Source organism: Canis aureus, chromosome 21, assembly GCF_053574225.1.
Source record: "Canis aureus isolate CA01 chromosome 21, VMU_Caureus_v.1.0, whole genome shotgun sequence".
Lineage (NCBI taxonomy): Eukaryota > Metazoa > Chordata > Mammalia > Carnivora > Canidae > Canis > Canis aureus.
Window position 1 is genome coordinate 23,263,296 of NC_135631.1, and position 127,106 is coordinate 23,390,401.

Consider the following 127,106-nt stretch of genomic DNA (forward strand, 5'->3'; position numbering starts at 1 on the left):
TAAATTCCCCCTCCCTCCTTTTTTCTTTTTCTTTTTCTTTTTCTTTTTCTTTTTCTTTTCTTTCTCTCCTTTCTCTCTCTCTCTCTACTAGCCAGAATCAATGTCTGTATTTTGCAAATAAGTACCCTCAAGTAAGAAGGAGGTTTCACTGATAGCTCTTTGCAGGTATATAGTGCCTTATAAAAGTGGTTATTAGATTGAGTACTAGAACTGATAAGAGTAAAACAAACAGTGGTAGCAATGCCAAGTGCAAAGTCGTCCGTTCCGCTCAATTTAAAAAGCTTTATTCCCATGAGGATCATTTATATTACAAGTGTGCCTGTGTGTTTATATATATGTATATATGCATGTATATATATCACAAATAGAGAGTTCTTGATTAGTGAGGTCCACCTGTATGGAAGACTCAAGGCTGTGGTAGGTGTTCCACTTAGATCACTGAAAGGGTTCTTTTTTTCCTTTTGGGGACAGAGGAGGAGTTCCAGATGATTGAGCAGTCACAAAAGGTCATCAGACTTCCGTACTTCAATTACCACCTATTTTGTGCCTCATTGAAATACCGAATCTGATCACCCACTTCCCCTATAAATTCAATGAGTGTGTGCGTGTGTGTGTATTGATATTTTAGGTCATTCCTTCTATAGACACTCTTTCCTCCATCTTTTTGAGTTCTACTGCTCACAGTCCCAGATGCTTAGAAGTCCTCCTTCTTCTGGAAATCTCCTGTAACCAAAGGATAAAAATAGGGCGAGATCTACAGGTGCCATGTCCATACAAGGTACTTACGTATTTGCTTCCACATACCAGCTCAAACCAGAGTATTACATTCTCTCTTGCCCAAATATTCTTTCTTCTTCCTGTCCCTATGCAGTGTTCCGGTTGGGTTGCAAAACAAAGCAAATAGTTCATCTGTTCAAGATGTATTTTCTGTACAAGATGTTTCAACTCTTGAAACACAGAGTAAGAAGGGTCACTTTATCAAGTTTAAAGGCCTGCGTGTCTTCGTTCTCAGTTGAATCATACACTCAACTCCTAGTGGCTAGTGTCTGCTGAGTATGATATCAGGTATGATTGTTCTTATTGATGAGGATTCGCAGATCTGCACCAGTAGTTCTCAGTGTGGTCCCTGAACCAGCAGCATCCGCCTCATGGGGGAACACATTAGAAATGAAAATTCCCCGGGCTGCATGCCAAGCCTGCTGGATCAGAAACTCGAGGTGGGGGGGCGGTGGCGGGGAGGGAGGGTAGTCCAGAAAGCTTGCACAAGTCTGTCACGTGTTCTGATGCACACTCAAGTTTGAGAACCCCTTCTCTAGAACTATGGCTTTTAACGCTGCCTGTCTTTTTAGAATCAGCGCTATGAAAATAGCAAAGGCTGAGTTCCTCCACCAACAGCTTGAATCACAACCTCTTGTGGGGAGACCCACACGCTAGGAAATTTTAAAAGCTCCCAGTTACTTCTGTTGAGAACCATTGATCTAACCACTCACAGTCAGCAGTCATGGATTGTAAGTAACTCCAAAATATAGTAAACTGATAGCATTTAGCATATAGACGTGTGTGCGCGCACACACACACAGGGTTACTGATAAGTAAAGAGTCATCTATAAATAATGCTGGCTGGTATAATAGATACATTTCCAAAGTCCTGGTTGGGTACCATTAAATTTATTTCTTATCTATGACAGTCTAGTACAGATCTGTGGATCTCTGGTTCACGTAGCCACTCAGGAGGCCCAAGCTTCTTCCCTCTGTGGCTCCATCCTCCTCTAAGTCTTTGGAGCTCTTCCCATTCGGCTGGTCGATGAGCAAGGAGAGTGAAGACCTCAGGTTGTGTAGCCCCTTGAACTTCCTGGGAGGGAGTGAACCCAGAAAGAAGAAACCAAGAGGTCATTAGCAGTCAGCTCTGTTGCATCATCTGTGATTTTCTTCCAATAACTATCAACAAACATCTTGAACAGATGAACTCCAAGTTTGGAAATAGATGGACTTTGCATTTTCAGTATTAGTATATGGACTTCCCATGCTTTTCTCTCTCTTTTTTTTTTAAGGATTTTATTATTTATTTGAGAGAGAGAAAGAGCACGAGCAGGGGGAGGGGCAGAGGGAGAAACAGACTCCCCGCTGAGCAGGGAGCCCAACACGAGGCTCCATCCCAGGACCCTGGGATCACGACCTGAGCTGATGGCAGACGCTTAACCAACTGAACCACCCAGGAACCACACTTCCTGTGCTTTTCAAAAAGAAGGAAGACGGGGCACGTGGGTGGCTCAGTTGGTTGAGCATCTGCCTTTGGCTCAGGTCATGATCCCGGGGTCCTGGGATCAGGCTCCCTGCTCAATGGGGAATCTGCTTCTCCCTCTCCCTCTGCTCCTCCCCCACTCATGCTCCCTCTCAAATAAATAAATAAAATCTTTTTCCCCCCTTTTTTTAAAAGAAGGAAGATGAAGTTATATAGTTGGATATTTAAGTTGGATAAATTGGATACAGAAAAAGTGTGAATGTTTTGGGGACATAGCGAAAATAGCAGGTTTTGAGGAGAGAGTCACAATAAAGGAAAGAGGAGGAGGAGACTGTCAGAACCTTCCGGAAGTCAGGGAGAAAGTAACTGTACAAGTTTAGAAATAACTGAGATGTTTAACATAGGAAAGCCACCCGACAAGTATGTCTGTGAACGTTTCCATACACACATTTCCGTACATTCCGAGCTCTCTAGATGCTGTGGGGTACGCAGCTTCTCAGCTGTGATAATCACTTGGCATCGGAATCTGCCAAAGCATTGGTGTGAGGTGCCTTCTGGGTCGTGTAATGGCAAGTTGAGGGCGGCCACGAGGGGCTGTGGGTGGTTAGGAAGAGCAGTGGTTCTGTGGGAGGCTGGGAGAGGTTTTTTACAAAGCTTTTGGTATTTTAGGAAACCATTTTAAGAGCTGACTTTTTCAAAGATGTGTCAACAGAGGTTTCAAAATTGGCCAGACATACATAATGGTTCCTAGGGCTAAGGCAAGTTAGCTACACCTCCTGGAATCAGAATTATGGTCTTTCTTTCTTTCTTTCTTTCTTTCTTTCTTTCTTTCTTTCTTTCTTTCTTTCTTTCTTTCTTTCTTTTTCTTTCTTTCTTTCTTTCTTTCTTTCTTTCTTTCTTTCTTTCTTTCTTTTTCTTTCTTTCTTTCTTTCTTTCTTTCTTTCTTTCTTTCTTTCTTTCTTTCTTTCTTTCTTCTTTCTTTTAAATATTTTATTTTTTATTTATTCATGAGACACACACAGAGAGGCAGAGACACAGGCAGAGGGAGAAGCAGGCTCCATGCAGGGAGCCCGATGCGGGACAGCTCGATCCTGGGACTCCGGGATCACGCCCTGAGCTGAAGGCTGGTGCCCAACCACTGAGCCACCCAGGCGTCTCTATGGTCTTCTTTCATTCATTGATTCAAAAAAAGCATATAAAGAAGCTAACGTTTGCCAGAAATTGTCCTGCTCAGGGGTTGCGCAAGTGATCAACGCAGAATGGTGGGCTCTGCCTTCCCTGAGCTTGTGGTCTGGTGAGGACTGAATAGGAGGAAGTGGGTCTCACAGTGCAGCATGGTAAATGCCGAGAGGAGTCCTAGAGGATGGCCAAGGTGGCCCTGACCTAGTCTTTGGAAGAAAGGGTGTATCAGTTACAACTGTGCTTGTCTACAAATAGGAAACTCCACTTCCCCATCTTAACCTCTGGTTTCAGGGGGAAGAGAACAGCAGCTTTAACACCCAGGAAGGTTATAGTTCTAAAAGCAGGTGGTCTGGGGTTATATGGCAGCTCCACAATGCCACCAGGACCTACTCAGTCATTCTTAGCATATGGATCACGTCCTCATGATTCCAAAACGTTTTTTTCTTTTTAAAGATTTTATTTATTTATTCCTGAGAAACACACATAGAGAGGCAGAGACTCGGGCAGTGGGAGAAGCAGGCTCCCTGTGGGGAGCCCGATGCAGGACTCGATCCCAGGACCCGAGGATCACGCCCTGAGCCAAAGGCAGACGCTCAACTGCTGAGCCACCCAGGCGTGCCCCCACAAATGGTTCTTGAGGTTCCAACATCAATTCTATATTCCAGGCAGTAAGAAGAGGAAGGGCAGATGGCAAAACGCCAGATGAACCTGTTGGATGTTTTCCAGAATCTCAATCCGACACCTTCTTACCATTTTGGCCACAACTGTGTCCCGTGGCTCTTCTAGATATAGGGATGGTAAGAAATGTAGCTTTTGGCTTTGCCAACCACAGTTTGCTAAACTGGACTTCTGTCAATCAAGAGGAAGGCCAGGTGACGATGGGGAGTCCGGTGCAGCAACTGGTCCCCTAGGGCAGGGTAGGTGAGGAAGAGGGTGCCGTGTTCCTTGCCACTGCATTGTTGCCGCGGGGATGCTTGTGGTAGCTTTTGCAGTTACAGGTGATCACAAGGCTGGAGCAGGTTGGGGGGCTGCCTGAAACCACTTCCCCCTCGGTCCTGCAGAACCACCCCCCAAACACGTTAGGCGTGCTCAATGTCGGGATGCGACAGTAAACCAGAAAAACCCCTCACCCCCGGGGACTTCACACTCAGTGAGGGAGCCCGAAAACACAATCATCTGCAGTTAAAGCACATCAGTGTGTTTTCACGTCCTATGGATTCCTCACAGCGAACTCTAAGGGGAAGCCGTGTGTGGTCTCATTATTTGGTTACAGACGCAGAAGGCCGGTGAGGGTAGAGGTTTGCCCAGGGCCAGGCTGCTGGGTAAGGGCAAAGGTTGGACTCGGGTCCAGGGCTTCGGCTTCCCGGAGAGCGCTCTCTCCTCTCGGCCCGGGGCCACGTCGAAGACCTGAGTGTTGCTGGGCTTGGGGTTGAGCAGCACTGGGCTGAAGCCTCCCTGGGAGGGAGGGAGGCGCGGAGGGAGGACGTGCTGGTGGCAGGCATCGGAGCAGCCACACCTGTTACCTCCCTGGATGCTGATGCTCTCCAGTTCTTACGAGAGCAAGCAGTGGGGCTTCCCCCCATGATCAGAGGCTCCAGGAAGAAATGTCCAGGCCAAGACCCGCAGGGATGGCACCTCTTCGGACTAGTTCTCTTTTTTCCGTCAAGCCCAGCTGGTCCCCTTCCCTCTGTGAGCAGTTTGGGGAGGTTGGCCTTATTACTAAAAGGTTGGCCTCTCAGCTCTCCTGGGGCCTCGTTGGCCATCAGTGGCCTGTCCTCTGGGCTCAGGGTGGGGCTACTCTGAGGCACCCCCCGTGGCAGTGAGGCCTGGCCTTGCCCCATCCCACCCCACTTTCACTTTCCCTTCGTTCCCCACCTCCCCCCAGCTGGGGCGTTTGCAGGGTTTCCCTCTTCCTGCCCCATCCTGGCAGCTGTGGCTTCAGTGTTAGATGCTAAAGGGAACATCCATGCTTCCTCCCCACCCCCGGGCCGACACCAAGGTACTCAGCTGGGCACCACGGTGGGGCTTTAGGGAGGCTCCTGAAGGTGCCTGTGTGGACAGGGCGCGCTGGGCTGTGTCTTTCCACCAGCCGTCTTCCTGCTCCTCTGAGGACTAGGGAGGACTGAGGACCCGCGTCAGGTTTCTCTCCTCTGGTGGGTCTTCCGCGCCCTGTGCTCACCCGCTCCAGCGCTAGGTGCTCGCAGAGTGGGAGGGTGCTTCCCCGCCACCCACACATCCCGGGCCCTAGCTCCGAGCAGCACAGGGGTCTGCTTCTATGTCTTTCTATTGCTCAGACTCCCCTTGACTGCGAGATCCTTGCATTCTCTGGGTCTAAAACAGGGCCCAGCACTTAGGAGGCCCTCAGTACATCCCGGGTAGATCCAGGACCCGCTGGATCTTTTTCCATGTGGAAAAGGCTTTTGCCATGCTCTTGAGGTGCCTGAAGCTAAAGCGGCTGCCAGGTGGGACCCACGATGGTGTGTGCTGAGCACGGGGCGTATGCCCGGCAGGGCTCGGCCTCCCGCGTGCATCCCCCCCCATGCTCACAGTGACCCCCGATGAGGGAGGCGCGGTCCCCAGTTTGCTCACTAGGTAAGAGAGGTGCAGACACACCGAGGGACTTGCTCAAGGCCCCACAGCCAGCAAGTGGTGGGAGGATTAGGGCTGTGGAGCTCCAGCTGTTGACCTTGAACTACTCAAGCCACCACCTTAGGTGCCAGCTCCCCGCCCTCCCAGCGTCGAGCAAGGGCAAAAGATGCTCATGGGGATCAATTAGGCGGCTCCCTGACCCCAGACACCCGATCCTTGTCCGGATCTAACGTGAGAGCAAGAGGCGGGAAGAAGCACAGGGAACAGGAGCAGAGGCAAGGCCTAGAAAACCCTCCACGGAGAAGGCGCGCCCTCATCCCGGGAGGGCAGAGGGGCCGGCCCGGCCTCCTGGCTGGCCAACAGGGGCTGGCCCACACCGATCGCCCCAACACGTGCTGGTGGACACCCAGAGCCAGGGAGGGACGGCTGCCACCCGCTTCCAGCCACCGGAGGAGCAGAGTGGCTCCTGCTTATCACTCAAGGGGCGACGGAGATGGGGTCTCAGGGACACTCGGCTGGGGCTTTGGGAGCGGGGTGGTGCTTTCGCTCCTACTCCCGAGAGTCAGCAAGCAGCAAGCATGGGGGGGGGTGGCTCGCTGTCACCCACACACATCTCCCCTCCGTCCTGGTGCCGCCACGCTCTCTGCCACCGTCAGGGAGGGATTGGGAAACATCACCCCCTCCTCTTCTTCAAGGTAAAAGGAGTTTACGTGGCCGCAGAACGCCAGAGGTGTTAGGTCCCGCGTCTCAGCAGATTTCCCTGCAGCCCGGGAAGCACGCAGGCCTGTGAGCCGCTGTCAAGCGCCAAGCCACGGGGCTGCCTGAACCCTGGGCTACCCAGCCTCGGTGGCGCGGCCTTCTGTGCTTGTAAGTGGGGTGCTGCTGGAGGCCACCTCATAGGTTTGTTAAGGCTGGAGAAGCGACTGACGGGATCGGCACAACCCTGGCCTGTGGCAGGTGCTGGGTGAGCATCGTTCCCGCGATCCCATTTTACAGGAGAGGGAGACTGAGGCTCGGAGAGAGGAAGCGATTGGCCCCAGGGCACACAGCCAGTTGGCGGCACGACGGAGGTTCGATCTCTGTGACACGGTCTCCCTGCTTCCAGGAGCCTGATGATCTGGGGTGAAGAGGGTCCCCTCCTCCTCCCTCCTCCCCAGATGCCCATACCCCTTATCTTTTGGGCAAGACAAACAGGGACCTGGAAGAGAGGATCAAAAAGAAGTTGAGGAGGAAGGAGAGTCCTGCTTGCAGACCTTCTGCTGTGCGCCAGACCATCGGATCTGGACTCCGCAAACTCGGAAAGAGCTGGCTAGTAATGGTCTGAGTCTTTGGGGGTCGTGTGGCCCCTGTTTCGACCGCTGACTTCCCCGGTTTGCAGCCCAGGGCCAGCCGCAGGAATACATAAGTAAAAGGGCGGGGCTGTGTTCCAATAAACTTGATGTCTGGACTCTGAAATTTGAATTTCATATAAATTTCGTGTATTGTGAAGTAGTACTCTTCGTTTTATTTTTTACAGCCATTTAGAACTGTAAAAAACAAAACAAAACAAAACAACAAAATACTTTTCAGCCAGACAAAAACAAGTGGCAGGCCAGGTACCTGAGGGCAGTAACTTGCTGACCCCAGACACAGAGGTTAGAGCCAATTCCTCCTCCCTGCACCTCCGAGGGAACTGAAGGTTGGCAGGGAGGGAGCGGGGGTGCGGGGCGGGGAACGGTGGCAGGTGGTGTGGGGCGGGGGGTGTGTGTCCCTAACAGGCCCGGGTCACAGCGGATCAGAGCAGAGCTGCGATTCAGGTCCTCCGCTCTGCCCTTCTGCTCCATGATGCCCTCAGACCTGGTGGCTTCAGTTCTCTCTGCATTTGTCACCACCACATGAAGACAGGGAAACTGAGGTCAGAGACAGGAAGTGATCTTCCCCAGGTCACACAGCCAGCTGGTGGCAGAATGAAGAACTGATCTCTGTCACATGGTCTTCCTCCTTCGAGGAAGGCCTTCCCCTTATGGGACCAGGGACACTTTCCTACTGGAGGTGCCCCTTGAACGTGTGTGGTGGTCCTTCAGGAAAGCAGCATCTGGCGGCCAATGTTCTCATGGGCTCCAGGCAGGTCATCAGGTGGGAAACCAAGGTCCTGCCTTGGGGTGGATGTGGGGCATGGGGTATGGGACGTCTTCTGTCTCAATAAAGCCTTCCTGGGCTCCGTGGCCCTGATAACGAGGCTCGCCGTTCCCAGGGCTGTCCTCGACAAGAAGCTTGGGACGTCCGCATGGCATCACGGAATAATCCAGAAAGTGGTTTGGTCTTAAAGACATCATAGTGGGCAGGGGACTGCAAACGTGCAACAGGTGGGTCCGCAAGTGCAAGCGGACCACGAGGTTTCCTGGAGGGTGCGACCAGGCCGGGAGGCTTCTTCAGGGGCCGCCTGGCCTCCGTCTTGCTCTTCCCCATTCCGTACGTGTCAGACCCCGGGCTGGCCTTGGCTGAGCCAGCTGCAAGGGGTGGGGCGGGGGGGGCAGTCATCCGGCACTTCCTCCCAGGGGCGCCCCTGACACCCAGGGGTGCCCTGGGCCCGAGCTGCAGCTCCCAGCCTGGGCTGCCTGCGCTCAGGTCTCAGCTTGTTTCCAATTCACCGGAAAGGAGAGCACCACGCCTTGTGCAATGGGTGCAGGCTGTTCTGGGAGCTTCTGCGCGCCTGCCTGAGGGAGGGGCCTGGGGCCCCGGGCGCCTGCCTGTTTATTCTGTGTCTTTTTAGAACAGTTGTTACAGAAATAAACACTCTCGAAGTAGGAAACTTAGGAAATAGGGGTAGGACAAAGAAGGGACACACAAAAACCACCCATCGTCCTGCCTCCCAGAAGAGAGTTTGCTTTATTCATCCTTCCAGGCTGTGTGTGTGTGTGTGACTGAGTGTGTGTGAGTGAGTGTGAGCTCCTTACCCAGATGGGACTGAGGATATATTCTGCTTGGGGACTCTGCTGCTGCTTCTCACACTCTAGGGTGAGCACGTTTCCTTGTCAAAGCACATTTTTTTTTTCCTGTGCCATCATTTTTGCCCAACATCTGTTTTCGGCAGGTCCTCTTTCAAATACCCCTTGGCTTGGGGTCCCAGGTCCCAACCGGATCACAGGATCCCGCCCTTTTTAGGTGAGAAGGCTGGGGCGGGCTCTGTGGTTTTGAGTAATGGAGAAGCCCCGGGCTCCCCGTGTGCAGCAGAAGCTCCTGCCCCAGCCCCACCCACCCCTTGGAGCCACCTTAGACTAGTCACTTCCCCCCTCTGGGCCTCAGTTTCCTTACCTGTAAAATGGGATTGTTGGATGAAGGGCTTTGCCAGCCCTAAATGATCAGTGACTAAGCCCTTGTGGATTCACAGCGTTCCAGAAGCCTCTGTTGGCTGCTGAGAGGAAGCTGCTTCCCGCCGGCTCTAGGCTAGCCGGGCTGGGGAAGAGCTGGCCCCCTGGGGTAACCAGGGCCCTCGGCTAGGGGTCCCCGGGCCTCTCGGGCTGCCGGCTTGCCTCCCCCTCCTGCTCGAGAGGGGGAGCTGCTCCTGGGCAGCACCGACCTCACAGCTCTGCTGCTTCTTGGTTGTGAGAGCCGGAGCCCGGGGCCAGCAGCTGTCGGTCCCAGTTTGGAACACAGATGACGCGACTGGACGGCAGGTGCAGCCGGGGCCAGTCCTGGGGCCGCGCTTGGTGGGGCCTGGAAGAGCCGAGGAGGAGCCTCGAGCCCTGGCCCGGCACCCGCCCTGCTCCCCGACTCCTCTGCCCTGGAGCAGCTGGGGCTTCTGTCCGTCTGTCTGGGAGAGGTCCCCGTTGCAACTTGGAGGTCCGGGCAGCGGCTGTGTGGGGCTTCGAAGCGGGCGGGGCGCCGTGAGACACAAGCAGCAGGGGCCCTGCGTCCCCGAGGCTCGGACCACGTGCCTTCCACGCACCCCTGCAGGAATCACCAGCGCGACAGCCAGTGTGGCAACGTCGCCGCCCGCAGTCAGCGTCCCTACGCCAGGCCACGAGCCCAGTGTCTCCCTTGCTTCATCTTCAGTCCCCGCCGGGCAGCTCCCAGGCCGAGGCCGCCTCTATGAGCCCCACTTTACAGGTGAGGACACCGGAGCCCGCAGGTGCAGCGCTGGGCCCAGGGCTCCCAGCCTCCCGAGTTAGGGGCTGGGCTGTCCGCAGTCGGGCTTGCGCTGTAGGCCATCCACCCTTCCTCCTCCCCCAGTTTTGTGTTTCAGTCAGTTGGGACTCTCCCGCTGCCTTTCCAGCTTTTTCTTGTCTGCAGACATTTCCAGGGACCTCACAGTTCGATTGGTTCCAGGCACCCATGTGCCAGGTCCCCACCAGGCACGTACCCCAAATGTGTAAGGCTGGGTCCCCAAGCTTGGAAGTGCAAAATCTCACGGATGAGACGAGGGATGGAGATCCTGTGGCCCTAGGACGCCTTTGTCTTTCTCATGGCATCATAGAAAGGGCGCATGTTTGGGAGCTACGCCTACTGCAATTTGTTTTTAAGAAGAAGTTTTCTTTCTTTCTTTTTTTACAATTTTATTTATTTATTCCTGAGAGACACAGAGAGAGAGGCAGAGACGCAGGCAGAGGGAGAAGCAGGCTCCATGCAGGGAGCCCGATGCGGCACTCGAACCCAGGACCCCGGGATCATGCCCTGAGCGGAAGGCAGACGCTCCACCACGGAGCCACCCAGGTGCCCCTGCCTATTGCAATTGGAATGCCACCTCTGCCACTTACTAGCTGTGTGACTCTGGGCAGGTCTCTTACCCTTGCTGTGCTTGGGCTTGCACACCCGGTCAGCGGGGACGATACCGTCCCTTTTAATTGCTGACTCTTAGGGATTAAAGAGAATGTATATGAAGTTCCATCGCGAAGTAGATGCCTGATAAATGGTAGCTATTGTTATAGAGACTGAAAGACTAGGGTCCTGAGTCAGATGGCCTGGGCTTGATTCCACCTTATGTGCTCACCCGTGGCGTGACCCTGGATCGTTTCCTTTTACCACTCCGAACCTCAGTTTCCTCCTCTGCAAAATGGGGATACCTGTGGGCCCGTTGTAAGGAATAAATGAATACGCACATAGAGCAGAGGGAAAAAACATTCACCGGACACCTGCTATGTGCCTGACATATACTAACGGCCCCGCACCACTAATTTTATTGTTACTTAGCATCATTTTTTCATTATTAGCATCATTTCATTGTTATCACCATTGCTATGAGTCATGCATCTGACTTGTGAGCTCAAAGCCACCCCACTGTCTCTCCTAGATGATCATCTTTCTGTTCACAGAACTGCATGGTTAAGTCATCCAGCCACTATTTCAGAATCGTTTTTAGTTTTTCTTTCCCCATCTACAATCACCCTGTCCCACCTGGAGTGTCTCTTCCATTAAAATTCTCGTTTCCATTCCCACTCGTGTCAGACCTTCTCAGTCATTTATGCCTGATGTAAGGGAGTGACCCGCTGCTTTCCCAGGAGCTGTGATTCGCGTGGAGAGAAGGAAAAGACAGGATGGCAGCGGACAAATGTTCTTTCACACCCACTTCCCCCTGCTTTGGTATTTCTGGTAGAAGCATCCAAAGCTTCCCCTTAAACTTGGTTCTATCTACCCCCCTACTGAAACACAATCAATAGCTCCCGTGCTTTTTATTTTACACACAGACTCTTGAGGCTGAGATTCGAGACCGGCCCAAGCCTACTCTAGAGGAGTCATTGTGACTCACTTTCCACCTTGTGTTTTGCTTAAGTTGTCACTTTATCCTATTGATGGTGGTTCACTTGTCATTGATTGGTTCGGGAACAGGCCGTCCTAAGACATTTTGCATCAGTGGGATCTGAGGAGAGGTTTGCTCAGGTCTTCTGGGAAAGAAAAACTATTCTTTCCTCTCTCCCTTTGAACACGAAGAACCTATGCCCTGGATGTAGTTGGCAGCCAGCTTGCAACCATTAGGATGGCCTCCTTCAGGGCAGCAAGAACACAGAGCAGAGCAGAACCAAGAGAAGAACAGAAAAAGAGACATGGAGCCCTGATCAAACTGCACCTGCAGTTCTCCTGCCTCTCGGGTCTCCTGCCTCTCGGGGCCTCCATGTATGAAATATCTTTTCTTACTGCCTAAGCCTGTTTGGGACATACTTTTATTACTTGCAGCTCAAAGAATCCTAACTGTTAGACCCACCTTCCCAGCTTTATCTGGGAATACAGAACAGCTTGCTCGTTCTGAACTTTTCCCACACCTTGGTGCCTTCATCCGTTCTTGTCTTCACCTGGAATGCTCTCCCCGGGCTCTACTTGTTAAGGCCTCTTGCACTCTTCAGAGTTTAATTTCAAACACACCAACTCACCTTCTTCTTCAGAAAGATTCCTTTTCCTTCTGGAACCCCAAGATGCTTTGTACCTGCCTGCGAGCACTAGAACATTCAGCTTTACGTTATGCTCATTTACCTCCTTCGCTGGCGTGCATATTCCATCGAGCTGTTTCCCTTGTATTATCTTTGAATCTCTTGGTCTGGAACCTGGTGTGCTCAGTAGATATTTGTTGCACAAAGATGTGGACTTCAGTGCAAACGATAACCAGATCTCCAATGATGGTAACAAAAATAATAATAGTTTTGTAAGGCAGAAAGGGGCAAGATCTGTATGGGCTGAGTAGTAAGGAGAGGATTCTTAGGTCTTGAGATGTGTGTACCACCAGTGGACAGTAGAATTTGGACTGTCAGGGCTGGAGGGGACTCCTCCAGGGAAATGGCCAAGCAGATGTTTTTCAGTTCCTCCGGCCGTTGCGGTGTGTTTGCCGGGTTCTCTGCACCTACTGGGAAATATGGTCTCGTTAATTAAATTCCTGTAGGTGGAAGCGGAGGAAAATAGGTTTTGTCTGAGTAGAAATGACATCTTCCCCTTTGTATGATTAAACATGGCAGTTGGGAATGGCGTGGAAGTTTCTTGAGATGGTTCTAGAAAAGCCAACCAAGTATGGGGGGCGCCGGGGGCAGTGAAGGGATGACAGGCACTCCCTCCGTTTCAGCGGGCCTCCGTGTTCTAGGTTGTTATAAAGGGGCTTGTCCTCATAAGGTACTGTGACAGGCACATTGGTATATACTCACCAACTCTCTCATTCTCTGCCCAGGGCTGCTGCTCGACCAAAAACAAAAAACAAAAACAAAAAAAATTCTGTGTTGAACCTTGTACAAAAGAAATAAAGCTCTACTGTGTTAAGCCACTAAAAAAAAAAAAAAAAAAAAAAGAAAAAGAAAAAGAAAAGAGAAAGAAAGAAAGAAAAAGAAAGAAAGAAAGAAAGAAAAAGAAAAAGAAAAAAAGAAAAAAAAGAACAGGGAGCCTGACATGATTTTGGGATCATGATCAGAGCTGCCGTTAGACACTTCACCTACTGAGCAAGAAGGTGGTCTTCTTTGGTCTATTGTATCATAAAGAGTCGGGTATTTGGATAAAATGGTAAGAAGCATTCTGTCTTGGGGTGGAAAAATAAATGTTGAGCTTTTCGGTCTAGCCAACCCTGCCCGATACAGGCAGTGGAGAGAGGCCTCGGCCAAATCTCTGGGCCTGCGTAGATGGTAGTTGCACCAAGATGACCAGTAAGTGACAAGAGAGGGGCCTTTACCTGATGGCCAGGGGAAAGGCAGCTAGGGAGGCCCTCACCCCCGGAAAGATCCAGCGTTCACTTGACTGGCCAGGGCGGTTGGCCCAGTTTCCTCCTGCTGGCTGCGGAGGGTCCTTGCTGGGCAGAGACTGGGCAGTCTCTGGAAGCTGACTCTGCTCCTGCTTTTAGGGTCCTATTATATTATGATCCTTCATCCAGGCCTCATGGACCTCCTCCCGGATAATCCCCCTCCTCCCCTCCTCACTACCCTACCTTTGTCCCATCCACTGTTTATAGGGTGGAGGTAAGTGCCTATTTCTTTATGTACAATCCAGCGCTGCGTATTATCAGACTTTAACGTAACACTTTTTTTATTATGGTAAAAAATGCATAGCATAAATTTTGCCATCTCAACCATTTCTAAATGTACAGTCCGGTGGCGTTCAGTACGTACACATTGCGGAGCGGCCAATCTCTAGAACATTCGCATCTTGCTGAGCTTGATCTCTTTACCCCCTGAACAACTCCTCGTTTTCCCTTCCCCGGCAATCACTACTTTCCTTTCTCTTTCTATGGATGCGACTACTCTAGATACTCACAGAAGTGGAATAATCACACACGGGTGATTGTCTTCCCGCAACGGGCTTATCTCATTGAGCGTGAAGCCCTCCAGATTCACCCATGCTGTAGCTTGCCTTTCTTTTAAGGCCGAACGGTGTTCCATTGGATCTTCCACATTTGGCCTGTTCATTTACTCATCAAGGAACACCCGCATTGCTTCCACCTTTTAGCTATTTTTACGGTGCTGAACACGGTTGCCTTCAATTCTTCTGTCTATAAACCTACACGTGGAACGGCTAGAGCACATGGGAACACTCTTTTGAATTTTTTGAGGAACCACCCTACTGGTTTACATAATGGCTGCACCGTTTCCTCTTCCCATCAACAGTGTCATCACAAGGGTTGCAGTGTCTTTGCCCCCTTGCCGGCACTTGTGACGGTGACCATCCTAACGGGTGTGAGGGGACATTTCTCCAGACTTTTAATTCGCATTTCCCTAAGGATGAGTGAGTGGTGTTGAGCATCTTTTCTTTTGTTGGTTTAATCTCCTTAGGTTTGTATTTACATTGTCTCATTATATCTGGAGGTTCAAGAGGAACTCTTACCCTAGTGCTGAGATGTCTCCACTCTCCGGTCTTGCAAGGACTGCCTAGCTTTGCAAACAACTGTTCAAGGCTGGAAGGAGTCACACCTCAGGGCTGGGAGGAAAGGCTCACGTTCTGAGGGTCATGCTCATGGGTTGCCAGGTTTACAGCCCTCTGTGGTCCCACGCGCTATCTCAGGCCTCATGGCGGCCTTGCGTGGTGCAGGAGGCAGATGAGGAGACAGAGGTTCAGAGCTGAGAACACAAAAATAGGACATTGGGTCTCTAAAATCACAACCACTGAAGCAAATGCCTAGTGATGCGCAGTAGACATGGCTGGCTGCCCACCCAACATCCGTTCTCCCCTTCCCCTTGGGTCACAGCCCCACTTTTCTTAGTGTGTCCAGCCCATCTAGCTGTGAACGGACCACCACGGGGGCACCATCCTCTTGCTTAAAGATTGGTTTAGTAATGGCCAGCACAGTGTGCGGGGCATTTTGGGGAGGAGGTCCTCATTCAAAACAGTGGAACAGACAGCATGGTCCCTTTTCTTTTTCTGGATGAGGTAATTCCCAGATGAGATGCCTGGGACTGCAGCCTGTACCTTAGGACCCCAAGCAGGACCAGCGTTAGGGTGAAGTCAAGGGGCAGTTGACAGAGCAGAAAAAGAGAAAGAACCTGAGTTCAATATCACTGAGTAATAGTGATAATACCACCCTCTCGTGATGTGAAATAATAGATCTCTATTACCTGCGCCAATTTGAACAGGGGGTTTTGGCTTTTGTTGTTGTTGTTGTTGTTTTTGTTGTACCTGACGTAATCCTATTACGTGATGGATGGAATTGTAAATTGATAGAAAAGCAAGGTGAAAATGTGATGCAAGGGCCACCAACGACGTCAGAGCTACATCCCCATCTTGGGGGGGCGGGTGCCAGCTGTGGGCCAACACTGTCCTGGGGACAGAGACTGGCTATTCCTGGGGGTTACAGGGAGGGCCAAGGGAGGAGGAGGGACAGAGTGGGCCCAACCATAGCTGTGAGACGGTAGTAAAGTTCCAAATGGTGAGACTGAACCTGTCATCTTCATGTCCAGCAGGTCAGTATGGGACCAAATATTGGGTCTGAAAAGAAACCTGCTGTCCCCGGGCCTGATATTCCCATGCCCCGGAACTGCAGCTGAAAACACTCCCGGCCTCTCCATCCTTTGTGTCCTCCTCTCTGACAGCGAGTTTGGAAAAAGACCAAATGTTCTCCATGCAGCTCCCCCCCACCACTTCTGCATGGGCCTCGTGTAGCAGGGTCCCTTCCAGGCCCCGTGTACTTCCTGGCAGGTGGGGGAGCCTGAAGGGTGTTTTGGGGTGAGGGAGGTGCTGCAAGCTCATTTCAGGGGCAGTGTTCGAAAGTCCCCTGTGGCTGCGTATTTTTGCCACAGTCTTTTCTTCCCCTGCTCCTGTAGGTAAAGGCATCTTCGCCTCCATCTACCTGACTCCTGAGTATACTTCCAGTTTGGTTCTGAACTCAGGAAGGAAGGCAGGTGGCACTATTCATTCGATCCCTACACCTCGACCCAGACCGCAAAATTAGTGAGTAGCTAATTTTTTTAAAAAAGATTTTATTTATTTACTTTAGAGAGAGTGAGAGAGAGAGTATGAGTGGAAGGAGAGCAGAAGGAGAAGGAGAGAGAGAGAGACTCTCCAGCAGACGCCCCACCGAGCACAGAGCCCGATGCGGGGCTCGATCTCACGACCCGTGAGAGATCATGACCTGAGCTGAAACCGAGAGTCGGATGCTTAACCGACTGAGCCACCCAGGAGCCCCAGGGCTGGCCTCACATTTGCTAGTCTCCCCCCATCTGATGGGATGCCCTGCAGGATGGGGAAGGGGGCGTTTTAATACACCTGAGGTCGTCTGGGGCCAGGGTCCCACAAAGGCCTTGAAAGAGGCTTGAAAGAGATCAAGCAGGACTGAGGTTTGGCTAAAGTCTCAGACTCGGGAGAGACACATTTGTGAAGGGAGCAAGCGGCACAGTTGGGAGCTATCAGTGAAGCAAGATCTAAAGCAATCCGAGCTGCTGCATTATTGCAAACCAGGTCAAGTCCGCCTCGAGAAAACATTTAACCTTTCAGCCATGTGCTGTTGGGTCAGCTCAGTCTAAAGGAAGAGAAAAACAGTGTGAGTGCATGGATAGTCGTCGCAGCCACGGGATGCGTCCTCGGAACAGCTGCAGTATATGGAATATATGGTACTTTCCTTTATTCAGTCCTCACGTCAACCGTATGGACTAAGGATTATGTTTGCCTTGTTCTACGTCTGAGAAAATGGAGACTTAGAAAGATTGTCCAAGGTTTACTCAGCTAGCAAGGGCCAAAGCTGGGTTTTTAACCCTATAGGGTCTCCACTCTTACTACCAACTCCATATTGCAATCAAACTGTTCCAAACAGATAGCTTTTTAAGGAAATAATTCCATGGAAGCAAGAAGTCACATGCATAGAAATTTCCAGTAGAATGTTCTATATAATCGTGACCAGAGGAAGCAACTTCAACATACAGCAGCAAGGAAATATTTTCATACATTAAGCTGTATCCAATCAGTGGAATGTTGGACGTAATTTTAAAATAGTAATTCTGGGGACACGGGGCGGGGGCAAAGTCGGTTAAGTGTCCGACTCTTGGTCTCAGCTCAGGCCGTGATCTCAGGGTTGCGAGATTGAGCCCCGTGTCAGTCTCCGTGCTCAGTGTGGAGTCTGAGACTCTCTCTCCCCAGCTCCCTGCCCCCTAAATAAATTAATTAATCTCTTTCAATAGATAAATCTTTAAAAAAATTTTTTTTTAAGTAGTAATTCTGGAATTTGTGCTGGGAAGTGAGCACTATAGAATAAGCGCTTGGGGACCAAAGCGGGTGGAGAACGGTATGTACACCACGATGGCAATAGTTAGAAAAAACCCCAATCTGCCCATATGTGATCTAAAACTGGAGGGGAAAAAGGGAAAACACACAAGAGCAAAATAACTTTTAATAACAAGTGGAACCTGGGTGATTTTTGTTTTTTCTTCCTCCCAAAAGCATTTTCAACATTGCAGAGGCACCGCCTTGGCAATAAAAGCAAAACAGATCTGTTTGGGCCACTGCAGGTGGAATCGCAGCTGGCTCCCTGGTGGGAGAGGGCTTGCCGGGCCCAGGTGAGGAGAGGGCTCCCTGGTGGGGAGAGGGCTCCCTGGGCCTGGGTGGGGAGAGGGCTCCCTGGTGGGGAGAGGGCTCCCTGGGCCCGGGTGGGGAGAGGGCTCACCAGGCCCGGGTTGGAGCTCAATGTGGCTCAGCCCACATGGGACCCGCAGCCATAGGCCTGACCTGGAGGAGGCTGTCGTGGGCTCCTCCTCGTCTCCTGCGCCAGGTCCCCTTTACTTGGAGCGGACACCGCGACCCGAGGCTGCTGTGCCCCCCGCAAGGAGAGGAACCTGCCCTGACTCCAGGCAGCCTGAGTCCCGAGGGCCACCTAGTGGGAGCTTCTCCGGGACTTGCCCACTGGTGGCGTCACCGACAGGTGGGCACAGGCAGGATGAAGCCAAGGTGGAGACACACACACCGTAGACTTTTCTAGAGGGAATGAGATGCAAAGGAGTGAAGGGCAGGAAAGAGGAAAGCAGAGGCCGGGGGACTGAGCACTGCTGGGGGCCTTTCTCAGATGGTTCAGGAGGGAAAAAGCGGGGGTCCACGGCTACCTGGGGCCCGGGGTGCAGAGAGGGACTGGGGTCTCTGACAGGAGCGTCTCGGGGTCCCCGGGCCCGGTGTCAGCGGCCACAGCTCGGGGCTCGGGGAGGTGGCCACGAGGCCTCCGCAGAGGACACAGCCAGGGCCGGAGAGGCCTGTCGCTGCTTCGGACGGGAGCCCAGTGCTGGGGGAGCTGATCTGTGGGGGTACGTGGCCCCTGTCCTGGGGGACCCTCGCCCCTCGAGCCCAGGCCTGGATCAATACATCCTCGCCACCTGAGCAAGGGCGAGCCTGGCCCGTCGGGCCTGGGAGGGGGGACGGCGGCTGCCTCGAAGGCCGGATGAGGCACCCTGAGGCCCAGGCACCCCTCTCTTTCTGGGGCGGCCCTTTGGGTCCCCGTGAGTGCTCACAGTTCCCCTGCCTTTGCCCAACCTACTGTCGCGGGGCCAGACTCGGGGGAGGAACGGTCTTCGAGGCGTATGACCGCCCAGGCCAATGTGACCACGAAGGCTTCAAGGGGTCAGAGGGCAGATGCTGGAGCATCACTGATAGAAACTTCTCCGAACAATGTCACGTGGTAGGCCTGCCTCCCGCTGCCCAGATTTTGGTCACCCTCCCCCGCATCGCTTTTCAGAGCCACTTCCAGCACTTATAGGGACACGACCACAGGCCTCGCCGCCCCATTTCCTGTAGGCCTGGGGTCTGTGAGGACGGGAGGGACTTCCTTCCCAGTTCTACTGCGGGCAGACTGGGTCCCCCAGGGTGTGGGGGAGACTGCCCTCAGGACTAGGGTGTTCTCCTGGAGGTGATGTCACGGCTCCCCAGGGTGTGGGTGGGGGGGGTGGGGGGGTGCGCTCCACCATACATCTCCCATGCCGGGAATGTGGACTGCATCCTGATATATTTTTCAAATATTACATTTACAAACCTCTAGTGCAGAAAATTGGGAATCATTAAGACTGTAATAACAGTATCGTAGTTACATTCCTTCAAAGAGCCCTTCTCCTTTAGAAATACATGTTGAAATATTTACTTATTTTTTTAAAAGATTTTATTTATTCATGAGAGACACACACACACACACACAGAGAGAGAGAGAGAGAGAGAGAGAGAGGCAGAGACACAGGCAGAGGGAGAAGCAGGCTCCATGCAGGGAGCCCGACGTGGGACTCGATCTCAGGTCTCCAGGATCAAGCCCTGGGCTGAAGGCGGCGCTAAGGCTGAAGGCTGAAGGCGGCAACCCCACCCGGGCTGCCCGACATATTTACTTATAAAGAAGATATGATGTCTGGAATTTGTTTCAAAATAATCAGGTGGTGAGGAAGGAAGTAGGAGGTGCAGATAGATAAAGCGAGTCATGAGTTGGTAATTGTTTAAACTACGTGATGTGTGTGTGAAAATGTATTACGCTCCTTTTCATAAAAAAGAAAAAAAAAAAGGAGGGGTCTGTGGTCAAATCATTTTGGGAAAAGCTGCATACCACGGCCCCCCTCTTGGAAACTTACAGTGTGTGTTGCTGCTAGATTTTACATTGCTAGAGAATAGGGACTACGGGGGGGGGGGGTGTGGACCACAGTCCATAGTGCCCCGCACGGTGTCCAATGCTAGCAAACCCCCAAGAAATGGCTGACGTGTGAAAAAACAAGGAAAAGCAGTTAGAACAAGGACACCCATTCACCTCTTTTAACCTAGTGTTTCCCAAACGTATTTATTTATGAAAAGCCTTTCATTGAGGAGCACCCTTATATTAAAATCCCTTGAAATTCGTATTTTGAGAAATGGTCTCAGAGCAGTCTATAAATAGTATTAAAAAAAAAAAAAAAAAAAAAAAAAACCTAGTCTCACCAGGTCCCAGTGAGTTGGCCGAGAAAAGCCATAGGTTTGTAGCCTAAGACTACATGGACCATTTCCTGCCTATAAACTGTGTTCACATTCCCAGCGGGCTGGTTTTGGAGTCAAGAAAGTCCACTCTCTTTCTTTTTGCCCCAAACCTTCTCCTGGTATCTGCAAGTGGGAGACAAGGAGAAGAGTGAACAGGGCTCCTGTAGGGGTAGGCGCGCTCAGTGAGGGAGGTCAGACCGGTGTCTCCTTTCTCATGGTTGCAGCATCGTAGGTGAGGGGAGCCCGGGGAGAAAGTGAAGGTGCAGATGCAAACCCGGCCGTCTACTTGAGGACATCCACCTCGGGAGGAGGAATGCAGAAAAGGACTCAGAAGAGGAGCCAGGGATGGACTCAACTCCGCTTTCTACCCCCCTCCCTTGGACTCACAGCAAGACTCCGTTTCCCAGCTTCCCTTGTGGTTCAGGGAGTCCTGAGTGGAGGTGATGCTCCCTTTTTCAGGCCTGCTTATAACCCCCCCCCCCAAATGTCCTCCATGCTCTTTGTCCTTCCACTGACTGAATGGGAATGCCCCCAGCCGATTTGGAAGTCATGCGTTGAGGATTACAGAGCCTCCGTCAGCCTGAATCCTCCATCCTCCCCACCATCCTACCCATTAAGAAACCTTTATGAGTACGAGATGATTCAAAAATAAATTTCGATGTCTTTGAGCCATTCTACATTTCTGAGTACTTTGTCAGTAGCTAAATTAGACGACAAGCTACAGAAAGAGGAATGCATCTGAAAGGTAGAGTGAAAACTGGACTAGGGCAGTATCTGCGAAGCCAAGAAAGGATAGAACTCACAGGCAGGGGGAGTAACAAAAATAGTAACTACATCTGGGTTTGAATCTGGGTTTGAATCCCAGAACCTGAGACGTAAGGAGGTTGGCTGAGGGACTTTTGCTTTTGAGGACGATTTTTCTCTTTGATTGGAAGAGATGACCAATGATGAAAGATCCCTCTCTACTCGCCTACCTCCTTTCTTCAGCCTTGGACATGATCAAGTGAGAATTTAATGCCTGGATCTACAGCAACTATCTTGTGACGTGAGGCAGATATCACTGGGAAAGGAATCCGGCATGTTAAGAGTGGTACAGAAAAATGAACCGATTTTGTGTCTGTAATACTATCATTGAGCTACCAAACCAACCCTGGGATTACTTTCTTTCCTTACTTTGTGTTAATAAAAAAAATAAAGGCTTTCCCTAAAAAAAAAAAAAAAAAAAAAAGAAAGAAAAAGAAAATCATAGCTACAATTTTTGGAACCTTGCTCTGTTCCAAAACCCTAAGTTAAGATAAATAGATACATTGTTACAAAGTATACTTTAATCTTCACAATAATTATATAAAGCATGAAATGAGTAACTCAAGCTCTAGGAGGTTGAGTAAATTGTCCAAGGTTACACAGCAAATGAATAACTTTCCTACCCCCCCCCCCCACCGTGTTACTGCATCCAAAAGAATAAGTTTAAAGAGCCAGATAAGTGCAGAGACCCTATTGCAGACTCGTGGATGGGGTTGGACCAGGAAAAGGGAAGCATTTAATGGGATAGAAGTGGGGAATGTAGACCTGGAGGGTGACTTTCCAACAAGGCCATCTATCAAGATCTCACTCAGGTACCCTTCTCTGTAGAGACTTTCGGAACCATGCCTGATCAATCCTACTATTTTTTGAACTCCTTTTTTTATTTACTGTCCCTCGGCCAGCCTGTGACACCCTGCAGTGGAGGGTTACTAGACTTTCTTTAAAGTTAACTTACGTGCTACATTTTTACTGCTTGCTCATACTTGGTTCTGCACATTTAGGCCCATGCGAGGTTCGCCCTGCCCCTCAGCTCCCCCGCAATTAGATCGGGTCATGTCACTGGTTTTAGCCCACGGCATGTGAGCAGAAATGGCATGTATCATTTCTGTGCCAAAGCGTTTAATCGCTGGCATGAGATCCTCTACTGTTCTTTCCCTGATTGCAGTAATTCCGCTAACACGGAGATGCTGCAAAACCAAACCACTCAGAATCACGGAGTTACTGCACGGAAGACAGCTGCCTTGGAGAATTGCTGGGCCCACAGTAGACTTAGCATGGCAAGGAGTCACGCGGCAAGAAGTCACTTGGATGACTGCCTTTGGTCCACTGAGATTGTAGTGCTGTTGCTCCCGCAGCATAACCCGGGTCTAACCTGATACACTTACTATTCCAACCGGATCAGAGATGGCAAGTGTGGATCACGAGCATCACCATCCCCTCATCTCGCAGATGTGCTGTATCTTCCCGACCCATCACTCAACACTTACTCCCTGAGCTGGAAAACTTCAGAGTCCTCCCCCTCACATGCCCGAAGCAGTCTCTACTAGTTTATCAGAGCTAGAAAGTGAAGGAAAACCCACCAGGATCATTCCAGAGGACCCAGACTTCTTATTGCAGCCTGCAAGTCCACACAAGAGCTTAAAGCTTACGGTCTCCTCTCCTACCACTTGCTCGCTCGCTTGCTCAGCTCCAGCTCACTGGTCTTTTCCCTTCTTCAAACATACCCAGAGTACTCTCATCCCAAACCTTCACATTTGCAGTGCCCTCTGTTTTGGAAAGCATTTCTCTAATATTTTTTTTATGGCCCAAACGTTACCCCTATAGACAGACTTTGCCGACCACCTTATTAAATTTACCCTGCACCCTCCCCTGACTTCTTAAGTGACAGTAAGACACTGTTTTTGTTGTTGTTGTTGTTGTTTTGTTTTGTTTTGTTTTTGCTTTTGCTTTTGCTGTTGGATTCCTACCACTTAGAGTAGTACTTGGTACAAAGAAGTGACTGGCCAAGCCTCACCTAGACCTTAATCACTTTGAGGAGAGAGGGCGGGTCCCGTTCCTCTTAGGTTTTTCCCTTGGTGCTTAGTCCATGTAACGTATACAGTAGATGTCCATTAAATTCCTGGTTGATGATTAGAAGACTTCTATTTGTCTCCATATCATGGTGGGCTCATGTCTCTGTCTTTTGTCCTTCCCCTACCACTCACACACTCAAGATGTCTCTTTCTCCCTTCCCTCACCACATCCTCTCCCACTTAAGTTCACGTTTCTTTCTCACCCACGCCATGCCTTCTCGAGCTGCACCCTGCTGTGGCTGAGCAACAGTATCCAGTAATAAAACGGGTTTGGGCCCGGCCTCGCATCCACGTTCAGTACCTGCAAACTTTTCTGCAGGAGTTAACCCTGAGCACCATCCAGACTTGGCTAGAATGCTATGCCCGTACATTGGAGCCCAGAAGTTTCACCCTTTGGGTGTTTTGAAGAGAAGCAGCTGTTACCATCTGCCAGTTGAAAGGTTTTGCTTTTGAAATAGTCTAGGAGGCATGTTCAGGCAGAAAGGGGCTTTCTGGAAAAGGCCTGGGAAGACCCACACTCACTTGGATTGCCATGCAACTGTAGGCAGATCATGAGGGATGTCACTTTCTAGAACAGTGAAGGAGAAATAATTGCATTCTTTTGGTATAATTGGGTGATAAAAGGGAGGGTTTGTAGGAGAGGCCAGGTAGTGAAAAAGAGCAGGGGACTTAGAGTCAGAAGACCTGAGATTTAGAGCCGGAAGTCCTGAGTTCAAGACCTAATAGTAGGCACATCCCCCAGCCGTTTGAGCCTCTGCTTACTCTCTTGTAAAACAGAGTGATGCCCTCCCATGTCTATCAAGTCTCCTTGGTCGCAACAGAAACCAGCTTAAGCAAACACAAGGAAGTAGTATGAGGACGTCAGGGTGCCCCACGGAAGTCCCAGGCAAGAATGCAGTCAAGTCTCAAGAATGGATTAGCCTTCTTTTTTTAATAATATTTATTTTTTATTGGTGTTCAATTTGCCAACATACAGAATAACACCCAGTGCTCATCCCATCAAGTGCCCCCCTCAGCGCCCATCACCCAGTCACCCCCTCCCCACTGCCCACCTCCCTTTCTACCACCACTAGTTCATTTCCCAGAGTTAGGAGTCTCATGGATTAGCCTTCTACATGACGTCACACACCACTAATTCAAATTTCGTCTTCAAAAATTCGCATGAATGGGTGATGGGGACTGAGGGGGCACTTGACGGGATGAGCACTGGGTGTTATTCTGTATGTTGGCAAATTGAACACCAATAAAAAATAAATTTATTATAAAAAGAAAAGAAAATTTGCATCTCTAAATTAGCTACCACCAAATTGTGGGACTTGACCTATTGGCACACTATTTTAATTTCCAAAGCTCTGCATAAAACCATTTTGCACCTGACATGGACACATCTAGAATCCAGAGGCACCTGGCCCCGTTGGCATTTCTAGGGTGCACCAGCCACACGTGGGCTCTTTTATTCGCTAAATTTGAAAGCCTTGGTAATGCTAAAGGCTCAGCTCTGTAGTTTCACTTGGTTAGCTCGAGACTAATTACTCATTCAATGTCATTTATGTGTCATGAAGATCGCTTCCCAAATTACCAGTTTATTTAGACTTCACTAACAATTATTTCACAGAAGGTTTTTTTTTTTTTTACCACTTTTCATTTGCATGTGTAGAACTCACAAGTCGAGAGCGAACTAAGAATGGATTTTTTTTTTTAAATTAAAATTGAATTGGAATAAGGGGCACCTGGGTGGCTCAGTGGTTGAGCGTCTGTCTTCGGCTCAGGTTGTGATCCCGGGGTCTGGGCATCGAGTCCCACATCAGGCTCTTTGAAGGGAGCCTGCTTCTCCCTCTGCCTATGTCTCTGCCTCTCTCTCATGAATAAATAAATGAAATCTTTTAAAAAATTGAACCAGAATCACACTTTATTATACCTTGCCAGATCGCTCCTTCTGTGTTTAGCAGCCCCGTGCGAGAATTGAATGTTCTCCCTTTAAAAGCGGCTGGTGGCCTGCTGTGTTTATAATCCTCAAATCCCATGATTCAGTCCCACCTTCCAGCCTTGCTCCACACACTCCTGCTCACATTTGGTTTAGGTTTGACTTTTTTTTTTTTTTTTTTTTTACTTAAGAACAAGATTTATTACTAGTCAGAAGCCAGCAGGCCCCCACTTTAGGAAAAATAAATAAATGAATCCTAGTTTGCCAGAGGGAGCCATGCCCAAGTTCCACTGGGTCTTCTGAAAATGGTCACCCAGATGGGACACTGTTGCTTACATTCATCTAGAAAGTGTCATGTTGTCCAAACGTTTCTATCTTTTGGCTCATGTACTTCCTGAAGTTACCCTATAAAATGTTTGGGGAAGAAAAGGAACAAGTCATTCATGCCTTTATATAATGCTTTTTTATTGAGAAAGGTATATATGCCAGAGACAGGGAGTTGCCTGGAACTGAGAAGCCGGTACAATCAGTGTCTGAGACAGACATGCCCCTGTCCTCAGGTAGCTTAGAGGCTGGTGGGTCATTGAGCTCTACCACGAGTCCTGATGCCTTCTTTCACTTACGACTCATAGCAGATGGGGAGAAAGGTTTTTATGCACCTCATATTGTAGATGAGATAACCAAAACTCCCAGAGGTCAAGTGACCTAAGTGAAGTCACCCAGGCTGATCAGGGGGTGAACCACAGCTCAGGTCTGGGCTTCCTCAGCCCATGGCTTCTGATTCTGTCCTGGATTCTGGTCTAACAGTGTGACCTCATGTCAACTCAGATCAATTCAAGCTCTTTTCCAGTTTCCCACATGCCTGGGTTGGGCGTAGAAAGGTAACTGGTGCAACACCCAGCAGAGACTGAGCATCTCAACTTAGTAACGGGAAGGATTTCAGCTTTATGGAGGCTCAGAGAGGAGCAGAGAACATCTCCGTGAGACCGGCGGTATGGAGGAGTGGGCTGGGGGGCGCATCTGGGGTGGAAAGAGGACCGGGGGAGCTCAGAGAGGTGATCCAGGAATTCCCGAAGGTTGGCCCTGACTCAGTCAATTGCTAGGTCGGTTTGAAATGAGTCACTTGTGGCATGGGGGCGAACAGCCCCCGTCCCTCTCTAAGCTATCGGGAAGCAGGCACGCCAAATATTTCCTCCTGGGAAAACACTTCCTAATTACAACCCCTAGAATTTGCATGGCCTTCTAGAGTTTGTAAAGCATTCGCACACCAGTTACGTCATCTGCTGATTGTGGACCGCACAAAAAAAAGTGCTGAAGAGATCAGGGTTGGAGAAGACCTAGTCGAGTGCCTTATATATACTTTTTTCGAGTAAAATCCTTGGTCGAAATGCAATGTCACACAACAGTTCTAGTGTATAAAATTGATGAGATTGGAACTCATCATTGGGATGGGGGCAGGGTGGGGAAGGCACAGCCTTTGCTTTGACCCCCGTGTCTGGTTCCAAGGGGTCTCCCAGGAGCCTGCACGTCCCATCAAATGCAACAAGAAGTATTGTTGCAGTGAACACCCGTCCCATTTGGCTCACCTCCTCTGAAAAAGGAAAGCTGTAGGCCCTGGAGGCCAAGGAAGGTGTCCAAGGCCACCCCCCAGCCAGTGCCCTCTCCACGGAACTCACCAGGGCTGGTTGCTCGGGCAGCCAAAGTCTGAAGACCTGCCTGGAGCTCGGTGTGCCCGCAGGTGTTTTGGGAAGGTGCCCCCTTGGTGAGTCAACTGTGCTACCATTGGTGGCATTGTTGAAAGTGCCCGCTCCCCAGGTGGGGCTCCTCTTTTCAGCCGGGCCACCCCGGGGACCCTGGAGCTAGCGGCAACACAGCGGTTGGGGACAAGTCCAGTCATTACTCGGCCCCCAACGCTCTCCCTGGGAACACAAGAGAACAGCCTGTAGTCAATCAGGCTTTCAAAACCCTCACCCTGAACTAGCGAGAGGTTGCTATTGGCAGAATGTTTGTTTCCCCCAAATTTCTATTTTGGACATTTAACCCCCCAGTACGATGGCATTTGGGGGTGGGGACTTGGAGAGGTCACTAGGTCAGGGAAGTGGAGCCCTTATGAATGGGATTAGTGCCTTTATGAGACCAACCTGAGAGCAAGCCCCCTCCCCCGCCCCGGCTCTGCCTCTCCCTCCCTCTCTCCCTCCCCCTTCCTTCCACCCCTCCCCCCCCCCCCCCCCCCCCCGTCTCTATCTCTGTCACTCCCCATCATGTGAGGATACAGGACAGCCGTCCACAAACCAGGAAGAGTGTTCTCAGCTGAACTCAACCCTGCTGGCACCCTGACCTGGGACTTCCCAGCCTCCAGAACTGTGAGAACTAACTCTCCGCTGGTCAAGCACCCAGTCTGTGGCCTTCGGCGACAGCAGCCAGAGCTGACCGAGACCAGTCCATGACGGATGTACAGTATGTGTCTCTCAGCACAGTAATAATCGTAGCAACAATAACGACGGCAGCAGCAACAATAATAATACTTATTATATTGGCTCCCTATTTCCTGGGGGTCAAGTTCCAGCTCCTGGGTACAGCCTCGGGCCTGAGGGCCTGAGCCGGGGCCTCCTGTCTTGCTGTCCTCCTCCCCACCCCTTCGTCTAATCGAATATTCAAGCCGCTCTAAATGGCTCTCCGCTGCCCGAACCTGTCACGCGCTTTCACTTTTCTGTGCTCACTCACAATTCTGCTTTTAGTCATGATAACAAACGCATCCGCGGTGCTTACTCTATGCATATACATGCATAGATCTAGCGCTTGCTATATGCAGGACGTTGGATTCATTTAATCCTCCTCAATTCTATGAGGCAGATACTGTTATTAACCTCACGTTAGACATGAGAAAACTGAGGCACAGAGCAGCTAAGGTACTTGTCTAAGGTCACCAGGGCCGTGTATGAAGCCAGGCTTTCTGGTTCCTGAATCCTTGCTCTTCGACACTACAGTGTACTGTCCGTGGCTGGTGGATGTCTTGTCCTTGCAGTTTTCCTGAAAGGTTCCTCCTCCTCCTTTAAGACCTGGTCCAAATATCACCTCCACCGTGAAGCCCCCCCCCCAACCCCCGTGGTGTTCCCCAGGAAAAGACGGGCCTCTCTTCTCTAGGACGGATAACAATGGTCTGCTCGCACGTGTTTTGCAGCACATCTCATACTGGGTGCTAACAGCCAGCTGGCGAGCCTGACTCCCGACCAAAGTGTGAGGCCCCTCAAGTTAGGGCAGATCTCAGATCTTCCTTATCTTGACACCCCTGAGCACTCGCGACATGTTTGATGAATCAGACATGGCTGCATGCACTTTCTCTCAATTTCTTTCAATAAATAACAAAATCACAAGGAAACGCCTTCGGCTCAGAAATTCTGGCACAGCCCCTTCAGGATCTTGCCGCAGTCCCTGACAACCATGACCTCTTCCTGGGTTCCCTTCCCTGCAGGAAGGCTGTTCGGCGACACTCCCAGGGGTCCACACTGACAATAAATACTGCCGTTGATTATCAAGTATGAGATCACCGTGTGTTACAGGTTGATATGAAACTATAATGCAAAGCATGATTTTTCCAACTCAAAATGCCTCGCCTGAAGAATAAGACAATCTTCCTTCCCTTTCTGAGGTGTATTGGGTAGGGAGGATGAGGGAAAGTGGATTACTGTTTGCATAGATAAGAGTCTAGATAGCAAGAGAGAGTAACAGGTGGATGTCTGGTCGATGTGGGGATGGGTAAAATGGTGGATGATGACTGGATGGACGGTGGATGGATATACTGATGAACAGATGTGGCTGGCTGGCTGGAGAAGAAGACAGTACATGGATGGATGGGTGTAGGTTTATGAGGACATGTGGAAAAAGGATGTCCGGGCAGGTGGAGGAGAAGTTGTATGGGAGGGTGATGGGATGAATAAGTGGTTGGATGAATGGATGGAGGGAAGGGAAGATGTGTGGGTGGGCAAGTGGATGGAGGGAAGGGAGGATGGGTAGATGTGCCAGCCCCCCCCCTCAGGAAAGATGGGGAGATAGGTGAGTAGCTGGGTGGAAGGATGTTTGGGAAGATGAATGAGCTTGGCTGGCTGGCTGGATGAATGGGCGGATGGCCCCACGTGCCAGCCTGGGCCTGGAAGATGACACGTGGGTTGGGGAAGGGAAATAGCAGCCCCGTCCACGGCCGGTCATCTTCGGCTTGCCCTGAGCCGCCCCGACAAAAAGCCAACGGCCCCCCGAGCCGTGAGAACTCGGCTTCTGGTCCGGGGGAGGACGAAGGAGCCCGCCCTGTCCGCCTGGAGAGGACCCCAGGCTCTCGGCCCCGCCTCCGCACGGTGAGCAAGGAGCACCCCTGGCGCCCTCCATCGCGGCCGCAGCACATCCAGGTGCGCCTGAAGCCCGGGGGAGGGTCGGGTCGGAGGCTGCGCCCCGCGCCGCGGGGGTCCGGGTTCGGGACCCAGGGAACCAGGGACCCAGGGAACCGTCGATGGTCCCGAGGCCGCCTCGCAGCGCGCGGGGAGGGGAGCCGGGGCGTCCGGGGGCGCAGGGCCTCCCCGGGGTCCCCCCCTCCCCGGGCTGCGGGTGTCCGCGGAGCGCGGGGCGGGGGCGGAAGGGCCGGGAGGCTGCTGCGTCTTTAAACCTCCGCCGGCTGCTTAGTCACAGCCCCTCGCTTGGGTGTGTCCTGCGCTCGCTCCCTCCTCCCTCTTAGGTCACTCTTTTCAGCCCTTGAATAAAAACTGCACCCAACTTCCCAGGCGCCCTCATTGCCCGGCCGGACCCCAGCCCCCCGACAGGCTCGGGCCGCCGCGCTCGCCCCGTGCTCCGCCGGCATCACCGCCCCCAGCCCAGCCCCGCGCACCGGACCCCGCACCCCGGACCCCCGGACCCCCGGACCCCGGCGCCCCGCGCTCGCGCCTCGCACCATGGACAAGTTGGGGTGGCACCTGGCCTGGGGACTGTGCCTCCTGCGGCTGAGCCTGGCGCAGATCGGTGAGTGCCTGCGGGGGGCCCGTGGATGCGGGCGCGGGGGGCGCGCGGGGGGCGCAGGGCGGGGGGCGCGGGGCTTGCGCTCAGCCCTTGGGGAGAGGCCGGCGGGCAGCACCAGCCTGGCTGGGAGGGAAAGAGAAGGAGCGGAGGAGAAAGTTGGCGGCGCGCGGTCTTGGCTGAGATCGCCGTGGACCGACGGACGGACCCGCAGAGGGACGGACGCAGCACGAGGCAGAAAGTAACTGTCCTGCGTGCGCGCAACCGGTGTCCGCACCAACCGGCTCCCGCGCCCCAGGGCGCCCCAGGCGGGCGGGCCGGTAGCCAGGTGGCCCTGGAGCAGCTGGGGTGGCAGCCGGTGGTGGCCCCGAGCCTTCCAGAAAGGGGTGCCTGCGCCCTGCGGCTCCCCAGTGCGCCCGGGTTGCAAGGCTCTTACAGTTGGCTCCCGGCCCCGACTCTCCAGCGCTTGTGGGAACTTGAACCAGCTCTGCGAGGTTCTGGGTTTCCACGAGGTGCCAGCCCGGGGCAGGGAGCGCGAGGAGGAAAGGCGGGGACTGAGCCAGTCCTTGCACCCCCCCACCCCACCCCACCCCTGCCAATCAGTTAGGGGAAATCCAGGCAGTGATGTGGCTCCTATTCCCGGCCTGGCAGCCTCGCAGCAGGGAGGGGAGCCTGGGCGGCCGGGTCCTGTTAGGAACCCGGGAGCTCGGGCTGGCTATACCCTAACCAAACGGGGTCTGTATCTTCAGTGGCTTTGGAGTGGGGTGGCTGCGTGTGAGGTATTCTGGGGAGACTGAACTCCGGGTCTTTCTTTCCCTCTGTCTATATGTGGACAGATAATTACATGGCTGATTTGCTTATTGCTAGCAAAATTAATTTTTCTTTTAAGAAGCGCCAGCTGGGTCATTAAGACAGCTCAGCCTATGGCTTGATTCTACTCAGCAAGTATTCAGTAAACCCGGCTCTGGGGGTACCAGGAGAGTAAAGACAGTCTGACCTGGGTACTTTAGACCGGGCTCAGGTGGGGATCGAAGAGTTAGAGCCCTGAAACAGAAATAATAATAATAATGGTCCCAGTAACGGAAGAAATGCCAGCGCCGGCCACCGTTGACTGCACATTTCCGTCGTGCCAGACACTGTGCTAAATCTTTACAAGCATTGACCTTATTTTACCCCCAAGGGGGCGCAGTGGGAAGGGTCCTGTCACTAGCCCTGTTTCCCAGGGGGGAGACAAACGGAGGCGCGGAGAGGTTAGGTAACTGGCCAGTTTTCACGCGGCTGGAAGGCCTGGTGCGCGTGTGCACCCAGGTCCGTGAGGCTCTGCTTAGTGGGACTGTGTTGGACTCTGTGTGTGGCACAGACGTGCTTGGAAAGAGTTCAGGGGTCGAGGCCTGAGGGGGGACCAGAGGCCACAGAGGAGGCTTCCAACGTGAACAGAGCTCCACTGAACTCTTGAAAGGATTTGGGATGGCCGAGAGGAGAAATTCTGGAGCGTGGGGGGCGCCCTGGGCCGGCCCGCCTGGGACCTCCGGGGAGGCCCATTGGCCAGTTACCTGCCGGTGATGCCTTCTGCTCGGTTTCTGAGGCTCCGGGTTCCTGACTCCTACCCGGTCTCCCTGGTTCCAAATATCAAGGCCGGACCCCCCTGATATTTGACACTGTCCCCAGTCCTTGAGATTCTCCCAGACACCAGAGGCTCAGTCCTGCCCCGCGTTTTCATGGTCCTTTTGGACAGCATCATTTGGAGGAAGCGTGACAAAGTGCCAGTAGCAATAACTCCGGGGCCTTGGCTTTCGTGTGCTTGTAATGCTGTTTGGAAGGAACTGAGACTTGGAAGGGAGACGTGACTTAACAGCAGCTCGGCTGCGGGGAAGGAGGAAGAGGAGTGGGGTGGGGTGGGGGGAGGCAGTACTATCTCCCAGTCCCCCGTGGGGGTGGGGGTGAGGGGGAGGAGTCAGGAGGCCTCCAGAGGACAACAAGGAAACTCTGGAAGGGAGCACGGCTTTGGGGAGAAAGAAAGGCTTCCTCCTGCATATCGGAAAGTAAAAAGTAGAGAAATGGCCAACACTGGACCCAAAAAGTAAGTTGGAGAACGGACACTTTGAACGAGGTGTCATATGCAGGGGGAAGAAGGTGGCCCTGGGTAGAGGGCAGTGGATGAGCCCTCCTGACGTCTCGCCTCCTCCTGTCTGTGGACGACAGGTCGCTGCTTGGGAGGTGCGCCCCTGGTGTTGAGAAAGAGGGGTTCATCTGAGCGCCCCGGAGCTTGTGGGTGGCATGTTCCCTTCTGCTCCCTGTGAGCAGTAGAGACCCCCCTTCCTGGGCGTGAGGGCTGTGGCTGTGTTTTCCCGGGTGGAGAAGCAAGAAATGCATCACTGCCGAGGTTAGCATCAATTAAGTCCGTTGTTCCCCAGATACACATTGGACATCTTATTTCCTGCAGAGGCGCAGTGCCAAGTAGGTGTGTCTGAGGCTGGCAGCCAGTAGGAAGAGGTGCCACTTTCTTCCAAATTACCCCACGCAGGGGCAGCATGGGCCTCATGAAATTCTTAAGTTATGACAGATCCCCTTCCATTCATTCGAGAACTATTTCTTGACTCATTGTCGTAGACTCAGCCATGGGGACTCCAAGGACCATTTAGAAAAACCCTTCTTTTTTCCCATGGAGGAAACAGAAAGAGGAGGAGGAGTGGCTTTTCCCTCTTGGAGACAGACTTAGGGCTGGACATTTCCAACCACAGGTCTCTGAAACACCCCTCTCATCAAGGACGGTAATGAGCACCCCCTCTGCCCCTGCAGTGGGCAAAACACTTGTTTCACACCTTAAATGCTACATTAAACATTCACAATATATGTTTTTTTAAGATTTTATTTATTTATTTGAGAGAGAGCACGCTGCACACACACGAGCAGGGGAGGGGCAGCAGGAGAAGCAGGCTCCCTACTAAGCATCCCTCCCGGGCTCCATCCCAGGACCCCACGACCATGACTTGAGCCAAAGGCAGATGCTTAGCTGATTGAGCAAACCAGGCACCCCAACACTCACCACATTTTAATTTTTTTTATGAATTTATTTTTTATCGGTGATCAATTTGCCAACATATAGAATAACACCCAGTGCTCATCCTGTCAAGTGCCCCCCTCGGTGCCCGTCACCCAGTCACCCCCACCCCCCGCCCTCCTCCCCTTCCACCACCCCTAGTTCGTTTCTCAGAGTTAGGAGTCTCCCATGTTCTGTCTCCCTTTCTGATATTTCTCACTCATTTTCTCTCCTTTCCCCTTTATTCCCTTTCACTATTTTTTATATTCCCCAAATGAATGGGACCATATAATGTTTGTCTTTCTCCGATTGACTTATTTCACTCAGCATAATATCCTCCAGTTCCATCCACGTCGAAGCAAATTCACCACATTTTTAAATTTTACTCTGCTATATCCAGTTTGAGTTCAGGATAGGAATAATGATGTCGGTTTCTCACCACAAAGCAAAGTTGCTTCTCGAAGCCTGACACTGCTACTGCAAAGAAGAGTTCCAGGTCCCAGGAAGTGGCGTTTCCTGAGCAGCGGCTCTGTGCTAGGCCCTCAGCCGAGCCGTTGGAGTAGGTTATTCCATATGAGCCTCACGACAGTCCTGGGCATGTTTGACACTTTCTTAACCCCATGTTCTAGACCAGAAAATTGAGGCTCAGGGAGGTGGCATGGCTTGCCCAAGGACACACAGCTAGCAAACGGCAGAGGTGGGGTTTCCCACTGTCTAACGTTGGAGTGTTAGACTCCAGTGCTTACGCGCCTTTGATTCAGTGCTTTGGAAACTGTGTGTGTGTGTGTGTGTGTGTGTGTGTGATTCTCCTACCCTCCCTGTAACATGTGACCAGCTAATGTGAAGCCTGGTGTGAATGGCTTCTCCCCCCACCCGCCCCATCTGCCCCCCACCCCCAGCAGGATGTGGCCTCTTGGCTGCCCTACCCTGGACTGACTCTCCCCAGCTTGGCCACAGCTGTCAAGAGATGCCAACCTAGTTATTTGTTACTAAAATAAGTCAATTCCCTTATCAGAGTCCAGCTGCCCTTCTAGACATGCTCTCATTTGCAGGCTTGGAAAAAAAAGGGAGAGGCTGTTCCTTGTCTAAGAGACAAGTTAGGGCAATGCCTTCTGCCTGAAAATTAAGGAAGAGGCTCTGCAGAGGCCCTCACCCTAACCCCGCAAGCATTTTAGATGCACTGACCCAGAAAGGCCCTCGTCACATGCTCCGTGGAAGCCCTCAGTGTTTAGCAGATTGTATGTGGCCCAACGAAGGAAAGTCTCGAGGACCCAGGTGGCAGGCTGACACAGTTGCCTACAAAAGTCAAGGATTTTGAACTGAAAGCCAGTATGGAGCTCCGGGTGACACGCGGCTACCCAAGTGAGATTTCAGATCAGTCTATGGTATCCAGGCTAATGGTGTCAAGCTAGGGTTCCCTGACAGCGTGGAGGTGGTGGGAGGTAAGCTGGCCTGCCCAGCAGTGGCTCCTGGCTGTAGCTGGGGCTGGGGCTGGGCTGTGTGGGGCTGGGGCTGGGGCTGGGGCTAGGGCTGGACTGGGGGTGGGGCTAGGCTGTGTGGGCTGGGGCTGGAGCTGGGCTGGGCTGTGTTGGGCTGGGGTTGGGGTGTGTTGGGCTGAGGCTCGGGCTGGGCTGGGGCTAGGCTGTGTGGGGCTGGGCCTGAGGCTGAGGCTGCTCTGGGCTGGGCTGTGTTGGGCTGGGGCTGGGCTGGGGCTAGGCTGTGTGGGCTGGGCTGGGGCTAGGCTGTGTGGGCTGGGGCTGGAGCTGGGCTGGGGCTGGGGCTAGGCTGTGTGGGACTGGGCTGGGGCTGGGGCTAGGCTGTGTGGGGCTGGGCTGGGGCTGGGGCTAGGCTGTGTGGGGCTGGGGCTGGAGCTGGGCTGGGCTGTGTTGGGCTGGGGTTGGGGTGTGTTGGGCTGAGGCTCGGGCTGGGCTGGGGCTAGGCTGTGTGGGGCTGGGCCTGAGGCTGAGGCTGCTCTGGGCTGGGCTGTGTTGGGCTGGGGCTGGGCTGGGGCTAGGCTGTGTGGGCTGGGGCTGGAGCTGGGCTGGGGCTGGGGCTAGGCTGTGTGGGGCTGGGCTGGGGCTGGGGCTAGGCTGTGTGGGGCTGGGCCTGAGGCTGAGGCTGCTCTGGGATGGGCTGTGTTGGGCTGGGGCTAGGCTGGGACTGGGCTGGGGCTAGGCTGTGTGGGCTGGGGCTGGAGCTGGGCTGGGGCTGGGGCTAGGCTGTGTGGGGCTGGGGCTGGAGCTGGGCTGGGCTGTGTTGGGCTGGGGTGGGGTGTGTTGGGCTGAGGCTCGGGCTGGGGCTGGGGCTAGGCTGTGTGGGGCTGGGCCTGAGGCTGAGGCTGCTCTGGGATGGGCTGTGTTGGGCTGGGGCTGGAGCTGGGCTGGGGCTGGGGCTAGGCTGTGTGGGGCTGGGCTAGGGCTGGGGCTAGGCTGTGTGGGGCTGGGCTAGGGCTGGGGCTAGGCTGTATGGGGCTGGGGCTGGAGCTGGGCTGGGCTGTGTTGGGCTGGGGTTGGGGTTGTTTCGGGCTGGGGCTGGGCTGTGTTGGGCTGGGACTGAGGCTGGGGCTGAGGCTGGGGCTGGGCTGTGTTGAGCTGGGACTGAGGCCGGGACTGAGGCTGGGGCTGAAGCCAGGGCCAGGCTGTGTTGGGCTGGGGCTGGGGCTGCCCTGGGCTGCCCTGGGCTGGGCTGTGTTGGGCTGGGACTGAGGCCGGGACTGAGGCTGGGGCTGGGGCTGGGCTGGGCTGGGGCTGGGGCTGAAGCTGAGGCTGGTCTGGGCTGGGCTGTGTTGGGCTGGGACTGGGGCTGGGGCTGGGGCTGGGGCTGGGGCTGAGGCTGTGTTGGGCTGAGGCTGGGCTGGAGCTGGTGCTAGGCTGTGTGGGGCTGGGGCTGGGCTGGGGATGAAGCCAGGGCTGGGGCTGAAGTGTGCTGGGCTGGGACTGAGGTCGGGGCTGAGGCCGGGGCTGAGGCCGTGTTGGGCCGGGGCCAGGGCCGCTCTGGACTGGGCCGGGGCTGAGACAGAGGCTGCAGTTGAGTCTCCCACCACCTCGGTTCGGCCAGCTCCACCCAGAGCCTGAAAAGGAAGCGGCTCTTGTGCAAGAGGGAGCCTAAGCAGGTGGCAGATGCTGTCAGACAAAGCATGGTCCTCAAAGGGGATCTTTTCTGCTTCAGAAAGAAATTCTGGGGGATTGCACGGCAAGAGGCCGATGACTCAATTTCCTTTGTGTCTCTGCTTGAATGGGAAGCACACGAGTGTTCTTGAGAACTAGCAGGGGGGCCGGTGCCTCCTACCTTAACTTCAAACCCTACCTCTTTACTCACGCGGCAAGTTGCAATTTTTCTTAAAAAGCATACCACCCCCCACCCCCACCCTCAGCGGGCCACCAAAGGTTTGGGAAGCCAGGGCCACCTGATAGACTGTGGAAGGGGTGCTCCCTGGCTTGTGGTTGTGGACCTTGGCTGGGCACGGACAAAGTGGTCGTGCCTGCCAGGTTTCCCCGGAGAGTCCGGCTTTCAAATGTGCAAATGCTCTACCAATTGACGCACGGCATATATTTTGACTGAGCGTCTATATGTTTTTCTACCAGTAAATGTGTTTGGTTTCGTGTGATCAGGGGTCAGAAGCTTTGCAAGGCGCTTTGCATAAAGGAATTCACAGCTTTGCAGCTCCTTTGTCGGCCAGGTGTCCGATTCAAATGACGCTTGGCTGAGAAAACGTGGAGAAATACTGGGGAGAAATATTTACTATTCTTCTGCTCTCCACTTCGTGGTCACCCTAATATGGGAAGCACCAGGACAAGCTACGCATTGGAGTCCTGCTTGCTAGACGTGGGCCTACACGCACCGTGGGTGTGCTTGTGAGTGTGTGCACGCCTGAGCCCACGCATCTGCCCGTAGTGTGGGCATCTGCCGGTCGGGTGTCTTCTGTGGGCCCCCCGCTGTGCCGGGCACCACCGGGGAATCACAGGTGTGACACTGGCACCTGCAGCCAAGAACTTTGAACATGGTGCAGCTGCTGGGCGGCCTGGCTGTCGGAGACTGTGAGGCTCAGGGCGTTGGTGACACACGCAGCAAGGTGGGCGGGAGGAGGTGGCCATGGGGACAGGATGGCATTTGAATGTATGAAGAAGCAGAAGTGAAAAGGGGGATGTGTCCCTCTTGCCTGCCATCAGTTTACCCACTCTCGAGTACATGAGTTAACTAGCCCATACGGCCAACAAACATTGACGGGGGGCCCACTTGCCGCACTGGGGGGTTGGGCACTGGGGGGGGCTCATAAGAAGGCCACCTCCCTCGCCCCTGAGCAGCTAGCTCGCCCTGTCATGTGTGGCGTGTGGCTTCCTGGGTGCTGGCTGGCCGTGCTCTCTGGCTTCCACGTACCCGGTTCGGGTAGTGCCCTGCCCCTCCTCAAGGTGTGACAGCCAAAAAGGCCTCTGGACACTGCCAGAGGGACGGTGGTGCTGGCGAAGTCCCCTCACGTTGAGAATCTGGTGTCACACGATGGCAGCCATTCCAGTAAGCTCGCCTCTGACAGCGTGGTACCTGGTCCTCATAGGGCCCCTCGGGTAGGATAGGCCCCCCAGCCTCGTAGGGCTAAAATTAATTAGCCTCAAGGCTGTGCAGTAAAATCAGGCAGAGAGGCCTCTTTCACTTTGGGGGCCAAGGGGCGCTAATGACTTTCACTCCCCTCCAAGGGGGAAAACCCAAAGCCTGACCTGCCTTCTCTTATCTGGCTTCTGCAGCACTGCGGGAGCCCCCTGACACCAGGGATTATGTCACAATCATATTGTGTGTGCGTGTGTGTGGTCCCAGATCCCAGGGTTGGCCCTAGCTGCCAGGAACTGTTGAACTGAAATGAATATGCAGACTACAGAAATAGCTCCATCCTATATATGGAAGCGTGCTGGACACATGCTTAAGACAGCACGTCTCTCTGTGCGATAGCAGTGGGGATGGCTGTTTTGCTCAGGGCAGGGGTGAGCAGGGCGCTTGCCTGGTCAGCTGCCCACCACAGGGCTCATGCTCAGTCTGCCCAAACAGGGAGATCACCCATCTGTTTGTGGTTTTGGTGGCTGCTTGCTGTGGCTGGGGACGTCTCTCTCAGAACAGGGTTACCAGCTTCTCAGGCCAAGAAGGGAGTGGAAGCCAGGCAGCAGATGACACCAACCCCTAAATTTAAGCTTCAAAATAAAACACTCCCTAGCAGCAGCCCACTTGGAGATTATTTTGGAGATGCTGATCTGAGGTTGGACTCCTTAAACACCCCTCTGCCCGCCTCCCCCCCCCCCCAACTGCCTCCATGCCTGCTTCTGGAAGGTGGTGGCACCCAGGAGAGAAGCAGAAGAGCTTCACAGAAGAGTGTCACCTTCTCTGTGGGTCTCCTGCAGCTCAGGAAGGGGCAAGGCTCCAGGGAAGCCTGCTGTCTGGTGGCGAGCCACACCGGCAACAGCAAACCATGCCTCCTCTCTGTAGAGCTTGCTGAGTCTGGAGTTGCCCACACCTGGGGCAGGTCCTGCCTACCCTACCCAGGGATCACCTGCCCAGTGACGCTCGGACGCAGGGAGTCAAACAAGGAAGGGAGGGATGGGTGTTGTGGGGGGAAAGAACATCTCGAAGCCAGATCTTTCTGAGTTTGATGTGCCCTGGCTGCCTGGGTGTGTCCACCCAAGTCGGCAAGTGGCCCTCGTGAGTGCAAGTGTGGGCATAGATAGGTCCTAGGTGGGTGGGGAGGGCTGAGTCACCGAGGAGGTGATTTGCAAAACCCAGGCCCCAAAAATCTTCCTCAAGTCCTCAGCTTTTGAGAGTAAAGGTTATTTGCAAAACTCCAGCGGGGAGAGATTATTCACATTTGCGATGGTGTCACTGCAAGTCTCCTCTGAAGGTGCCTGTAAGTTCATCTTTCTTCCCCACAACCTTTCTGGACAGAGAGAGCTCTTGTACCTTTTGCACTTGTTTCTTTGTAGTTAGGTGTATATTTTTGAGATAACAATCACCACAATTAGTAACAATAGTAAATACTCATGGAACGTTAACCAGGTGCCAGGACAGGCACCATTCTATGTCCTTTATACCGACTTGTTGAACTCATACACCAACCTTATGAAGTAGTGGGGTTATCATCCCTCTTTTAAATATGAGAAAACTGAGCCATGGGGAATTTGAGTAACTTGTCCAAGGCCACAGAGCTGCTAAGTGATGGAGCTGGGATTTCAACCGAAGTGATGTGGCTACTGGGAAGCTCTTAGTTACTTCATTCCTGTGCTTCTCGTACGCCAAGATGTCAGGGCCCCCAGAAACCCGAATGGGGATATCTGGTAGTATTGTGGTTGTTTTCATAAACTCCACTTGGGAATCAGGTGTGGGTTGGGTCATAACATCCACAGAGCTAGTCTTACCCTCCCTTTTTACACGTGATGTCAGAGGAAGGGCTGGAATTGCAAGCATGAAGGGGAAAGAAGTTGTCATGGAAGCTTCTCCCCATTCATACCCTGAGTGGCTCATTCATTCCAATTCCTGGATGGAAGTTCTGCTCTTGTCCATATGATGGGAAGCTGGGGAAGAGGTAGGATTGGAAAGGATGGTGGGTTGAGTTGTTTGTTCATTATCACTTCATTACTTGTCCCCTGGAGGAGAGGTGGAAGTTGCTGATTAGTGTTTCTCCACCATCTAGGACTTTGGCTCATGAATGGCCAAAGCTAGAAAAGGGGTGTTAAATAGCAGGTTTGCCCTCAGTGCAAGGGTCTTTGGCCCCAGGGCCTTCTCTCCACCAGCTAGAATTGATGAGGGAAGGAGGGAACTGAGGAAGGAGGCCATCAGAAATCAGGCTACACTCACCCTGACACAAGGAACTGAGCAAATACTAGCAGTGGGCCCTTCTTCACAGCCCTCGCCTAAACCTAAGGGTGGCCTGGCTTCTGTGTGGCCCAGCAGGTGACCTGTGCATTGGGGGAGGTAGGGGAGATGGGCAGGACAAGCCCCCCAAGAAAGGTGGAGTCAGAGCCACCTGAGGACACCTGACACTCGTCTGTGTGTGTTTGGCCTGGGCTCAGAGACTCATCACAGATTCATTACCCATTTGAATTTCCCTTGAGCAGGTCTGCAGTACCTTCTAGGACCCACACCCCAGCCTCTTTTACTACTTCCTCTCTCACTTGAGCAGGTCTGCAGTACCTTCTAGGACCCACACCCCAGCCTCTTTTACTACTTCCTCTCACTTGAGCAGGTCTACAGTACCTTCTAGGACCCACACCCCAGCCTCTTTTACTACTTCCTCTCTCAAAGAGAATCTGCAGAGGTGTTAGAGTGATGGCAGTAAAGCCTTGCAGGTGTTTATCATTATGCAAATTGAGATGTCAAGGAGAAATGAACAATGCCATGCAACCAATACCTGGTCTCCTGGCTCGGGCCTAGAAGGTGGTTTCTGCCCAGGCCCCTGGCCCCAATCTTCACGCACTCCAGAAATATTAAATGAAGATCTCCGACCTGCCAGTCACAAATGCTGGCATTACTGAGTGCATCCAGCTCAGGAAGCAGAGTCTAGCAGAGCTGTGCACCGTCTTACAGACTGCAGGAGACCAGCTGATGTCACTGAGCCAGCCCCAGCCCACCGGTTTATTGCATGGTCACATTTTTCATCAGAAAAGGGAAGACAGGGGTTCAGGTTCCTACAAGAGTGCTGGTCACGCAGAGGTGGACCAGACTTTGGGGAGGAAAGTGATGCTGCCAGAGAAATCTTTTGCCCTGAGGTTCATCTTTGCTGTGGATCTTCTGTGGTAGCACAAGGTGTCTTCCCAACGTCAGCCTTCGAGGTCAGGCACATCCCTCTGGTCTTACCAGAGAGACTTTTACTCTCCTCTATTGTCTTCTTTCTTTCTTTTAAAGAATTTATTTATTTATTTATTTATTTATTTATTTATTTGTTTGTTTGTTTATTTATTTATGAGAGAGAGAGAGAGCGTGCAAGCGAGTACAAGCAGGGAGAAGGGCAGAGGGAGAGGGAGAAGCAGGCTCCACACTGAGCAGGGAACCCAGTGCAGGGCTCGATCCCAGGACCTTGAGATTATGACCTGAGCTGAAGGCAGATGCTTAACCAACTGAGCCACCCAGGTGCCCCCATTGCCTTGCTTCTCCTTGATAATTCATAAAAACCCTACACGTATACCTCCATCTAATAGAATGAAGTTTAAGGGATGCCTCTGAGCCGTGTGTGGCCATCTGTTCTCTTTCACTGGTGAGCATATAAGCTCCTTAGGGGAGAACTCATGCTTTATGTACATCATATGTATTTTTGTCTCATGGTAGCCCCCAGTCATCAGTTCCCCCATTATAGTAGATGCTCAGTAAACATCGGATGACTGAATGAATGGATGGAATTTCTAGATTTGGCAAAGCAACCTTTATCATTTAGCTTTTGTGATTTTTGTAGGTTCTGGCTAATTTTTTTTCATCCTTTTTTTTCTTTCTGGTCTATAAAAACCTTTTAATTTTTTAAAATTTTTATTTATTTATGATAGTCACAGAGAGAGAGAGAGAGAGAGAGAGAGAGAGAGGCAGAGACATAGGCAGAGGGAGAAGCAGGCTCCATGCACTGGGAGCCCGACGTGGGATTCGATCCCGGGTCTCCAGGATCGCGCCCTGGGCCAAAGGCAGGCGCCAAACTGCTGCGCCACCCAGGGATCCCAAAAACCTTTTAATTTTATTTTTTTTCCAGTGTCTCTTTTAGTGAGCCTCAAACTTCCTTAAAAGTGCTTTTCTCTGCATTCTCCTTAATTGGAGTGTATCTCTCCTGAAGTTTGACATGTCAGGCAAGGTGGGGGGTTGTTCAGAGCTCATTAGGTTTTGTCCAGTAGAATAGGGATCTTGGTTTCCTATAAGCCTGTCTGCCTCTATGCCCCAGCAATTCCTTCCAAATCTGGCCTCCTGTGTGTGTGTGTGTATATATATATATATCAACAACAAAAACAAAAAAACCCAAGCCTCAAAATCATATACTCAATGACACTTAGAGAAAAGATGTTGGCTTTTGGTCACTCTGTGAAAACAAAAAAAGAGGAAGTTGTTTCTTTCAATGGTTTAAAACCTTCTATTCCAAAGACCACTTGTGCCAAATCAGAGGGTTTGCGTGGTACACCGGGAATGCGGAGGTTTGGCTTTGGAGGAGGGCTGTGTAGAAGGAGTAAGGGCTGTGAGAAGAGCCAGACCTGAGGTTTGATTCCCCTCTCTACCACCTCAGAGTGGTGTGAGCTCAGGCCGTGCACATGTTAAATGTCTAGAACAATGTTTAGCATGTGGTGTCTAGCACTCAGTGTCTACACTTAGAGGTGCCTCAAGAATAGAAATGACTATTATTATATTTTAGTTTGCTGAACAAATCATTTCACCCCTGTTTACCTCCGATTTTCCATGTATAAAATGAGAGGGCTGGATTCCAGTTGATCTGTAAAATCCTTTCTAGGCCTCACGTTCTATGAATCTACCACTCTGTGGGCCACGAACACCTAAGCCTCATAAAACTTAATGGAAAGAATAACAGGACTACAATGCAGTGCGAAAAAAAAAAGTGATGCATGGTTTGTATTAAATGTCAGAAGTGAATTATTAATCCATGCCAGAAACAAATCTATTGACCCAGTTCTACTCTAAACCCCACTGGGCAAGCACGACTCTTAGGAACAAGGTGCTTTGTTCAGAGGACTCAGCTGAATCCTCTCGACCGCCTGGGAATGGGCAGACGAGGAAGCTTGGGCCAGAGAAGTGCAGTACACGTCTCAGTCACACAGCTAGAACCACAGAAAGCAAGTCCTGGGGTTACCTGCAGGATCTGAATGCGATACTCTTTTCCTTTAAACTGTGCTTTAAAAAACATCGCTTCAAGTGATCAGAAAAGCCAAGAGGGGGAAAGATAATGTCCTCTACTCTCAAAGCTGATGAGCAACTTAGATTCCTCAGCTTCCGTTAAGGGGATGCTGCAGCATGTTGACGCAAAACAAAACCACATCATTCAGCCAAAGAGGTGCGTAGAGGGTGAGCTATAGAATCCTACGGAAAACAACTAGGGTGGCCACGAGAATCTAAAAAAAAAAAAAAAAAAAAAAAAGAGCAAACAAAACAAATATTTAATATTACGTATGTGTGTACACATGCACACACGTACCAATGCATTGGCCAACGCAGCCCTTTGAGATGGCGAATTGCTGCTTCTGCTCAGAGCCTTCCAGATTCCTGCTAAGATATTTAGTTCTTTTTAATAAACCCAGAGAAGGAAAAGGAAAGAAGGAAGGAAGGAAGAAAAAAAGGAAGAGACAGAAAAAAAAGAAAGAGAAAAAGAAAAAAAAAAAGGAAGTCCTAAAGACGGCACTACTTAGGAGTTTGCCAAAGCGGGTCAGGGACTAAATGCCCTGTCAGGGTTCTGACCTCCTGTCAGTCACTGAAAGTCCTTACTGAGGTCCCATCCAGCCTGGGTGTGCCCTTTTAGTATCCACCAACCAGAAACCAAAGTAAAATACCAGCTGGGTTCTGTTCTTTGTCATATGCCATGCCCTCAGTTATCGCTTGGTCATCTCCAGCCGGTCCCGCAGACACAGCATCTAGGAGAAGTGACGGGAGAAGTGACAGCCGCATGCAGCCAGTGGAGCTTTGGTGTTTCTCCCCCTTAGTCCCAGGAGGATGGTGGGCAAGATTCGCCCTTTACAGTTTGCCTCTTTGCCCAACTGGGAGATGGTGATGAACTCACTAATTCAATTCACTGAAGAGTGTAGTGTGACCGGCACCATGGAAAGGATTGAGGGGAGTGGAAGATCTAGTTCCTGTCCCCAGAAAGCTGACGGTTTGGTGGGAGAAAAGTCAAACAGGTGAAGGAGCCCTACGAGATGATGGGCCATCAAGGGCCGGAAGACGAGGGAAAGCGGGCACGGGCGGTGATTGTGCAGGCTTCGTGCAAGGAGTGGGACTTGAGCGTGAGGTGGATGAGCAGGGCAGAGAAGAGGGCGACCCATGGGGGTGCAGAGCTTGAGCTGAGAAGGTTCAAGTGGGGGGAGTTACGTATGGCCTGTGGGGCGCCGGGGAGGGTGCAGCCTGCCTGGACGGGAGGCCAAGCTGAAGAACAGTGAGGGATGACGCTGGGCAGGTTCCAGGTGATCATGTGTCAGTGGCACCGCCTGCAAGATCCAGTTCTTGTGCCCCAGAGAAGTTCCCACGACACCGTATTTGGAGGCTGCTGGGCAGGGTTCAGCAGTGGGGCAGCGCCAGCACCCCTTGGGTTGCCACTGGGGCCGCTCTGGCTGGGGTGGAGACTGGCAGCTTGAGATGATCCCAGACAAGCCCTGCAGCCCTGATGGCAAATAGGTGTCAGCCCACGTACCACTTCCCATCGATTACCAGAGGCTGCCTGGAGGGCTGTGCCGAGAGCCAGACCTTGGCTGGCCGCAGAGGGTGCCGTGCGTGGTCTGTTCGTGATGTCTGTCTCGGGCAGGGGACGGCGGAAGCCCCCCATCTCACTGGGATGGCTCCAGTGGAGCAGCAGGCTTTTCGAGTTTTCCTTTCCGATAGCTGCCTGCAAACTGGGACGTTGGCCACTCAAATCCAGTGAGCAAGTCATTCTGTGTAGACTCCACCTCCTTCCAGAACAGTATAAATCCAGACTCTTACCCAGAGGAGTTTGGTTGCTTGAGCCTTCTCTTAGGATTCATTTGCACTGTTTTCCCGTCACCCCAAGAGAGGCTGGATGCTGGGAGCCAGGAATCTCCTCTGTTTGAACCAGAGCCAGGCTCCTTGGCACAAGGCCCCTTCTCCGCATCAGCTTCTCCATCTGCAAACTGAGAAGACAAAAATGATGCCTCACCCATGGGGGTGATAGGAGGAATAACTAGCTAATGTGAGTAAAGCCTTTGAAGATGAAAGGGTTGTATGTGCGCCTTAATTACAACTTGTATCAGCCCTGGAGCCTCTGCATTCTCAGCTGCCACTCGGGGCTCTCCTGTGCCTCCCAAGTGCAAACAGCAGCAGCATTCCACAGCCTGGCCCCGCTGGGTCCAGCTTGTCGCATCCAAGTCCAGTAGGCTGGATTCTGAGCTCAGGCTGGCAAGCCCATCCTGGGACGCTCCTCATCCCCAAGAGAAAAAACAAGCTCCCTACCTTGGCAGCTAAGATGATATAGAGCCAAGGTATAAACAAAAGGCTCCACCAAGTGTCTACTAGAAATAGCCCCCAGGTGAGATTAGGACACTCTGCTCTAATTCCCACCCTGTCAAAGCCTAATTGTGTGACCTTGGGCTACTGGCTTTATCTGTCTAATGCTTCGATACACTGTGTGAACCACCTGGGGATAATAATCCCTCTGCCTCCCCTGGACCTCTCCACCTCTGCCTGCTGGTGTGAAAGTGTTTTGTGCTGGTAGGCAGAAGCACGTGATGTGGAACTACAAGGTCCTATTATTACTGGAGGTAACTTTCGCCTTTATCTCTGTCTCCCGTTGCTGGTTGACCCCAATCATTGAAATTGTATTCTTCGGAATGTTCACCAATCTGTTCGGAGCTGCCGTCCCCTCCTGGGCTGCGCTTTTATCTAGGAAGACCTGGTATGTGCTCAGGCTGCTTGGCTGTGTCATTTCCTGAGGCGTGCAGGTGCAGTCGGGCTGGCAGGGGACTGGGGTGCCCTGGCGAGCTGAATCACAATGCCCTCGCTAAGGTAACTCGTACAAACACCGGAGGCAGGGCTTGGGGGGTGGGGGGCGGTTAGATGCTTTGCTAGGGCTGAGAAAGTGCCGGCTGGCCTGGATCCACCAAAGTATGGATCCAAGGAGGGAGAAGGGGAGAGAGGCAGGGAGGACCCTAAATGGGAAGTTATCATGGGCTGGTGACTAAAGGCCAAAGATGATGGGGTGTCAGAATGGGAAGGGATGCTACAAATTCTGTTTATCGGACGGAGGAGGGAAAAGCATCTCAAAGCCCGCTAGTGACTCCGGCCCCAGGTCACATAACTCATTAGAATCAAAACGCTGGTCTTCTGATTCTCAGTCCAATGCTCTTTCCATTTCATGCTTTGAGTCGATAGAGGGAAGGCACTGAGCAAGACGAGGCTGGCGAGAAGACTGGGGTGACCAGGAGAGGAAGCTAAAAGGGTACCGGGTTTTGTGGCACAACGGGGAATGGCTTACACACTGCCGGAGCCTTTATTGTACTTGGACCTGGTTTCCTGTGCCATACCTGTATATCCGTATTTGGTGTTCACCTCGATCCCTTTCGACTTAATGAACGTTTAGAAACCAGAGAGCCCGGTGCAACCCGGCCTGGCATTTGCCCAGCCTCTCTGAGCAGTTCTGTGAGCTGAGTCAATAATCAGTGGTTTTTCAAATGATTCATTGGTTCATACAATATGTGTTTATTGAACAATATTATGGACCTAGTGTTGGGCCAGGCACTGGGGATACACTGTCAAGCAAGAGAGACACCGTTTCTACTCTCATGGAACTTCCAGTCTATCTGGGAAGACAGAGAGTAAACAATTCTAGTGGTAAATGCTGAGATGGAGAAGCGCAGGGTCTCCGGGAGCATGTACCGGGGAGACCTCATCTATCTGGAGCATCAGGGGAGCCCGGTAGGATGAAGAGCAGCAACTAGGTTTATAGGATGTCCCCAGGTCCTTGGGGGCACTAGTTGTTGAACTTTTCAACCTTAACAGTGCTCAGGACCAAGAAACTGTCTGGTGGGTGAGGTCAAAGCCCCTTCAGCAACTCGAGCCAAAGCACCTCCTCTTCCGGCTGTGTCACACTTGGCTCACTGAGTACAAGAGCAAGAAAAGAAAGTTCTAGTCTTCAAAATTCTGAAAGCAACTGGTTTATCACATCTGCCCTGAAACAGACAGTGGATGAATAGAGAACCATGCATGGCATCCTCCAAGCTGAGCGAGGCTTATATTTATTTGTTTGTTTGTTTTTACTGAATGAGACGTGTAGAAGTTTGTGTTGGGGGGAGCAAGGGAACCCAAATTCTGGGAAACAGAAAGTGTCATATGATGTCAGAGTTATTTTAAGCCATGGGAAAAAATTCATAATTGACTTAGGAATCTTGAAAGTTGAGCCTGGGTTTAGGGTCAGAGCTCATTGGTTTTGGTAGAATTTCTCAGTCGTTTTTGTTTTTGTTTGTTTGTTGTTGTTTTTTGAGCACTTTGTAGATTGGAGCTTGGGCTCGGGGTTCGATCAGTGGGTGTGTAGGGAGTGATTTGCAGGATGACTTCCAGCAGTCGGGCAGGTGTTTCTATCGGACCCCTAGGATTCCGATGTCTAACCATCTGGCTACAAGGGCCTCACTTCTTTATCTCCTTTGTCGCTGGTAACTACCCGAAGCTGTTTCTTGGTAAGCCCACGTCAGTGCGTGCCACCCGAATAGCTCTGTAAGTGACAGAAACCGTCATAAAAGGCTGTTTCCCAAACAAGAAGTATGGAGTTTGGAATACCAGGAACTCAATGATGTTATCAAAGATCCAGTTTTCTTCTAATTTTCCACTCCACCGCGCCCATCGGCTTCCTACAGGTCAGCCCTCTTCGTAGTTTGAAACTGACTTCCAGAGTTTTAAGCATCCTATAAAAAAATAACAATATCCAGCAGCAGGAGGAGGAATGCTTATTCACAAATGTCTCTTCTAGAAAATTGGAGGGGTGGCTTTTCCAGAAGTCCTTAATTGACTTTCCTTTCCTTTTCATTGAAGTTTGGGGTCACATCCCACGAAATGCTCACGCAGAGCCAGTTGTTGGCTAGGAGAACTCTGACCACAGTGCTTGACTTAGACCAGCCATGATTCACCCGTTGGAGCTGGGAGTTGGGACCTCACACCCCCTGAAGCACAACTTCGGGATTTTGAACAAAATCAAGAGTCAATTAGGAGAACTTTGTTGCATTAATAACAATGTCTACTACAATGAGTAAGGCCCCGGAGGGTGTCCACCCACCCGGTCGAGTTGTGGTTTGAGACTCTATATAGAGTAAAGAAAAAAAGCAAAGCTAAGTTCTTGTGTTCCTAAGGCACACCCTCAGCCGTTTCGTGAGAAGACACACCTCATGGGTAGAGTTCACATGGGGGACACTGCATTTTTAGACTTCGATGGTCTGTGGCTTGCATTCAATCATAACAGCTGGAACTTTGTCCTTTTCTCTCTCCCCCAAAAAGCATATCGGGGAATAACCTTAAAAATTTTATACAAGAAATAATCAGTTGTTTGCATACTTGAGCGCTCTATTATTAGAGACTCATTAGCAACCCATCTCAGCACTGCTGGAGCTACACCAGGCGTGAGGACCACTAATCTGTAGTGATCCTTTTTAAAAGCATGACTATGACCCTGAATGAGTATCTCTTCCTGTAAATTATGAGATGACCACCCTCAAGGGAGATGGCTAGCTTCCCTTTTCTATAACTGCACTCCTAGAGTGTTTTAATGTGTGCGAAGTGTTTTAGGCTCCATTATATCATCCAGCCCTCACATTAACTCACGGTTAGCGTCATTATCCTCCTGTATACGAGACGAGTTTAATGACTTTCTCAAGGTCATATAGCTAATTAATGCAGATTTCAGGATTTGAACCCTAGTTTTCCACTCCCAGAGCTGATGTCCATCTCACCACAGTGTGTTGGCTTCCAGTGGACCCGACTTCCTTTCAAGGAGTCCAAAACTATTGAGTTTTATATTAATAATTGCTCTTTCACGAGCAGAAAAATGCCTTCCTGGTAGCTTCTTTGAGTCTGAAGTTCAAGGGTCTAACATCTTAACATTCTAATAAGCCCAAAGATGAACAGGAGGGTTTCCTGGGATGCAGCTAGCTCATGCATCTAGTGGTATGGAGTGTGTGTGTGGGGGGGAACTTTGGGATTTTGTTTACTATTTGTTTTCCATTCTTTTTTTTTTTTTCACCTAAATATCATTGAAAGACTTATGATGACTGCATCAAGGGAAGAGAAGCCCAAAGGGTGTTTAATGTGAACCTCAAGGATATGATCCTTTCTTACACGGGAAAGGACCACTTGTTTTTGGTGTCTGATGGTGAAAGAGCCAGAGGAAATGGATTTTATGAAAAAAAAATCATTTTTATAAAATCAAACCTGGTGATTTTACGGTTTATTCTGAGGGTGAATTTCCTGACAGTGAGGCTTGCTGAGCCTGAGACTGGCTGCCTCGTTCCCAATCTACTCCAGTTCTCAGCTGAAATGGCATTTGCTTGGAGAGGCATCCCTTGGGGCCAGCAAAGGTCTTGCGGAAGAAAGGTTTCCCTTTGGAATAACCTCTCAGCACCCTTCACTTCTGTTATGACATCTATTGTGTCCGGTCATTGACTTGTTTAATGTCTGTCTTCTCCTGTGGGCCATAGCCTCCCTTGGGACAGTGAGTGGCCTTGCCTCCCTTGCTCGGTGCCCTGGTCCGAGTGCCCAGCACATGGGGCCTGAATAAAACCTTGTTGAATGAAGTTGGGGCTGGAATTCTCTTTTCTGAAGGCCTGTATCCACTTCAATGTTGGGGCGATTTTGTGGGATTGTGGTTTACCATCGTGGATTCAGGCTGTGATCGCTAAATCCAACTTAGAAAAACAACACTCTGTCAGTCTGGTTCTATCTATCTATCATCTATACACTTACCTATCTGTGTACCTATGGATCTATTTTTTACCTACTACCTGCCTGTGGATCTACCTATTTATGTATCTATCACAGATCCATTTGTGTCTCTGTCATCTATCATTTATTGAGACATCTTTCTTGGAATAAGAGACAAGCACTTAAAAAGCAAAGGAGGGTCGGCAAGCAGGCCCCATTGCTCATTCTGTCCTTCCTCTTCATGGTGCCCACCACCCCAATTCCTACCTCCCCTCCTTGGCTGGCATCATCTAAGAAATAGTCTGTTTCTGTTTAGGCAGAGGAAAAACGAGGCAAGGTTTGGGGGAAGCAAGCCTTGGGTCCTCTAGACTCCTCTCTCCCTGTGGCTCCCTCTGAGACATATTTGAGACGGCTCTCTCTGCTTTCCAACAACTGTCACCAGATAAGCCCCAGCCTTCCAAAAGGATTGTTTCTCAAGAATCAGGAAACGTACTCTATCATCTGTTTGAGCTTCCTGTTCTTTATATTGTTTGGGAGGCAAAAGTCAACAACCGTGTTTATATTCTGCATTGTTTGCATTGTTAAAAACTGGAAAATTAATTTGGTTTCTTCTCCTAAACGAGCTTCCCAGGCCTTCTGGAAGACGTTCAGAAACAGACCTCGCTTCAAACAGGCCGACAGGGAACAGTGTCTCTTAAAGCCAGGTTTCTGACCGGCTGCTAAAGGCTGGCTTCGAGGATGTTCACTCCAGTTGAGTGCCCGGGGCAAGGGCAGGCTGTCAGGGATGCACAGGGGGACCCTGAGTCTGGTGTCCTGCCGCTCAGAAAGCAGTGTAGGCGCTAGAGGGAGGTCTCCGTTGGAGTCCTGCTACTCAACAATTATGGGGCCTTAAGCAATTTACACAACGTCTCTAAGCCTCAGGCTTCTCATCTTTAGAATAGAGTAGCAATACCTACTTGTTGGGTCGTGTAAGGACTAATGGGATCCTTTGCATGAAGCCCTTGAGGGAACGAGTGGCAGGGAGGGAGCCGTGTTCATCAGTGATCATTGTGGCCACTATTACTAGGCCCCGGAGCTCTCCACCATTCAGCCCTCACTTCATCTTGCTGTTACGCTTGAGAAATGCTTGCAGCTGCCTTTGGAAGGTTTTCATCCCCATCCCCTTTCTGGGCAAAACATCAGGCAGTGGACTCACATCTACTTTGGTGAGGAGGGCACACCGGAGAGCTGCACCCACGGGTGCTTCCTGGAACGGCCGTTGCTTGCTGAGCAGATGAAACAGCAGTGGGATGTTCTGGGAACTCCGGGTCGTGCGGGAGCTGCTGAAAGCGGGTGGGGAAATGCACTGCAGGTCCCGTCTTGCCTCGCAAAATGACAGCCAGCCTCCCAGGCTGCTTGTCTCAGCAGGATCAGCCTCCTCCTGCCTTGGGTCCTGGGGGTTGGCGGTGGGGCCGGAGGAGGAGGTGGTTTGTCCTCCCTCGCGGTCCAGGTGTCCTGTTCTCCAGCCTCACTGTATGGAAGGGCCCTCGGGGGCACGTTAGTGCGGTGGCTTCCTTCTCATTCTGGAAACAGTGGAGTTTCCCAGAGCCCACTTCCTCCCCAGAAGGCCGAGCTTGGGATTACCTGGTTGTGGGTGGAGGACCGGCCTCTAAAGTCTGTAGTCGAGGCAGTAAGTCATGGGGGTGGGGGGTTCGATTCTCTCCTCTCCAAAAATACCTTTAATTGCCTTTCACTGCTTAATTCTGCTGTCCTCTAAAGAAAGGAAGGTCTGGCCTCTCCCAGCCACACCTCAGAAGTGACTAAGGCTCTTGCACCTTTTAATAGGAGTGTTTGCATTTTTTGCTGGATTCTCATTTTGCTGTCGATTTTGTGAGAGGGTGGCGGTGGCCTGTTGTTCAGGCCAAAACAGAAGATTATCAAAGCACAGATGGGGTTTCGTGGTGTAAAGATGTCATTAATTAGAAAGTCGGGGTACCCATGGTTTCGAGGAGAGCTGTGGCCAGTCGTCCGAGATTCACATCCCTGTGGGAGAAGGAAAAAGATTGGCATTTACTAAGCCGCTGTTAGGAGCCAAGCCCACTGCTGCTGTATATATTTATTACGTCCCTGGCACAAACTCCTCTTTGAGGTATATATGTACAGATATCCACTAAGTGGATGGTTGGCTGAAATTCCATCAGAGCCATTTTACAGGCTGAGAAACTGAGGCTCATAAAAGTAAAGGAACTTGCTAAGACAGCTCAGCTCTTAATGTGGTGGGGCTGGACCTCAATTCGGAGCTCCTCTCTCCCTTTCAACATTGCCCCACAAGCTTCCCTTCCCCTTTATGGGGGAGTTCATCTCGTTTTTCCATTCCCAGAACCGGAGGTCTTGAAAATTCAAAGCATCCCCTTTTCCCAAGCGTCTGGATTTTTCTGGCTCCTGGAAAATGAAGGGCTTTGAAACAATTTAGAACTACTGGGAGCTATCTTCAGGAAAGGAGGTGGTGGGAACTTGCCTGTCTGCCCCCTTCCCAGGGGCGGTGGAGCTCCAAGACCACCAAAGATTGGGGAGCGTCCCGCCTCCCACTGGTGCAGGTGGGGGCTGCTGAGAGTTTGAGGACTGAGGATTGCCTCACAACTGAAGAATGGTTTGAATTGGCCCGTGACGCTAAAATTCACCATAGGGAGCACTGGGGCTGTTTGTAGTAATTTAGGAGGAGTGTCTCTAAGGAAATCAGTAATTCTGCTGTGTTTCTCTTAATTGAAACCATTCTTCCCTCCAGCTTCGATAGGGCAGGTTCTAATCTCTGTGCGCTGGAAGGCGCTTATTTGGTGTAATCGGAGAGCAGGATGCTGGTGACTCTCTCTTGTCTTGTCTGCTGTCTCTGTCTGCTGGCCATCCACCCTGCCTGACACGCCGCTGTCAGCAGCACCGTCACACCACCGCCACCTGGATGCCAAGCCCAATGCCACTGTCCTGCAGGCAAGAGGGAGCCACGCAGGTTCCTGGGGTGCTCGGGGGAGCAGAAAGTTAGAAGTTAGAAAGAAGCGTAGACTTCTCCTCCTAGAGACAGGGAGCCGGGTTGGCTGGGGACCAGGTGGGCTGGAGACCCGGAGGTCACCACATCCAAACTCTTCCTTCTCTGATAAAGAAACTGAAGCCCAGGGAGATGAAGTGACTTATCCAAGGACAGCTGATTAGGAAGAAGCCTGGCTCCAGACCCCAGGGCCCTGGACCGTTAGCCTAATGCTTCTCCCACTAAACCAAAGGAACGTTTATTGGACAGCACCCAGACACTGGGGACATAAAGATGAATTGGGTGTCATCCCAATGGATCCCACTTTGATTTTATGACTTAGCATCACCTGAGGCAAGCTTCTTCCTGGGGTGAAGTTGTACAAGTCAGTACACAACTGTGTAGAGTCAGAGCCACGTCTCTGGGTCCTTAGGCTCCTGGCTCCTGAGCTTCCGCGTGGCCGTCACCAAGGGTACTGTGGGCGGCTGACCAGTTACTAAAGAATGGAGTTAGAGTAAGAGGCGTTTTATAGTTGAGCTACCTTAAATACACGTTAATCTTTGTGATGATTGGATAATATTGACCAAGTACCAGGCACTCGGCTAGGTGTCAGCACCTTTGCTGAGTGTTTGGTGCTTTCTTCCTTTAACCCTTAAAAGCACCCATGGGGGTAGGCATTACCTCCACTTTACTAGTGAAGGAACGGAGGTTTAAAGGTTGAAAAGACATGGAGTGCCTGGGTGGCTCAGTCGGTGAAGCCCCTGCCTTCGGCTCAGCTCATGATCTCGGGGTCCTGGGATCGAGTCCTGCATCGGGCTCCCTGCCCAGCGGGGAGCCTGTTTCTCCCTCTGCCTCTGCCCTTTCCCTCACCTCGCTCGTGTTCTCGCTTGCTCTTTCTCAAATAAAAATAAACAAATAAAACCTTTTTAAAAAATCTAAAATAATAATAATAATAAAGGTTAGGAAAACACGGTAAGTGTAACATACCACAAGAGCCCAGGCTGAGACTTGGAGCCAGGTCTTTCTGAGATGAAAGACTGCGGCCTTCTATGCCGTCCTCGGGCAGCACCTGCTGAGTCCCACCAGCGCTGGTGCTCCTTACCAGTGACTGTAAAATAAGGGACGCCGGGGATGCCGCTGGCCGGGAGCGAGGCCCTCGTAAGCTTCAGAGGGCTTGAGAGCAGACACATCACAGTCGCACTCTGTTGGGCGGTTGATTTGCTTGCGTGAAGTGGAGGCCAAGGACCGGGAGAGACAGGTGCACCCCGCTCCACCAACTCTGTCCCCAGCTTAGGACCCCAGTAGAACTCTCATCTCAGAAGCCAGATCATTCAGTTGCCACGGACCTTGCCTTCCAAGCTTCTCTTGTCTGCCTTACTAAGTCCACGTCCTAGGGACATCTCCTATGGACCTTGGAAGGCAAAGATGAATTCCAAATCTGATTTTATCTGTGTGTGTGTTTGGGGTTGGCGGGGGTGGGGCGGGGTAGTAGTCTCCTTTGGCTGGGTATCTGATCCCACCCATGGCCCCATAATGAATGAGTAAGATACGTCCATAAGTTCATAGAAAAGTGTCAGACCACATAGATTGCCTGACAAAGCAGCCCCCATCATGCTCTGTCATAGAACCCCCTTTTATTTTCTCTGGGGTGCTATTAGTACCTGAAATTGCCTTGTTTTTATATTAATCATTTACCTGTATAGCATCTGCTTCCCCACATTAGAAGGTAGCTCTTTGTTATTTGTTTTTTTTTTTTTAAAGATTTTATTTATTTATTCATGAGAGACACACAGAGAGAGGCAGAGACACAGGTAGAGGGAGAAGCAGGCTCCATGCAGGGAGCCCGACGTGGAACTCGATCCTGGCACTCCAGGATCAGTCCCTGGGCCGAAGGCGGCGGCTAAACTGCTGAGCCACCTGGGCTGCCCAGCAGGTAGCTCTTTGACGGGATGGACCTTGTATGTCTCTCTAGCTCCCAGGGGACATATCTGGTGCATAACACTTGCATCTTCACACTTGGCACCATACCCTGGCGATACTAATGGTGATTTGGGAGGCCAAGATCTCATAGGAAGAGGCTCATTGTCCTCACCCTGATGTTTCTGGAACGCTTCTCAAATGTCTGTCGTGAAAGGAGCCTTCACCAGGTATGGTCTCTTGCCATGTCCGATGGCCATTTATTTTAAGGAAGATCAAGTCTTATTTCCTTTGGCAACTTCACAGAAGGGTCATTTGTTACCTCCTCCACTTTCAAGCCTCCTGGATCTGTGCATGGGCCCTGTTCCTTAAAAGCAGGAAGTTGTCTTTGGCCCACCACAGCTGAGCATGAAATGGTGAAGACTTTGGTCCAAACCCCCTGGCTCGAGTCAAATTTATTAAAAAGCTTGTCAGAAATAAGTTCTCTGGAGCCTGGCATTCCCGACTGGCATCTCACAGATCAAAAGCCCAGGAAGAGGTGTGAGTTACAAGCTATTAGCTCACGGGACAATTGCAACTGTACCAGTCCTGGAAATCTCTTTTTTCCCAGATTTAAAAAAAATATCCCCACAATCTCCCTCCATAGGGCTTCTGCTTTGAAACATTTGCGTTACTCCTAAAAGCACCTGGAGAATAAACAGGAGTAGTGTTCTTAGACTGGGAAGGAGAGCGAGCCCCTCCTCTCGTGTAAGCACATGCACGCTCACAAACAGGCACCCACATCCCTGTTCACGTTAGCATCTGAGAGGGAGACAGAGACAGAGATAATAAGGAGAGAGAGAGAGGGAGTTAATAAAATGGTTGGGTAAAAGCCTATCAACGAAGGGGTATGTGAACCAGACACCCTCTGTCATGGGAAGAGCAACGGTAGTGGCCTAGAATCGCAGCCAGGTGGAAATCCAGCCTGTTCGTGAAGCTCGCCTTCTGCCTGTGGGCCTGGGCTGGTCAGCTCTGTCGAGGGCACAGGCTTCCCAAGCCCAGGGCGGGCCCAGTTTTTCTGTTCCCCATCTCATTGGGCCCGTGAGTTCCCCCTTGGAGGAGCCAGTAGTAGGAGCACTCGTCTTCCAGCTCTATTTGCGTGGCACCAGCAAATATTAACCCAGAGGCGCTCAAATCTCTGGCAAGAGGCATCATCCCGAAACTGGCCTGGAACCCGCTGAAGTTAAGCAAAATGAGAGAGGAGTTTGTGTAGAGAAAAGGCGCCAGGCACCTGATCCTCTGCCGGTCCAAACGTGGACAGGTGTCTTGGCCCCTCTAAAACTCGGTTTTCTTATCTGCAACATGGTTCGGTGCTAGTAACAGCATGTATCTCATTCCTTTATTGTGGAGATTAAGTCGGGCAATCAGTGTGAAGCACCTAGCACCGACCCCAGCCCACAGTAGGTGCTAAATCAGTGTTCGCATAACCAGGGAGGCCAGCCAGGGGCGCGGCGGTAGGACTTGTAGGAACTTGAGTGTCCCAACCACGCCGTGCAGTGCACTTGCATTTTGGGCCTTCCGTGGGACCATCTTTGGGCCCCAGGAAGCGTGACTCATGTCAGAGACCAGGTGTCATCCCTGGGCTTGACTCCTGAACCTGCCACTTCCACGGTGGGATGTTGGGTCCATTGTGCTCTGAATCTCACTTATTTTGTCTACAAAATGGGGATGATAATTTGACCTCGGGAAGGTGCAAGTGTAAAATCTCTTAAGGCTCCTGGACGATGTCTGACTCAGACCAGCAGCTCGATAGGCTCCAGAACCTTTCCTTTCTCACTTGTGAAGATTCTAGAAGAGGTAAAAAAATCAAAGTTGGGGGAGCACTGGGTTCTGGGGGGCTGGTGGCAGTCTTGCTCCCCTCCGTCTGGATGGCTCCAACCTGAAGGACAACAGCCTCGCCTTAGGGTCTGACTCTCTAGACCGTGTCGGGTACACAGCTAACCCACCAATCCCAACCCTGTAGAATAGGACTGGACATTCAGACTGTGTGGTCTCCTCTCCGGGGGAGGGACTAGACACAGTCTTCATGGAACCTTAAATTGCAAGGTAATTTTTATTCTTGAGACTGAGAGGGAAAAATGCAAAAATAATCCTCCTGAGCCAGTGTCAGTTGAAAAGCAGTTTTACACGATTGCATCTCGCTTGGGCTGCAGCCTTTGAGCTGTGAGCCTGTGCTAATTACTTAAGGCTCCGACTCTGTTTCCGTAGCCATCACGAGGAGTGACTAACCCTCTTAGGGCTCCAAGTGCTTGGGAGCCCCTGGCACATTGCAGGCCTTGCCGGGTGGCGGTCGTCGCTACCACTGGCCTGGACTGCCATGGTTTCCAGAGTGTTCCGCTGAGCCTCCGAGAGCATTGTGGAGGGTGCCAGGGCCATTGGTGGGGTGGTGTGGGGGCTGGGCAAGAATGAGCAGCTGGTGGATGGAGGCTCTGGGGCCTGCCACTCTGCCTTCCCTCCAGCTCCCCCTGGAACAGCTCTGCCTTTACCCATCCTAAATATCCTGGCTCTGCCTCACACATCCTTGGGGGGGGGGGCTGGCTGAAACCCCCCTCCTCTCTGAGCACTCACCTTTCCCCTTCGCTTGTTGGCAACCCAACACGGAAAGGGCAGCAAGGCTGAGAATGGGAGAAAGCAGGAGAGCTCGAAAATCTGAGCTGCAGTCTGGGTGTCATTCAAACTCTGTAGGGCTTTGAGGCTCTGGATCTCCTGTTCCTTAGTTTCTGCATCTGTAAAATGGGTCCCTGGTGTCAACAGCTGGGCCTCACGGAGCCCTTTCGGGCTGTGGAAGTGCTTTGTAATGGGAGAGGGAAACCACCCACGTGGCGAGATAACTGAGGCTTGCTTGGACTTCCATCTGTCTGTTCCGCAGGGCTTGGAGCCCGAATGTGTCCTAACTAATAATATTGGATTTTTGAGAAGCTATCTGAGATTTTAAGACTCCCCAGTGTGTGCCTGACCCCTCCCCCCTTCCTCCCACAAGTGTTCCCTACCTCTTTACTTCCCCCTGGGAGGTAGGAAGGTGAGGTGTGAACCTGGGAGCTGGCGTGAGTTACTCAAGGTCATGCAGCTTATAATTAACAGGATTTGGGCTAAAACCAGTTCCTCCTCCCAGGTGGGCCCCCCTCCCCGGGCTCACCCACACATCAGTGGCCCACAGACACCCTGAAATGCAGCTCCAGCGTCAGTCGGCCTCGGCGTTCATAAAGTGCCTAAATCAAGTCAGCCAGTTCCTCAAAGCACAGGTGGCAGACGGGAGCCAAGGCTGAGCACAGATTGTTCATGGCCCCAGGAAAAGCAGATCTAGTTACTGGGGTGGGACCCCTTTTTCTCCCCCTTCCTCGCACAGGAAAAACCCCGTGTGGGTCCCTGAGATGCTTTCTCATTTCATTTGACCACATCCTGGGTTTGTGCTAGTCAATCTGCTAAACTGATCGGATCAAAAAAAAAAAAAGGAAGAAAACAAAGGTTTCGGGGCCAGACCTGAGTGTTTCCAGATCACCATGGCAACGCGCAGGTGTACACACTGTGGTTTCTCTTCCTGGAGATGTGCTCACTCAAGACCACTTGACCTCAGTACACAACCGAGACGACAGCTCTGAGACACATACTCACTCCCCTTTGCCGGGAAGATTCTGTTGAGTCCAGGATCGGGGGGTGGGAGCCCAGATGGGCTTTCTCCACCCCGTCCCCTCCCCTTGTTCCCATCACCCTACAAGGAGGCAGGGGCGGGGTCTTTCTTCAGACTGTGAAAACAACCCAAGGGCCCCATTGGGTCAGGCCTTGGGAGGCCTTGGTCGAAGGGCCAGGGCCTGAGGAACCCCTTTGGACTCTCCTCTGAGAGTGTGGATGTAATGGGCCCCTGTTGGCTTGGTGTTGGCTGCTATGGTAGGCTCTCTGTTCCACGGACAAGGGGCTGAGAGGTCAGGGGGTACAGCCAGGCGCCAAGAAGTTGGGGTGCATTTCCCTTGGAAGTGCCAAGAGATGAATAGCTCAGTTGAAAGCAACCCAGGACACATTCTGGAGGAAATTCTCCGGGTATGATGGTGTATGACTATTTTCTCTGCTCATTAAACCCTCACCCACCTCCGGGGGCAATTCCGGGAGAGACTGAGTCACCCAAGACTCATGGCCTGCACTGGGCAGCCAAAGGCGATTCGGCCACTGAGTGTGATCTTGGCCTCATTCAGAAGTGGATCCTGAACAATAGATCCTTTCACCAGGCGCCCATCACATGGGTGTCAGGGGATGGGGGCGAGTGACGTGGGGGCAGCAGGAAGGCTGCCAGCCTTCTGGCCTGGCGGGCCTGGGTGGCAGCAGGGGCCCTAACAGCTAGCAAGACTCCTGGATAGAAACTCGTGGGCTTTGAAGACATCAAAGAAATGAAGAATAGAACGGTTTCTTCGTGTCCCGTTAAGGCAGTGGATGCTGGATTTATTGGGAACAGCTTGCTCCGGCCCTTTACAAAAGCTCTTCAGGAGAAAGAGCACTGGATTAGGAGTCAGGAATCTAGCAGTTATGGTCCCCCCACCCCACCCCAGGCCCTGCTCTTCTCACAACTGGCTGGGGGACCATGCTCAGTCATTCTGGATCTTATTTTCTCTTTGTCTCAAGAGACTTTGGTGAGACAAATTCTGTTGCCCCACCTGGCTTTAAACACAGAATAATCCTTGGGAAAGAAAAAAAAAAAAAAAAGAAAGAAAGAAAGAAAAAATTGGCCTTTTCTCTCCCTGCTTCTAATCAGAATCAGTTCAGTTAGGGTTGTGAGTTGTGTAATCTTTTTTTAGCCATGAGCTCAGCAAATCAGGAGACAGAAACAGAACCCTGGCTACTCTGTGACAAACACTATGAAAATGAAAAATGTGGGGAACCCACCAGTGCTTCCGGGCGCCCGCCGGAGCTGCATGCAGTTAGCCTGGAGTGCCGTGCCCCGGCCCGATTGGCCTGGCACTTTAGCTTTGGTGTGTTGAGATCTCCGGGCTGGGCCGGAGGCGTCTCAGCATGTCACAGGGATGGCCTGTGCTCTGGTGTCCCAGCCCTGGGCCACTCGGGAGTGTTGAGATCCTCTCTTCTTTGCCCGCCCAATGGGCCAGGGAACGGCAAGGAAGGGTAAGGAAACCTGAGGCTGTAGCTGGGGCTGGATTCTCAGCCTCCAGGTGGAATCAGGAAGAGGTAGGCCGCCCACTGTGGGGAAAGGCAGCGAACCTGGGACCTCTGAATCTTCTTCTCCCCAGGGAGATGGTGGGCTTTCAGTTTGGGAGGGCTTCCGCTGAGGCCTCGCCAAGTTCTTGAGCAAAGGCCCTGCCCTCTTGAGCCTTAGGGCCCAGGATCAAGGGACCTCGGATCTTAAAATAGTATTCAGTGAGCTCAAATTCCTCTTTCCAGAGCTCTCTTTTAGAGCTCACCCCACTGCACTTTAGAAACCTCAAGGAGGACAAGCGGCTGCCTGTAGTTCTAGCACCTTCCCCACGCACAGGGCACCGTTCACACCTCCACCTCGGTGTGATCAGCTGGACCGCCCAGTCTGAAAGCCAGCCCCTGCCTACGAGCCCTGGTCCATCCTGTCTTTGTGCATCACTTACCTCCTGCCTAGGATGGGAATAATGAAGGTGCCGACCCCATAGGATTGTGGCAAGAATTAAATGAATTCTGAGGTGTAAACGTTGAAACGCTCACATGGCCCAGCGTTGGCGCCGGGTGAGTGACGGTACTTGTCTTCGTGGCCGAGGGAACTGAACCAGGCCCCGGGTCCCAGGAGCTGTCCCTATTCCCAACTTCAAGAAAACGCAACTTCCCCCAGACACATGGCCAACTCGGAGACCGAATCAGTAGGAAGAAAAGGAAAAAGTCCTGTTCTGCTTTATCCCTCTTGGGGAGATGACAAATAGGGACCAGGCGCATCTGGTGGTTCGTGATGGAGAATGAATTGATTCATTTGGGACCATCTGGAGGAGTCTGGTGTGGAGAACCGAGAGTCCCTGAGTCATCTTCTAGTGGCCTTCACCTGGGACGCAGCATGGCTTGTCGTCCTCTCTCAGTTGACCTCGGAAACAGTCCCCTGACAGGAGGCCCATGGCAGAGATGACAGTCAGAATTCAGACAGACAAAGCCACCTTCTAACCGGACACATTTGCTTCCAGGGAAGACAGCAAAGGTTCTCAGAAGCAGGTGCTTTGGTTAAAGACCTTTTATACATCCGACAGGGAATGCTCAGCGAGGCCCAGCTAGCGATTCCTTAGATGTCATGTGGGGAGCGGACCTGGGAGGCATTCTGTTTGTGGGGGCGGGGGGCGGGGGGCAGGATGGAGTAGGCACTCATTCATTCATTCGTTTTGTCACTCATTTGTTCAACACGTACCTAGGCTGGGCAGTACTGTGCTGAGCGGTGGGGACACCATGGGAAGGGAGACTTATGGTCCTTGGGAGACTTATGGTCCTTGCTGTCACAGCCCACGAGGTAGTTCCAAGATTCCTGAATCTTGGAATCTCTCATGACCGGAGAGACCCTGCAGGTAATGATTCCTTGTAATCCTTTAGCCGTTGGCATCACAGACTTCTTTGAGAAATGAATGAAACCTAGGGATGCTGTCCCACACAAACGCCTTCCACGCACAGCATACATACGTGCATAGGCTTGCACACAAGGGCCAGGCTTATAGGACCCCCTCCACCTCCCCGAAGACCTGCTGAGGTGCAAAACCTCTTGTCACCCCGCTGCATCGCTGGTCGGCTGGTGTGACCCCCCCCCCACCAGCGCACACGCACGCGCGCGCACACACACACACACACACACACCCCTCCGGAGAGTCTGCAGACACGTGGATAATGGTGAGTTACCGGGAAACTAGACGGTGCTCTCTTCTCAGCAGGTGCTGTGATTTGCTACCACTTGGGGAGTGGCTGGGGCAAACCATCCGTCTCCGGCCTTGCAGTCTCACTTGGCAGAGTTTTGCAATGTGCTGGGCCGATTTTACTAGAGAAACCTATTTTCCTTGATCTGTGGCTTAGGGGAAAATCTAGGTAAGATTAACGGTGTTATATGGGTCAGCGAGGATTTATCCAAGTAAGAGTGAATTTACCCCAGAACCCTGCCGTGCTCATGGGCGGCCCAGCCCAGAGGTTAGATCCCTGTCTCTCCCACCTGGAGGACTAGAGGGGGTGGCAGGGGTGTAGGGGGGCAGTCGTGCACCCCAGCTGTGCCTCTTTACCCTTGTCTCTAAAATGGGTTTGGTAGTCGTGCCTCCTTCATAGCATTTTTGTAGGAATTAAATTAGCTGAAGCATATAGGCTGCCTAACAGGTGTGCCACGCCGCTGGCTCTAATGCAGTGCCAGACCCTGAGAGGCTGGTAGGCATCCCCCCTGAGAAGCCTGGGTGTCCGAGAGGGGGAGCCCATGTAAAAGCTGGTGCAGGTGGCCTAGCGAGCGGCCACCTCCCAGCTGTGGGAGGGTCCTCAGTACCCTGAGCTGTGAGTAGGTGCCAGGGAGTCGGTTAGACGAGAAAGGCACTCTGGGAGAGCCCCTGTCTTCTTGACAGGTCCCTAGCAGGCCTCTTCCCCTGTGGGTGACCAGACCCCTGGGTGCCAGACCCCATGACCCCCCTGTCCCTCCCATAGTAACGAGCACTCCGGTGGCCTGGGTGGCATTCCCCTCCTCCCCCCCCACCCCCCCACCCACCCCCGCCGAGAGACTCCTCCCTGAATCTGAAAGTGGCCTTGAACGGTTAATGCTGCCTGTTGGGTCCCTCAGAGGGAGGGACTTGGGACGGTTTCCTTATCCCAGGACCCAGGAGACTTATTGGAGCCCAGAGGGCTCAACGGAAAAAATTCTTGACTTACTTTCGGTTGGAAACGCCTGTTCGCGAGATGCAATTGGCCATTCAGTCTTAGTGACTTCAGTCACCATAGATCGCGAATCACGGAGGCCTCTGGCTCTCAGGAGGGAGGCCCGCACGCGTGGGAAGTCCTGCTCTTCTGCAGCGGTTCGTGGTGTGGCCAGTGCCGGCGATGCCGGTGCCCCGTGCAATCATCTGTGGTCTGTGGCTACTCCCGTCTCGGCCGTGCTCTGACTTTACCTGGGCCCTGGGATGTTCTCAGCTCTGCACCGGGGAGGGTGGGAGGTCACAGAGTGTTACTTAAATCAGGGTTGGCAGGAGCAGCCCACAGGTAGACGCGTGGTGTCTGGCTGCTGGATTTGAGTCCTGGCTTCCAGATTGGAGTTCCTCTGTGAACCTGGGCATGTTCCTTCCCTTCTCTGTACCTCAGTTCCTGTACCTGGAAAGTGGGCATAGTGATATTACCTACCTCATCAGGTTTTTAAAAAAATTTTATTTATTTAATCACGAGAGACCGAGAGAGAGGCAGAGACACAGGCAGAGGGAGAAGCAGGCTCCATGCGGGGAGCCCGATGCAGGACTCGATCCCAGGACCCCCAGGTCACGCCCTGGGCCGAAGGTGGTGCTCAACCGCTGAGCCACCCAGGTGCCCCTCATCGGGTGTCTTAAGGATAAAGGGAGTTAGTACTTGTAACGTGCTTAGAGGGGCGTCTGGCATATGGATAAGGGCGCAGTCTGTATTTGCTACTATTATTGCTGTTGGTATTATTAGTATCCTTGGACTCATAGTTTGGGTTTCCATCCACGTGGAGGAAGCCTGTTGGCAAATCTTCGTTAAGGATTAAAGGCTACACAGCCCTGAAGGCTTGATCCCTTTTAAGGCAAGAGGGGACCCAGAGGGGAGGTGCTAGATAAGGCTCATGGGGATGGCTGACCTGAACTGAAGTTTCGGGCACCGTCTCTGCACGTCCCGGGTGGCTAAATCCCATCCGGGGTAGGAGCTGGCCCTAGACAAGGCTACAGGGAAGCTGTAGCTTTCAGTCCGCATAGGCCTGCTCCTGCCCTGCAGCCCCGGGCCACTGCCGGCATGTGCCATGCCCTGGCTAGGCCCCCGCGGAGCAAGGCCGCAGGTGGAGCCTGCCTGGCTCTGGCTGCCCTGTCCTGGCCAACGGCAGGCACACACGACCCCGCGCTGAGTCCCTGCGCTCACGCATGCCAACTCCCTCCCATGGTGCATGCGGGTCTTGTGTACCGAGGGGACCCCAGGCATCTTATGCAAGAGTCTCGGTTCCTTTTGCATTTGCATGTTCTATGTGCCAGGTGTTAAACGGGAATTAATTTTAATGCGACAGAAACTGCCATTCAGCTCCAAACCACCGTCTAGGCCTCAGACTTTGTTTATAACCCTGGGGTGACAGCAACCACCTGGCCACGCGATGACAGGCCGATGGCATCCCCCAGTGGGAGGCCTCCCTGCCGTGGCTCCCCCGCCCCCGGCAGCCTCCCCTCCAAGAAGCTGACGGCGAGGCCGTGTTTTCCTTCTGTTTGCTGGCGGAGGGAGGCCACCCTGGCAGGGCTGTCGACCCAGCCTGACAGCTTTCCCTGTGTGAAGATTGCCTGACAGAGGCCCAGGCTGAAAATCAGGGAGAACAAACACCATTTCAAAAGGGCCTTGTGCATTTGCCCGCTCACCATCCTCCTGCCACCACCGGCGTGCGAGGGGTGAGCGGCCGAAGGAGGACACCCGTAGACCCCAAAAGGATCCATCATGCAAAAATGCATGCTCTCCATTCCACTTAGGTCTGATGCTTTTAAAAAGCGCCTACGTGCTAATGATACCAAAAAACAAAAAACAGAAAAAGAAAGAGAGAGAGAGAGAGAGAGAGAAGCAACTGAGGTGGGCTTCTGTCTTCTCGAAGCTCCATTGCTGGTTTCTTCTTTTAGGATTTTGAGGGTCAAAAAAGATCCAACAGAAGTTTCACGGTTCTCTCATCTCAGTTTGCAAATCATCAGACACTGTTTCCTGGTGGTTAGAACCTGTTTCCTGCTTCGAGGGGAGAAAGCAGTCACTGCCTGTCCGGCTCAGCAACCGGGAGCCCGTGTCTTTGTCCTCAGGTGGCAGTTGTTTACTTGTGCCTCTCGCCCTTACAGCCAACACCCACTCTAATGATGTGAAAGGATCCTGGGTGCACAGCCAAGTGGTTTGGAGGGTGGGTGTCCAGCTCCGCCACCGATTAGGGGTGATGGGGGGAGGCTGTTTAATTCTTCTGAGCTTCAGTTTTCTTTATGGATAAAGAATCTGTACACACATGCATGCAACTCACTTCTCGGCGTTTGCAGGAGATGACGCAACGGAGAATCCCAAAGGTGCTGGGGACCCAGGGACACTGCAGCAACAGGCCTCCCTCCCTGGCTCTCAGCTCAGAACTCAAAAACAAGGCAGCTGAAATTCAGGAAGTCAACTCTAGGCTCTAGATAGAAGGGCTCACTTCCTGGGGGGACCCATGTCTCTGAGCCTCTGTTGTGTCCCTGATAAACAAGCAGGATCTTCGGATACCTGTGGACCCACCCAATGAGAGATGGAGTCTGAGTTAAAACCCACTCCATCTGAGTCCAGACTCGGCTTCTAACTAACAACACGGTGCCTGGCCGGGCACAGGGGCCACCATGTAGGCCCAGAGGAAATGCCGGTGCGCTCCTTCCTTGGCCAAGGACTGTGCTTGCGGCTCAAGGCGGTGCTCTGAAGGAATCACGCTCCACCAGGATAATTCCAAGGACTTTACCTTTCCATGTTGGAGTTCACTGAAGGGTGAACTGGGGATGATACTGTCCCAGAGAAATAACGAGTTTTCTATTTGAGGTTTAGAGGCCTTCTGAGGTGGTTGCACAGCATCAAGAAGAATCAGATAATTCTTCAGCACCTTATTGGAGATTTTAGATTAATGTCTGCAGAATTCACAGAAGCCCTTAGACGAACTCACTCTTTAACCAGTTGATAGCCATTAGGCTTCATTGTGAATGCCATTAACCCTTGGGAGCCAACAGCCGATCTTGGCTCTCTCTGTCAAGATGTCCAAAATGTGTGTTTTTCTTGGAAATTTTAAGGAGCCATTTATTCATTCAGTAAATATTCGTTGAAATCGACTCTCTGTCACGCTGCTGTGAGAATTAGAGAAACACTACAAACAAATGAAAGGTCCTTGCGTTTTTTTTTTTTTTTTTTTTGGAGCTTCTATCACAGGAAGGGTGATATCATTATTACTAATATTTAAATGCAAATAAATAAATGAGTTGCTGTGGAGACACAAAAGCAGGGTCAGTGAGGGAGACACCGTGGGTTGGCCTCTGTGAGTGGGTGATGTGGAGTCAAAACACAAAACACGATGTTTGAGGACAGAACATTCCAGACAGAGGGCGCAGCACATTTGTGTGCTAAGGTGGCAAAGAGCTCGGAATGTCCAGAGAAGCCAAAGGCAAGTTTTGTGCCTGGAACTGAGTGAGCTACTAAGTGTTAGAGAGGGAGACAGGAGCCGGCTCACGTAGGTATGTCAGCCATGAAAAGGACGTGTATTCTGGGGGCAACCAGAAGCCATTAGAGGTTATATGTAAGTAATGGAGCATTGGCACTAGTGGTCACCTTGCTTTTCCTGCATTATTTCCCTGGATTTTCAGTTTTCTCCAAGTTGCATTACTTTAACAATCAGAAATAAGTCATATGCTTTTTAAAAATGTGTTTGTAGGGGCGCCTGCGTGGCTCAGTAGATGAAGCGTCTGCCTTTGGCTCAGGTCATGATCCCGGGTTCCTGGGATCGAATCCTGCATTGGGTTCCCTGCTCCTCCGGGAGCCTGCTTCACCCTCTCCCTTTGCCTGCCGCTCCCCTTGCTTGTGCTCTCTCTGTCAAATACATAAATAAGATCTTTAGCAAAATGAAAAAATCAAAACTTCTTTGTAGAGCAATCGACGGAGGCAGTGTCAAGCGTGATGCTCCTTTCCTGCGTCTTAGCTCGGGGTTGAGCTTAAAGTGTGTGCTTTGGAAGGCTCTGGCCAGGGGAGGTGTTTGTTTGTTTGTTGTCAACGAATCTACCCTCCCACAAACCTCTTAACCCTTCTCAAATAAGTTACGCCAAAGCATCTAACATCTCTGTTTCACCCCACAGATTTGAACATAACCTGCCGCTACGCAGGTGTGTTCCATGTGGAGAAAAACGGTCGCTACAGCATCTCCAGGACGGAGGCTGCCGACCTCTGCAAGGCTTTCAACAGCACCCTGCCCACCATGGCCCAGATGGAGCGAGCCCTGAGCGTGGGCTTTGAGACCTGCAGGTGGGAGGAAAGCCGGGGGCGGGGCGGGGGCGGGGCGGGGGCGGGGCCGGGAGCCCGCAGGCTCCTCCCTGACAGCTGATGGATGGTTGGTTGCCTGAAGGGTCGTCCCCACCTGTTAATTTGGCCGAGTCAACCTGGAACCTGTATGACGACTAGCATTTAAAGCGGGCTAAAGGGAGGTGGGCGGGGGTTGGGGGTGACTGGGTGACGGGCACTGAGGGGGGCACTTGATGGGATGAGCACTGGGTGTTACGCTATATGTTGGCAAATTGAACTCCAATTAAAAAAAATAAAAATAATAAAAAATAAAGCGGGCTAGAGACAGCTTTGGGAGTCCTAGTGGGGTTGCCCAGAGGAGGCCACGAGGGTCCAGGTGGGCGTCCTCTGGCCCAAGGTGCTTCCCCAGCGCCCTCCCGGCTTTGAAGAAGCGCGCGGTATCATTGTCAGAACCACAAGAAAACGTAAACCGAATGACAGTGTTTAAAATAAATATGTGCCGGGCGCAGTCCTGGCTCTGCAGACTTGGCTCAAAGCAGAGTTTTCCAACAACTCCCTCCCTCCGTCTCTCTGTCTCTGTCTCTGTCTCTGGGCCTCTCATTTGCTTGTTTCTCCTCTGCGTTGCTCTGATCTGAGACTGGAAATAAAAGGACGTGCAAATGATCAAGATGTATTGTTACAAGTGAGTGGGAAGTGGTCGGAGGGACCCAGGAGACCTCCTGGGAGCCTCTGTCCAGGACGCCACAAGGCTCAGGCCCCGGGTGTTGGAATTTCTGGTGACCCCTTTGTGAGTGGGGAGTGGGGCGCGTTAGGCGCTGGCAGTGGTGACAACCACGCCGAAGTGGTCTGGTTTGGTTTGTTTTCCCTAGAAGAGCTCCGGGTAATCTGAGCAGCCGCTCCGAAGTTTCTAGCCAGCCGGCAGCTTCCCCTTGTGCTTGCGATGTCTTGTCGTTAGGTAACGTGCTTCCCCTCCTCTAAGCGCACGCACGCATGCAAACACAGGCTGCTTTTTAAAAGTCAAGCTGCCCAAGTCTTCACCCAAACCGTGAAATGTAAGCTTGCAGAGCAATGCACGCCCCGTGGATATGGGAAGCACGGCAGCTGACACTCCCCGGCTGGAAAGGCAAAGAAAGATCTTCACCCCAAGACTGTGCCGATGGGGGAGCCACTAGCCACACACAGCAACTTCCACTTAATTACAATGCAAGGAAATCAAACTTTGGTTTTTCCGCGACTCTGCTGGTGCTCAGGTGCTCGGCTAGCTCCAGGTGCCCACGGGGCTGCTGCGTTGGAGGACATAGGCTGCAGGTGGGCCACCCCGCGATTGCAGGAAGCTCGACCGAGCGGTACTGTCCCCGAGACGAGGGGCAGATGTGCAGACGTGTGCGTGTGTCCAGAGCTAGGTCCACCGAAGGAGCAAAGAAGGGAGAAGCTCTGGCAGCTTCTGAAGCGCAGCAGGGGGCTCCCGTGGAGGAAGGCCAGTGAGCACGGCCGTGCATCCCGCTCCCCAGGTTAACCGTTTATTTTTTTTAATTTTATGTATTCATTCATGAGAGACACAGAGAGAGGGATGGGCAGAGACAGAGGCCCTGACAAGGCCCGTCGCCTAAGAACGGAGACTTCCCGAGCTGCCTTGGAATTGAGAAATGCGGGCTTAGGAAACACAGAAATGTTCTCATCTGCTGAAAGGGAGGGACGTTCTTCTGACTCCCACAGGCTAACCTTTGAGCACCCAGAGGCCGGGGTCCCCCACCCCCCACTGGGCCCTGTGCACCTGGGGTCGAGCATTTCCCTCCACCTTGCTGATGAAGCGCCAGAGCCTTGCAGAAGCGCCCCAGCTGGCCCAGGGCCACATTGCCTGCACGGAGGAGGAGTCGGGCCTCCAGTCCTGCTTCGTCTGAGCCCAGGGCCAGAAGTAAACGAGCCTCCCGAAGAACTGAGGGCCAAACAGGGGGTGGGGGGGAGACACAAGCACGGTGCATGGACTGGCTGAGCGGTTCTTTCCTCCCTGTGTCCAGCAAGCACACCTCTGGGGCCGTGTATAAGCACATCTACATTTTCATATCCCAGCTCACGTCCACTGGGCCCCATCAAAGCGGCAGTGAGCACCATGTGGCAACCACCCTGGCATAACGTACCAAGGGAATGTAGGTTGTAGAATGTCAGTGGGAAAACAGAGCTCCCAAGTGCGATAGGGGTGGGGTGGGGAGGAGGCTCACCAAGGAGTAGTGTCGAGGAAGAAAGAAAGAGAGAGAGAGAGAAGAGAAAAAAAGAAGGAAGGAAGGAAGAAAGAAATAAAGAAAGAAAGAAAAGAAGAAAGAAAGAAAGAAAGAAAGAAAGAAAGAAAGAAAGAAAGAAAGAAGAAAGAAAGAAAGAAAAAGAAAGAAAAGAAAAAAGAAAGAAGGAAAGAAAAGAAGGAAGGAAAGAAAGAAAGAAAAAAAAAGAAAAGAGAAGAGAAGAGAAAGAAAAGAAAAGAAAAGAAAAGAAAAGAAAAGAAAAGAAAAGAAAAGAAAAAAAAGAGCAAAACAGTGCCAAAGAAACCTATCCTTCCCACCGTACAGGGTATTAAGTGTTGCAAAACGCGTTGCCCTAATTTGGCTCAGGCGCTGTGAAGCAGGTCTCTGCCCCAGGACAGGGGGCAGAGGCTCACAGGCTCCGGTAACACCTCAGCAGTCCCTCTTCCGTCCGCCCCACCCTGATTAGTAGCATTTCCCAGATAGATGGAAACTTATTAACATTTAATTGCTCTCTCCCTCCCCACCAACCTGAGGAGCCTTTGGAGAAACCAGTCTGTCCTTTCAGATGAGGAATTAGTCATGGGAGCTACGGTTGCAACACAGACCTAAGGAGCTCTGCGGGCTTAGAAATGTCAAACTCACGGCCCTTTCCCTGAGCCTTGCGGGCGATGCACTGGGTACTGTTGCCTCTGGCAGCAAAGATTAAAAAGGATCTCCGCTGTGCATTTTACCCAGCATTGCATTTTCAGAAACTTGCTGGGTTTAACCTCGTCCTCTCTGCCCTTACCCTCTGCCACCACCTCCTCCTTGGCCCGCATCTTATTTTTATTTATTTATTTATTTATTTATTTATTTATTTATTTATTTATTTATTTTGGAAGCATTTTCTATTGGGGAGAAGTTGTGCCGTGAGTGAGCACGTAGCTTCTGTGATGCAGGTAGAGGAGGCTGGGTGCTGTCTGTTGTATCTGCAGGAAACATCTTGGTGGGGGCAGACGGGGCTACACAGTTCTCTGACTGACCTGCTTCTGGAAGGTTCCTGAGCTAAATGAGGCAACGCTATCTACTTATTCTCTATTACTCCCATTTTAATGACAGTCAATTTACTTCCACTGGCAATGAAATTGTGCCTGGGATGCTCATGAAGAAAAAGGCCTGTGTTCCTTCTAGCATCTAAACAAGGCTTCATGTGTGTAGGAATGGAGTCTGGAGTGAGGGAATCACAGGAAAAGGTGAGGCAACCTGGGAAGGAGGCAGGTTTGACAAGTGCGGGCTGACAAGTGTAGGCCATCTAGGCCTATCTTCTGGGAGCTGGTCATCTGATGTATGTTCTGGAAAAGAGGAAGGTGATGGAGAGCCAGAGTAGATCGCACCTCATAAAGTGGTCATTCTTCCCTCTTAAGTGACTCAGGCTTCTGCCCATGTATTCAAACTGACTTGACACTCTTGTCCGTATATTTTAGTTGAATCCAGTATTTTCTTTTGGAGCGGCTGGCTGGCTCAGTCGGATGAGCACGCGACCCTTGATCTCAGGGCCGTGAGTTCGAGCCCCACGTTGGGTGTAGAGATTACTTAAATAAAACTTTTTAAAAAACCAGGTTTTTTTCTTTCATAAATCTTTTTTTCTTTTCAAGCTCTTTATAGAGCTCTAAATAAAATCACCTTGTCTCAGCCTTGTTGATCCTCTTCCTTCTCTCTCTGTTGTTGTTTCTGGATTTCATGTAACCCAGTTGTCAAACCCTCTAAGATCCCCAGCGGTGAATTGAATGAAGCAGTGCATGGTTTGAGACGTCATTTGATGGCTCAAATGTTATGAAATCCCCATTGCAACCTTGCAGGTGGATAACTTCTCGCTTTTCTTTCACAGGTACGGGTTCATAGAAGGACATGTGGTGATCCCCCGTATCCAACCCAATGCTATTTGTGCTGCAAACCATACAGGGGTGTACATCCTCATATCCAACACCTCCCAGTACGACACGTATTGCTTCAATGCTTCAGGTTGGTTCCAAGTGAATTGTCTTTGTGTTTGGGGTTGCCTTGGGCGCACAAGCCTTTGGCGACATGGCTGACAGCAGTTGAGTCTTGGCTTAAGCGGGGATTCACATAGCTTCCGTTCATATAACAGATGCTCATTGGATACCTCCACAGCAGAGACAAGATTCCAATGTCCAGGATGCTTACTCGCTAGGCAGGGAGGCTGACAGGAAACAGATAAATAATATGAAGTCATAGAGTGACGAGTGCTATAAAAAAGAGAGGAAGAGGCTTCAGAGTGCTAGAGAAGCATTTCTCTGGGAAGGTGGTCGAGGAAGGTGCCTGTGAGGAGGTGCCCTTGAGAGAGCCCCAACTGACATCAGCATGCAAAGCCAGGTGTGGGGCAGCCTTGGGGTCTCATTGTTCTGAGAACACTGAGGGGCCCAAGTGGATAAAGGCCAGCAATCAGAAGGTAGAATGCCAAGTGATGAAGTCAGAGAGGTAAGCAGGGGCCAGCGCACACATAGTGCCTTATGGGCTATGGTCGAGAGTGTAGCTTTTATTCTCAGTGTGATGGGAAGTCATTGCAGGGGTCTGAGTAGGGAAGTGACATGAACCTAATGGTAGCATTGGGGTACACACCAAATGGCTTAGCTTAGAGGCATTTATTTTATGTTGGGGCTGGAGAGAAAGCTGGAAGGATACCCAGTAGGCCTTTGACCTTCTCAAGTTTCCTTTCCCAACATCTGAGAACCTGACACCTAGACAACAAGAAAGCCAACTTAGGATGTGTGTGCCAGGCTGCTGGCCAGGCTCCTCTCCCCGTCTATGGCATTTGCTTCCAAACAGTGGCTTAGGAGCTCATGCTTCTAAGTTTAACTCAGGGTCCAGCAAGATTCAAGAATTCTAGTCATTATGTATCTTCTGGGCCTTCTGAGAAGGGTCAGAAACACAGGTGTCAAATCTTTGAATGGCCACAATCAAATATGGATGGATCACTTACTTCTCAAACTGGGCCTTCTGTTGCTCAGGGAGGTCTGAGATTGTACGAAGGGAAGATGGACCCATGGGGTAAACCCGACACATCTTCCTGGCACATCAGTTTTATTTAAAGATGGGAAGGAGGGTGTTCAGTTAGCTGGAAAGTGGTTAAAGACGATGCGTGAGACAAACGCGGATATTCTCCAGTGATGACCTCAGGCGTTGTTTGCAGGAGACAAACACAGATATCATAAACGAATGTAAAACCTGCATGGATTTTTCAGTGCAAGTAGAAGCACCCAAGCAATCGCGAGATTCCATCAGTAGCTTTCGACTTTGCCGACCACCTGCTGCAGCGTGAGCAGTAGAAATCCAAGTGGGCATTCAGAAGAGGAATCTGGAGATTCGGAGAAAGAGAGTTTCAGGGCTGATTAGTTGAAATGGGTGTGAGGCCAAGACAAATATATGCAAGTCAAATATATGCAAGTCACTAAACCTTGGTGGGGGGGGACATGTAAGACAAGGAGAAGAGAACTATAGAGTATTTCTTCTTCCGTGGCATCTGAACAAGGAATGCAGAAGGAGTTTAACCAAAGAGAGGAGCATCCCAATGAGGCTAAACGGTACACGGCCCGTACCCAGTTCCCATATCCATACCCAGAATGTCTGTTCTAAGGACACGATGATGAGAAAAACCACATGCCGGCAAAGGAGAAGTAGACACAGAAAGACGTGGTCTAGGTAGCTTCTCTTAGTGCCAGAGGTCAGAGGAGGACTTTGGGAAGAAAGACTTTGTGTGTAGAATGAAAGGGCTGGTCATGTGGGACAGGGCTAGCATGCGACTGCATACTCGGGAGTCTCGGGGTGCTGCCTATTTCTTCTCCCACTGGACCTTGTCCAGTGTACATAGGCCATAAGTTACATTGCTGCGTATTCACATTGTCTCACCTATTTTACAGGTTAGTATCGCTTGCTAGAAAGAATCTTAACTCCAAAAGGTAGAAGCACACACAGGGATTGGCAGCCATGTGGACAAGTTACTATGGAGACTTCTCTCCCTGCCCCTCATTTTTGCCTGTAAGGTTAGGTCTGGCCTTAGAGAAGGAAGTGAACTCTCCTTGGTGGGGGAGGTGTTAATCCAGCTGAAAAGAGGGAGAAGTGCAGCTGGTGTATTCACACCAGAATGGCCATATGAAAGTAGTAAAGTTTAAGGAGAAGATTTCTCCTTTTCTTCTATCCCAATGTAATGTGGATTGGCTGCTTTTATAAGTTTTTCTTCAAGTTTTAAAAAGAGTATTTATGGATCAACTCTATGCAGTCAGCACCCTGCTGGGCAAGTAGGGTGAGAAAGAACCAGCAGCTATATTTCTTGTCTTGAGAGGTAATCTTGTTGAAATGATGAAACAAACAAAAAATAAAGAAAGAAAGAAGCTGGAGAAGACGTCTTTGAAATAAAAAAATAATAAATTTGAAATGTCTTGGTTTAGAGTCAGATGATAGAGGCGTGGAGTGAACCATGGATCTTGATATGTCGATTCATATGCTATGAATCTTCTGTTCCATGCAGTGAATCTCATTGGAAAGATCCTTGAGTCCGGCTTAGCGTGAGAATTGCAGACAGATGGTCAAGGCCCAGTGATGTGACCCCCTACAAACCCTCTTGGTCTATAGGGACCAAAGCCAGCTCAATCTTAGCAGAAGACTTCCGTGTGCTTACAGTTTCAGCAGCATTTTTATAAAACATGTTTGCCCGTGGTTCACAGATGAAAATAAGGCAGCCCCTAGAAAGGTCCATGGTTTTGATTTTGATTGCCTCATGTCTCAGTGAGGCCCAGCCCGAGCCTGGTGACCTCTGTGTTAATAGCCCAGCGAACTGGCTTGAATTAGTGCATCTTTTAAGTTTGCCTCTGATAAACTGCCTCATTCTCTTTTGAAGGAGGAATCGAGGAGAAGAGGCTACATTCATTTATCTATTCGTTTGCTCATTTACTCAACAAATATTTATTGGACACCTAGACTGTATCAGGCATTGAGGAAGAGGTCTTTCTATCGGGCACTGAGTAATTGGCTAGACTGAATAATTAACATTTCTCTTGGCTATTTTGGTACAGTCGAGGCACAGTTTGGAGTTGCAGCCCACCAGGAAGCCCACCCAGAGTCTTTCTAACAACCCCATAGGTTCAGGAAAAGCTCACCAGGCCCCATTCTCCCAGCTGTGCAGTGCTCATTAAACAGAATAAAAGACTGCCAGTGAGGCCCTGCTATCTGACATGGGAGCGTGAATGTATTAATTGCACATTTGGGTCACCATTCATCGCAGTGCGGTTGCCTGATTTGGTGTTCTTTATAAAAGTTAAGGTGAACTGGAGCATGAGGAGGCTCCATTTGAACAAATGTTCTAACGATTTCCAAAACTGCCGTAGTGTGTTTTTACACCATGCCCCGTTATATCACAACCTACCCCTTAGAAACTCCTTCCCAGTGTACTACTATTGCCTGAATTTGGGGGAGGTTGTTCCAACCCTGCCATTAAAAAGTCATAACCCAAGGCCTCTTCCTGGGTCTGTGCAACATAACAGTATCAGAAGCTTCTCATTTCTGGTGGTGTTACCCAAACACACGGGATAGATACTCATCAAGATCTCCCAGGGTGGCTATTTGCCCTGATTTTCAAATAAGGAAATCATTGGGAGATTTTTTTTTTGAAAACTGCAAAAATCTAAAGGAATATTAGTTGTTATCGTCACCCGTGACCTTGTGGTTTCTTCAAAAGCAAGGAAAGGAACATGTTCATCTCTTTGCTCCTTTTTAAAAAAATCTGTCACATGAGTAATGCTCAAGATGAATAAATGAACTGATATATCTGAACCCTTTAAAACATATTTCTTATGGCGCTGCCAGTCAGGGTTTATCTAAACATTTCTTGACATGTTTATCACTGCAGATGATTTGGAGGGGTTAACATCTTAGGTATGATTCCCAGAAGAATGAACCTATGGGAATTATAATGGTACTTCCTCTTTCATTCATTCAACAAATATTTATCGAGTGCCTGCCTCTCTGAACCCGTCACACATAAATGTACTGGCTGAGATAGATAAGGTCACTACACATCACTACTCAATTTATGTAGTTCTTTGGAGCTGGGTGGGTAGCAGAGGTTAGGGGTTGGGAGATGTGTCATGAACAGCCATCAAGTAAAATGAACAAGAGAATTTGAGACAGCATTAAGCCAGAAGAACTGTAAGCAAATATGTGATGGTGATATATGTGGGGGATTGGTTAAGGGGCTCTTGAGATTGGACGGTGAAGGAAGGCCTTACTGAGGACATGACTTTCTCTGAGACTCTCTTCTGGGAGATCTTTTAATTAGCCTTTGCAAAAATGACTTTTTGTAAAATGTGCTTTTCTCTAGATGAATGTATAAAGCTTCCAGTTAGTTTCACTATGAGGCCAAAGAAATAGGCAGGTACCCTTTACCTGTAAGAAAAGATGCTTCTAGGAACTGGCAAGCACCCAGATCTTGTTTTGTTCAACTTCTGTTTCTGTCCACTGTCACGATTACCTAGCAATTTATGGCAGAACAGTTAAAAATACTTGTGGTAACAGCCTTCCTTGTGATAGCAGTCTGCCTACCTCCATCCATCCATCCATCCATCCATCCATCCATCCATCCCTTTCTTCCTTCCTCTTTGCCAAGAAGCAACTCTGAGAGAAACCAACCTAACAAATAAATTGCCATTTTGTGCACAGACGTATGTGTGCATGCACATGAGTGCACGTGTACACACACACATAATATAAAAGCTGTAATATGCAAATGGATCCATACTTCCTGCAACAGCACAGCCAGTTTAAAGCTCTCTGAGTTTTTAGAGCTCAATACAAGGTCTAGTTACCAAATAGAGCATTTGCAATGGCTGGTTAAGGCATTCTCCATCTTCTCTTGGGATTCAAGGGTGGTTTGCAGGGTGGAACCTTCAGGGCCTGTCTTCAGAAGGCTTTACATAATGTTCTTAGAGGGCTACTTAGTAATGTCTCCAGGTGATCAGGAAGGCCTAAGGTACAGTCAGAAATCTTTAGATTTCTGAAGAAGGGGGAAAGTAGGAGATACATGGAGGACACAAGGAAAAGAAGCCAGAGGTTTCCATGGTGAGATATGCCAACACAGTTGTCCCAAGAAATAGTCTGGGCATCTGGACCAATGGTGGGCAACCTCAATAACTCTATGTTGAGAAGCTCTCTAGACAGAGTAGGCACTTACGGAGCTTAGCTAAATTAATGAACACATCAGTGCCTTAATAAAGACACTAAAGATTAGTTTGCTGTGGAGTATTTCTAGTAAGTAAATTCTTGGTGATTATTTGAGTCTTCATATTCACATGCTGTTCATGTTGATAAACATTTTATTATATTTGTCATGTGTTTCTATCATTTCTGTATAGTATTGGGATTACACATGATTTTCTTATTATAGTTCATGCACTCCTTTGTTGAAAAATGTCTTTACAGTGTTCCCACATTCCTTTTATAATAACAGACTTAAAAAGTAATTCTAATGTATGCCTCATTAGAAAAGATCCACGTCTATCTTATTTCCCATTGTATCTCCAGCCTTCCCCAACGCCCGACAGAGAACATTTCTATTCTTTTGTTAATAAATGGATCTGTTAGGGTAGGAAGGGGAACAAGTAAGCTTCCAAAAACATATGAAGGTAAATAAAAGTGAAAAATGTATTGCAAGGGTCAGAGAAGTTCCTAGGAGACTCAATCAAGTTTCAGAAAAAGAAAGATCATTTTGTGCACTTATATGTGGAATCTAAAAGACAAATGAACAAACAAACAGCAACAAACTCATAAATACAGAGAACAAACTAATGGTTGCCAGAGGAGAGCAGGATGGGGGGTTGGCTGAAATAGATAAAGAGGACTAAGAAGCACAAACTTCCAGTTATAAAATAAATAAGTCATGGAGATGAAAAGTACAGCGTAGGGAATAGAGTCAGTAATATCGTAATAATGCTGTAAGGTGACAGATGGTGACTGCACATATTGTGGTGAGCACTGAGTAATATGTAGACTTTTCAAATCACCATGTTGTATGCCTAAAACTAATGTCACACTGTGTGTCAACCATATTTCAATAGTCAAAAAAAGAGAATTATGTGGGATAAATTTTAATAAAACCCCATCCTAACTACTAGAAATGGGTATCAGTTCTGCTCCTATTTTTTAGAGTTCTCATGCTTTTTCTTTTTGCTACTCCATAGCTCCACCTGAAGAGGATTGTACATCCGTCACACACCTGCCCAATGCCTTTGATGGACCAATTACCATAAGTATGTATGTCTTCTGACCTTGATTAAGTGACCACATTCTTGGGAAAGGGTTTAGGCGCATTTTCTGTGTTTTCTATTTGAAGAGAAGAACAACCATTTCCCCAAGGCAAGGGACATTGCCTGTGATTCACTGCCCCCTTCCCCTTTCCCTGCAGTGGCTTGAAGCTACCATTTGGTTGACCCCAACACATTGTTCCTCAAACCGCAGTCATTTGGAAACCACTTTCACTTTTTTTGGCACATCTGTGTACACAGTGCAATTATCTACTTGATATTTTTCACTTAATTAGCCCATTCTTTTCTACTTAAAATACATTTATAAAAAAAAAAAAAACCTGCAGGGGTACCTGGGTGGCTGAGTCAGTTGAGTGTCCGACTCTTGATTTCAGCTCAGGTCACAATCTCAGGGTCCTGAGATGAAGCCTTGCATCCAGCTCCATGCTCAGGGTTGAGTCTGCTTGAGATTCTCTCCCTCTTCCTCTCCCTCAGCCCCTCCTGCTCATGCTCTCTCTCTCTCAAATAAATCTTTAAAAAATAAAATAATGAATAAACAAATTCCTGCAAGTGAACAACTAAACCACTGGTCACAAGCAAACAGCATCCTTAAAAATACACTTAAATGTAGGACAAATTAAATAGTCTTCTTAATTCTAGCTGCTGAAGGTTCTGGGTGTGAGCCATGTTCTCTCTCCTTGAGGGGAATTATACGTATTAGGGAGAGACCCATTCCAGCCCCCTAAATTTTCTGTTTTACTTAATTGCATGCTGAAAGATAATTATAAGGGGCATATAATTCCTGGTAGGGATTTCAACATTATTTATACCGCAAAGTCATCTTGGTTATCCCGAGAAGTAGGCATCTGACACTGTACGAAAACAGAAAAGCCCAACCAAAATTTTCAGAGGTCAACTTATTAACCCTGATCTTTTTTTTTTTTTTTAATTTTTATTTATTTATGATAGTCACAGAGAGAGAGAGAGAGAGGCAGAGACACAGGCAGAGAGAGAAGCAGGCTCCATGCACTGGGAGCCCGATGTGGGATTCGATCCCGGGTCTCCAGGATCGCGCCCTGGGCCAAAGGCAGGCGCCAAACCGCTGCGCCACCCAGGGATCCCTATTAACCCTGATCTTATGGCCTCTGAACCTCCCTTTTTTGGAAAAGTGTCAGTGTTGAGGAGGCCTGACTTCTGCCTCCTAGGAGCCAGACCCCTCAGTGTGCAAGGGAACAGTGGTGGTGGGTGGCAGAGGGAGGAGAATCGACCTGGCTACGTAAATCCAGCCCCCCACTGTTAGGTCAAAAATTGTCCCTGATCTGTGCCTCATGGAAGGGGAGATGTGCTGTCTCAGTCAGGCTTAGTTTGAAATCCTAGTTCCTTACCACCTGGGTGATCTCAAAGGATTGACTTACTCTCTCAGCCTCAGTTTTCTCATCTGGATAATAGAACAACAGGTGAGATTTGAAATGAAAAGGAAGAAAGGTCAATGTCTGATGCATACCAGGCCCATAGTCATTTTCAACAAATGTCCCATTTCCTTGGACCCCACCAAATGCCTTTCAAAGTCCAGACCTGTATGAGTTTGGTCCTATTTTCTTATCACATCTTCATCTGCAGAGATTATCAGGGTGTTTGAGATTTTGCAATATTTTTTTAAAGATTTATTTATTTATTTTAGAGAAGGAGTGAGAGAGTGAGGGGAGGGGCAAAGGGAGAGAATCTCAAGTAGCCGCCCCCCCAACTAAGCACAGAGCCCATAGGAGTCTCCATCTCATGACCTTGAGATCACTCCCTGTGCTGAAATAAGAGTTGGCTGCTTACCTGACTGAGCCACCCAGGCACTCTTGCTATATTTTTTAATTTATGTTTTGCTAATGGTTCCACTTGGACAAGCCAGGTGGACAAAAGGCACATTTAGTCTAGTGCAATATAGCAGAAAATAATTTTAGCTAAATCCCCACTTGTGCAGTGAGTGGCCCAGACTTGAAGGCAGCAAATCCTTTCGGGGAGGAACAATGAACAAATTCACTCTTGCTTTTCCTTCTCCTGTGCATTCTAGGCATTTGCTTGTTTGAATCAAAGATTTTGATCTTTATATGCATCCGTGCCTCTTAATTTCAAGGTTGAATCTCACAGAGGATGGGCAGAGGCTGTGTCCAGCATTTAGGCCCGCTGATTTCTTAGCCAGAGCAGGGGTTCACTTAGACGGACACAATTCGCACCTTAGAAAGAAAGCCTCATTCTTCATGGATTTGCAGACATCTATTCCCTGTTGAGACTACTGACCTCTTCATCGCCTACTTCACATCCTTTCTAGAAGTAGATGGAATTAATAGCAACAGATTTTACACGACCTTGAAAAGGGAGGATAGGAACCACTGGGAGAGCTATCATTTATTGAGACCAACTAAATTTTGAATCCCATGCTAAGCACTTTATATACCATGTATCATACAGTGCTCGGAGCCAAAGGTTAGTGGCATCCCCATTTTACAAATGGGAAGCTCAGCATCGGTTTTGTTGAGGGGCACACGAAGCCAGGATTCAAACACGGGAACTTCCAAACACCCCCTCGTTCCCCATCCCCATTTCCAGGGTGCATGGGTAGGCTGGGGGGCTGTAGATTTTCTTAGTTAGGTGTTGTTTTGCTTAATAACAAAGAAGAAGAGCTTTGAAGTCACTGTCTCACCTGATAATGCACAGTCTTTCCTAACACCCAGAAAATGTCTGCTGTCAAGTTCTCAGAGTGTCTCCTCTTTCTCCCAGCCATCGTTAACCGTGATGGCACCCGCTACAGCCAGAAGGGTGAATACAGAACCAACCCTGAAGACATCAACCCCAGCAACCCCACTGACGATGATGTGAGCAGTGGATCCTCCAGTGAAAGGAGCACTTCGGCAGGCTACAACATCTTCCACACCCACCTTCCAACTGCATACCCGACCCAGGACCAAGACAGTTCCAGGGTGTCTAGCAACTCAGAGCATACCCCCATTACCAGTAAGGAGAATGGGTCACTGTGCTTTCCAATGGCGATTTGTTTACAAATATGTCTCTGATCTTCCTGGGTGATATGCATTCCCTTGTGTGTTGATTGTCTCCTGTGTCTAGAAGTTGGGGACGGCATTTGGGGAGGTGGGCTATAGTGGTTGTCAGTGCCCTGTATGTCTTGCCTGCTACCGTCCCATGATTTTTCCCCCCATCTACTCCACTGTTTTGCTTACCTCGGAATAAGGAGTGCTGTACTGGAAGCTTCGTACAACAATTTTTCTTGTTCTCTTGTCCCAGGGATGTGGTGACGATTCAAGCATGATACAGAAGCTATTTTTACTTTTACATGTTTCCTTCTTGTTCTTATCCACCTTTGGATAAGATTGTCTTCATAAAGTTGGGTTTACAATGTATGCAAGCCATTCCATTGGCTTTGTTCAACTTTATACTTTTCTGTTTTAACTTGATTTATGTTATATTATCGATGGTACAATATTCCGTCATATTCAGCACCCACGATTTACTAAAAAAATTCTCTCTCTCTCTTTTTTTTTTTTGGTCTAAGGAAGCATATCTGATGGCGTTAACTGATCAAATTAAATCTACTTAAAAGTTGTCTATCCCAGTCTGTAGGGGAAGGCTATTAATACTTGCTTGGTTACGTGGATAATTCATTACTTTAGGACTGCGAGAGTGGAAATATGTAAACATTGCGTTAGATTTATTTGGGGTTTTGCCCTTCGTGCTCCACTTTCACTGGAAAATGTTTGCATCTCCCTCTTGCCTCCTTTGCTTCCCTCTCTGCTTTTTCCCTATGGTTTGTTTTAAAACAGGTTTCCAGATTGGCTGTGTTCCTTCTGTGGAGGATTATTCAAACTGAAGTGAGCATCTGCCTCTTGAGCAGCTTTCCTAGTACGCTGTGGATTTTCTTTTGTTCTGACTATGGTTCTTGAGGAGTGGAACTCCGGGCTCCGGAGAGTGTGGTGGACATTCACGGGTTTGTGAATGCTCAAGATAGGGCTCTTTTCTGTGCCTTGTCACCCAGAAGCCAGGGCAACCTTCAGAGCGCTACGATTTAACACAAGGTGACTTGCTCACCAGTGTTTCAGATTTCTCTTAGCAGCTTGCTGTGGGGGCGGGACAAATGGGCTTGGAGTCTGGTCATTCTCTGCAGATCCTCTGAAGCATTGTCAGGAAGCAGACGTTTTCAAACTGCTCCTGCTTTCCCAGATTACTGGCTCTCTGAAGTTGTGTCACCTCGTTGTCTATTGTCCCATGGACGACCCTTCTTGAGAGGAGCTTCGGGAAGCCAAGCAGGCAGTGCTGCTGGCTGCTTCTTGAGTTCCCTGCCTTGCTAATGTTACCATGTGGAAGGTGCCTATCATCAGGGCATGCAATTTTGTCAGACGTTGGCAAACATAATAATTAGTGGTCTCAGTGAGAGGCAGATCAAGTCTATGCTAAAGTACTATTTCCCACCAAAGAAGAAAATCATGGCAAAATATCTTTTAGGAACCAGGTGAAATTAACATTTAAGCCATTATTAGCCTATGTAAAATAATGAGTATTGCACATGTGCTTTAGAAAGGCAACAAGGACATGTTATGAACAGTCATAGCACATCTCCTACGGATTGCACATTTCCTGCCCAAGTTAGGTAGTCAGCAAACCTAATTTGAGGACCTACTATGTACCAAGCCTATTCTGATGCTTGGGATCCAGTGGTAAGTACCATTAGAAAGTCATACCGAAGGGAAATAAGGATTCATTAGCTAGTAACCAATATTTGCCAAATATAAACCAATATTTGAGGCCTTCTCTGTGCTAAATGTTGCCCTAGTTACTGCCTCAGACTTGGACTGTCCATCGTGGAGCCCATCTACTGTTCAGAAATCAGGGAGAAGGAATGCTTTGAGATTTAACTAAACAGAGTTCAGGATTTGGGTTGAGAAAAGAATTGTGCTTTCCTCTTTTCAGAGCGCTTAGCTAAGTTTCTCTTAGTAGTTCAGGAAGAGAGAGACTCATTGGTCCAACAAAGTGAGTCCAGGGCTAGCCTGAGAGTCATTGAAGGGCCATAGCGTCAAAAATGGCCAATGGCATCTCAATAAATCAATTCATACAAAGAAGAATGTCCAAGAAAAAAAATTGCATGGGCACTTGAAAGTAGCCCATGGCATATTAGAAAAAGTCACCACTGGTAAGTTCCTGCATAGACCCCATTTTCTGAGCCCAGTGAGAAGACTCCCAAAGCTTCATGACTATTGGACTGAAAGGTGGGTCTTGGTGGGAGGGAGTGATTGTAGATCCTCCCTAAAACATGCAAGAGGACAAGAGGGGGTCTGGCTGAGGACAGAGAAGTGTGTCTTTAGGTTGGTGGGCTCATTCCTTCCTTAAGGGTCCTAAGTGGGTGGCAATAGGAAAGCCAGAAAAAACAACCATCTGGGTAGGTTTAACTTCCAACAGGCTTTTTATTATAAATGTTATTCTTGGAAGAGCCTTCTTGGAGGCATGTCGTCAGCCTCTTTTCTATTGGTGATCTGGAATTCTCTGGAATCCAGAAGTCTAAACTAATTCAGAAAACAGACTCGTACCTTAGAATGCTCTATTTCCTTGTCTTCTGGGTGTCAAAGAAATATATAAATATATATTTTTGGTCTGGTGTGGCCTACTTGGGTGGGGAAAACTGGAAACTGCTGGCTAAACAATAGCTCTTTCCACTTTCCCCAAATCTTATATGACTCCTTTTAGGAAAATAGAAACAATTTCTATTTCTATCTTGCTCTTGTATCTTTCCTTCTCATTGCTCTCTTCTCAGTCTCCTGTGGGGTGAAGGTGGCAGGAGCTCTGCATCTTTAATAAAATTTCTGAGGGAAGAATGGGGTGCCTCAGGGGGATGCTCAGGTTTATTTGGGAGCATCATTGGTGAAATTGGCTCCCATCTCTCTACTCTCTGTTCTGTGCAAATGTGTCCTTTGTAGCATGGAACATGTTGCACAGGTTGTTGGTGTTTGGTGTATATAGAGTCAGAGCTTTTAACCTGGAGTTCGTGGCCCTCCAACAGATTCAAAAATAGGCCATAAGGCATTCAAGAGCCTGAAAGAATATATAAAATGTTGAGAATGTGTATGTGTCAGATCACTTTTTTTGAGGACAGAAGTCATAACTTATATCAGATTTTCAAAGGGGTGTATAACTCAAAATGGCTTTTAAAAATCTCAGCTGGTTTAGATATTTATTCTGACCATCTTTGCTATTCTTCTACCGGGAAACATTCTGGACTCAAGTCCTACTTGAGAGTCAAATGGGAGATTCCAAATTGCAAAATATCACTGATTATCCTTTCTCTAGTTTGAATGGAGTCCAGAATTTCTCTAACTTGGGCAGTTTTGTTTCCTTTCTGGAAACACATTTTGAATTAGAATTACAATGACAGAAAGTGATAGATGGAAACTTGACAAAACTTTATCTGCTTTCAACATTTTGAACACACACCCTTTGCCAAGTTCCTGCTCTAGCATAAAGCTTGACTTGAAGTTAATGAGTGTGGGTGGAGCTTTGGAAATGCCAGTTGTCATCATAAGCTACCTGCATAAAGTGATAGACCCAAAAGATACAAGCAAGCACCTCTAAAGACACCCGAAAAATAAATGAAGGACAACAACTTTATGTAATGCTGTATCAAAGACCTTCACTTCATGGCCGGGTCGCCCCATCAAGTAGATATAAAATCTCTTTTCCTTCACAGGTTAAGTTCCTACTTGATTTTGCTCTTAGCCTGTATACAGAGGGTTCTGTTTGAAATGAAGACATTTCAAAATTTGCATTTCTCATGTTGTTCTGAGAGTCCAAGAGACTTTAGGAGACTGGGATGATAAAACCAGAGCTCGATCTTTCTTTTCTAATCTTCACTCTATTATAGGTGTAGACATTATATATCCATAGATCTGAGATTAAAGGAAAAGATCTCACTAAATGGTATTTTCGTAATTGATCCAGTTACTTCAGCTGTGCACTCAAACAGCCATGCAGCAGTTCAGGAGCAAAATAATTGGATGTGGTCCTGGTTTGGTAACTCACAGCCTAAGACTCAGGATCACACGGCAACAGCAACAACAGGTAAACTCTTATGTCTTCTGCTTATCCATTGTCCTACATCCAGGTGTTTCAACGTCGAGAAGGACATCTATTATCATGTTGAAGTCTCACACAGATGTCCCTTCTCCATCTTTAGGGAATCAGGATCTGGTACCCTTTCTTTTATCAAAGAGGCCTGTGGATCTGGGAATACAGCTGGATATTACGTTCTACTTGTTTTCCCTTTGGCAACATGCACAGAGAATCAAAATTAGTTTTCCGTCAGAAGCTTCAATTAGGAGATCCATTCAGAATATACCCTCTTGAAGGAAGTCTGTGAAGGAAAATGCAGACTCCTACCTTCTGCTGATCTAATGATCGCAGTCAATAATAATAGAAGGAAATGAGGACTTACGGATGGAAAGTGTAGGCCCTGTGCACTTTTTTGGATACTGAAATCCTCAGCTGTAAAGTGGACGAGTGACCTGTTGTTTTCCATCAGTATCTAGGCTCCCTGGATGTTTGAGTAGTAACTCTAAATCCCTGCAAAGAATTCTGAACTCAGAGCTCATGCAGGAGGAGGTTCCAGGTCTATAACAATGGGAGATTACAAGGATATCTTCATTTATCAACTTTGGTTGTGGGAGGATATGCCCATATTTCAAAATAATTAGGCATTCTTTCTGCAGAAGGGGAGTAATAAAAATGGTCCTTAACACTGACTTAGTTTATAACACATTGAATAGAGTATATTTTTTATTTTAACAAATATTCATGTAAGGAAAAGAATGCTGATGTTTTGTTGTGATTGCGTATCGTGGTGATAAAGGTCACGTGGGAGACGGCTGCAGAAAAAAGAATATGCTATTTTCAAATGTTAAATGTTTACAATGTTTGTCTTCATAGAACAAACATTGTGAAGGAAAAACTCTTCTTGCCAGTGCTTCGTTTTGGGCCATTTCTGGGCTTTCTTGACACCTGACTTTTTTGTATTTGGGGATTTCATGATGGTTTCAGCCTCTGCTTCAACTTTTTTTTAGTTTTTTTTTTTTTTTTTTTTTTTTAATCTACTATGTAATACTCTTCTGGTGTGCGTTATGGTGGCAGAAATGGTAGTCTGGGGAAGTTTTCAAACCAGGACTCTTACTTCTGATCCTATTAGTGAGATCATTGGGTCACTTAATTTCTGTCCATCTTTCCTAGTTGATTTCCTTCTTTTCAAAAATGGACTCAGAATGTCCTGTTCTGCTTTGCAAAGTATAGCGTTGGTATAAAAAAAGTGACCATGGGCAAAATTGCTGGAGGATCTGGACATGAAATGGAAAGAGGTGGAAGGCATCTTTTTCCGTCTTTCCTTTCATGTGGCATTCTTCTGCGTGTTGGGGATTGCTGGGATTACATGTCTGGGATTGCTGGCAGAAATATCATACCCTAAATTCTTGGAGAATGATATTGGTTGGCCAAGATAAAGTGCGTAGAACATGAAAGGCGAGGACTCTGGAGAGCTTGGTTTCAGAATCATAGACTCTCAGATTTGGAGAGGATCTTCAATAGTCTAGCTCAATCAGCACTTTAAAAAAAAAGATTTTATTTATTTATTTATTTATTCATTCATTCATTTATAAGAAACATGAGAGAGAGGCAGAGACATAGGCAGAGAGAGAAGCAGGGTCCCCGCAGGGAGCCCCATGTGGGACTTGCGCCTGGGACCCAGGGGTCACAACCTGAACCAAAGGCAGATGCTCAGTCATTGAGCCACTCAGGTGCCCCACTCAATCAATACTTCTAATCATGTGATCTACACAGTTTTCCTAAGTGATCTTTCTGATGGTGGGGAATACGATACTTTATGAGGAAGTTTGTTGTTGGATAGTTTAGAATATAACCTTTTAAAACCAACACTTGGAAGAATATTTGTCCCCCTGCAATTATCACCACAGGTCCTGGTTTGACCTTTTGGGGGCCAGACAAAAATTTAATCCCTCTACTATGCTATAGTTTTTCAAAAATCAAAGACTGCCGTCATACACTCTGTCATTCGGCCTTTCTGACTCCAGACAAGGCACATTCCATCCAGCAAGTTTTTTTCCTCTTTAAGATAAGGATCATGAACCAGATAATATTTGAGGTCCTTCCATTTCTGATATTCTATGACCTGCAGTATGAGCCTTGAAAATAAGTGGAACTTCTGTGCTTTTTCTGCTTCTTCCCACCATCTATACTCAGTATAGATGACTCTCTGGAGTAGTAAAAAAGTAGAAGCATATTTCTTAGGAACTGATAATTAACCTTTCAACCATCAATTCAATTATGGTTACAACAGCTTTGAGGAGCTCTAGTGGTACAACTCCCAAAACAGCAACCAAGAGGCGAGAAGCCCAGGATTGGCTTTCATGGTGGTTTCAACCATCAGAGTCCAAGAATCATCTTCACACAACAACAATAATGGCTGGTAATGAGTTATTATTATTTCATAAGATCTCTTGACAATTTTCAATAGTTCATTGACCTCGGGGATACTTATCCTAAAGTCCATTCTGGTTTCACGAATGTTTCTGATAACTTTTGAAGCATCATGAACTTGGAAACCCATATGTTTGACTTTATAGCATTAATAAGCAGATTTCTTCTTTCTATTCCACAGAATTAATACAGGCCCAGAGGAGGCTAATAAGAGCACTGTGAAAGGGGGCCAATCTTTCTTGATGACAGAACAAAATTTTGACTCTGAAAGATGTTCCAAAATGACAAAAGTCATTAAAAATTCTTGACTTTCCATGAGAAAATAAAATAGCGTAGCTGGAGCTAGAAAAATTTAGAAACTCTCCTTCAGTGGAACTATTCTTTGGGCAGCCACTGATAGTAAGAAAAGACAGATGGTCACTCCAAAAGATAGCATGACCCCCATTGAAAGTATACGAAAGCCCTTTTCAGGAAAGAGACATCTTCTACAGTAACCACTGAGAAGAGGCTGAGGGTCTCCATCTTCCTTCCTATGATGTGTCCAGAAGGGAAAACGTGAGAATTTCTCAAAATCCTGGCTCCAGTCCACTTTGGTCGACTCTTTTGGTTGATTAAGAAATGCCGGGCATGATTTCTTTGTGAATTGACTAATTTTGTTGTGGCTGGATGCTGCTCGGTTGTTGAGGATGGTAATTCAGTTTGCATTTGTGTTCAGAGCTCTGGTGATGTGATTGATGCTAGAAGGCCAACAGATGAGTTAACAAATAGTGAATTAGTGAATACACCTATGGGATTTTTAAAAATGATGGATGTGTTTGGATTCCAAAAGTTTTCTGAAGGTGGCTGGACAAAACAAATGGGCACATGTGAAATCTTTTCATTCTATTCTTGACACCCTAGCTTTAATGGCACATGCTTAATACATTAATAATCTGAAAGCATGGGAGGGGGAGAGTTTACTGGCCTTTTCTTCTTTTGTTTCTTTGCTGGGGTTATGTCCATATTTATTCTTTTAACTTCCTTAAAGAGAGTGTTTAGTTGTAAAGGTCACAGCCAATTGTTTTTAGATCTATGCATTAGCTTCAGAGACTAGGATATAAGAATTTGGGGGTACGCAACTCAGATGTCTCACTCTTCTTAAAATGTTGGGAATTCCATTATACATTCTGTGCCTGATTTTCTTCCTTTGTCAAATGGGTTGCTTGGCATCCAGGTCAGCCACTAACATAAGTCACCACAACAGGTACGGATTCAAGTATCATCTCAGCAGGCTGGGAACCAACTGAAGAAAATGAAGATGAAAGAGACAAACACCCCAGTTATTCTGGATCAGGCATTGATGATGATGAAGATTTTATCTCCAGCACCAGTAAGAATAATCAATTACAGTAGAACCATTTATGCAAGGCTTACTGATTAATCTGAGTGATGCCCAGTAGTGCCTACCTTGGGAAATAGTTAATGTGGAAAGTGAGCATAAATCTATGGCTTATCACACTTTAGTTATACCTTAGTCCTAGATCATGAAGGAAGAAAAAATTATTTTTTTCAAAATGGGAGTCAAGACTTCCTTCCATTTGAGCAATAGAGCAATGGAGCAATTAGGAAAATATCTTTTATAAAACTCCTATTGCCTTAGGTTCTTTCTGTTTTGTATATTTATATGATCTGCTGCTGCAGATTCTCCTTGAATTATTGGGCTTTGTCAGAGAATGGCATAGGAAAACACTACAACAAATATTTATTGTGTACCTACCATGCTTGGTGCTGGGAACAAAAAGATTAAAAAAAAACACAGAGCTCTTGCCTTCAAACTATCATTTATTGAAGCAGTAGAATGTGAGTGGGAGGATATTAATTAAAAGTTGTAGATGATTCTACATTGAAGACTTAAACGGTCCTAGAAAGGCTTAAAAGTTGGGAACCAGAATTCAAGAATCGTCAGAATCAAAACTTGGTTGAAATCAAGGGGGCAAATCCAGTTTTAACAAATGAGTAGGGCACCCATATAATTAAAAGACTTTGAAGGAAAGGACAAATGTTAGCTGAGCTTTAACAGAAACAGTGCCAAGTATTAAAAACAAATAGTGAATACACTGTATAATAGTATCCAAATTTATGACGGTTATAAAACTTTTCGAGGGCAGAGATGGAAATTGAGCTGAGAAGCATCCTTTAAAAACACATGCAAAGGTCAGTCTAATAGTTAGCCAGATGACCGGGTTTCCTGGACATATCTCTCATGATTGGAGATGTTGCTGAATAAAGATGAGAATTCTGAACCTGAATTTCCCATATCACTTCATCACTCTTGTCCTCAGAGATGGTATACTTTTGTGGTGTGACATGGACTCTCTCAGGTCACTGAAGTTCTGACTGTCTTACTGAAACCTGAGAGTGCTGTCTCCTAAATGGACAGCACCCAGGAAGGGACGAGTCCAAAAAGTAGCTTGGGCTCTGAGGCATCGGAGTATATGGCATCAATGCCACAAATACTGAAGATGACCTAGATACTTTATATCTAAGCTCTTAAGTGGTATATTCTTTAGACTGGACACCTCTGCAGAGCTTGGTCTAGAAAACAAGGAAACCCCTTTTAATAACTTCAGAGAGAAAATCAAATAGCCAAAAGACACTGGAGCTTTACTATCACACTGTCTTCTGGGTTCAGGACACAGAAGGTGGGGCCATCAGTAAAGATGTGGTCTTGATACTTGAGAAACTCAGCTTTCTTGGGTGGCAACCCAAACAGATCAACCTGAAAATAAATAGTGTGATTAAGCTCCTGGGGAAAATGCCCATTGGTATTTTTCATCTCTGTGGTGTATTTTCCAATTTCAGCTCACTGTTTTCAGCGCACTGCTTGGCACCTGTGTACGTGATTAAGCAGGATGCCTTTTTCTTCTGTAGGGATATGACAACTGCCACTTTTTCACGCTTGTTGAGAATGTGCATAATGATTCTAAACTTGACTTGCTTCACTCGTGAAATAGAGCTGATGGTATTACAGTTCTGTAAAAGAACTAGTGGAGATTTTAGTTGGGTATTGAAATAAGTTTGGAAGAATTAGGATGGATTTGCACATAATATTTTCACAAAAGCAATTGATCCTAATTTTGTCGTGATCCTTCTGTCAGGTGTCTCCTACTCCAGCTCTATCATTTTGGGTGACAGTTTCAGCCTCTGGTGGATGTATCCCTCTTTTTCTTTTTTTCTCCTCCCCCCCCCCCCCCCGTCGACCATCTGCTAATGGTGGTGGGTTACCTATGGTGCTTTTCTACTGAATGTATGAATCTTGTTTTTCTCTCATTGGCTATGAATGGCTTGCTCATGAAGTGCTTTCTATTTGTTGAGAATATCATAGGTATTTGCTAAATATTTAGAAATGTAAATCATATGGCTGTTCTGGGTCAATGTTCTTTCTTAGAATCATCTATAGGAAATCCCTGGCTGCTCAGGGTATGCCTTCCCCCACCAAAACTCTTAATGAAATAAAGTGATCATATCATCATGGTATAGTCTTCAGGTATCTACCTCTTTAGCCTGAGGATCTCCACGTAGCACACTTGCCAGTGATACCAATTCCTAGGGCTCTCAGGCGCACAGGGCTGTTACAGACTGCATGGATGGGCAAAATGCTAATGTTTTCGGCTCTCCTCGGTGGAGGGTGTTTCCAAAGCTGTTCTTCCTTCTGCTGCAGCTCCTTTCGCTGCTTTCTCTGGAACATGTTGTGTACTGACACCAACGTGTTCTTTGACAGAATGTAGAGGACACTGAGGTGCTTGACAATATGGCTGAATCAAGCTGAAGTCCCTCTCTTTCTGCTTTCCCTCCGTTTTCACTCAACCATCTATACAACCTGGTATAGATGATTCACTGTACAGACCAAAGAAGAGAGAGGTGTAAAACAAGTAGTGAAGGCTCAAGAGCTAACATTTTCCTAATTGCTTCAATCATCATTATCACAGTTCCAACCACACCACGGCTTTTTAGCCACCCAAAACAGAACCAGGATTGGACCCCGTGGAGCCCAGGCGAATCGAATCCAGAAGTATTACTTCAGACTACTACAAGGATGACTGGTAATGGGTTATGCATACTTCATTAAAGATTTTTTTTCCCTCAAAGTCTATGATGCTGCAAAGGCCAATCATCAGGACTCAGTGGGAAATGTAGTTAATGCCTCATCACAGATTCTAAACTTTCATGAGGATACTCGGTTCGACCTAGGAGTTATTTATCAATCATACCATTTGGGTACAAGATACTTTATGTTGCTTTATTATAAAAATGAACACATTACCTTGGTTTATGGTGCTGCCCTCGACAAAGTGATTATAGTAGAATAACAGGTAATCATTAAGAAATTTCATGCCCATTGATTTTCTCTTGGGAGAGTTTAGTGGAGTCACTCAAAAGTATTGAGCGGAGATGCTCAGAGGTACCATTTAGGCATAGCACTGTTAAATAGCATGCTTTGTAATGGAAGAGCACAACACCAAAGGTTGGTTGATTAAAAAGTCACAGTGTATATAACCATCATCACGGCAGATGTGGACAGAAGTGGCACCAGTGCTAATGGAGAAAACTGGACCCGCGAACCACACTCTCCTCTCATTCACCATGAGCACCATGATGAAGAGGAGGCCCAGCATGCTACAAGCACAAGTAAGGAGGATGGTGGTCAGCAGTTCTGGCTTAGATGAGTTAGTGAAGTCATTCGGAAGAATAGGGAAGAATTTCTTTTAGACATTAGCCATGTCTTCTATTTCTATACAGTAATTTCTTTTATCCATGGAGCATGAAAAGCTGCCAAGTCTACACACAAGTTCTAGGAGTTGGAAGAAAAATGCTAACTTGTCAGGTTGCCCACAAGGCCAAAATGTTGAAATGTTTTTAAGAGATCTGAGATATGTTTTTTTGTGTGTGTGTTAGAGATCCCTCAAGGTTCCATTTGGGTGATTTGTGTGTGTTTATGGAAATGTGTGATGAAGAGTGTATCTTTTGGTGCTGAGCAGTGGAATCTGGAAAGAAAGCTTGACAAGTGCATTGATGATCTTTGGAATGCTTATCTTCTGTGAAGATCTTTGATGAATCCAGTTTCTTTTTTTACATTCTCTTCCTCACTGCATTGTAGAAAGGCATCCCTTGTACTCTTTGGAGGAAGGTCAGTAGCTCATATAGACTATATTTGAATTTCTGTGACTGTTCTTTTTCTGTTTTTAAGCTCAGAGTAGCTTGGGGAAGGCTTTGTACTGTTATTTCTACTTACGTGCAAACATCTCAGGTTTTGCAAAAACAATCTCAAGTCTCACTACTGATCTCTGAGGATAGAACTAAAAAAGTAAGGAGTATATACTCTTCTTCCTTCTTGGAGATATGCCTATCATGTTTGGGAAAAAAAGAAGCTTTAATTTAGGATGACAGCTTGTAATATCTTTAAAACTATGATTTAACTATTATTCTCTTAGCTTTGGATACTCCTAAGGCAAGAATGTAAGAAGCAGCCACTTAGAAACCAAAGAGAGAAGCCATAGTTTTTGAGGGATGCCTTCAGACAACAAAAGAAGCATTTCAGACATCAACCAGGATATAGGTTTTAAGTCCTGGGCATTGTGCTGAATACACCCAACAGGCCTGCAGCTCATTTCTTATCCCAGTGGATTTTATTTTTGTGTGAAGGCTATGGGCTGAGTTAACAAGAGTCTTCTGATAGAAGGAAAAAATGAGAAGCAGACGTCTCTTCAGAATGGGATTCCGTACCATTCCCCTTTGGAACCAGTATATCTTAGAATTTAAGACAGTTTGTACTTAAAAAGGAGACAGTTTCTTAAGAGGCTTGGAATTAATGAGCCCATTGTCAAAAGGTGGTGGGGGAGGGGGGGAGGGGACAGCATTCCTGGAGGGGGGTTGAAAATCCAGATGTAACAGAACCTCACAGAGGGAAAGGGGAAAGTGGTAACCTCTACAGCAATTCTCTTATCAGTACTTACAAAACCTAAAGAGATTCTGGTTGGTGACCTCTGGGCTTTGTCAAAGACCATTACAACTTCTAGAAGAGAGTTAGCCTTCATATTTTACGATGGAAATCCTATCCTCTGCCAATCCATATGTTGCAAACAGCAGGGTCACTGGATATTTAAAGGATCGTTATGTTTCTAAAGATAGTGTAGTGTGTGCATGTGTGCGTGTGTGTGTGTGTGTGTGTGTGTGTGTACCCATGCATTTGTCTTTTTCTTTCTTTTCTAAAACATTTTGAGTAGGCAGTTTATGTTCGGGTTAGTCTCCCCCTTTTTGTAATTAGGCTCATGGTTTTTGTAACTTCGTTGTTTGTCAGGAGGTAGTGATTTAGTCAGTGGGAGGTGAAACTGAAGATTTGGGACTTCTTTTTCCTCCCTCTGGATAACCAGTTAACCCCAGGAATGTTTCGGCCAATGCAAGGGTAAAATGAGGACATAGGTTTTATTTTTTAAAGATTTTTCTTATTATCAAATCACACATATCATTTTCTAAAATTATGGAATACAACCAGTCTTACCAGTTGCAAAATACACTTTGGCTTGGCAAGTCTATAGGCTCTCATTTTCTTGATGAACTGAACATTTGCTATTAGGAGCTATAAATGAAAATGACAGTGGCATTCTGATTTTTCCCAAAGGCACCCTGATACAATTTTATTCCATTCATTTTATTCTTTTTAAAACTGGACTACTACAACACTGAGAGGTTGAAATTTTTAGCTCATCACACATTTCTATTGTTTGTATAATCCCAAACACTGGCTAGAATAGCTTTCTTCCATTGACTTAATTTTGTTAAAAAGTAATTTTGGCAATTTTAGATGCCACGTAGACATAACTTTGTAATGTGCCAGTCTTTGTCAACATCTTTCGTGCTGGGCACATCTGCTGCTGGTGCCTTTCCAGTGCATGTGATCATGGGTTATGTGACCACCATTTGAGAAGTCCTCCCACCATGCTGATTTTATCATCAATTGGTTATATAATATACTCCTCCCCTCAAAATCACTGCAGCAAAGGGCTTAATTCTTTGGAGGCAATGTTCTCTCAGACAAGGATATATGAGGCCATGGAATATGGTAAACTAAGACTCATTACTGGGAATTCATAGACTAGGCTAGTCTTAACTTTGTGCCAATCTGGATGTAGGATTTTGAGCAAAAGTACTCTGAGTCCCAGTTTTCCTATCTGAAAAATGGAAAGATTGGGCCATTGATCTCTAATATCTCTTCCAGAATATCAGTGGTCTCTGTCCTTGCTGCTGTCCTTTTCTACCTTTTCTCCCATAGGTATATGGCCTTGACATATTGAGATATGTGTTGGTAAGGAAATTGAACAATAATGGCTCACAATTGTTCTTCTCACAGCCGAGGCAATCCCTAGTAGTACAATAGAAGAAACAGCTACCCAGAAAGAGCAGTGGGTTGAGAATGGATGGCATGGGAAATATCCGCAGTCACCAAAAGAAGACTCTCATTCAACAGCAGGGACAGCTGGTAATGGGTTGTTTAACAAGCAAACTTGGGTGGAAACTTCCTCTTGGGTTAAATGTTAAGCATAGAGAACACTGAACAAAAAGACATTGAAAGAAGAATTGCAAATTATTAATTATTAATTAATTAATTAGTAAATTATGATATGGTCAACACAGAGCCAACTCTTAAATGCTCATAACAAATCACCTAAGTAGGAGTTGATCTAGCATGCAAAGAAGACACAGAGAATATGACTCCTGCATATGCCACTTTCAGATCTAGTTTTGGGCATCCCCTAGTGAGATTTTAGCAGAGACTTTGATCTTACCAAATACTCCCTTTTGTTTTGTAAAGGAATCTACGATATAGCTTTATAAAATACTGGGCATGTTAGAAAGTATTTGGTCAGAACTCTAATGTTAGAAGAAATGGAGCCAGATAGTTAGAAAATAACTGTTTGATGTCATTTAGCCCTTTGGTCATGTCTGTTTGGAGATTTCTCTTTGAACACACAGTGCTTTTTTCTTAGATTTACAAAAATACACCTTCTCTATTCTTGAACTGTGGGATCATGAAAATTGGACTTGAGTCCTGTCATCATCTCTAAGTGATGCCAGATAACTTGACTCTGCAAACTCCTATGCATGATTCTTTTGTCTGTGTGACAGAAACATGGAAATGCATCCTGTCTTGTAAGAGAATATGAATTCTGTATTCTCACTTGGTATCAGAATAGCCCCCTGCTTCCATTTGCAATATAGAATGTAATGCAGGATGTGCTTCCAGTGTGTGGCAGCTTCTGAATGCATACCTGGCAAAGCAGTGGATTCAGTGACTGGCTCTGTGGTGTGGTTGTTGCTAAGGGGCTCCTATTGTAATCTTCCCTACCTATGTATCTCCACTGGTTCTGAATGAAGCAAAAGCACGTGCTGAATTCTTATATGTCCCTTGAGCTGTGAATCCCCTTGTTAGAAGGTAATGCTTCTGATGGATTCCATTCATGCTTTTGAGATGAATGCTGTTTACTTTCATGTTTATCTTGTGGGCAGCCTGATTCCTTCTTTAAATCACTACCAGTCTAATGTGCATTTCACTGGGATGTGGTTGTCTCTGAATGACATCATGCGCTTAGACACTTCCTCCTTTAAGGGTTGGTGGCAAAATGGCATGTGGTTCAAGAACTACCTCTTTATCTTCACATGATGACTATAACTCATTCTCTGTTCGTGCAGGAGTTATTAATACCTTTGTGTCCTCTAGTTCACATGCTGATTGCTAAGTAAATGAGCATGAACAGACCCATACCTGCTAAAACATCCTGTGTTTACACAAGTTCTTGGCCCTCTATACCAGGAAGGTGCTTTCATTGTGTTGTCTAGAGAATAAAGTCTCTTTAAATTTGTCAGTGTATCCCTGGTCAGATGTCAACTAACACTTTAACACTTGCTTGAACTACCTGGTCACAACAGCCACAGCCCAAGACAGCCATCCAGATCAAAAAACGACAACGCAGAGTCAAGAGGACAGCTCCTGGACTTATTTCTTTGACCCAATCTCACATCCAATGGGACCAGGTCATCAAACGGAAAGATGGATGGGTAATAGCCTCTGAGATTTTCTATATGTTATGTTTTTGAAAGGCACCAAATGGCCACTTACCTAGAAATGTGCCCTTGATTTTAGACCAGTCTGCTTTCCCAAGGAACCTGAAGTATCTTCAAAAATTAGTTTTCTAGGTAGGGGTGATAAGTACATTCATCTGAATATGAAATCCTGGGCCGAGGTTAAAGAATTCAGCCAGAGGGGATCCCTGGGTGGCGCAGCGGTTTGGCGCCTGCCTTTGGCCCAGGGCATGATCCTGGAGACCTGGGATCGAATCCCACATCGGGCTCCCAGTGCATGGAGCCTGCTTCTCCCTCTGCCTGTGTCTCTGCCTCTCTCTCTCTCTGTATCTGTCATAAATAAATAAAATATTAAAAAAAAAAAAGAATTCAGCCAGAGGGTTAAAGCAGAATTAGTCCTAAAGTGGCACGAGTGGAAGTTATTTTCTCTGAAGAAGAAGCAGCCTCAAGATTTATTTTCTGTTTACTTTTAAGTACAAGGTTTTAAAGAGAGTGAAGTGATTGAATTCAGTGACTTTTTTCATGGTAGACCCAAAGATGTAACTTAAAGAAATCTTAGAGGTCAAAAACTGGTGAGTATTCATTTCAAACAAGTAACTAAAAAGCTCAGAAAATATAATTATTCACTCTTGCCACATTTAGAAAGAAGTACGGTACCCAGTGACTTAGGGTTTGGACCACTCTTGGTCCTCAATAAATATTTGCAAATTTAATGAATGGACTGCTTTTATACAGGATAGAATCCCTGTTTTCTTAAATATCAGTCTTATTTATCTATAAGCAATTAAAAATAGAAATGAAAGAGAAAGTAAAAGAGATACTAGTTGTAGTTCTGCAAAAAATGGAGGATTTTGATTTTTTTGACCAGTTTTTTTTTTTTGACCAGTTTTTATATTCAAAAGGAATTCTTTCTTTATCAGAACAGATGACAGCTTTCCTGAGAGAATCTGCAGGAGTTGGCAGCAGGTGGTGTTATCACTTTTTTTTTTTCAGTCTTTACTAAGCTGGAGAATCCGTGCTCCTTACTATACCCGTGAATTGAGTTACTCAAGTTTTTTAAAAAAATTATTTGACAAGATGTCTTGATCACAGAAATATCACATTCCAAAAAAGGAGAAAAAACCAAGAGTCAATAGAGGGAAGTGAATTTTTAGTCATAGCATTGAATATGTTATCTGGATCCAAACTGCCAAGGGTATGCATAACATAGACTGTATTAAAATGGGTTCTAAGAGCATAATAATGATGTCTCTTGATGTTGAATTGAACCAAATTATCTACAAAATGAATCCCAGAGTCTCTATGGCTTCCTTCCTTTAAAACATCCTATGCTGTTCCCCAATATTAATGATCAGATATCCCTTAAGCTACAATTTTGTTAAATATCTGTTAATGTGCAGTGCATTATGGACACAGCATGTTCCATGGCCTTACAGAACTTAAAATTTAGGAAAAGAGAACATTTATCATCAAAATGTATCTAACAATATTAAACGATAAGTAATAGATGTCAAATGAATGTTGCCCCCGATAAACACAAAAATTCAAAGGACTCTCCAGAGTGTCGGAGAAAAGTAGATCAGATCTGGTTTTACAAAAATGAAAAAAAACAAAAAACAAAAAAACCATGAATAGAGAAAGGAAGTCAGGGAAAGTTTTTCTAGAAAGGAGACTCAAGTATGGAGAGGCATGAAGGAAGGGAAACCAAAGGATGGTATGGATTTTTCAGAGTGACTGGGCCCTTTTCTCATAAAGGAAGATGAGTTTGAGTGGCTAGGTTGTGGCCATTAGGTTGCGGGGTTGAAGTGCCACATGCCAACCCAACACACGTGTGTGCACATGGCTGCTGGTGGCGCTGGTGTATCCATGGTGGAAAACCAAACCAGTGAAAACTAACCTTCAGGATCAATATTAATCCTCCATACTGATGAACAGAAAGAGGGTCTGTCTATTCAATTGAACATGTCAAAGATAATACAATTGACTTCAACCATAGATCGGTGCAAAATATCTTGAAGGATTCTACTTATAGAAGGGAAGGTGAGCAAGAGTGTCTAGAGGCTTAACAGACAGGACTTTTTCTGAGAGCATATCCATTTGGGGTTTTGATTTAGGTTAACTAGCCTTTCCTCCTTTTTGAAACCTGGGATAATACAGTCAGCCATGTTTTGCCCTACAAAGATCTTAATTCTCTTTTCTTGTATATAAAGGCTTCATTGTAGATATGAGTGTCCAATATTCCTGTGTTTCCCTCTGGAGTCATCTGGACCTGATTAAATCTCTCTGGATGCAGCAGTATGGGTAGACTTGGAGTTGGACGGCCAGCAACAGTGATAGTGCTTTTGGATTGTTTGGTCGCTGTTTCACTCAGGACTTGTTATTTCAGCCCCACCGATCTGTGGCAATTACTAGAAACAGCACATTTAAATCCTTCAGTGACATTTTGGCGTCTCTCAACATTGCACATGTTAAATCCCAGAGACATCTCAAACTTGTGTTTATAGGAAGAATGATTCACTGACATCTACTGCTTTTTATTCTTGCCCCTGAATACTTCCCATGGCTTCCATGTAGGTAGTATTGGATAATAATTTTATGTTATATGCACATTCACTTTGTGAAAGGAAAAAGACCAAAAGAGAAAGGGAGCTGTACATTTTTTTTAATAAAAAAAAGTTTAAAAAGCTCTTTTGCCAAGTGAGGGACATGTGAAGAAATGGGAGCTGAACCAGTGCATTTTGTTTTTTCTCCATGATCCAGATCACATGGGTCTATAAGGGAGGCAATGTGTATGGCATGGGACAAGTGACACACAGGCTTTGTTTCTGTCTTTTTGCAAAGCTTGAGGTATCTCATGTTCATTTAGAGTCCTTCCAGACTCAACAAAACATAAAATTGTATCTTTCATACACTCAGTCTTTAAATAAAGCCAATTACTTCTTGTGATACTCTTCTGAAGAAGTAATAATTTGTTCCAGTTCTGGAGACATAAGTCAGTATGTACTTTTCCCCCTCTTGTCCAGGTTTGAGTATGAAAATAGTTTGTCTGTAGACCATAAACCACCCTCAGGTAGTGCTTAGTAAATCAAGCATTAACACTGGTTTGATTCCTTCAGATATGGACTCCAGCCATAGTCCCACAAGTCAGCCTTCTGCAGATCCGAACACACATTTGGTGGAAGACTTGGACAGGATAGGACCTCTTTCAATGACGACTCGTAAGGATATAGCAGCCCCTTTACTGGCCTGTGTCCTGCTTCAGCTCTTCCTCACCCTGGCCCACCTGCAGAGCTTGGTGGTGGAATGGAGTTAGTGCTACGTGGCTCGGCTCAAGCCCAGAGTATGAAAGGGTCTTCATTGTCTATTTTCTTGGTGGGTTCTTTAAATCTGATTTTGCCTTCATTCTTGGTGATTTCCAGATGCAATGACTTTATGTTAAAGAAAACTTTTAAAAGTTGTGGGATTCTTCCCAACTTGATTTTCCTTCCCTAAATCATTATGTGAGTAAAACCCAAGACCATGGCTAAGACAGTGGTTTCTCTGTTTTAACCATCTCCCTTTGGTTCCCATCTTTCCTCCAATCAAGGCAGAAGAGAGGTAGGGTTGTTGAGAAAAGAAATTGTGGGGCCAGATAATCATAGAGAATGGAGAAATTACAGCAGCCCACAGGACTCCAGCCATAGTCCACACGTCAGCCTTTCTGCAGATCCGAACACACATTTGGTGGAAGACTTGGACAGGATAGGACCTCTTTCAATGACAACTTGGAAGGATATAACAGCCCCTCTACTGGCCTGTAGTCCTGCTTCAGGAGGGCAAGACATACTGTTGACCATTAACAAAAGTGGCAGGACCCAGAAACAAAAGAGGAACACTTACTTATATCTCTTCCCATTACTGAACATCTTGTCGAACCAGTGCTTAAACTGTTAGTAGCTTTAACTGCCATTATATGGACAGGGCTATCCTAGAGGGCAGCCTGAAGTCGTTCGCGATTTCTTGACCGAGTATGAAAAAAATCCAGATTTATGAGGGCTTCATTTCACTGCTTGATACACATACTGGTCAGAGTCCTTCATGTGAGCCCTTCTAGGTAGAGGGAAAAAGTCAACAAGCATGCGTTGATCACCAAGAATGTATGTAGCACAGTGTTAAGCATCAAAGGAGATGGAGAGAAGCCTAAGAATGGTCCCCTTCAATGGGGGGCCTTGTGTTTCCACTCTATGTCCCTGCTGACTTTTGTTCTGATACTGGGCTTGGGATTTGGTGAATGCCTTTCTCCTGGTTGGCATGTTTACTTGGTGGTGGACATGGCTTATGGATGTGCTTTATGGAATGCTTGCACCTGTAACTCAGGTCAGTACCTTTCTTAGAAGAACACAAAAGAAATCAACCCCAAGTAGTCAGAGTGATTGCAGATATGGGCAGTGGTTCAACCTCAGATTGGTACATGTCAGTGAGGGCCCTGTGTTTGCCCAGGCAAGCGTTTCCTGACGTTTCGGTGCAGTGATGAGAATCCTCATTTACAGACAAGATCAAAAACCTAATAACAGAGTATAATGGTAGCTCTAATTTAATATTCTTTAGAAGGGGCTTAAATATTTCTTTGTGTAAATTTGATCTGAGTTACTTGAGCAGGTTATTCTAGAATTCTTCTTTCATCCTAGGAAGTGTGCTACCTGCTATCATGGTATTTATTTCCCTACAGTCCCATTTTGCCACCCACCATTCCTTTTTCCTTGTCTCTGTGTTCCTTAGTTTTCCTAAGTGGCTGGAAGCTAGAGTTGGGCCAGGATGATCCAGGGTGGACAAAGTTTTGATTCAGGCTTCACCTTGGCACTTTATCTTTGTTGACTATACTGAAAAAGAGGTTCTTAGGAGCTGATGAGGGATGAAACAGAATTCTGTTGTACATTTCTAGCAATCAGAGGAAAATGGTATACACAAACTTCGGCCTTCCTGTGCACCTACCCGTCTGACACTACCATAGCTAGATCCTCCCTGTCCGCAGTTAACGGAGGATTCGTTTCATGGCTCCAAATTAATGCTGGATTCCTCCCTCATTGAAACAGAGCAAAGTCATACTCAGAGCTTCTCCACATCACCTGGAGGCTTGGAAGAAGATAAAAACCATCCAACGGCTTCTACTCCAACTAGCAGTAAGGATTGTAAAGCTCAGTTGGCTTCAGCTCTTGATAAAGCTCAATAAATTATGGATATTTTTGCGGTGTCTTTGGTGGAGGTACACAACTGGCTGCTGTTAAGCTGTTACTTCTGATCAGAAGGTGTGGCTGGTGATGGTTCTTTGATGTTTCTGCTTTGTAGACCTCTTAGAAGCTACTGTACATAATAAAGTACAAACAGTATTTCTCAATCTAAAAATTTAGGTTTCTTAAACTCTAGAGCTAGTGGCGTGGTTTTAAAATAACGGATCGCTTGTATATGATTTATAATTGGTATAAAGGTCTGAATTCTATCACTCTTCTGTTTTCCTTTCATCAATAATATTATTTTGCCATTCATCCTCTGGACATATATCCATGGTGCTGGTGATTAAGAAGCGGTGCCCTTATGGCAAAGGAAAGAGTAATCTAAGCCTCGGGGCTTTGAAACCTTGCCTTTACGATTCCCTTTGCAGGGAGCATGATTTTACTTTTCAGTTCAATGATGTGTTTTCTCCACTTCATCAAAGGCGGGTCTAATTGAGTAAGAGCTCCAGATTATCTAGTACCTGAGTTGACTTCAAGGTCACCGTCGCAGCAGCATAAACCTAACTCTAGTAATCCAGGCAGACATTGCAACAAATGCCTCTCCTGGGTGTTGGGATCACCAAAATCTCTTCCACTGAGGCATGTCCAGGTGGTGCCAATCGCAAAATATCGCTTCGGTTCAATAGTAGAACGAACTGTATTGTCTTTTGCTTCGTACTCATGAATAACAAGTGGAAAGCTTTTGCAGCACTAGCATGTTCTGAAGACAAGCACCCGATGGGTGGTGGACTCACAAATGTGGGCTCACCATTGGTTCCACGTCCATACAGATAGAACTGATGGCAGAGGTGGAAGAGAAGGTGGACATCTTCCCGAAGACTCAGCTCCTTCAGTGGAAGCTTCTCCTTCTCACTCGCCAGCCACAAATGAATACAGGACCCTCATCCCGGTGACCCCCGCTAAGACGGGGTTCCCTGGAGTTACTGAAGTTAATATTGCTGGAGATTCCAATTCTAACGTTATTCATTTCCTTTCAGGTAACTTGGCCGTTTGCTATCTGGTTCGATTTCCCTAGAGAGTGACACAACGCGTACTTTCGTACTACAGGGGGAGGGGGGGGGCATTTTCTGTGCGGGCTATGATTAGACTGATTTGCGATACGGGAATGACCTTTATCACAGGTCATCATTCCAGTCTCCGTTTATTTTTGTGACTTGGTTGTCATGTTAGGATTTCTCTCTTTGTTCCTAATCTTGTGATATATTAATTTGAACCATAGGAAATTAACATGTTTGTAGGTCAAAGTAGTTAAGTATTAGCAAATTCATTTGATTCAACTCAGATATGCTACCTCATTAGTAAGGTTTTACCCAACATGTGAAAAATTTCCATAGGCTAAAATCTTTTGCTCTGAAATTATCATCTTTACTGGTGATGGATTGGTGAATTTTACTGTTGGTGGAGGGCTCGTGGCTAAACCTGCTTATGATTCACACTTCAGACTTTATGATTTAATCTACTAATAATGCATAGGCTTGATTTCTCGTGTTGTAATGGCAAAGAGATGACTAAAGATGACTCATTCAATTAAGTTGGACACCACCTAAAAGGAGAGTGAGACTTTCTTTCTCAAATACCTAATCTCGCCTACTTCTCCCTTTCTTTGCTCCTCCATTTGCATTAAGAAACTTACATTGAAAAAAAAAAAAAAGAAACTTACATTGAAGGAAAAAGAACTGGACATAACTACTCTGGTTAAGAAATGAGAATTGCAATCTCTCCTCCCCATCCCAGTGATTCAAGTGCTTCTTGCCACTCAACCATTGAATTATATTAAAGATTCGTGATTTTAAATGTATATTTGTAGCCAGGTCTGTCTTTCCTCCCCACCCCCCCCAAAAAAAGTAAGTTTTATGAGAACCCAATAGATAAAACAGATGACATCTGTGATGCTCTAATTGATATGGGGACAGAAGACTCAGGATGTCACATGCTTGGATTCTTGCCTCTGGGCTGCTCACCCAGAGCTTCCTTTTCTAGGCAGTTTTTAAAGATACTAACTTTGGTGATAGTAGCAAGACATAGCCCCTCACACCCTTTGGTTCTTTATCCAGCATGGTTCTGCCCTCAGTTATTAAACATTCCAAGTAGCATTGTCAGTTTTCTTTCAGAGAAATTAATCTTAGACCACTGCCTTGTTTCTCTTGGCAAAATAAGGACCGTTGTGAGATCAAATGAATTTAAATTTTAAATGGCAGTTTTAAAAGTGATAGTATTATGAAAGGGTCACATAACATATTTGTTAGTAAATAAAATGCTTTCGACAAAATTAATATTCACATATGCAGATTCCTTCTATATTCCGTGATCAAACAGATGGATTTTCTGTGGTTCTTCCTGCACTAAATGATTAGTAAGTGATTCAACTGTCATCCTTAGTTTTCCTCCAAGCCACTCAGGTAAAGGTCAGTCTTCCATACGTTTTTCTCAGTCTTGATGCTTGATGTTCAGAACTAAAACATTTGCAGTTGCAGTGGTGTGGTGGTGGTGGTGGTGATGACGATGGTGGTGGTGGTATCGGGGGTGCTGGTGTTGGCATTTCAGCAAATGCTGTTTTCAAGTACTCTAACTAAAGAACAAAACAATCTGTCTCCTCTGTACAATTACACAAGGGATTACAGGATGCTTACCTCCACCTTCTCTAATCAAGGAAATGGTGATGATCAGATTTCTACATATTCCTTACAGGTCTTCATAATGGGTGACGGTAACCATTTTATGAAACCATTTTCCCTTTTTGTTGTCATTGTTGTTTGTCTTGTTGTTTTGTTTTGTTCTAAGATTCCAGCATGTTGGAAGTGTTTGGGGAAGAGAGAGGAGAGCGGGGAGGGTTGTTTCCATATGTTAAATTTACATATGTTTGATTTGACCTATGGACCCAGATATTAGCAATTCATGAGTCTGTCTCAATTGAAAACCTTTTGGTGATAGACATCTGGGGAGAGGAGATTATGTTAACTCTTGATGTTGAAAATTCGGATTTCAATTTTGAAAAATCTTATTTTTTATTATTTATTTTTATTCTAATAACCAGGTCCATATTTTTTACATGTTAGCACCCATCTTATTCCTTTTTCACTTATCTTTAAACTCCTTTTTTTACATAAGCAGTTGACCTTTCCTTTGAATTTTTGCATAACTCAACACCAAGATCTTGCACACCAAAACCATTTTCTATTTCCTGCCTCAGAGAAAACTCCGTAAGTGGCTCATGCTCTGAGTCAGAGAGTACACACACTCCCAGCGATCACATCTGTATAATTCAAAGCATTTAGTCTCTATTTCAAAGACATAGTATCAAGTTCCAATTCAGACCTACAAAGACATCATAATAGAGTGTTAATGTTCTTAGATTTCTACCAAAACCACACTTCCTGTGGTCATCCTGGATGGTCTGTGCTGTCCCAGTTTATTTAATTTTGATTAAAGCTCTAGCCTACTTACCAGTGGATCAAGCAATGAACAGTAATTCATACCATGGAGCCATTCAAGGCTCCTTGCCACTGTTTTTCTGGTGACCTTTAAAACACTAAACTTGGCGATAAGCTGTCTGAAAATGCAAAAGTAAGGAAATGTAAATTGCAGTGGAACACCCAGTAATGAGCCTTTTCTGCTTGCTCCTCACAGAAGACCACGACTCATCGGTTCACCCCAGTGAGAGGTCCCATACCACTCATGGATCAGAATCAGCTGGTAAGTTTGAGCTACTGTAGTCATTTGCTGTTATCATCATTGAGCCTGCTGATGATTAATAAAGTATGAGTCATTGGCTCAAGAAGAGTGGTTCTCAGACTTTCTTAGCATGCATCACTATCACAGAGAGTGCTTATTAAATCACACTGCTGGGCCCCATCCTTAAGGTTTCTGATTCTGTAGGTCTGAGGTGGAGCCTGACCATATTTATTTCTAGTAAGTTCCCTGGTGATGCCGACACTGCAGGGACAATGCAGAACTACTGTGTTGGAGAAAAGTCTTCCATGTGGAAGGATCAAAAAGAATTCAGGCAGGGTCTCAATTGAGCAAGATATTAAGCCAGTTTGATTAAGAACATGGGTCTTGGAGTAAGAATGGCCTGGGCTTGATCCCAACTCCTCCACACACTGAGGATGTTGCGTTAGGGATTTGAGACTCAGTTTCCTAATGATTAAAATTGGGATAATAATTGTCGCAGGGCATTGTTTTATTTTATTTTATTTTTTTTATTTATTTATTTTTTTGCAGGGCATTGTTTTAAAGACTAAATGATGAAACCATGTAAAGCATTTAGCATAACCCCCAGCACATGGCACTGTAGCTAGCATCTAATGAGAATTTACTGTGTGCTGGTGGTGTCATGTGAACACTTCACATAAACTAGGGTGGACCACATGACACTGCCATTTTTGTAGGTCAACCGTCAAATACCCAGGATTTCATATGGTTCATCTAATATTACTTTATTTAATCATCCTACAAACCCTGTGACCTATGTAAGTACTGTTTATCACCCCTGTATTACGGACGAGGACACTAGGACTCAGAGAGGTCAAGTACCTTGGCTGAGTTGACGTCACTGGTGAGTTGAGTGGTGGAGCCAGGTTTCAAGCCCTGAGGTCTCATATTGCCTCTATAAGTATGTTCTGGAGAAAACACTCCATAATGACCATAATTACTGCCAGGCACGTATTATTAAATGGATAAGTGTTTACTGTGACTCAGATCACACCCCTGGAAACATTACTGCGGGCAACAAAAGTCTGACATGAAGCAGGTTTACTTGTGACCAGTATCACTGGGACCACTGAAAGGTCCTGCTGGTATGGGTGGCCCTGATATTGTCAGTGTAGGTGATTCCATGAAAACCAGGTAATCTGTCCGAACCATGGTCTTCCCTTCATGCCCAAGTCAGGGTTGCAGTTGCCTCTAGGTCTAAAGGTTCACACACTTAAAGCAAATACGAAGACGGATATTTACATGGTGGCTTGGTAATAAGCTTTCACATAAGAGCACAGGATATCGGGGTTCGTTAGGAATACTTCTAAAGTAAAGACCAAAGTCTTGGCTCTCTGAGTTCCTTGGGTGGGGCATCTGGCTTTTCCCAAGCTCTTAGTAAAAAAGGGGATCAGCCTTTCCCTTTCCTTCCTAGTAGAACAGGGATCAGTGCACCTGCCTCGGTTACCTCCCAGAGTTCTTGGGAAGAACGTGAGCTATCAGGAAAACAAAAGAGTTTGGGAAATGATAGGGAGTTATTATCAAAACGCATGCTCTCTAGAATCAAGAGACCCTAGCTACTCCAGGCGTGGTCCTTGAACATCTCCTAGGAGCTGGCTGGAAATGCAGAAGCGCCAGCCATCGCAGACCTACTGAATCAAGGTCTGCATTTTAACTAGCCCTCCTCCCACACTGGGTGTTTTGTATGTGCACTGAAGTTTGAGAAGCTCTGTCCTAGACTGTTTTTCTCACAGTCGAGGCCAGTTGAATTATCTCTGTGCACGCGTCTCAGGTTGGATTCTCATCTCCAAATTACAGTGTCAAGTGTCCGTCTTTGCGGGGCTTGCTTTCCCAGCCGGCCCTCCCCTGGCTGGATTTGTAGACCTCTAGGGTGCAAGGTGAGGCCTGCCATATCTCGTCCATCTTCTCTGTCTTTTGCTTGAAGTGAGAATCAGGTGGGCGGGAGCGGCCTCTTTTGTTTGACTCCTATGCAGGTGTGTATTGTTCAAGTAGGAGGTTTCATCTTGTTGTACACACACCCAGATCTTTCCTTGCTGGGAGCGCTTTTTTTGAAAACCAAAATAAAGAGATTATGATCCATTAGTGGCCTCCTTTTCAAATATCAAAGGCTGCTATGAGTCAGAGAAAGACCAGGGAGAGTGCCTATACCACTTAGGTGGTTTTCAAGCCCAAAGATCTCCAGTGTAGATGGCCAACATCCCATGACCCATGCAGGTGAAGACGTGCCAATGACCAAGGGCCCTGGGGGGCAGCTAGGAAAAACATCTTGGACTCCTTCTGGGGTTTGCCAAGTACAAGGCCAGTGTCAAAGTGGCATGAGGTGTGTGGAATGGCCAGAGGTCTGGTAAGAATGTGTTTTGTTCCATTTTGAGTTTAACGAAAACAGCAGATTGGCCTATCCAAAATAAACCACCGTCATCAGAATTTCACTGTCCACTGTCTGAAGTTTGGCCCTCCACAGACATCTTAATTTAATTCAAGCCTGTCCATCTCTATCCATTGCTTAGCCACGCAGACTGCCCTGATTTGCTTTTTCTTCCCTTGGTAGACTTTAGAATTTTGTAGCGGGCCCCCCATTGGTAGGCAGGAACAAGTTCCTTTCTGTGGGATATTTTCACATTTTGTTTTGAAGCCAGGGAGGAAGCATAAAAAACACAAACAAAAAACCCAAGCTTTACCTTAAGTGAGTCTCTTCACGAGATGTCTTAGAAGTTTTTAAAAGAAACTTTAAAAGGAAAACACGATGCTTCCCTCATTTTGATGAGCCTCCCAGGCGGAGCTGTGGATTTTTTGTCTTCTGATGCGTCCTTCCAGTTTGAGATGCTTCATTTGTTCCCTTACTTTGTTTTGTGGCAGTAGAAGATATTTATTCCTCTGAAAACTGGACATGTTTCAATAGCACATTAGCAAGGGACTCCAAGAGGGTGATTTATTTCTGGACAGAAAGGGCCTTTGCCCCCCCTAAACCCTTAATTCTTAATATTTATTTTCACATCTGTGAATACACAGATGCGATCGTTAGATTTGCTTTGGACTTTCTGGAGCATTTGAATCGTCTAGAGATCTTCGTTAAAATGAAGATTCTGATTCAGTAGGATTGGGATGAGGCCTGAGATCCCGTTTTCCTAGCAGGCGCCCACGTGATGCCTGTGCTGCTGGTCCAGGGACCATGCTCTGAGTGGCAAGGTCCTAAATCAGAGCTAGCACGGAGCAACTACACCCAGTTCCCATTCTTGTGTGCTTCTGTACACCTCTGTGGAATTATGGTGAAGTGGATTTTATCCTTATCCCTATTTTCTGAATGAGAAAGCTGAGACCTGGAGAGAGTAGCTTGAATGTCACTAGCAAGAGGTGGAGGTAGGACTTGAATCCAGGGCTGCCGGGCTCTGGAGCCCAAGGTCTTAAACACTACATAGTGCCGCTGGCGAGAATTCTCATGTTCTTCATGAAAAATGACATCTCCAGATGTTGGCCTTTATCAAACCAACTTTTCTGGGGAGGTATCTCTCGTGTAATACTTTATAAATGTCCGTGGCTTGGATCTAGAAAATAGCTTCGCAGTGATGCAGAACAGAAGAGAGGTTGGCCCTGCGTGCTGTTGTGTAAGGAACTCGTAGTTGTGCATTCCAAACTTTTGGTTGAGAGATGTTGGGTTTTTTTCCCCCTTAGGACACTCAAGTGGAAGTCAAGAAGGTGGTGCAAACACAACCTCGGGTCCTATGCGGAAACCTCAAATCCCAGGTAAGTTTCAAACTGTGCAGGACAAAAAAAAAAAAAAAGAAAAGAAAAGAGGATACTGAAAAAGCACATTCTTTGCAAGCTAAAGAGGGAATGAGAGCATTTGGTAGGAAAGAATGGAACTTTCTTTCTTCCGGGTCCCCAAAACTGAATGAGCTAACCTTCAGACCTGTCCCCGGCCTGTCCCAAAGAGGTGGCATGTGAGTCGCTAAAGCTTCCTTCCCATGGCAATGATCTACCACCCAAGGGACTCTGCGCCACACCCCAGGTCCTGCCTCTCTCTGTGCCACACCCCAGGTCCTGCCTCTCTCGGCCCGGTTTCTCCTTTATGTCTGGGCTGAGGGGTGAAGCATGCAGCTTTCCTCTCCCATTGCAGGCAGTGAGGAGCTACAAGGGCCGTGTGTGGGGGGTGGCATAAGAACATTCTTCTGGCCCCAAACTACTGTTTCTCAAGTGACAGTCTTTACGGATCCAGACAGAGGAAGGTGTCTGAATGAGTCCCAGCGCGCGGTCTGAGGGCTGGGCCACCCCGCTCTCCTGAGCACCAAGATTTAAGGCACTCGAGGCAAATTCTTTATTTGACTTGGGCTCAAAACTGAGCATTTCTAAGGAGTGGGATTACAAAGAAGAAAGGGTTTTCCTAGGGTTGTAAATTCTCTTTTCAACTTTACCCCCTCTTCAGAGGCCTCCGAGCTGAGCCTCCCTCCGGGAGAGGGAAGAATGTAGGGGGCACCTCACCCCCTTGCCTCAGCTTGCCTGAGCACAGCTGGAATGGGAGCCAGTGGGAGAGGGGGTGGTGGAGAAGCAATCTGCAATGTTCTTCCCAGCTCCAGTGAGAGCGAACGGGAGAGACCAGAGCAAAGGATAAAATGGGTCCACCTGCCTCCACCTCCCTCCCCGAACTCACCTAACCAGGAGGAGGCCAGGCAAATGCGGTCCTGAGCAGGACAGGGGAGGAAACCCAAGACTCCCAAAGGGGAAAGGACAATCAGTGCCTCCCTATCCTTCTTGGTGCTTGAGCTCCAGCTCATTGCACAGATAGACAACCCAGCTGGCAAGAGAATCCATCCACGTTGCCAAGTCATATTTTCATCCTCTTACAGCTTGATTGTAAAACCTGTGTCTAACATGTCAGCAGCCCACAAGTGATACACGATAATTGGAGACATTTGAGAGAATGCAAACCAAAGGACCAAAGTGTAAATCATTTATTAGCTGCCTCGCCGTCCCGAAATGCCATGGTTACCATTTTCATAGGTGTCCTTCCCACCATTTTAAAATGTAACTTACATACAAAAATGGAAGTAGGCCGCACATGCTGTTTAGGAAACCACCACCCCTCCCAGCTGGTTGCCCACAGCTTCGAACATCAGTAGATCTTCTCCTGCTCTCGCAGTGCAGAATAGGGTGGGTGTACCCTAATTTGTGGAACTGATCCCTTCCTCCCGTATGAGGTTGTTTCCAACTTTTACTATGATAAATAGCGCGGCAATGAACGTCTTCGTAACAAATTCTGAGGTCTTATAAATTCCCAAAAGCGGGATTCAAAAGGATGCACATTTCGAAGGAGTTTTGCCAAATGACCCCCCACACACCCAGCTGAACATGCAAAAAGCTCAGCCCTCCATGGGGGTGTCCTCTTCCCACCCATTGTGCATGGCCCCCATTTGAGTTTCTTAATAAAACACAAGGTGGGTGCTCTTATATAGGAGAGGCATGTTCCTTTTGAGGGAAACATAAATTCCCTTTAGTCTCCCTAATAATATTGCGCCAAAGGCAGTTACAAGTTTCTACAGGTCATTCCACGCTTTTTTGGAGACATGCTTCTCCTGGAGGAACTTGAAAATCCTGACTAGTGATAAGAGTTTAAAACAAGAGGCCTGTTGGGCAGACACCTAGAGCAGAGTTGTTCTAGCATTTTCTGCTGGTCGGCAGGGCCACTTGGCCAGACCCATCTGTAGTACATAAAGTACATTTCTGTTTTTACAAAGTGTATTTCCCAAGCTCACAGGTGTCTTTTGGTTCCCTCTCACCAGAATGGCTCATCATCTTGGCCTCGCTCCTGGCCTTGGCTTTGATTCTTGCCGTTTGCATCGCTGTCAATAGTCGAAGAAGGTAAGGGGGTGCGCTCGGGGCCTTCGCTTTGGAAGGACGTCACTTCTATGTGGGCTCCATGGACCTGCTACTCAGAGTGCAGCCCTGGCACCAGCAGCCCCAACACCCTGGAAACTTGTTAAAAATGCAGAATCTCAGGCCCTACCCGGATATCTTATATCAGAGTCTGTGTTTTGATGAGATCCCGGGGACTTGTGAGCATGGTACAGTTTAAGAAGCCCTGCTCTGGCACCTTCTTTAGATAAAAGAGACATTGTGATTATTTGGACCATCACTTTTAAATAGTGTTGAATCTTTGGAGGTTCTTAATTTTTTCAGAGTTAAGCCCATGGAGATGCTATCTGCTGAAAGTTATAAAATATCTCACTGGGGATGGGGGGCACCTGGGTGGCTCAGTGGTTGAGCATCTGCCTTTGGCTCAGGTTGTGACTCCGGGGTCCTGGGATCAAGTCCCACATCAGGCCCCCCTGCAGGGAGCTTGCTTCTCCCTCTGCCTGTGTCTCTGCCGCTCTCTGTGTGTCTCTCAGGAATAAATAAAATATTAAAAAAATATATATATATCACTGGGAAGGCACAAAAGTATGCACTCCTTCATTGACTGATTAAACAATATTTAGTAAGTGCATTCACAATGTGCAAAAACACCATATAAAGATCTAGGCATTGGTCATCTCCTTTAGCCTGTCTGTGGCCCATGGAACCTTGTAGAACGCTTACCCGAAATAGGTGTTGGGTATCTGTGGTTTTTTATTGTTTGTTTGTTTGTTTGTTTGTTTGTTTGTTTGTTGCAATAATACTAATTTATATTTTCTGGAAACTGTAGTTGAAAGGATTCAGGTTGTTGCTTAGGAAGAGCTCCCCAACAGTAAGGTCTATGAAATGATGAAGAACTTTCCTTAGAAGTGTCTGACTAAAGACAGTCCAACCGGGCATGGGATGTCTTCATATCCTCAGAGGTCCCTCTCTCTCCTCACCTCAACCACGGCCTGTCATGTTGGAAATTATTTAAATAGTACTGGGCCTGACTGAGCCAGTGACCAGGCTCCAGATGTAACGCCACCTAAGTGAAATAAGAGAAAACCTCATTCTAGCAACTGAGGACGTGAATTTTGACAGGGCATTCCAAAGGGTGAGTCTAAGTTTCCTGTTCGAGATGCTCTAAAGGTACACTGCTTTCCTCTGAGCGTATGCAGAGGAACATTCAACCTTTTATAAATGTCCCTGGAACTTGCTTCCTACAAGGCAAAAGAATCCTACTTCCAAGTAGGGCTCTCTTTATTGTATCACTAGATCATCTAACATGCCAGAAGGGGCCCCTCGGTTGGGGAGAGGACCCAGAGAACATGCTAGAATCCTTCTTGTTGGCTTTTGGACATCACCGGCTAATTCTCAGGCCATGTGTCACGCATCTGCAGGATCTCTGATTATCCGAGGACATCAGATAGTGTCACTTAACCCTGGTGCAAGTTAGGGCTACACCAAAGTCAAATAGCTGTTGCTATCTATACCTATGAGAGAATAATAAAAAAATCACTCATGATAGCCAACTGTATGAGGAACGAAAATTAGGAAAAGAAATCTGAAAGACCTCCTAGAAGGCTCCTGTGACGGAATGGAAAGAGCTTTTTGTTTGGCTGATTTAGATAATGTGGCTTGAGGGAGCCCTTACAAAGAGTCTTTATACTTTCCCCCAGCCTTCTGGTCTTCTCTTAGGTTACTTTTGCTCAATGACAGATGAATTTCCAGTTGTTGGAAATGAGTCCTTTTGTTCCAGGGCCTAGACTGCACCCCTTCTGCTCGCCTATCCAGTCCATAAGCTTTGCACACGTCGTCATAGAAACATTGGCCCCAGATGCCGACCATGGGGGCAATTCCTCCGGGAAGCATCTCAGCTGTCCCCGAGAGCAGCTGGAGTCTGCACAGCGGGGCTTGTTTTCAGCACCCCCACCCCGGTCGCCCTCCACCCTGCCAGCCCGGGGCTGCACACCCTCAGCCCAAGACCAGTGGTCACCCTGGCGACAAGCAAACAGGGACACGCGAGATCCGACACAGTGAGGATCTCACCAGGAGAGTAGCTGCTCGGACGCCCTGAGTGACCACGTGCTGGTTTGATAATCGAAAACACATTTGCCACGCAGCTGAGGGGTGGCTAAGGGCGGCTCGGGCCTCTCGGCACCTGCTGCGTTTCCGAGGCCGCAAGCCCATTTCTAATCCTCTTGAAAGGCTGGGGCCTTTTCCGCTGCAAATATGACATTTTAGAGAGATCCAGCATCCTATTTTCATGAAAGAAAGTTTGGTGGAAAATGAGGCTCTATGGCCAGCTTCCGTTTATTCAGCAAACATCTTTTCAGTGAGCTCCTGTGATCGCAGCGGGCGAGGGAGAAGAGATTAAAAATGGGAAGGGTGCCAGCCCGGCCCAGAGGGACCTGGAGGGGCAGCAGCAGCACTGACCGGTTGGATCGGAGTCTGCAGATGTTTATTGATGAGATACTCTGGGCCGGGTACTGGTGTAGGAACTTAGGTTAGAAGATAAGAGTGGGTGGGTGAGGGGGCCGCCTGGGTGGCTCCATTGATTAAGCTCAGGTCATGATCCCAGGGTCTGGGATTGAGCTCCACTTCAGGCTCCCTGCTCAGTGGGGAGTCTGCTTCTCTCTCCCTCTGCTGCTCCTCCCCACTTGTGTTCTCTCTCTCAAATAAATAACTAAAATCTTTTACAAAACAAAACCAGGGGCACCCTGGGTGGCTCAGCAGTTTAGCGCCTACCTTTGGCTCAGGGCGTGATCCTGGGGTCCCGGGATCAAGTCCCACATCGGGCTCCCTGCATGGAGCCTGCTTCTTCCTCTGCCTCTCTCTCTCTCTCTCTCTCTGTGTGTGTGTGTGTGTGTGTGTGTTTCTCATGAAAAGATAAATAAAATCTTAAAAAAAAAAAAGGTGAAAGTGGAGAAGCAGCCACTGAAATGCTGTGCGAGGCCTGACCACAGGCTTCCAGGACAAAGTGATGAGTTGTGCATCGTAAAGATGCTGATTTAGGGGTCCTGCTATTTCTTTAGGTTTTCCCATCCCTGGGATACCCCACACCATCTTTCCTTGATATTCATAACCAGGGTCCTTGAATTTCAGCTTTCCAATGGAAATCCTACTTCCTTCCATTTCCTTAAGAGCAGACAGTTGTCTTAGGAGTCAGTTGAGTTGGTAGGTATCGGATGAGGCCCAAGAGGTGCCTTTCCCCTAAGGAATTGATCTGATTCTATGAAAAGGAGAAAAAAAAATGTGAGGACCTTACGAGGGGAGGTTTCACAAGACAGGAATGATTCAGGGATGTCACTATATTGGTTGTACAGAAAAGGCTTTCACCAGGGCTTAATGGGAATGGGAATAATCATCCTTTCTGTGCACCCTGGAGGGCCTTCATTCCCTCCCCTGCTCTGCAGGTCCCCTCTGTAAAACTCCATGGTTTGGAAATGCCATCCTTCTCCTAAGCATCAGCCAGGCTTATCGCAGTCTGTCTTCAGCCAGCCTTGTTCCGTCCTCTGGAACAGAGCTGTCCAATAGAACTTTCGGCGACAATGGAAAGGTTTTACACCTGCACCAGCACACAACCACTAACCACTTGTGGCTCCTAAGCCCTTGAAATGTGGCTGAGTCTGAGTGAAGAGGTGAATTTTGAACCTCGTTCACTTTTCACTGGCTTGCATTTCAATAGCCACCTGGGGCCGGTGGCTCCCACGTTGGGTGGCACAGCTCTGACCCAATGCAACATAAATTTCTCTAAAGATCTTTAGGGATTGTCAGGCAGAAAAGACATAAAGAGTGGTTGTTAAGTTACTCCCCCAAATTTTCCGAGATAAATTCCTCCATGCCCTGAACGTGTGTTACCTGGTTTCTCACCCACCCCGCCTGCCCACCCTCTCCTGGTGAGACTCCAGGATGGCTCCCTCCCACATCACATGGTCACTGCTCGGCTGATGGATGCCTGAGATTTGAGGAGACAAGGGGCGAAGAGGGGATGCAGTTTGGTAGAGATCTCTGACCTTTGGAGTCAGAGAGTCTAAGTTGCAGATACCCCATTTATTGCCCTAACCAGCCGCGTGGCCTCAGACGATCCCTTTCACTTCCTGGACTCAGTCTCTGTTTTATATAATGAAGAGGTTGGCTAGGCGACGTCTGAAGTCCCCTCAGCTCTGGTGTTCTTTCTGAAAATCCTATAACTAAGGAGAATGGAAAAATGAGAACTTGTCTTTTAAAAGTACTCATGAATGCATCTGAGGTGGTGACCCCATGGAGATTCGGGGAGAAAGGTGCTCTCAGAGAGGCATGGGGGCTCCACATCCCTTCCTCGTACCTCGCCCCATGTATCTCTTCCATCTGGCTGTTCCTGGGTTATGTCCTTTTGTAATAAACTGGTGATGTCGTGAGTTAAAAGATAAAAGGACTCATTAAGGCCCTGGAGCAACACATACTGGGCTGGTTATTTGTGAGAATCATCCTGTCCCCCTGAAGGAACTCAGATAACAGAGACACATGAATCCAAAGGGAAACGGGGGCAGGACAAACCCAACCAGGGCATTTCTGAGCGCTGCGGGTTCCCTGTCACCCACTTTTAAAATCAGCTCTGTTGAGCCTAAAGAGCACGAATCCCCCACCCCACCCACCCAGGCACCAACATTTTATTTTTATGATTGTTAGTGTCTTTTCTACAATATGTCATTCGACTTCTAAACTACCCTCAGGTCAGCAAATGGGAATTGCTTTAATAAGATATTTTCCCTCCAAAGAACACCTGAGATACCGTTTGAGAATTTGAACTAAAACGAGCAGACTTCCACCTTCGGCCTCCTGGGCCATCTTCATGGTAAATATAACGACTGCGTGGAGGCAGCCAGGGCAAACCAGCAAAAGCCAAACTCATATGGCTCTGGTTCTATGAACAACTACACGCTTTTTGAACATTTACTGCGTTCCAGATTCTGTCCCAAGTGCTCCTCCAAGGCCTTGGCTTCCCCACCCCATTTAGTAAGAGCAATAATAACAATAATAGACTCCCGTATCAGTGCTGGGCTTTGTTTCAAGGGCATCCCACAATCCAGTGAGGTTGGTGCTCTTCCTGGCCCCATATTATGGATAAGAAAACTGAGAGCCAGAGAGGTCAAATGAGTTGGTCCAGGCCCCACAGCGATAAGGCCTCAAAACCAAGCCTTCCCAGCCCCTACTCTGCACGGACTGTGCCCATAGTCCCAGCCCCGCAGATGTGCCCCAGAGGTCAAGCAGCCTTCCCTCCACCCCTCATCGAGCATCATGCCAGAGGAGACAGGATCTACCTCCTGTCGAGGAGGTATAATTTCTGTTTCCCCAAATAAGAGATTAAAGTTTATGGCCTTGGCAGTTCTAGAGGGAATGGCCCCTAATCATGAATAATAGAGTCTTTGTCTCTCTGAGTCCAAATATCCAGCGGCAAAGTGAACGATTCCGACTTCATGCTGTTTCCAGATCTCCAGATGGTTGGCAGCGTGAATAGAGCTGGGCAGAGTCCTGGCATCTGCTCAGAGAGGCGGAGATTTGAATATTGACTCCGTCTTCCTAGCTCTGTGACCCCAAGCTACTTATTAAACATTCCTAGACCTCAGTTTCCACTACTGTGTAACTTGAGTAACAGCTGCATCATGGGATTATTGTGAGGCTTTCATGAAGTTGTATTTAATGTGTCTGGCTTTGGGGAGGTGTCCAGTAAATGCCAGCCCATTTCCCCTCGTCCCCACCTTACTCGATGCCACGAGGCTCTGCAGCTTGGCTTCCATCTGACTTCTAGACGTGTGGCCGTGCCCATGTGACAGGATAGAGGAAACGTTGCAACAGGCTGGGGGTGGGGGGTGAGGCAATGCCCCAACAGCACTAAGACTTGGGGACGCGATCAAGGTCATGGGCTTCCATAGGAGACCTTCTGCATGCGCGCCTTGAGCAGGGTCCTGAGAAGCCTTGTGGGCACGGCGAATGCCTTTCCTTAGGGAGTGAAACCCCCCCGTCTATGCGAGTTACCCAGTGTTAGCCTATGAAAATCAGTATGGCCCCACTCTTCTAGAATAATATGAATAGGGTTTCCTTTTTCTCAAGCCATCCAGTAATAACCTCGATAAGGCCACCAAAGGGTCCACTGGGAGAGGAAGTTATGGGGCTTGGTTGAATTACACAAATCAGAATGATTTATAGTCATCATATCATATTCGTCGTTTATCCAAGTCTGCGGGAACTGCTAATGTGTCTAAAAAAGGCAAACATTGCCATTGCACAGGATGGGGAAGGAGAATTAGAACTTAGGAATCAGACATGGAAGGGCTTGAATCCCGATTCTTTTATTGCTTGCTGAATAACTGGGATAACTGAATTCTTGGAGCATAAGGATCTCTTCACCGGCCATAGGGGGACAGTACTAGCCCTGGCTTCCCAGAGTTGTGACCACGGATTCCCCAAATCCAGTGTGCATCCGAAACCCCTTGGGGACTTATTCAAACCACAGATATTAAACCCACTTCTAGGCTTCTCCACCTTAGTACATGTGGGGTCAGGCTGAGAAGTGTGCATTTCTAATAAGTTCACCAGTGATGCTTCTGTTGCTGGTTCAGGGACACACTCTGAGAAGCACGGATGAGTTACAGTCAGTCAGGTGAAACATGCTCAGGCTGGCCTAGGAGAATGTCCCTGATGGGGCCCCTGGTGGCTCAGCGGTTGAGCATCTGCCTTCGGCTGAGGGCGTGATCCTGGGGTCCCGGGATCAAGTCCCATGTCAGGCTCCCTGCATGGAGCCTGCTTCTCCCTCTGCCTGTGTCTCTGCCTCTCTCTCTCTCTCTCTCTCTCTCTCTGTGTGTCTCCCCCTGTGTCTCTCATGAATAAATAAATAAAATCTTAAAAAAAAAAGAAAACACTGTCGTGATGATGCTGATGGTGGTGACGACAGTGATGATGGTTTGAGTTATCAGGGCACCTTCTCATGTGACTTTTTTTTTAATCATTAGGTGTGGGCAGAAGAAAAAGCTGGTTATCAACAATGGCAATGGAGCAGTGGGGGACAGGAAGCCAAGTGGGATCAACGGAGAGGCCAGCAAGTCTCAGGAGATGGTGCACTTGGTAAACAAGGAACCCTCAGAGACCCCCGATCAGTATACGACAGCCGACGAGACACGGAACCTGCAGAACGTGGATATGAAGATTGGGGTGTAACCCCCACACTTGGTGACCTTGGAGAGAAATGGCAGTTGGAGACAGAATCATGGCAAGGAGCTGGGACACTTCACAGATGCAATGTGCTACTGATTGTTTCATTATTGGGGATCTTTTTTTAGTATAACGTTTTCTACTTCTTTTTTTGTTTGTTTGTTTGTTTGTTTTTTTGCATTTTGTTTTTTAAAGTCAGGTCCAATTTATAAAAACAGCATTGCTTTCTGAAATGAGGGCCCAATGGATAATCCACAAGAATTTGACTGTTCCAGTTCCCATCTAAAAGCCTCCACCCCCTAGGATGTGCTATGGACGGCTTCTAACAGAAGGCACATATACATCTTCTTGATCCCCCACCTTCCCTCCCTTCCCCCTCTCAGGCAACAACCACCTGCTAAGAACATCCCCCAGGGCTAAAAGGGATTGGTCCCTTGGGAGGATATTTAAATGGTACCACATGCCCCCTGCCCCTCCTGCAGCCCAATCCCTGGGCATTTCTTTCCAGTGGGGTAGGGGGTCGGAATGTACTGGTTACACATCCGCTTCTACAGACCATCTGGAAATTTTTCAGATGCTTCTGGGAAATACCCAAAAGGTGAAGCTATTTATCTGTAGGATGCTATTTATCTGTTTTTTTGAAATATTAAACCCTGGAGGTCCTTTGATCGATATGATTTTTTTTTTTTTTTTGGTTACTTTGTCAGAGGCATAAAGGGTTTAAGCTGATTCATAATAAACATCTGTACTTTTTCCAACTTAACCCTTTGTGCTGTGATCCTTCAGCAAGGTCTGGTCCCCAGAAACTCATCAGGAAGTTGTGAGAAGGTCCTCCTTGAAAGTCTTCATCTCAGAGCCACTAAGCCCCCAGTCGGGCTCACTCAACCAAATCTCAAAGAAAATCAAGGAAGACAGTGCTATTTTATCTCTGGGGCTCCAAAGACTTTCTCCTGTCTTAGCACCAGAATTGCAAGGGGAGGAGCCTCAACTGCTTTTATGTGTTAATGGCCACCAGTGCTCTGCCCTGAAAGGCTAGGAAAAGTCACATTACATTGCATGACCTAACCTTTCGTGGCACAGATAGATACCAGTTCATAGATGCTGACCCTGTGAAATGATGTCCAAAAACAATATGAAAGTACCTTTTGAGTTCTTGTAATAAAAAGAAAAGCCAATGGAGATGAAAGAGAGCATAGATAGTAGCCAACTGATTCCCACAGGTTGGGGAAGAGAGGAGGCTGTGTAGATCCTGTTTGAGTATTTTTATGGCTGTATTTGTTTATACGTTAACAAGCCAGCTGTCTGTTCCCCATGCAGTTGTTACTCTGAATAGGTGAAGTGCCTGGGAAGTCCCTCAGAAGGTTACAGGCCTTCCCACCATTGGAATCTTAGCACCAGATAGGCAGGTTTATGACCAAATAAGAGAATAATAGCTTTATCCCTTGCTTGGCAAGTCCTCAGATTTTACTTATAAGTTCAGAAGTCCCATCGGCCCTGGAACTCCCAAAGAGGATTTGTAATAGAAGAAATTGAATCTATAAAGTAAGGACTCCTCTAAAACGAGCCCTCCTTCCTTATGCCCCCGTAAAAGGTCATCTGTTGCCTAAACCGATAGCTTTAACTGCTGATGTTGCTAGGACTAGAGAGAGAGAAGAAGGGAGGAGAAGGAGGAGGAAAAGAAAAAGAGGAAAGAGGAGGTAGGAGGAGGAGGAGGAAAAGAAGAAAATAGGTCCCACATAGGGCTGGGCTTATACATGGGGTAATTATGAAGGATCTGTTTTTAAAAGAGATGCCCACTTTCTGCACTCATTTCCAACTTCTGTTCTCCCCTATCCACCCTCATAACCTCCTCCCAATCATGATCTTTGAAAATTTCCTTCTCTTCTGTGAACTTCATTGGCCAGTGCCATATCCAGCAGTCTGGTTTTCTTTTTATTTTCAAGATGAAAAAAAGAAATGGACATATAGCCACTCTGTTTTACAGCCACTAGTGTCCAGGTGCTTCCTGCTTTCCAAGAGCTTTCCTGGGTCTGCTGCTGACACGCTCACTCCAGCTCTTTAGCCACTCCTGGATCAGGTTCAGGAGGGCTATGCTAGGCTCTATCTGTCCCCAGATTCTCTTTGGGGTCATGGATAGTCTTACAAATCTCACAGCTAAGGATGGTTTTCCTCTTCTAGACGTTTCCAATAAATAGGCTGAGATAGGTGATTATTTTCTGTTTTATTTTAGAATTTAATATGATCTTTCCTTTTATTATTGTTGTAGTCTCTCACTTGGATATACCTCTGTGTTCTCCAATAGCAATGGGAGAGGCCCAGAGCTTCCATCCCTTGGATGTAATACCCCTATAATATTGTCCAAAGTTCATGGAATAAAATGTATTCTCTCCCATTTGAAATAATGGTGTAATTCCATTAAGCCAAGAGCTTAAGGTGTAATTTTTCCTACAATTGTAAATCTTTTGTGTCTCCTGAGGGCTGCCTTTAAATTAGCATTGGGTGAAAATAAAAGGGGGCAAGAGACACCTTCTTATCCATATTTCGTAGATTCTAGCCTGGCAGAATGGATTTTTCCAGCAGAAACTCTCAAAGTTTTATATTGAGACCATGATACCAAGAACTGATTCCATATCCAATGTTCATTCAATACTGGTACAGCAGAGGAGTGGGAGAAAGGAATCTCTGACTTCTCTAGAAATGTCAAGTGTACTTAAGTAGCGGAATAACATGGCCCATTTGCCTTTATGTAATAGGTATGCCTTTCTATAAATCACTTGTGTTGAGTTTTCAGAGAATAGCTCATTGTTCATGCATGTATAGTGACCATTTTTACTTCAATTTTTCACAGGACACCCTTCCTCTGATTTTTTGTATATTTATTGATGGACCAGTAATAATGAGGAAAGCATGATATGTATATTGCCCAGTTGAAAGCACTTATAGGAAAATACCAAAAGGCTACTATTAAAAGGTTAAAGCAAATGGACTCAGGAGTCTCTGATTTAAAGGGAATGGAAGTCTGGGAGGGGTACCACTGTGATTGTCTGGCAGTCTGGGCAATTTGGAACCACAAGGGTAAGTTTGTGAAGTGACTGAGGGCTTGAACTCATTTTTTTCTAAAAAGAGAAATCACATATACTTCTACCACTTGAGGGTCTTCTTTGGGAGAAAGTTTAATTTTCTATGGTAAACATGTGGTCCACGTGGCCTAAACTAAATAAGATATCTTGAAGTGTTAGTTCTTTAAAAGCCAAGAACTACTCCTGGATTTCCAGGTAAAGAGAGAAGAGGGAACATACTCACCTCCATTCTCTCATGCAGGCCTATGAAAAGACAATAAAGAGATATTCCAAAAAAGGTGTAAACCAGGGGGATCAAAGAAAATGGAAGAAGAGGCAATAGGAACAAAAATTTGAAGCTGGGAAGTGACGGTTCATTGGTAACCGAGCGAATCTGAGGAAGCTGAATCCTAAGCCAGCAGTGGGGAAGTTGAGACACAACTGCATTGGTGAAGCAGAACCCCCACCAAAGGCTCAGAAATTGGCAGCATTAGCTACCACTGGAATGTGCTAGAGAAGATGGGGCTAAAATTAGGAGGATGGCTTTGAAGTCTACTTAAGATGCAGTTAGAACTCCAAATCTCCCTCCTCACTCCAAGTAGCTGAGTGACTGTTGTTTTCCAATCCCAACCAATGACCAGTAGCCCACTCTCTAGAGAGGGCAAAACAGTCTCGGAGGGGCAACAAGGCATATCCAGTTGACATTAGAAATGCCATGCTAAGAAGTAAAGCATACATAAGGAATGCTGAGACTCCCCTGCCCTTCCCCCAGCTTGGCTTCTAGAATGCCAGCACCAAGCAAGTACCCATCAGACAGAAGACCAATCTTTCTGGGGAATTTGATAAGCCTCAGAGAAAAGTCTAAAGATACTAACATGAGAGATCCTCCCCTAAGGAAATGGCTCAGTGATGATCACATCTCAAGCCCTGCCAGGCACACAGGACTCATAGCATCCGGGGGCTCCCTCTTAAACATCAGAAGTAGAGATGATTCACAGAGAAGAAAACCTTTAAAAACGTCATTACTAACCTCCTTAAGATAAGAGGAGATAGTGTATCAATGAAACAAGAACACAACACTAGCATATAAAGGAACACTGAGGGAACACCTACAAAAGAGGAGCTCTTTAAACTCAAAAGCACAAATTAAAAAATAAACTCAGTAGGAGATTTGGAACGTGATGTTGAAGAAATATCCCAGAAAAGAGAGCAAAAAATAAGCAAAGGAAACAGAGGAGAAAAGATACAAATAGGGAACCACTCTAGAAAATCTAGCATGTGAATAATAGGAGTTTCAGAAAGAAAAAAACAGAAAATTAAGAGAAAGGATTCATTCAAGAATAAATCAACAAGGTTTCCCAGAGTTGAAGAATATGAATATTTAGATTAAAAGGACCAAGTGAATGCCCACCACAATGGATGAAAACAGACCCACACTAAAGCGCATCATCTTAAAAATGCATCGCAATTGAGGCAAAGAGACTACTTGATAAGCTTCTGGAGAGGGAAAATTGACAATACAGAGGATTAAGAATCAGAATAGAACCAGACTCCTCAACAGCCACACAGAAGACCATGAAACAGTACCCTCAAAATTCTGAAAGAAATATTTCCCAGCTAGAACTCAACTTGGGCTAACCCACAACTTAAGAGAAAGGGTAGCATGAATGTGTTCCAAATATGTATTGTCTCCAAACCTACCCACCCATTTTTAGGCAACTCTCACAGGATGTACTCCATCAAAACAAGGGAGTTACCCAGAAGGAGGAAGGCATGAGATTCAGAAAGCAAAATAGAGGGAATTCCTGTAATGATGAAACAGGGAGATCCCGCAACGGTAGCCGCACAGCAGCTCTAGGGCACAGCCCGTCCAAACTGAAGTATTGACAATAAATGAATTGACCTCTAATGAAGAAGAAAATGACATTTTTGGTTCTAGCAGTTAGCTGTTGGTGCATTAAAAACTACTCCGAAAATGCAGGAACTTAAAACAACAAACATTTATTATTTCTCAGGAGCTTGCCCCTTGACTGGGTGCTGCCGCGGATCCAGGCAGAGCTCAGCTGGGCATGATTGTAGTCACATGTGTGTCTGTGTTCACAAACAAGTCAGCTAGAATCTGTGATGGTTCACCTGGGATGGCTGGGAAGATGGGGGCGGGGAGGGCTCTCTTTCTATGTGTCCCTCACATGCCCCAAGCTGTCTAATCTAGGCTTGACGGGGATGCAAGTGACGGTAGTTGCCCACAAGGCTTCCCCCAGCCTAGACCTGGAGCTGGCTCTCATCATTCCACCATATAGACAATGCAAGGGCAGCTCAGACTTAAGGGATGGAAAACAGATTTTACCCCTTAATGGGAGGAGCTGCAAAGTCACATTGCAAAAAGTGTGGTTACAAGGAGGCCAATGATCAGGGTCACTAGTGTAATCAATCTGTGACTGATATGTTGAACGGTTCTTGTACTTGAGGGCACCTCTCATGTTTACGCTTATGTGCACATGCCATTTTGGCCATGTGGGCAAGAGCATTAATTTAGAAAACCATCAATGACATATATAAATGCCATGTTTATTGGGAAAGAAAGGAGCTGGGACCTGTGTGAATCTCCGCTCCAGAAATTGTCTGAAACAGTAGACAGAGAATGAGATTTGGAATCAGACAAACTTGGGTTTTAATCCTGACTCTACCACTTAACTGCAACCCTGTTCACACATCTTAAACACTTCGAGTCTTAGTTTTCTTATCTGTAAAAGAAGGACAAAAAAAACCTCCATGGGGCTGCTCTGAGGATTAAATGAGGTAATAGTACCTGGGAGGGCCTGACATATATCAGGCCCATGAAAATATCAATTCCTAGGTGAATATTAATTCACCTCCCTCATGCACAGTAGGCACTTAACTTCTCTCTTCGCCATCACCTCCGGTTTCCAGAACTCTAATCAGCTTTTAAGCTATTAACTTAGGATGCTTAGAACCAGAATATTTTGGACTCGAAGGCTCTTTGATTTCCATAGAAAGGTTTTTTTGGTTCCAAAGAAAGACTAAAGAGCAAGGAGTCCAGGTAGCAGATTAGTTGGCATCCCTTGATGAAACCTTGGCCATTCAAGCAGTGGCTGTGGATTAACCAAAGTTGCAGCTCCACCCACGGCTTTGATCAAGATGTCCAGAAAGTTGCCTCAACACGCTCCCAACCAGGCTGAGCCCCTTCCCCTCCCAGAGCCACCCCTTTACCTGGTCCAGGTGTCATTGAAGCAGGTCTTATTCCGCACCTAATTAATTGCCCCATGGGGCCTGTCTTTTCCACAAGACAGCAAGCCTGAAGGCAGGACTCAGCTCTGTATCTCCAGTGCACAGCAGAAGGCCGAGATCAATAATGGCCTCAAAAGTTACCCTCTACTGAGCACTTATAGACTCCTGGATTTACACACCTTTGAGTTGTTCCTATAACCCATGAAGGAGAATTCATATCCTGATTTAAATAGGTGAGGCAGAGAAGTTAATTATTGTCCTTAAGATACACAAGTAAAAAGGAGTAGAAGCTGGAATGGAGCTCAGCTCTGTCCAGGGCCTCTGACCTAACATGCTTTGTTGCCTGTAGTCAGAAGTCTGGTAAACTGAACTTGTCAGAGTTAGGAGGTCATCTCCAAATGCTGCAAACCAGGTCAGCGTGCCCTCATCCTCTGGGCCTGGTGGGACTGAAGGAGGCTTCCAGAAACCACAGGAAGGGCTTGGGAATGAGTAGGTGAAGATACACTCACCATTTAGGCCAGATTGGTGATAGAATTAATTTAGGAAACTGTATACAACCTCATAGATGCTTAGTTTACTGGAAGGAGAAGAAGCAGGTCCTATGTAAATAAGATTTTTGCCATGCTGCCTGGGCAAAGGGTCAGGGGAGCAGGAAGTCTGGCTGAGCCATCCTTCTTTCCTAATATCTAGCACCCAGCCTCCAGCCCCATTTCTTGCCTGTGTTGACATCTGGTCTTCAACACTGGTGGTTTGCCCATCAGGGCTCCCCATAACCCGCCTCCTCAACCCACTCCCTCAGGCTTCCAGACTGCTTGCCTCATCATGTGATGACTACTGTTTTCCAGAAGTCTAGTCCAAACCACTTCCTCTTTCCTCACTCTTACAGAAGAATGGCAAGAAACTCAGGAATGGCAGCTAAAGTTTAGTCAGAAAATGGTCTTTAAAATAAAATTCTGAGCACAAACCTAAGCCCTAACACTTACCCTCTATGTGACCTTAAGTGCATTTTTGAGTGGCTCTGAGCCTTAGTTTCCTCATCTATAAAATGAGAATCATCATGGCTACCAGAAAGATGGATGAGCGATTAAATGAGATAATGTATGAAAAAATGCATGGAATAGAATAGATGTCCACAGGTTTTCTCCGTCTTCCCTGCCGTCTTCAACATTTTTCTCATGGGAACACATAGTAGGAACCTAAATAGAATATGAACCATGGTGTGGGGAAAGTCAATATCCTGAGAATTTCTGAGCCCTCCACCCTTCCAAGAATTGGGGTCCTCCCACTCTGAGGCTCCCAAGTAACCATGAGAGGGGAAAAGAGGCTCTCCCTCCTGTTTTCTGAGGAAGGGCAGAGCATGCAGGCTTATTATTGCCAACATCTTACTGCACGGAGACTCTGCCAGAGTGGGGCTTCAGGGTGGCTTTTAGAGGAGGAGAGAGAGGAGATGGGGTTGGAATTCTAGGAGCCTAGCTCCAGAGCCCGGCCCACACCTTGGGAACCCTTCCATGGAGAAGTGGAGAGACAGGTTTTCAACAGTAAAGGCTTACGGGCAATCCGAACTTCAGGCGAGGTTACTGGAGTTCAAAAAGCACTGTACCTTTTATGTTCTCCTTCTCCAAGGATTCTTCAAATCTCATTAAGAAATGAAGAAATAAATATCAGGAAAAGTTATCGGAAGGATAAAAATAGAGTTAAGAGGAATGCAAAGAAGAGCAAGACTTGAACAAATGTAGGGAAAGCAAGTTCCTACTTATTTAATAAGGCCTTCTTGTCTACAGAAGATAGAGAAATCCAGTTCCGAAGTGAGCTTGGCCGTTTGCCCCTCCAGGGCAGGTTGGATTGGCCACACTTGGCCTCTCTGATCTTTCACTCTCTGAAGCTAGTCTCACCAGGTGCTGGGACCCGTCACCGGCAGCACCACAAGATCTGGCCCTGGGGGGCGGGGGGGGGACACAGTCATTGGCAATGGTGGGCTCTCTCTTAGGGCAGCACGAGGCTGGGACATCTCTCAACAGGGTATCTCTCAACTCCTTGACCCTCTGTTACAGGTCACTTTCTCCTTTGGCAAAATATAGAGCTTTGGGTAAAACCTAATCAAGAAAAGTCCTGCGTGTTCATCTGGTAAGCCAAGGATGGGATCAATGGGAATTTTTCCATCTAGGTTCATATCCTTTCAGAAATTTTGTTGCTTTCCATGGAAGCATCTTGTTGGCCTTCTCAGGCCTGTTGATAATGTGCCCCCTAGTGGACGTTCCCGAGCATTTCCCCCGGTCCATGTGGAAATTGGGTCCTGCCACCTGACTTCGGTCCTTGTCTCCTCAAAGTTAAACCAGAAAGAAGAGGGTGAAGGTGGATGTTCTAGCGCTGAAGGCTTAGGGCAGAGTGGGAGTGAAACTGGGTTGCCTTTATGGTGGAACAGACTATCAGGGTACAACTGGGGATGGTCCACATTTTCTTTTGAATCAATATCTTAGGCTTTGAAAAGGATTCAAAGATATAAAGCAAAGGAAATATTAATTAGATGTCATTTAGATATAATATCAAATACCTCCTATGTGCTGAGCACTGTGCTCTTCTTCTCCTCCTCCCCCTACCCCTTCTTTCATTTTCTTTTCCTCCTCCTCCTCCTCCCTTCTTCTCTCTCTCTGGTCCTAGCAACATTAGCAGTTAAAGCTATCGGTTTAGGCAACAGATGACTTTTTACGGGGGCATAAG

The 127,106-nt window shown here is 47.9% G+C and overlaps 1 protein-coding gene across 17 annotated transcripts; it reads left to right on the top strand.

Moving 5' to 3' along the window:
• Window positions 1-29,278: 29,278 nt before the first annotated feature.
• On the top strand, window positions 29,279-121,062 carry CD44 (CD44 molecule (IN blood group)). Of its 17 annotated transcripts, XM_077863577.1 has the most exons (20): window positions 29,279-29,544; window positions 29,914-30,148; window positions 66,702-66,867; window positions 70,969-71,102; window positions 77,330-77,398; window positions 80,162-80,395; window positions 84,383-84,502; window positions 86,784-86,912; window positions 88,167-88,292; window positions 90,892-91,005; window positions 91,475-91,591; window positions 94,311-94,439; window positions 95,888-96,016; window positions 99,157-99,258; window positions 101,113-101,199; window positions 102,081-102,287; window positions 104,938-105,003; window positions 108,691-108,762; window positions 110,796-110,874; window positions 117,882-121,062. In XM_077863577.1, exons 1-20 carry the CDS (start codon window positions 29,299-29,301, stop codon window positions 118,084-118,086), a joined length of 2,766 nt encoding a protein of 921 aa, XP_077719703.1. In that variant the 5' UTR covers window positions 29,279-29,298; the 3' UTR covers window positions 118,087-121,062. The 17 variants fall into 17 exon arrangements, with proteins under 17 accessions (XP_077719703.1, XP_077719706.1, XP_077719705.1 ...); XM_077863580.1 differs by lacking the exon at window positions 102,081-102,287; XM_077863579.1 differs by lacking the exon at window positions 94,311-94,439.
• The last annotated feature ends 6,044 nt before the right edge of the window (window positions 121,063-127,106 follow it).

Coding starts and splice junctions, on each gene's coding strand:
- CD44 (XM_077863577.1), top strand. CDS start 29,299: ATGACACGTGGGTTGGGGAAGGGAAATAGCAGCCCCGTCCACGGCCGG. Junction 29,545..29,913: donor CGCGGCCGCAGCACATCCAG/GTGCGCCTGAAG, acceptor CCAACTTCCCAG/GCGCCCTCATTGCCCGGCCG. Junction 88,293..90,891: donor AGATTTTATCTCCAGCACCA/GTAAGAATAATC, acceptor TCATTATCACAG/TTCCAACCACACCACGGCTT.